The following is a 125551-nucleotide window of genomic DNA, read 5'->3' as shown; positions in this document are numbered from 1 at the left end:
TCTGTTGAAAAGCATTAAGAACAGAACAACAGGCGGTGGGATTGCAGAGAAATTTTTAAAATTGGGAAATGATATATAATGAGTTGAAGAAAATGTTTAAATTAACATTTGTAAAAAAAACAATCATTTTTGTTAGGGTTTGCAGGGAAAGACCTGCCAAGGAAAATGAAGCACATATTTATGTACACGACAACGGTGGCAAGAGTCTTAATAGCACAAGGATGGAAGAATGAAGAAACCCCGACCAAAGAACTGTGGCAAGAGAAACTGATGGACTATGCGAAGTTGGTGAAATTGACACACAAACTACGTGATAAGGACAACTGTGACTTCAAAGAAGAATGGGAGCCTTTTACAAAGTACTTAAAGAAACAACAAAATGAATTGGACTCCTTGGCAGGTTTTGAATAAACAGACACAAATTTATTTGTTAATATAATTTAGAGATTTTTACATTTTTATAACATGCAGAGAATGATATGTGTTAATAAATCAGAAAGAGGAACTGAGGGAAGTTGTAGGGGGGAGGGAGGGGTAGGAGGAGGGTAGGAGATGGGAGTGGGAAAATATAATTGATGAAATAATTTGTTATGTGGGAAAAGTCAATAAAAAACGTTAAAAAAGAAGAAAAAGAAGATAACAACAGGCTGCTGGATCGGACCAAGGGACCAGTTGCTCCAGCATCCTCTTTTCTCAGTGCCTGTGGGAAACCAGCACGCGGTATTTGAACACAAGAGCCTCCTCCCCCCCCATTGTTTCCAGCAACAAGCCCCCAACTGCGGAGGCAGACCATATCCCTCCTGGCTAGTAGCCATCAATATCCCTCTCTTCCTCCATGAATTTGTCCAATCCTCTTTTAAAGCCATCCAGGTTGCAGGCCATCACTGCCCCTTGTGGCAGAGAGTTCCACAGTTTAACCATGGATGTGCAACCGGCTTAGTCCAGCGGTTCTCAACCTGTGGGTCCCCAGATGTTGTTGGACTACAACTCCCATCATCCCTGAGCTCTGGCCTTGCTAGCTAGGGGTGATGGGAGTTGTAGTCCAACAACATCTGGGGACCCACAGGTTGAGAAAGGCTGGCTTAGTCGGTAGAGAACATGAGACTCTCAATCTCTCTCTTTTAAAAATAAATAAATCATTTTTATTAAATTTTCCACTAACCAATCAAATCACAATAACTATTCCAAATTATACATATACATACCGTATTTTTCGCTCTATAAGACGCACCTTTTCCCTCCTAAAAAGTAAGGGGAAATGTGTGTGTGTCTTATGGAGCGAATGCAGGCTGCACAGCTATCCCAGAAGCCAGAACAGCAAGAGGGATCAAAAAAGAATTTTTTTTTCTTGTTTTCCTCCTCCAAAAACTAGGTGCGTCTTATGGTCTGGTGCGTCTTATAGAGCAAAAAATACGGTATCTAATAATCCAAATATTCTGCCAAATTTTAAATTTTTAATAGGACTTCCCCTGCTTCAAGTTCGGAGGGTTCTAATCATCTCCTATCTCTACTGCTTTTCATGGTCATTTCCAATGGTTCCTCTAATTCTTCCGGTTGTTGACCTTCCTTCTTTCGCGGCCTCTGACCTGTTCCCACAAGCGAGTTGAGACTCTCAATCTCAGGGTTTTAGGTTCAAGCCTAAAGATTCCTGCGTTGTTTTAGCTGGCCCGTATGGTCCCCTTCCAAGTGTACAATTCTATGATTGTGCAAAACTATCTTTGGATACCGAAGTAAATGTTTGTGTGAGCACTAATCCTCACTCTCTGCCTCCACTGGCAGAGGCAGCGATGCTTCTGATTGCTGTTGCTGGAAACTGCAGGACAGGAGAGGGATCTTGTGTTCGAAACCTGCTTCCATTAGGGCATTTACTTCACCACTGTGAGAAGAAGATGCTGGACTAGATGGGCTACTGGCCGGATCCTGCAGGGCCGTTCTTATGTACATCATTTTATTCTATTCCCTTACAGCTCACCTTTCCAAAGAGCCCATTCTGGCATACATAATCTCCCCCATTTTATCTTCACAACAACCCTGCGAAGAAGACTAGGTTGGGAGGCAGATGCTAACCCAAAATCACCTAGTGGGGATTCAAACCCCGGTCTCCCGGGTCTTGGTCCAACCCACTAACCACTACACCACACGCTTCACCTCCCATATGCAGAATGTCACCTGCTTTTGACGCAAAGGCTGGGCATCCATCTGCCAAGGATGCCGCTGCTGCAAATCACACTGCAGATTCTGCACTGAACGGGGTTGGACTAGATGAGCTCTGAGGTCTTTCCCGCAATTCTGTGTCAGGACTGAAGAGGTGAAGAAGGAACTAGTGTGGGGTAGTGGCTGGTGTCTCAGTCTAGGGCCTGGGAGACGAGGGATCTAGTCTAAGGTTACCAGATTTTTTTCAATGAATATGGGGACACTTTAAACAAACAAACATACTACACATTCGGGACGTTGATGCTGCAGCGATGGTGGTGGCAGAGCGGCTGTCGCCTTGACCTCAACTGCCACGTTTCCCCTTCCTCCGAGGCTTCTATCTCCAGTCGTGCTTTTCCTGTCTGTAGTGTCACTTCCAAAACTCGCATCAGCAAATATCTCAAGACCTCCAGACTTCTGATTGTTAAATCTCAGTCTGTAGTGCACAGAGCCTTTCAAATAACATGCTATGCATTTCAGAGCTTTCCAATCCTTAACAGTAGGATTGTTGACATGTCTGCTTGGCAAATTCGTGCTAACTGCAATGTCAGCTCTTGAACATCTGGCAATGAAGTTTAGTTTGCCTAGCATACTTCTGTACAGCGTAGTGTCAGAAAATGCTTCTTCAGTATCATCTACCTGATAACCTGTTGTCACTGGTGTGTCTACAGGGTTAGCATCCATCAGGTTTAGTTTGGTTAACACATCAGCAATTTTCTGTGACTGGTGTACTAAAATATTACCATCTTGGTCTCTCTATTTCCAGAGATAGGTAGTTGGTTACCTCACCAAGGTCTTTCACGTCAAAGTGCTCCTTCAGTTGAGCTAGGGCGCTATTGTACATTTTGACATCCTTCCCCAAAAAAAGAATATCATCAACATAAAATAAGCAATACAGCTTCTTTTGAAAAACACACATGGATCAGCTTTACCTTGCTGAAAACCTAGAGAAAACAACACTTCAGTGAGTCTAGAGTGCCAGCATCATGCACTTTGCTTGAGACCGTATAGGGACTTTTTCAGAGAACAAACAAATCCCTGTTTTACTGACAAGGCTCTGACAAGGAGGGCCGAGAGCAGCGGTGGCGAGGCCATCGGAGCATCCCCAATCCCATTCCCACTTGCATGCAAGTGGGGGGGGGGCAGGAATCCCTCAGCTGGGAAGGGAGAGATCCCCGCCCTGCTCCTGCTTGCACGGAGGCTGCTCCGATAGGCAGCATGAAGCCTCCCTTCGCAGCTTAGTTGCTGGGGTCAGGGAAGGTGGAGGCAGCCCGGAAGCTGTGTCTTAGAGCCCCTAAACCACCATCAGATGGGGACTTCTGAGCAGCTCCAGAAGCCAGCCAGAGCCAACTGCTCCAGGTTGCTGAGACTGCTGCTGCTGAGTTTCCCGGGGACATCAGATGAAATCCGGGGACATTCCGGGGATGGAATTTGTCCAGGGACTTATTCGCAAATCAGAGGACTGTCCCCGGGAAACAGGGATGTCCGGTAACCCTAATCTAGTCCCCAATCAACCATGAAGCTCACCAGGTGATCTCGGGCCAGTTTCTCTCTCTCAGCCTAGCCTTGCCTACCCTCGCAGCGCTGTTGCAAAGATAAAATCGAGTGTGGAGATATGATGTACGCAGCCTCGATTTCCTTGCGGGAAAGGTGGGATATAAAGGTACTAAGAAATAAATAAATGAAAACAAAATATGCCGTTACTCCTGCTGCCCATCCAAGCTACTGGACTCCACCTGTAAGTTTTCGTTCTTCCCCAATGCGCCTGTGAGCAGGAGAACTTCCTGGCGGGCTGTGCCGAATGCAAAGTGATTTCCAGAGGAGCGAAAAGTCTACTTTCCCTCAATTCAGTCTTGTTGCTTTTCCCAGGTTAGGCGCTTCCTGGAATAATAATAATTAAAAAAGCAGGTGCCATCAGCTTTCACGTCCCACTTCAACCACATTCACACATAACTCCATGCCAAAAGGTGCCCCGATGTCACTTGTGAACACCAACATGCAGGTTCGATGGGGTTGCATTAAACAGGTCAGGGTGGAATGCAGAATCTGGTTGCAGCAAAGCCTATTTGCAGGATTTTGGGGGCCTGTTCCTGGTTGGGTGCATAGGAGCCAACTCCTAGGGGCCGAGTTCCCTTCACCCCCCCAATAAAATATATGAGGGGACCAGCCCCTCCCCAAAGTTGCTGGGCATTGCCATTCAAATGGTGTGTGTGAACCACATCCTGTGACAGATTATACAGGTCAGGACTTACCTCCCCCCCCCCCCAATATTTTATTCAAGTTGGTACCCCAGAGTGAGTGGGTGGAGGAACATGCGGACGAGAGCTCAGGGCAGGGGGCGACTTAGGGTGATGCACTTGTGGTGCTGGGTGAATCCTGGTCCAAAGACTCCTCTACAGGGCTGGTGTACAGATGTGAGAATCTGCTCTCAGGACCCCGATGTGGGGACCAAAAACTCCTCTTTTGCAGAAGGAGACAATCCTGGGAACGTTTTGGGGAGCAGGTATCCAAACGCCTGCCGTGGGGGAGAGAAAATCTGGGGCCAGAGAGGGTTTTCCCACTTTCCACATGCTTTTGAGGGGGGTGAAATCCGTGGGGTTTAGAGAGGCACATCTACTTTTGGAGTGGGGGGCGCCATATGGAGAGGTCCCGGAGGCAGCGCGCCCTTGGAGAGGATTTCGGGGGTTCGCTGGGGACTTGGTCTTGGGGGCTACTTGGGACGCTGCTCCCCTGGGTTTTTTTGGGGTGGCGGCGGCTGGGGTGAGATCTGTGGGATTTAGAGAGATGCATTTCTTTTTGGGGAGGGGGGACGCACACATGCGGAGGCAGTGCGCCCTGCAGAGGTTTTCGGGGCGCGCACTGGGGTGTCGATCTTGGGGGCCACTCTCAGATGGGGGGAGGCTGCTCCCCGCCATCGTCCCCCGCGCGCCCCCGCCCGCGGCCATCGTCCTCCTCCTCCGCCGCCTCCTCCTCCCCCTCCGTCCGTCCGTCCCCCGGAGTCCGCTCCTCCCCGGATGATGTCAGCCTGCCCGGCCCGGTGGCTCCAGCCCCCTCCCCTCCTCCTCCTCTTCCTCCCTCCCTGGGGAGGCGGAGGGAGGCGGCATGGCCCGGCTCGGCCCGGCCGGAGGCGGCGGCGGCGGAGGAGGAGGAGGCAGCCCCGTCGTCCCCCTGCGCCTGGAGTCCCCGTCCGCCGGCCCCGCGCCGCACTGGCTGGCCGTGCTGATGGTGCTGCTGCCGGACGGCGAGGACGACGACGAGGGCGACGAGGCGGGAGCCCAGGCCGGTCGGCGCAGGAGGAGGCGCAGGAGGCGCGCGAGAGCAGCCGCCGCTCCAGCCGCCGCCGCTGGGCTGCTCTCCGGGGACCCTCGCCGGAGGCTCCTCCTGCTGCTGCTGCCCGCGAATGGGGGCTCCGCAGGCGGCAGTGGCGGCGGCCCGCGCTCCCACCCGCCTGCGCCCTCGGTAAAGCCCCTCGGGGGGCTCCAGTCCTGGGGGGGTGGGGGGCTCTCTCCAGAAGGGGCGCCCCAGAAAGTGCCAACTGTCCTCCATACCCAAAAAAACGCCGCTCACTGTCTCTTCCCCCACGCCACCCCCATCCTGGGTCCCCAAGCGCCCTGATCCGGAGCGCGCACCGCTCCCCCACTCACCTCCCTCCCCCGGTGCGCCCCTGAACTTTCTCCGCATCCCGGGACGGGCCGCCCGTCCTGTCCCCTCTCTCCATCTCTTCTTGGCGTCTGCTCTTGATCCGGCCCGCCGGGCGCTCATCCGGCCTCTGAACTCCTCCTCGCCCGACCACCCATCCATCCATCCGGCGCCCTGCCCTCACCATCCCTCCCTCCGCCTCCTCACCTCCTCGGCATCCTGCCTCCATCCCTCTATTCTCTCTCTCTCTCTCCTTTGCTCTGGTCCTTTCTGCGCCTCCTCCGGTTGCCCTGACCCCGCTCTCTCTCTCCATCCCTCCAGCCACTCCTTTCTTCCTCTGCCTCGCGCTCTCTCTCTCTTTCTCATCCCTCCTTCCAGCCCCCTCTCCCCCTCCTCCTCCCCCCTTTCGCCACCTCCTCCTCCCCCCTCCCCCTCTCCCACCGGGGCTTCTCTCCCTGGCTCTCCTCCTCTGCTCTGATTCCCTCCATCCCTTTCTCTCTCCCCCCCCCTCCTGCACAACCCTCCCCTCCCAGCTGCTTGGCTGCTGTTCTCTCTCTCCCCCCCCCCTTTACACACAGCCAGTCCCACCCCCCGCCCAACAAGAACCACCCTCCCCAGTCACTTGGAAACAAACAAACCGGTCCAAAATACTCCGTCTTTGGATTGTCACCCCAACACCTCGTGGTTTTGCTAGCTGCTCAGGAGCAGGTGGCTGAGGGGGGAAACTCTCTCCCTGAATCCACCTTGGAAGCCGCTGGATTTTGGTTTTCTGAAGAGATCCCCTCTTTCTGTTTTGCTTTGAGGGGGGTCCTAGCGGTTTGCCCCCCACCCTGCCCCAAGCTTGGGAGGAATTTCCAAAAAAGAAAACAGGCAGAGGAGCCCCAAACTTTCTTCGGTGGAAGCCCTCCTTGACTGGGGGTTGGGGGGTTGGGATTGTTTTGGCGAGAAGACCTGTTCCCCACCCACTCCGCGCCCCCTGCCGTGCACACCTAGGACCCTTAAAAGGCTGTTTTGATGTTCTCCATCCAGGAGGGTCTCCCCAGAGGTGGGCTGACCATGAAGGAAGAGCCTTTGACTGGTGGTGGGCTGTCAGCTGTGAGGTCTTGGATGCACGGGACGGGCATTCTGGACGCCAACACCGCGGCTCAAAGGTAGGGCCTGAAGAAGGCTTGCAGCAAATTCTTACCCCCCCCCCCAAAAAAAAAAGAAAGAGAGAGGAAGAAACTCCCCCAAACTCCTTCTTTCAATAGTTTTCTCTCTCTCTTCCCCATCCCCAATACCTGTCTGTTTTGAAATTTGCCAAGAATTTACTGGGTTCTCCTGCAGAAGTCAAGGCAATGAGTTTTGGACGGGAAAGGTGTTCATTCTTCTTTATTTTTTTCTTCCGATGACTCCGATGACTGGCGCATGTTATTCCAGTTCTCCTGTTTGACGGGCAAAGCGTGTCGTTGATTTATTCGCTACGTCTTGGGGGGGCTGCTTAAAGGAAGGGGGAATTTCAGAATTGCAATTGCGATTATTTAGTTTTCGGGAGGGTGTAAGGCCTCCATCACTTCCCCTGCTAAATCTCCCGGTAAAACACCAACCCTAATTCTAAGTAAGAGAGAAAGAAAGACAGGTACCTTGATTTCACCTTCGTTGTTGCTCTTAAAGTTTCGCTATAACTCATTGGAACTTTCATGGATATAACTCTTTTCAGATGGATTTTTCAGCAGAATCAAAAACAGTTTAGGTTGGAACTGACGGGAGGTGTCAGATAACATTTATATGAATACACACACACACACACACACACATACACACACACACACCCTGAAACTGGTTTTATATTTCTTGTTGTCAAGCTGTTGGAAAGTGTTTCTGAAGTTAACACTTTGGGGTGGAAAAGCAAAACAGTATTGGAAGAAAGTTAGACTGATGCCAAGGATGCAAGTTTGCAATTCTGCTTGCAAATTTCTTAAACAGACATTAGTGGGTTGTTGTTGTGTGTGTTTTTTTTAAAAAAAACAACAACTGTGGGTTTAATTTTATTATTCCTCTCTCCTCCCCCCAAGTATGCTTTAATTTGGTGCTCTCGTAGAAAATTGCTCCACATCGCAAACTCCTCTCTCGCCCCCACCATTCCTTTCTATCTTTTACAATTATTCCTGTTGGTCGATAAGCTAGGATGTATGAATCATTTCTCCCTGGGCTCAATGGCTCCGGGAGTTTGCTTCTTTTTGATTTGAATTGATTTTCTATCGATCTCAAATGTTCCCTGACCTTTGACATCTGATCTTGCTTGACATTTACTTGAGGTTGCTTAAACAAAGGAAGCAAGAGTTAGGTTGCATAACTAACCATGTAGCCGGGATACAACTCACCCCCCCCCCAATTTCTCCTGTATATCATTCACCTGCAATTTGCAACTGAATTTATTGTTGTCAGCCTGTTGTCTCCTGGAGTTTGCAAACCTACTAGCTTGGTCCCGTGCATTGCTGACCCAAGTCACCTTCTTTGGCTATATGATCTGAGAGTTGTGCCCTAGTAAAGGGTTTTGCGGCGCACTTTGTAGATTTATTTGTGTCTCTGGAAATGCTAATGCCGCAAGCTTTGAAAGGCCTGTGCAGCTGTGCTGTGCCTGCCTGGTCCCTAGTGCACCCCAGGTCCCCAAATAAATGTTGAATATTTTAGTGGCGGAGCACATGCTTGGAATGCAGAAGGTACAAACGTGGGCATCTCTGCTGAAAGGATTTCAGGCGGCATCTGGGAAAGACCGGGAGAGCTCTGAAGAAATAATTTTGTGCTAGCTGGCTTGAGTCTTTAATGTTGATCATTCCTCTGTTTTCAGTGTGGAAAGGCACAATCCACCCAGATGTTCTCTGGAGCAAGCAAGGGGAGCAGAACCTTCTGGTGGATCATGCCCAGTTGTACTTTATAATTTTATCACCGTTTTTTATTCTCCCCGGAACACCGTGTGTAGGCTAGAAGCTGGCAGAAAGTGACTGGTTTGCTGCCTCAGTTTCTCCGCCGTTGAGTCCAGCCCTCCGGCCTTCCATCCTGTTTGGGGTATTTTTGGGGTTTTTTTGGTAGAATGCCCCAAACAGAGACGTAGGCAGCTTTGTAGTAGCTTGCGAGAAGTAAGGGTTTGGATCTGTGTCAAATTAGGTCTTGCCGTGGGATTTCGCGCAGCTAAAAATCATCGTAATTACCTGAGTCTGGATGAGATTTGTGAGTGGGCTTTTTTCCTAATGACCCAAGAAGAGATGATAACCTGAAACGATAATTAGACATAAGAAGAGGCAGTGAAGCTTTATCAAGTCAGGGAGCGTGTTCACCTCCCTTTATCCGGGGGCCCCCTAACAAGATATTGCATTTCTCCATTATCTCTCTGGACTGAGCAGGTCACCTCAAATGGTTAAGCAAAACTGGAATATCCGAGGAAAGGCAGTGTGCGAGACGCAGACAAGATCCCTTGATAGAGTAAGGATCAGCATTTATTTTTTAAAAAAGACAGAGAACGTTCCCCTTGTTTTTGCATGAACCATCCAGGCTGATTTCACCCAGAAAGAATTTGCACTAGATTTGTTGATGTTGTTGTTGTTTTGTGGCAACCTCCAGGAAAGAATGAGAAACACTTTCTTTTTTTAACCGTAAACTACATTGAGATATTGTATCTTGCTTGCAGCCCTGCCTATTCCATGCAACTGTTTTTCCTGTTGCATCCTTCCCAGTCCTTTCGTCACCCCTCCGTTCTGCCCTCATCTTCTTCCAAAGGAATAAACCACACTTAGCGTAATAGTATATTTACTAGCCTGGCACCCTCCTGCTGTTTTGGACTACAGTTCCCCACGCTGGCTGGGGCTGGTGGGAGTTATAGTCCAGAAATATTTGGAGGGCGCCTGGTGGGCCAGGGCTGATCTCATCTACCTGTCCCACCTCTCTCTACCCCGTTCATTTTCTGTGCTTGTGTTCATCTGTGCCGGACCCCAGCATTAGCTGAGATTTATATAACATCAAAATATATAGAACGTATGCAAACAGGCAGTAAACTCACTGCCATTCCTACGGCCCAGATGCCAGAAGTCAGAGCATGTTTCGTCTGACTGTGTCAAATCTGTAAAGCAAGACATGGAATGTATTTGCCAGGGGCTCAGAAGCTCCCGCCACCCCTGTTGTGTTGACTTATCTTGTCCTGGTGTCCGGTGGTTTGCGTTTTCTCCTAATTTTCAGCGCTGTTTCTTCGTAATGCCTCCTGATTCTGAATCTTCGTTCAAGAGAAATTCTGAAAGCTGCCGTTTCAAGAGTTCACCGCCCTTACCTTCTTTCGGCAAACTTTGCCATGAGTTAATTTGCATTTTTGTTTATTTGGAAGCATTCATATTCTGCTTAGCATTTCAAAAACCCACAAGTGGTGCACAGCCTAAAATAAATAAAGGCTTGTGCTCAGAGCAGTGCCAAAATGTATTTCTCTGTGGGCAATGGAACGTTATCCCTGCCTCCCACCCCAGCCAAGTTTATTCTGGGGGTTCCCCTATACTTCTTGAAACAGTTAAACTATGGAACTCCCTGCCACAGTGATGGCCACCAACCTGGAAGGCTTTCAAAGAGGATTAGACAAATTCATGGAGGAAGAGAGGGCTATTGATGGCTAGCAGGCACAATGGTTACGCTCTGCCTCCACGCCTGGAGGCAATAATGTTTTTGAATCTCAGTTGTTGGAAACTGCAGGAGGGGAGAGGGCTCTTGTATTCGAATCCTGCTTGCAGGTTTCCCACATGCATCTGTTTGGCCACTGTGAGAGCAGGATGCTGTGCTAGATAGGTCGTTGGTCTGATCCAGCAGGCTCTTCTTACATTCTTCTTTGGGGATGGCATGGGGCATAGTGGGGTGGGAAGCTTTGCACTGCTGTAAGCACTGAGTTGAATTCTTCCCAGACAAGCAGGCATTGGCCAGCCTGTTCTGCTGCAGTATCCAGTCTCATGCACGCAGCCAGCAACAGATGCCATCAGCCTGATCAGTTAAGTCAATTGCACCGTAGTCCTGAACCTACCTGCTTGAACAAATCTCGTTGGTTTAGAAAGCACATTCAGAACTAATAGTCTGTAAATCAGTGGGAAGAAGGCCTTCATCATAGACACCAGTATGTCCTTTTGTGGCGGGGGGAGTTGTTTAAAAAGGAAACCAGTCTGAGTCGTGCAGGAGTCGGCTTGCATGTTGAAAGCAGAGAGAATTCAGCCCACCTGGGGAAAAGTTTGTGTTCAGCTGCAGAATCGTGCCAGATGCAAATGAATCAGATTTTCATTAAGCACCTTGGGTAATCTGGGCTGCAAGGGAGGGGACGATGTCAGGAATATTTGCACAGGCGGTTCAAGCACATCCAGCCTAAAGCGGCCCAAGTCGCAATATTTTGACTTAATAGCACAGTGGATGGTGGCTGTTACCTTCTGGCAAGTGGCGGTTTCTGAGACTTTCCAAGCGTTTCCGAAATTATGGGGAAAATAGGCCTTACCCTGTGCAAAACAGAGAAGGCAGCTTTGTAAAAAAATGTGCGTGGGAATAAAGAGGCTGACCACAGGATCTAGCCAAAGGCAACGCTGGCACCCTGTTTACCTTGGGCAGCAGATGTAGCCAGATGTCAGGATGGACAAATCTCTTCCCATCCCTCTCCTTCACCTGCAGATCTCAACCTGGATTGAATGTGCAGGTCTGAACTCTGTAACCTTGCTCTGTAGAAATCATCCTCCCTGCTGATCAGCTGAGCAAAAATCTTGGGGAAGGGGGTGAGATTTCAGGGGGGGGGGTACATGTTTTGGAAGGGTTTTTTTAGTGGTAAATAATATTTTAGAGGCTAATAATATCAGTTGCTGGTAGGTGAACATAGCTGTCAACATTTCCCTTTTTTCTGAATAGGATTTCTCGCAAGAAAAGGGAAAAGTTAACAGCTGTGTAGGTGAAGGGAGAGGGGGAAGGGGACTGCTGCGTCTCCAACCTCTCAGCCATCATTCTTGCCGGTTTTCTTCGTAGTCGGAGGTAAAACGCCTTTCCTTTCCTTGAGCTCAAGCTTCTCTTGATCGGTTCACACTCAATTTCCAGTCCCTCCACCGGTGACGGAATTGATGCTTGACTTGATCGTTGAGTCTCCCAGAACTGTCTTCTCCGTTCCGGTAGCCAGAGAACGATAGCCAACCATTTTCCTTTCCTGCTCCCACATTTTGCTCCCACCCCCTCTGCTCAGAGAGAGAGAGGGGCATCGATTTGTTGAAAACCTCTCATGGATTTTCGATCGTGACTGTTCAGTTTGGAGGATCAGATTACTGCAGCCCTGCTTTCTGCAGGGCTGCCCTTGGAGACAGATCCGAAGGTTCCCACTATTGCAGTTGTTGTTGTTTAGTGGTTTAGTCGTGTCCGACTCTTCATGACCCCATGGACCAGAGCATGCCAGGCCCTCCTGTCTTCCACTGCCTCCCTCATGCTGGTCGCTTCAAGAACACTGTCCAACCATCTTGTCCTCCGTCGTCCCCTTCTCCTTGTGCCCTCCATCTTTCCCAACATCAGGGTCTTTTCCAGGGAGTCTTCTCTTCTCATGAGGTGGCCAAAGTACTGGAGCCTCAGCTTCAGGATCTGTCCTTCCAGTGAGCACTCAGGGCTGATTTCCTTCAGAATGGAGAGGTTTGATCTTCTTGCAGTCCATGGGACTCTCAAGAGTCTCCTCCAGCACCAGAATTCAAAAGCATCAATTCTTCGGCGATCAGAATTCTTCCACTATTCCACTATTGCAGGCTACTTATCAATATGTGCAAACTGAAATCCCAGGTTTGGATCGTCCGTATCGATTGCCGTTTCCCTCCAGGCCAAATTCAAGGTTCTGGTGTTAACTTTTCTGAGATCTTGCATCCTTGATGCCTTCTCCCTTATATTCCTCACTGAATACCAGCTGATGAAGCTCTGAAGCACTTCCTGTTCTCTGGGAAATGGTGTGTAGAGCGCAGCCCTTTCTCTGTGGAACCCACTCACCCTTACACTATATGTTTTCTGCCGCTCGTCACTTTCTTTTTTTTATAATCATATTTATTAAAATTTCCAATAATAACAGAATAGAAAAAATAGAAGAGATAAAGAAAAGAAAGAAAAAGAAAGACCAATTTTAAACCCTTATTTTCATAACCTTCTTTCTGGGACTCCCTCCTTCCCCTCCCGACTGTATTCCCCTTTCCCTACGTTGGTTCCACAAGTTCTCATTCCCAATTTAAACCTAATATGTTATACCTATTAGCCAATTTAAATTACAATCTTAACATCACTCCTCATCTTTAACAAAATAGAACAAAGATTTTCCCCCCAAGATCTGCCCCGTTTCCTTCCACGAATTCCCCCTTTTTTTTCCAAAACATGTTAAATCAAAATACCAAAGTTATATAGAAAGATAAAAGATAGAAGATAGAAGAAGATTCCAAAAGTTGGTTACATAGCCTTTGGATTCTAGAATTCCCCCTCCCTTCCCCGGTTTGGATTTCCCATGTCCATCAGTCTGTATGTTGTCGGCCTGGAGGTCTCATGTCCACAACCAAATTTTCCTCAATCCATCTTGCCGGTTTTCTTTGAATTTGCTTGTTTTGATAATGTTTAACTTCAAAATTCCAGTCTAATAGAGGCCTTTAATTTCCCTTGGTCATTGTTGCTCCTCCCATTATTCTTTCCGTGGCATAGTTGGTTCTTTGCTCTTTTGTTTCTTACTTTCTCAGGTTTCTGTCTTGTTCAGCTGCAAAACCATTCTTATTCTGAAATCTAGTATCTCTACAGAGGTTTGTTATTCAGGAACAAAAACTTACGTCCAGTTCCTACCTTACTTCAATAGAAAGATTCTATTGTGTTGTCACCTCTGTAGACAAAACAATATTTCAGTTTTGCTACTTTCCCAGGAGCTAAGACCAGTACACATCCCGGAGTAGTTTTCCACATACGCCACTTGTAATGTCCCAAAGCCCCTCTAGGGGGGTTGCAGTAACTTTGTGTCCTCTAATCCAAAAGTCAAGTTGTTGTTTCTTTTCCCCCCCGACATTTTGTATCCATATTTATGTCCAATTGTAACAAAATTAACCAGCAAAACACTTGTAACAAAGTCCTCTTTGTATTCTCAGGATTTGACAGCTACTTTGACAGCTGTCAAACTCTCCATCTCTCTCCGCCAGGTTCTCCGAATCACCCCGGTTCCCAGGGGGGGTTGCCTTTTCCCTCTCACCCTCGACTTTTCTCCTCCAGCACAATTCTTGTAATATCCCATCGTGGAATTGATATTTTTTGTCAGCAATAAACTTCTGAATCGATCTTGGTTTCTCAGTCCTTGTTTTAGCATGTTTACAATCAGGTAGGGGACTGACTTCCTTTTTAGATCCCCCCCGCTCGTGCCGAATTCGAAAAAAATTCCTTTTTTTCTCCTTTTATACCCGGTTACCCAATTACTCACGGGTTGTTGTTAAATGTCCGAATTTCCAATGGAAGAAGCCAGCGCTCTCCGTCGAATGGCATGCGGCTGCGCTCGGCAGGGGAAGCGATAGACTCACAGCACCACGCCACTCCCCGGCACCCGATCCGTAGCCTTTAAAAAGGCTCCTTCACGAGTCGGGAGGGCGCTGACGGTACCAGCCGAGTCCCCATGTCCACGGGCTCCGTGCCCGTGTTATTTGAGGGTCCCCGCGTCGCCGGCGCGGTAGGACCCAACCCCTGCCGAGCAGACTCCCTCCGGAGGTCGGAGGGAGTCCGCCATTCGGCGATGGCGCCAACCCGGAAGTCCTCCCTGCCGCTCGTCACTTTCCTTTCATGCGATGGCACTGCTGTTTGTTGGCTGGCCTCGTTTTCAGAAAGAACGTGCTCGTTCTTTTAGGCTTGCTGTTATATGATTTGATTAGGTTATTCAATTCCCACACCACTTAATATGTATAATAATAATAATAATAATAATAATAATAATAATAATAATAATAATTTATTTATACCCTGCCCAGCCCATCTGGCTGGGTTTCCCCAGCCACTCTGGGCGGCTCCCAATCGAGTGTTAAAAACAATACAGCATTAAATATTAGAAACTTCCCTAAACAGGGCTGCCTCCAGATGTCTTTGAAAGAGAAGATAGCTGCTTATTTCCTTCACATCTGAAAGGGAGGGCATTCCACAGGGCGGTGCCACCACTGAGAAGGCCCTCTGCCTGGTTCCCTGTAATCTCACTTCTCGCAATGAGGGAACTGCCAGAAGGCCCTCATCGCTAGATCTCAGTGTCTGGGCTGAACGATGGTGGTGGAGACGCTCCTTCAGGTATACAGGACCGAGGCCGTTTAGGGCTTTCAAGGTCAGCACCAACACTTCGAATTGTGCTCGGAAACGTACGTTTAAAATATCTCTAAGCGGTGTACCAAAAATGGAAGCGACAACTGACAACTTCAGCAAAGTATTTGCAAAAACGCACAATTGCATCTTTCGAAAAACCCTGCGTGCGCCACATTTGTAGAGGCTCTGAGATTGAGCGTCAAATGCAGAAGACCTGACTACGCAGTGCACTTTTGTGGTTAACCCTCTAGAGTCTAGGCCAGCCTGGTGCCCTCCAAATGTGCTGGACTACAATTCCCATTAGGCTGTGCAAGCTGGGGATGATGGGAGTTGTAGTTCAAAAATAACCGGTGGGGGTACTGGATGAAATAAGGCTGTGCCAGGCCTGCCTCCAAGTTACTAATTTCATAGTTTGGGGTAAAAATTATCCTCAGTGGGGCCAATTGTAGTCATTCAACCCAGAGGAGAGATGGGGGAAAGGGTTATAGTTTCTCCCTTGCAGCCTCCCCTTCCTTGGAGGCTTTTAGCAGAGGTTGAGCAGCCGTCTGTCATGGATGCTTTAGCTGAGATTTCTACCTTGGAGGGGGCTGGACTAGATGACTTTGGGTGCCTCTTCCAATGCCACAATTCTATGATTCTGCTGTGTCTGGGCAACATCTGCTACCTTTGGTTCTGGAGGCGATAGGCAGCCATTCTGGCCATGGATAGAGTCACAGGTTTTTAACTTTCTCATTCATCTGCGCTCTTAAAAATATTAAACTGGGATAGCTCAGTCGGTAAGGCCTGAGACTCAGGGTCGTGGATCTGAGCCCCACGTTGGGCAAAAGATTCCTTCATTGCAGGGGGTTGGACTTTTGTTGTTGTTGTTTAGTCGTGTCCGACTCTTCGTGACCCCCTGGACCAGAGCACGCCAGGCCCTCCTGTCTTCCACTGCCTCCCGCAGTTTGGTCAAACTCATGCTGGTCTCTTCGAGAACACTGTCCCACCATCTCGTCCTCTGTCGTCCCCTTCTCCTTGTGCCCTCCATCTTTCCCAACATCAGGGTCTTTTCCAGGGAGTCTTCTCTTCTCATGAGGTGGCCAAAGTATTGGAGCCTCAGCTTCAGGATCTGTCCTTCCAGTGAGCACTCAGGGCTGATTTCCTTCAGAATGGAGAGGTTTGATCTTCTTGCAGTCCATGGGACTCTCAAGAGTCTCCTCCAGCACCATAATTCAACAGCATCAATTCTTTGGCGATAATATAATAATAATAATTTATTATTTATACCCCGCCCATCTGGCTGGGTTTCCCCAGCCACTCTGGGCGGCTTCCAACCGAATATTAAAAACAATACAGCGTCAGACATTAAAAACTTCCCTAAACAGGGCCGCCTTCAAATGTCTTTTAAAAGTAAAATAGTTGTTTATTGCCTTGACATAGATGACCCTCAAGGTCCCTTGATTCTATGATATTCTTTGACAACAGAATGTTGGCACTGAGCAGTGTCTCTTTTCTTTTTTATAAAAAGAAAAACAAAATTAACAAACAAGGAGGTGTCAGTGCCCATTACTTTCTAAAAGTGTCGTGGGCCCCAGCACAAAATGGCACACTGGTGAGTCCCATCACAAAAAAACCCAAGCCATTTATGAAATTAAAGTATGAATCTAGTTGAAAATATAAAATAAAATAAATGGGATGTGGATGGGGAGGGAGTACCAAAAAACAAAACGAAAACAAAGCGGGGTTCACAGCCGTTACCTCATAAAGAACATTCTCAGGAGGTTTACCCCCCCTTTATTTTATTTCATATTTCCCACTGGATTGTTGCTTTGACGTCATAATAACCCTTGCATTTAATAATATTAAAAAATCCAGTAAGCCTGCAACTTATGTGGGGGTTGCTTTCCGGAGATCTCGCCTACAGCCAAAATTGCGTATAGTCAAAGCACTCCAGGTTCACTAGTAGGTGGAATTTGCCAGACTGTTTTTCCCCTTAAAAGCTGACCCCTTTTAATTTTAATTTTTTTAAAAAAAAAAAATTGCCATGTGCGTGAAGCTGAATGTGCACAAGTTAAATGCACGTCAGTTGCAGGTGTGCTGTAATTATTTAAAGTTGGGCTGTGCAGCCCACTTGTAGGAGGATATTATTCTCCAGCCCCAGGTGTGAGGTGCTAGTTGAGGAATCCCACAATGAGACAATTCACCCGGCCTATTGTTTTGAACTCAACGGAGGCTCTGTGCCCACACCTGCTGCTTCCAGATTATCCCAGGTGCTCAGCAGTTTTTCATCCTCAAAATCTCCAGCCTGCATTTGTGGACAGTCTAGCCAGTCTTTCCAAAACGGCTTTCACCCCACTTATGCACCTTAATGTCGATGAAGCAGGACGGGTGTTGAGGACGGGTGGCGGTGGGAGAAATCGAGTTTTGGGATAAATGGCACAAGCTCAGAGATGCTGGAAATGGAAAGGCTTGTGGCTTAGGCTAAAGGCAGAGAGGTGACAGCTGGGAATTGGCAAGGAGTTGGAGGAAAGGTTCAGCAAAAGACTAGCAAAATGATCAAGGGGGTGGAGCTACAGCAATTTGGATTTTTCCAAATTTGGAAAAAAGGCAAGTAAGGGGCAACGTGATGATGATGATGATGATAATTTATACCCCGCCCATCTGGCTGGGTTTCCCCAGCCACTCTGGGCAGCTTCCAGCAGAATATTAAAATACAATGATACCTCGGGTTATATAAGCTTCAGGTTACAGAGGCTTCAGCTTACAGACTCCGCTAACCCAGAAATAGTGCTTCAGGTTAAGAACTTTGCTTCAAGATGAGAATAGAAATTGCACAGTGGTGGTGCAGCGGCAGCGGGAGGCCCCATTAGATAAAGTGGTGCTTCAGGTTAAGAACAGTTTCAAGTTAAGTACAGACCTCCGGAACAAATTAAGTACTTAACCCAAGGTACCACTGTACAGTGATTCATCAAATATTAAAAGCTTCCCTAAACAGGGCTGTCTTCAGATGTCTAATAATAATAATAATAATAATAATAATAATAATAATAAACAATTGATTGAAATACAACTTAAAAACAAGATTAAAATACAACATTAAAATACAACATTAAAATGCAGCCTCATTTCAGTAGAAACTCAAATAAAAAACTAAAAGTCCAATAGCTGTTTCTTTCTTTGACATCTGATGGAAGGGCGTTCCACAAGGCCGGTGCCACCACCGAGAAGGCCCTCTGCCTGGTTCCCTGTAACCTCACTTCTCGCAGTGAGGGAACCGCCAGAAGGCCCTTGGAGCTGGACCTCAGTCAGAACAATGGAGGTGGAGATGCTCCTGCAGGTATACTGGGGATAGGAGCTTGTAAGATTATGTCATGGCACAGAGGAACGGGACAGAGAAGAGTTTTTCTCCCTCTCTCCTAGGACTAGAACTCATTGGCGTTCAGTGAACTGGGAGTGGGAGGTTCAGAATAGATAAAAGAAAGTCCTTCTTCACACAGCGCATGGTTGTTGTTTTTTAAAAAATAATAATCATTTTTTTGATACAAACACAACCGCAAAAGACACAACAACAAAAACCGTAATAACAATAATAACAAAATTGAACAATTCATATTTAAATACACTGATATATCTATGACTGCACCCTTTTATCAATATTTTTGAGGAGATTTCACCCCTCCCATACCCAAGAATCTCCTGACCATCTCCTGATGGTCTCTGCTGACTCCACAGAGAGCAGGAGGCGTGTCCTGCCTATCTACTTATTCTGCCCAGCAAAATATCTGTGTGTGTGTGTGAGAGTCAGTCAGTCAGTGTATCAGAGAGAGTGAGAGTGTTAGAGATCCTAGAGATAAGATTGCTGCCAAGAGCAGCTGCAGACTCTCAGTGTAGCATTGATTTATGCTTAGAATATTCAGCTCTGTATATAGCTTTGTATCATAGTTGTAGTTATAGAATAAAAGGAAGATATTTTACAGAGCTGCTCTCCGAGTGGTTTATACTCTGCAAGACTCTGCAAAACTCTGCTGCGCAACGACTGTAGTATTGAGACAGTGAATCCGGTGCTCTCAGCTCTAAGCTGTGAGTCCACAGCACTGTGACCTGTTCCTGTGGGAAAAGGAGGTCTCTGGCGGTGCTACCCAGCTCGCCTAGCCCAGTTGGGGTTGAGGTGCATGAGTCCAGTTGGTGCACTGGCTCTAGGGCGAAGCTGACAATTTTCCCACCTCTCTCTCCTCCCACCACTTCCCCCCTTATCGCTTAAATATTCATTCCAGATTCCTTCATATTTATCTATTCTTAATTTGCATCAACATGCAATTCGTTCGTATTTAGCGAATCTGTCCATATTATCAATCCTTGTGCTCAATGGAATCTTTTTGCGGCTCTTACAATTCATCAAAACAAGTGGGGTTTTTTTGCTTCGCATGGTTGAGCTATGAAACTCTCTGCCACAGGATTGGTGGAGTACTTTAAAAAGGGGATTGGATAAATTCATGGAGAAAACGGTTGTTGATGACTATGAGCAGTCGGAGGCAAAGATGCTTCTGAGACCCAGTCGCTGGAAACCATCGGAGGTGAGAGATGCTTTTGTGCTCAGATCCAGTGAAGGCGGTGAAGGTCCTGTGTGAGTGTCTGGAGGCGGTTGGAGGATGGATGGCGGCTAACAGATTGAGGTTGAATCCTGACAAGACAGAAGTACTGTTTTGGGGAGACAGGAGGAGGGCGGGTGTGGGGGATTCCCTGGTCCTGAATGGGGTAACTGTGCCCCTGAAGGACCAGGTGCGCAGCCTGGGAGTCATTTTGGACTCACAGCTGTCCATGGAGGCGCAGGTTAATTCTGTGTCCAGGGCAGCTGTCTATCAGCTCCATCTGGTACACAGGCTGAGACCCTATCTGCCCGCAGACTGTCTCACCAGAGTGGTGCATGCTCTGGTTATCTCCCGCTTGGACTACTGCAATGCACTCTACGTGGGGCTACCTTTGAAGGTGACTCGGAAACTACAACTAATCCAGAATGCGGCAGCTAGACTGGTGACTGGGGGCGGCCGCCGAGACCATAAAACACCGGTCTTGAAAGACCTACATTGGCTCCCAGTACGTTTCCGAGCACAATTCAAAGTGTTGGTGCTGACCTTTAAAGCCCTAAACGGCCTCGGTCCAGTATACCTGAAGGAGCGTCTCCACCCCCATCATTCTGCCCGGACACTGAGGTCCAGCGCCGAGGGCCTTCTGGCGGTTCCCTCATTGCGAGAAGCAAAGCTACAGGGAACCAGGCAGAGGGCCTTCTCGGTAGTGGCGCCCACCCTGTGGAACGCCCTTCCAGCAGATGTCAAAGCGATAAACAACTACCTGACATTCAGGAGACATCTTAAGGCAGCCCTGTTCAGGGAAGTTTTTAACGTGTGATATTTTATTGTATTTTTGGCTTTTATGGAAGCCGCCCAGAGAGTCTGGGGAGGCCCAGCCAGATGGGCAGGGTATAAATAATAAATTATTATTATTATTATTATTATTATTATTATTATTATTATTATCCTGTTGCTGGTTTCCTACAGACACCTTGTCGGCCACTGAGTACAGGATAGGGCATTGGCCTCATCCAGCAGGCTCTGCTTATGTTCCCTTGCATCTATGGAGGCTCTGATGTCCATGGACAAGGGCACTTGAATTAGCCATAGGCTCACCAGCCCAACAGGGACACGGGTGGTGCTGTGGGTTAAACCACAGAGCCTAGGACTTGCCGATCAGAAGGTCGGCGGTTCGAATCCCCACGACGGGGTGAGCTCCCGTTGCTCAGTCCCTGCTCCTGCCAACCTAGCAGTTCAAAAGCACATCAAAGCACAAGTAGATAAATAGGTACCACTCCGGAGGGAAGAGAAACAGTTCGCCAGAAGCGGCTTAGTCATGCTGGCCACATGACCCGGAAGCTGTACGCCGGCTCCCTCGGCCAATAAAGCGAGATGAGCGCCGCAACCCCAGAGTCGTCCACGACTGGACCTAATGGTCAGGGCTCCCTTTACCTTTACACCAGCCCAACCTGGCCTGCTGCTGTGCCTTTAACAGGAGCGGGCTATGTGCAGAAATCTGTTGGCGAATCCTTTGGTAGTGGTACAGACAGCCAGGGTGGCCAGTTCAGAAGCCGGGGACTCCAGCCACTCCCTCCCTCACCCTTTGCAATTAAGTCCTGTCCTTACGTCCGCGCACCCCTGGTGGCTGCCACACACCCAGCCTTCCTGCAGGTACCTTGTGACCTTTACAATGTAGCAGCCAACTTTTGTTAAGCTGTCCTGCTTGCTTACCTGGAGATGATCTGCGATCACCATAGGTGACCAGTTGTTCACAAGGCTGTGGGCGTTTCGTTGAAGTTCATGGCGAGTGCTGCCCAGAGTATCTGGAGCAACGCAGGCAGATGAGTGGGATATAAATAAATAAAATTAATAATAATAATAATAATAATAATAATAATAATAATAATAATAATAATGGAGGACTTGTTATGCACATAGGTGTGTTCTCAGGGCCTGGGCGTGCCCAGAGTATCTGGAGCAACGCAGGCAGATGGGTGGGATATAAATAAATAAAATTAATAATAATAATAATAATAATAATAATAATAATAATGATGATGGAGGACTTGTTATGCACATAGGTGTGTTCTCAGGGCCTGGGCGTGCCCAGAGTATCTGGAGCAACGCAGGCAGATGAGTGGGATATAAATAAATAAAATTAATAATAATAATAATAATAATAATAATAATAATAATAATAATAATAATGGAGGACTTGTTATGCACATAGGTGTGTTCTCAGGGCCTGGGCGTGCCCAGAGTATCTGGAGCAACGCAGGCAGATGAGTGGGATATAAATAAATAAAATTAATAATAATAATAATAATAATAATAATAATAATAATAATAATAATAATAATAGCAGAGGACTTGTTGTGCACATAGGTGTGTTCTCAGGGGCTGGGCGTGCCATCTCGCTCCTATTCTTATTTTTACTGGCATTGCTGTGGGGGCAGAACATAGCCATGTTGGCTAGCAGCCATTGATAGCACTTTCCTCCATGAATTTGCTTATTCCTCTTTTAAAGCCATCCAGCTTAGTAGCCATCACTGCCTCCTGCAGAAATGAGTTCCACAGTTCAACTGTGCTGCATGAAGGACTTTCTCTTTCTTAAAAATAGTTTTTATTAAGAATTTCATCATAACAAATTATCAAAAACCTATCCTCTTCATCCCCCCCCCATTTTCCCCTCCCCCCTCCCCAAGATAAACCCTCCCCCCCCCAGACTTCCCTCAGCTCCTCTCTCTGATTTTTCAACACATATTTTTCTCTGCATATTATAAACTTGTAAAGATCCTCAATTTATCTGCCTGTTACGCTAACAATAATAAATTTGTGTATGTTTATCCAAAACCTGCCAAGGAGTCCAGTTCATTTTGTTGTTCTTTTAAGTAATTTGTAAAAAGTTCCCATTCTTCTTTAAAGCCACAGTTGTCCTTGTCTCGCAGTTGGTATGTCAATTTCGCCAGTTCCGCATAATCCATTAATTTCCCTTGCCACTGTTCTTTTGCCAGGATTTCCTCATTCTTCCATTCTTGGGCTATTGGAAAATAAAGAACTTAATTATGTATGTGACAACGGCGGCAAGAGTCTTAATATCACAAGGACTTCCTCTTATCTGTCCTAGGAATATGTTGTTCTCCCTTCAATTCTCTCTTCTCGCAATAGTTGTTGAAGGAAAAGATAAAGGTAAAGGGACTCCTGACCATTAGGTCCAGTCATGGCCGACTCTGGGGTTGTGGCGCTCAACTCACTTTACTGGCAGAGGAAGCCGGCATAGAGCTTCCAGGTCATGTGGCCAGCATGACGAAGCCACTTCTGGTGAACCAGAGCAGTGCACGGAAACGCCGTTCACCTTCCCGCCGGAGCGGTACCTATTTATCTAATTACACTGGTGTGCTTTCAAACTGCTAGGTGGGCAGAAGCAGGGACCGAGCAACGGGAGCTCACTCCGTCACGGGGATTCGAACCGCCGACCTTCTGATCGGCAAGTCCTAGGCTCTGTGGTTTAACCCACAGTGCAATCCGTGTCCCTGTTGAAGGAAAAGCCCCCCCCCCCAAAAAAAAAAAAGATGAAAGGAAGGAGGAGGGGAGGAGAGAGCTGGGGAGAATGCCACCCCAGTCAACCACCATTGCGCCCTGGGATTCTTGCGCAGGTTCCCCAATGGCAAGGCCGGCCTTACGAAATGAGAACGCCCATTGTCACAGGAAAGAGAGAGCCATTGGGGGCTTTCCTGTGTGTGGTGGCGGTGCCCGTTCACCCTGCAGCTCAGGATGGGGGCCTTGGTGATCCCAAGGGGGAGAGAGAGTGTGAGAGGTGGGGGTGGGGATTTCAGTTTTGTTGACCCTAATGGAGCACGTCTGATTTCTGCGCCGTCCCCCAGCTGGGTTCCTGGCGGCCCAGCGCATGGAAGAGTTGGTTTTCCTGTAAAGGCTGTGCGATGCTCTGGTTTGCTAGGAAATGCTCCAATTTTCTTTAATAATTGATGGGCGCTGCCTCGCCAGCCTCAGAGGCTCAGTGAGCGCAGTCATTACCAGCATCCTGGTGTTTTTTCCACCCTCCCTCTCTCTCTCCTCCTCCTCCTCCTTTGCCTCCCTCCTTCCTTCCTTCTGCCTCGAACAGAGAGAGCAGCAATGGCAAGGTTTGGGGGAAACGGGAATGGAATTGAATGCAGGTGTGTTCGCTTGGCCGGGAGGTTCGGAAGGAGGGGGAGAGATTTGCAGACTCAGGGAGTTTCTGGAGGCTTAACTTTTTCTCAAGGAACAGCCTGAGGCAGCCGTCCCCGGTCCAGCCACTTTGGATTACAGTTCCTAGCCAGTGTTTGAAATTCGCCAGGCGCATTTTGCACCTGGCTTCCGGCCACTTGCAACCAAGGTGCCAGGGTGCCAGGATGGTGCTTGAGATCTCCACCATCTGGAGGTGCATGCCAGCGGATTTGGACTGTTTTCGCACACTAATACCCCACCCTGTGGAATTCTATCCGTTACACTTTTATCTGCGCAATCAGAATCAATTTCTGGAACCCAAACACTTTTTCTGTGCAGTCTGAGCGGGAGCAGGGAATGGCGTTATAGTGAATTGTTGCAGCTTGCCTTCGCTTTCCCGCTTCCCATTGTCCTGCTCACAGTTGTGAAGAATATTCCTATGTTATGAATGGTCTGTGACACCATTAAGAAAAAGAGGTGGGGATATATCTGTGGACTGGCCCTGGATAAGGTGACTTTCCCTCTTTAAGTTCCCAAACTCGGCTCTGAACCGTGTGCTCCGTGCAGAAAAAGCTGGAATATAAATGCCATAAATAAGCTATATATATTAAAAAATCCTTCCAGTAGCATCTTGTTGTTTAGTCATTTAGTCATGTACGACTCTTTGTGACCCCATGGACCAGAGCACGCCAGGCACTCCTGTCTGCAGCTGCTTAACTCCCTTCTCGCACGACTAACTTGCGGGGGGTAGGTGCAGGGAGACAGGTCTGATGCCTTCCGGGGACTTCCAGGCCATGGGAAGAAGGTGTTTCAGTCTCTATCTTTGGAGAGGCTAGAGATTGGCTGGTGTGCAGTATTTGTTGTTGTTTAGTCATTTAGTCGTGTCCGACTCTTCGTGACCCCATGGACCAGAGCACGCCAGGCACTCCTGTCTTCCACTGCCTACTGCAGTTTGGTCAAACTCATACTGGTAGCTTCGAGGACACTGTCCAATCATCTTGTCCTCTGTCGTCCCCTTCTCCTTGTGCCCTCCATCTTTCCCAACATCAGGGTCTTTTTCAGGGAGACTTCTCTTCTCATGAGGTGGCCAAAATACTGGAGCCTCAGCTTCAGGATCTGTCCTTCCAGTGAGCACCCAGGGCTGATTTCCTTCAGAATGGATCGGTTTGATCTTCTTGCAGTCCATGGGACTCTCAAGAGTCTCCTCCAGCACTGCCTTGCCGTGGCGAAGGGGCTTGAATAACTCAGAGAAGCTATGAACTATGACGTGCAGGGCCACCCAAGATGGACGGGTCATAGTGGAGGCTTTTGACCAAATGTGATCCACCTGGAGTAGGAACCGGCAAGCCACTCCAGTATTTCTGCCAAGAAAACTCCATGGACAAAGACAACAGGCATATAAAAGTAGCACCTTAGAGACCAACTAAGTTTGTTATTAGTATGAGTTTTCGTGTGCATGCACATTTCTTCAGATACCTGCACACGAAAGCTCATACCAATAACAAACTTAGTTGGTCTCTAAGGTGCTACTGGAAGGAATTGTTTTTATTTTGTTTCGACTACGGCAGACCAACACAGCTACCTACCTGTAACTATAAATAAGCTATTCAGCTTACCTTCTTAAGGAAGCTGGTGGGGCTAGCCCAGGCATAGGCAAACTCGGCCTTCCAGATGTTTTGAGACTACAGCTCCCATCATCCCTGACCACTGGTCCTGTTAGCTAGGGATTATGGGAGTTGTAGTCCCAAAACATCTGGGGGGCCGAGTTTGCCTATGCCTGGGCTGGCCAGACAGAGATGCCAGTCACCAAACTGGCATCCAGCAATCACCATATGGTCGCAATTAGACCCATGCCAGTTGCAAAACACGCCTGGGGAGTTTCTAAAACTGGCTGTCCCCCTTTTAAATAGAGAATAGGTTCTTTCACATGCCTTGCCAGACACAGGAACAAGGTTTTCCTCACATGTTACAAGTATTTGTTGTACACCTCTTGATTTGTGTGGCTCACCTGTGCGTACACACAGGCAAACAGATGGCAGATTCGTCGAACGTAACTTGCGAATAGATGGGTGAACGTGCAGCTAAATCATTGTGCACCCCAGTCCTTGGATTGTGCAGTCGTTGAATGTAACGTGTGAGTGCTCACATGGAGAGGGGCAGTTGAAGGTTAGCAACTGGGGCTGAAATCCTGCACAGTTAATCCCAGTGGGATTATACTGGCTTTGCTTCATTCAGAGTTTTAGCTCCCCCTCCGACTATAGAATTTGAACTCAGTTCCCTGGAGCCTGTGGGTCTGCCTGTGTGAAAGTTTCTGCCTTGTGTTTTGCTGATACAACACTTGTTCTTGTGAGATGCCCCTCATGCAACAGCAGGACCAAATAAAACAAGTTTAAGATGGTGTTTTAGGAGATTTATACCAAGTATTTGCTGGGGTCTCCCCACCCCCACCCCCACCCCACCCCCTGCTCGCACCCCCCTATAAAAGCCCCCGCAGTTCCAGAGACTTTATGGTTATTCAGAAATGTTATTTCTCTCTCTCTCTCTCTCTCTCTCTCTCTCTCTCTCTCTCTCTCTAACTTCCTGCTGCCTCTGGCTTTTAAAAGACGAAATCTGAGATTGCCATAAATCCAGCAGCCCCAAATCTCTGACTCCCGATAAAATCAGGATTGGATTTCTGCCATTTTGTCACCCTGCTGATCTCCCGTCTTAGTCCTGCGGAGATTTTCCCCAGGGTCATGGTTTTATTCCACCTCCCTGGCCCCATCAAGCCAGTCAGAAGGATTCAGGGTTCAAGATGCTCATTTCCCATTGTTTCCCTGAGCCAAAGAAACCCGAGGCCAACTGCATTAATAATAATAACATAGTATTATCTATTAAAGCTCTTGGAAATTTCCATCCATAAATAAAGTTAATGGCTCTTGGGTATTGTTCATGTGTGCGTATACAGAATATCCGAGAGATCCATTACTTTATTTACAGATGGAAACTGTAAAGTGTCTTAATGGGCATTATTATAGGGGCGTAGATTCAGTCGCACACCAGCAAATATAGATTGTGCCGTTAAAGTGGATTTGGTGCCCTTACAGAACATAATCACTTCTACCCCCCACCTCACCCAAAAAATTGGGACCGTTTGCTGTAAGGAAAGTGACAGACAAACACACGGAAAAGTGCAGGCCGGCAATTGCTTGAGGCGACACCGGCTAACCTCCCCAAACCAACCAGAAGGAATGCTCCATAGACAGGTTGGGGTCTCTCTCAAAAAAACCCCTCCCATTCATGCAGAGACCGATTTGCACAACAGAACTTCCCTTCCCCCTCTTTCCCCCCAAAACAGAGTTGTGGTTTTTCCAGAATTTGAACCCAGCTCCCTGGAGCCTTTGTCAAAGTTTCTGCCTTGTGCTGCTGATACAACACTTGTTTTTGTGAGATGCCCCTCGTGCAACAACAGGACCAAATAAAGCAAGTTTTAGATGGCAGTGCAGGTCTTGCAGAGGGAAGCGAAATTCTGTTGCACGAGGAGAAGTCTTTGCCCAACTGGGACTATTTCGGTGGATGTAGCTCCCCGTTAATAGTGCTTTATGGAAGGTGATTGTTTTACTGATGCCTTGTAACTGTGTTACAGATAGTCCCTAACTTAGACACAGAGGCGTCTAAGGTGGGACCTTTTGCATGCAAAGGATGTGCTTTCCACTCGACTATATCCCTTCCTAGGGAATTCTCCTTTACTGATCAGATCATCTAGGCTAGTATTACCTACTCTGACTGCCAGCAGCTCCTCGGGCTTTCAGACAGGAGTCTCTCCCAGCCGTACCTTTTTTTAAATAATAATAATAATAATAATAATAATAATAATAATAATAATAATATTGTTTTAATTCCATTAAATTCCTTTTTTAACTTTTATATGTTTTAGCTTTTTGCGTGTTGTTTTGAGTCCTGGTCTGGAAAAAAGATAGGGTAATAATAATAATAATACCTAGAGATTGATCCTGAAATGTGCAATTTGCAAAGTGTGAGCTCCTGTGTTTATATCCACCTGTCTGCCTTTATTTCAGCAGCTATGTGTAACCCATTTAAAGGAATCAACAACGAAACGAAACCGATATTCCTTTTTATTTCCCCCTGACGCTTGTCTGCAGAAATGGACACTCAGTGCATGAGAGACTTCATTTATTCAGAGAGAAAACCATCCAGATTCAGGCATCCATACGTGGAAAGCGGTTTCTACGTCACGAGCTGCTGGCGTTCAAACAGCTTTCAAACAGCCTTTATTTAAGCATCTGCATTTATGCCGAGGAGTTTCAAATCGCACAACTCTCAGAAGGCAGCGCCCACAACACCCTCAGAAACGAAATATAATACATAAATATTCCAGGCCCTTGAAAAGGCATCTGTGACAGATAGCTGCGCTGTTATGTCAATCGCAAGAATATGCCGAACTTATCTTAGAATTGCACTTCTCATTTGAGATTTTGCATTCCCACATTTTCCACAACCATTCCTGCTTTGGCCGTGCTCTCCACTGTTTGGCAAAGACCCTCCTTTCCAGCTGCTAATAAATTTGGTGCACGCTCCTGAACTTTTGAGACTTACCTTGCTGTACGAAGCTAAGCAAACCATTTCAGTGTTTGCATACAGCAAAGATCTGAGATACTGCCCGCTCCTCTTTTCTAACCATTCCTTATGGAGTTTGCTTATTTGTTTTCTGGGGATGTAAACTCCGCCTTTCAGCCAATCAATTCCCAAGGCAGCTTACAATGCGGTTCGTCATAAGGCATTCTTTGCTATCCCGGTGTCCTCCAGATGTTTTGTAATGAAACATCAAATTGACACATACAGTGAGGGGGAAAAGGTATTTGATCCCCTGCTAAATTTGCCCGTTTGCCCTCTGACGAAGAAATGACCAGTCCATTAATTTTAATGGTAGGTTTCCTGTAGCTGTGAGAGACAGAATAACAACAGGAAAACCCCCAGAAACCCAGAAGGCAAAAGTCACAGATTGATGTGCATTGTAATGAGTGAAATAAGTATTTGATCCCTTTGCAAAAGATGACTTGGTACTTGGTGGCAAAACCCTTGTTGGCAATTGCAGAGGTCAGACGTTTCTTGTAGGTGGTCAACAGGTTTGCACACATCTCAGGAGGGATCCATTTCTGTCTCTCACAGCTACAGTAAGCCTACCATTAAAATTATGGACTGGTCATTTTTTTCGTCAGAGGGCAAACGGGCAAATTTAGCAGGGGATCAAATACTTTCCCCCCTTACTGTAGCCCCACACAACGGAGTGTCCCTTAGTCCCCTGGTCAATGGATGGGACCAGGGTTGTAAAATCCGTAGTAACAGAGAGACCCCAGTTCCTGTTTGTCTTTCCATTTCTTCTGATCCTGTAGGCTGTAGCCCATTTTGGGGGGGTAGTGTGTGGACCTCGAGTCCTGGGGCAGGGATGTCTAGGTCCGATGACTCCCCAGGTTCTGGGTGGAAATATACCAGTGGGTCTGGCTGTCCTTGCCTCTCATTTGAGTAGACCCCAGGTCGAGGCAGGGCTGAGCCCTGATATAACCCATCAAACGCCCTCCTCCCTCAGCGAGGTGCATCCCAAATATACCCAGTGGCCAGCAGCAGCATAATGGGAAACAAATGGCCACCTTTCAGAGGATTTCAGTATAATTGAAAAAATTGGGTGCACTCTTCCCACCTTGGATCAAATCTATGCTTCCAGGTGCCATAAGAAAGCTGCAGAGATAGCGCAGGACAGTGCACACCCCGGAAATGATCTCTTTCAGCTTCTGCCGTCTGGAAGAAGGTACAGGGTTATAAAGACTAGGACTAGCCACCTGAGTTTCTACCCAAATGCGATTTTGGTTTTAAACGCAGTGTAAGGCGTCTCTGCGGAAGTATATTGTATTTAAAAATGGGGTATCAGAGTTTCTAGGGGGCTAACCAGGCTGGGATAGCAGGCTTGTTGGGTTTTGAATGTTTTATGTAGATTTTTCAATTTCGTTGTTCTGTATGGGACAATGACAATAAAGATTATCGTACCATATCGTATTCTTTAGCCATGGTTCCTACTGTGCTGGGCCCGGGGGTAACCCTTGAAACGCGGTCCAGGACCAGACCAGAATCTGGAGGTTCTGCTAGGAGTCAGTCCCACAGGGTCAAGGCAGGAAACTAGGCAAGGACAGGTACAGGATCTCAGGCAGGATATAGCAATGTTGCTCCCGCAGCCTGAGGCGGGGTCCGATAGCCTTTTATCTTTGTCGGGTAATGGCCGGTCCTGATCCCCTGGCGACTCACCTCCCTGTCTCACCCGAAGGCGAGCACTCCTCCTGCAAGTACTCAGGTCTCTCCTTCTCTCAGACCTCAGTCTCTGCAGCTCAGGAGACGTCGGTGGGTTACTAGACCCAGGGGCCACCTCAGTCCCCCCTGACCCAACCGGTAGTGGAGCTGCTGTAAGTGATGGCCCAGCTGGAGGCAACGAGGTCATCCCCACATCTGGAGCCAGGGCAGGCTCAGGCCCCTGACTCGGCCCAGGTGGAGTTTGTTGCAGGGGAACCTGTGCAGACTGGGGCTCTTCAGGATCAGGCCCCAGACTAGGCTCAGATGAGGCAAAGGATCCGGTGTGGACTGAGACTCCTCTGGTTCCGAGTCCCAGGCCATCACACCTGCATTGCAGGGGTTGTGCTAATGACCCCTGGGTGTCCCTTTCACGATCCTAATGTGATTCCTAGCCCCGTCGCCTGGAGCTGCTCAGAAAATTAGGGTGGGGGGAAATTAAGGAGAAGGGACAAGCATTTGTTGACAGGAGGGGTGTGATGGATCCACGGTGGTGGTGGTTGGGAGATAGTGGGAGAGACCCAGTTTTTACCCCCAGGGAACTGGGTCCTAAACAAGAAGCAGGCGAGATTTCCCTTGATTCCCCCCCCCCAAGTTATCTATATAACTTACAAATCTCTCCCTCTCTCTGCTCCCACCCTGCTTTTTAGCTAAACGGACACCCAGAGAGCAGCCTAGGAAGAGTCAGTGGGTGGAAGAGTAATTTACCTAGGAGATTATGCTGAGGGGGAAGAGAGATTGTCTTACTTTCTTGTCTGTGGGCTGAAGGTTGGGAAGGAAATTTGCCTCTTGTTTTTAACGAGGCCTGGCCCCCTCTCCCTGCATTTCTCTGATTGAAACGCTGCAGCGAAAGAGCCTTTTTCGGCTGCACGGAGGAGATTCTTGAAGATGGGGCTGGGGGGAGAGGAGCGAAGGAGCTGGTTGTCAAAACTGATCCTTCAATCAGCAGGGAACCTGCACAAGCTCTTTTTCTTTCATGGGGTATTTTTAGAGCCAAAAGGTTGCTGGGAGCACAGAAATCCAGGAGGGAAGTTCCCAGAAAATCACACTTTTTTTGACGTCTGGGTGGGTTTTCTGACTTGGGCCGCAGGGTGCCGATCTTGGTCGAGATGGTCATGTGTTTATGTCAGTGCTAATAAACCGGTGTAAAAAAACCCCAAAACACACACATCCACAATGTGTAAAATTAGGACCAGTGGCAGAGTGCATCGTTGATTAATCATCTGCCTTTTATCTGATTGATTAAATTTAAATAAATTTGCATATTGCCCAAAACCCCTGTCGCTGCCTTCTTCGGATACTGGAGAAAGTGCGAGATAACTCTCACCTTAAGCAAGCAGATGGTGCGACCTCAAAGCATAGAAGTGAGCCCTACTGGGTTAAACGGGATTTACTCGCTGGTAGTGTGTTTGAAATTACAGGCAATAGGAGCCAGTTGTTACTGGAAAGAAATATTGTCTTGGATATTTTCATTCCCTGTTTCAGCTTCAGAAAATAAAAAAGGACCCTTAGCTCTGAGATGCACCCTCCCTCTGGTCTGTAACTTGCCCGTTCCTTCTCTGAAGGATATAAAAGAGTCCTAGAATCATATAATTGTAGAGTCAAAATCGGTCCCAAGGGCCATCTAGGGCAAAGATGCTGTTTTTTTAGAGGGGAGCACCAGTCTCTGTGTTGACCAAGTGTTTGCTACTGCTTCTCAGTGTTAGAAACTCGGCTATATAAGCTAGGTGCAAAATGGCTCCTTAAGCCAGGCTGCCCCAATGGAATGTCAAGTTGCCATTTTGGGGCCAGATGTCTCGAAAGTTGTATTTTTCAAGACAGTGGTACCTTGGTACTCCAACGGCTTGGCTCCCAGACAAATCGGCTCCCGAACGCCGCAAACCCGGAAGTAAGTGTTCCGGTTTGCGAACGTTTTTTGGAAGCTGAACGTCTGACGCAGCTTCCGCTTGAGTGCAGGAAGTTCCTGCAGCCAATCGGAAGCCACGCCTTGGTTTTTGAACCGTTTCGGGAGTCGAACAGACTCCCAGAATGGATTAAGTTTGAGAACCAAAGTGCCACTGTATTACTTTTGATTGTGCAGATAAAATATCACTGATAGAATTCTACGGGATGTGTTTTTAGTATGTGAAAACAGTCACGTTCCAAGGATACCCAGGCATGCATCTTCACTTGGTTGCAAGCAGCCAATAGCCACTGCTTCTTCTGTAGAGATAGGTTTAACTCTTTGTTTGTTTGGTTGGTTTTTAGTAACTAGTTACCATATTTTTTTAGGGGTCCCTTTATAGGGATGCGGGTGGCACTGTGGGTTAAACCACAGAGCCTAGGACTTGCCAATCAGAAGGTCGGCGGTTCAAATCCCCGCGACGGGGTGAGCTCCCGTTGCTCGGTCCCTGCTCCTGCCAACCTAGTAGTTCGAAAGCACGTCAAAGTGCAAGTAGATAAATAGGTACTGCTCCGGCAGGAAGGTAAACGGTATTTCTGTGTGCTGCTCTGGTTCGCCAGAAGCGGCTTAGTCATGCTGCCCACATGACCCGGAAGCTGTACGCCGGCTCCCTCGGCCAATAAAGCGAGATGAGCGCCACAACCCCAGCGTCGTCCGTGACTGGACCTAATGGTCAGGGGTCCTTTAACTTACTGTATTTTTCACTCCATAAGACGCACCTTTTTCTTCCTAAAAAGTAAGGGGAAATGTCTGTGCATCTTATGGAGTGAATGTCTGGTCCCTGGAGCTGAATTGCCCAGGGGCAGATCATGCTTTTTTTTTGGAAAGAGGGAAGTGGGTGTTGAAACAAAGCCACTGATCGGCAAGCGATCGAGGAGGGAGATAAGGGATGCTAGCAATAAAGGAGGCTGCCTGGGAGTGAGGAGGTAAAGACAGCAAACTTGCAAGGAGAGGAGACAGGAAGACTAAAGCAATGAGGAGAGAAATTAGAAGAAAAGGAGGAGCAAAAAACTGTTCCAGCTAAGGAAAAGACACTAAGGCAAACAAGAGGGAAGGAGATGTTGAAACAAAGCCGCTGAGCAGCTGACTGGTAAGCGATCGGGAGGGAGATAAGGGAGGCTAGCGATAAAGGAGGCTGCCTGGGAGTGAGGAGGTAAAAGCCCATGGATCCTCAGGATTTTTGCATTGGGTCACCCCAAATTCACCATCAGATCACATAGCATGTCCATGGCTACAGCCTGCACCAAAAAAATCACACATCCACTGTTTCATGGGGCCGCAGTGGTGCAAAAACGTGGTTACAAAGCACAGATCCACATGGATTCTCAGGATTTTTGTATTGGGCTACCCCAAACTCACCGTCAGATCACATGTCTATGAACACAGCATGAACCACAAAAATCATACATCCACTGTTTCATTCAGAACATTTTTTTTCTTGTTTTCCTCTTCTAAAAATTAGGTGCATCTTATGGAAAATACGGTAATTCAGACTCTTAACACATGGTGTGAAATGTCATGCTTGGAAGGTTCATGACTTTGGAGCTGTGGTGGAGTTGAAGCTTCTTCTGTAGTTTCTGACTCAGCCAGCTTAAGGAAAACTAATTGCACAATTGCAGAAATAGTTTTTATTTCTTTCAGTTTACTGAGTGTGTGAGTAAAATAATAATGATCTTATTTTTGTCTTGCTACGCACTGTATCACTGACTTCCAAAATGTTTTATAAATCTGCAAAAAATGAACATAAAAGCATCCCGGGTTCAAAACCTGGACAGAAGCAGCATAAAATACAGTGTAAAAATATGAACAACAATAAAATTCAAAGTTCAGGAATCAGTTTAGGGGAAATCCATCTAATAAACATTAGATAATCCCCAGGGCTAGCTGGCTGAATTAGTCCTACTTGGGCCAGCGAGGAGGCCAGGGGAGAATTTGCTGTGGGGTCTCAGAGTGGGTGATCTTCATAAAAGGGGAGGGGGAGGGAAGGGAAATAAAAGATCAGGCTGAATTCAAATTAAAGGCCAGGCAGAATAGCTCTGTCTTACAGGCCTGACGGAAGGAGGTTAAATCCTGCAGGGCCCTGGTGTCATGGGACAGAGCATTCCACCAGGTCGGACCCATCACTGAAAAGGCCCTGGTCCTGGTGGAGAATAGTCTGACTTCCTTAGGGCCCGGGACCTCTAAACTATGGTTATTCATGGACCTGAAGGTCCTCTGCGGGGCAGCACAGAAGAGGCAGTCCTGTAAATACGAGGGCCCTAAGCCACAAAGGGCTTTAAAGGTCAATATGTCCCTGGGAAATAGGGACACTTAGAGGGTCTGTTCACCCTCTTCCTTTCTTATTATCAAATATTCAAGCTGTGGAATTTGCTGTCATGCTATGTGGGGAGACCCCCTGGCTTGGCCCGACCTTAATTCCTATGTACTACAGGCAGCAGAGTATGAGGTGGCAAAATTGACTGTTCCTCTTTGTTGGGGGCGCCACTTTCAATGCTTCCCCATGGAAAAAGGAGAAGAGCCACTGTGCGTCAGGCTCTAGCTAAAAGCGCTTGGCGTCGTGTTCGATTTCTTTCTGCAAGGAGCTCTAAAACAAACAAACACCCACCTGTAGTCTCAAGTTGAACATCTCCATCTCATCTCCATCTCCGTCAGGTTGTCGGGTGGACCAAGCCTGGCTTTGCCTGGGAAAAGCCCAAATGTATGGAGGCTGCGTCTGTTGTTGGCTATTAGCCATCATTACTAAATGGGGCTTCATTGTACAGGCGCAGTATATCTCTGAATATGGTGCTGAGGGTGGAGAGAAAACAAGGAGCGAACGTGAGGATGGACAGGTTCAGCTTCACATTTTCCACCCCTCGTGCAATTCTCCCCATTTTCACATCTGTGTGTCTGTGTGTGTGTGTGTACAGGGTGAGTCCTTTAAAAGAGGCCCCGTGGATACAGAGTACACATGTTCCATGGGGCCTCTTTTAAAAGACTCACCGTGTGTGTGTGTGTGTGTGTGTGTGTTGTTGTTGTTGTTGTTGTTATTGTTTAGTCGTTTAGTCGTGTCTGACACTTCGTGACCCCATGGACCAGAGCACGCCAGACACTCCTGTCTTCCACTGCCTCCCGCAATATATATATATATATATATATATATATATATATATATATACACACATATATACACACACAGAGAGAGAGAGAGAGTGGTACCTTGGTTTAAGAACAGCTTAGTTTATGAACAACTTGAATTAAGAACGCTGCAAACCCGGAAGTAGGTGTTCGGGTTTGTGAACTTTGCCTTGGAATAAGAACATGTTTCGCTTCCTGTTGAGTGTGTTCCGTTTGTAAATCGAGTCCCCTGCCGCTATGGGAAAGCACGACTTGGTTTAAGAACGGAACTTCCGGAATGGATTAAGTTTGTAAACCAAGGTACCTCTGTGTGTGTGTGTGTGTGTGTGTGTGTGTGTGTGTGTGTGTGTGGAAAAAACACTCCTTGTGAAAATTCAGCTGCAGCTGCGTGAGAATCTCTCCTTACACATCTTTGTATGCAATTTTGCCTAATATACAGTGGTGCCCCGCAAGACGAATGCCTCGCAAGACGGAAAACTCGCTAGACGAAAGAGTTTTCCGTTTTGGAGGTGCTTTGCAAAACGAATTTCCTATGGGCTTGCTTCGCAAGACGACAATGTCTTGCGAGTTCCTGCTGTTTTTTTCCTTCCCCCCCTTTTGCTAAGCCGCTAAGCCGCTTATCAGCTGATCCGATCAGCAGATAAGCCGCTAAAAGCCTCTAATAGCGCTAATCCGCTAATCCGTCAATGGGCTTGCTTCGCAAGACGAAAAAACCGCTAGACGAAGAGAATCACAGAACGGATTCTTTTCATCTTGCGAGGCACCACTGTACCCTCTTTTGCAAAGCATTTCCCCCTCCCTTCTATAATGTATTTTTCTTTGCTGCTTCCAGAAATACATGCATTTTTATGCATACTTAACTACAGTATGTGAATTTTTTGGCCAGGGAAGGTTGCATTGCAAAATTCAGAACAATACAGATTTCCAAAAAAAGAGAGAGGCTGTGTTTCATTCTTCCTGCTGTTCTGAAAGTGCGAATTAGACCCTTAAATGCGAACTGAATTAATTTTTCTCCCCCATCTCGATTCAGGGCCAAAGCTCTTGAGGGCTTTTTTTATATATATAAATCAAAACCAGGATCTAGAGTTGCCAAATGATTATTTTTTCAAGCATTAAAAGAAGGACAACAATAAAAAAAAAACCAAACCCTGGCTTGCATTTAACAGCAGCTTGATTCTCATGGAGATTAAATATGACCGTTTGTTAACAGCTGCAGATCAAGCTGTTGTGATATGCAAAGGGGCAGGTCAAGAACTTTGGCAGTTCTACCTGGGAGAGAATAAGGTGCAAATTCCGTTTACTCTGAACTTAAGTTGACTTCAGCGCTAAGCAAAGGCTCCTGAGACTGATGCATTGCCTCAGAAATTCGATAGGCGCTTTGGGGGACAATTTTGGCTGGAGAAGTAATGTAGGGGGCTACATCTAGCACGCACATAATTCCCCTCTTCCCCTAGGCTCACTTTAAATTCTGAAGCAACGGGGGAAGATCCAGTCCACAAGCGCTTCTGGAATGTGTAAATTGACTCTGCCATCCCGGTAGGATTCCTGTTCCTTTTCGTAGCTGTGTGGCAGGCGGAAATTCTGCCAGGGAATTCTGCTGCAGGGAAAGCAGTGCCTGTTCAATTTCTGCCTGGCAGGCTAATGATAAAGGCACAGGAAGCTCTGGCGGGAAAGGTGGCAACCGTTGCCACAACCTTGTGCAATAGTTGCTCCTGCGCCCACTTGAAATCCGGAGCCGTAAATGTCTTCTCTCAGTTGGGCTGTCGGAATATCGGAGGCGGCCTTGCTCCCTTGGCCAACTTTCAAGAAGTTAAGGGACAAACAGTGATGGTCATGGTACCTTCACCTTGAAGTCCATAAAAATCAGAGCCTGAGCACATTCCACAAAACCCACCCTGTGAAGGTTGCGTTTGACAGCCAGGAAGCCTTAAACCAGGCATGTCCTCCGTTTCAGGGGCCTAATCTGGTCCGCCGGTCGATTTAATCCAGCCCCTGTGGCAGTATATGTCCTGGGGCAGGCTTCTTCAACCTTGGCCCTCCAGATGTTTTGAGACTACAATTCCCAGCATCCCTGACCACTGGTCCTGCTAGCTAGGAATCATGGGACTTGTAGGGCTGAGGTTGAGGAAGCATGTCCTGGGGTAAAATCCTTTAAAAAGCTAAAAAAAAAGCTCAGCAACATCAATCCTAAGAGAAGCGCAACAACTTTGGACTTTGGTTGGCCCTCGGCATGTTCACTTCATCAAATCTGGCCCTCTTTGAAAAAAGTTTGGGCACCCCTGCCTTAAGCAAGCGTGGCTGGATGTTTTGGTTGGCTGCGCCTTTTCTTTTCAATAGCCTTCCCTTTCCTCGGGAACATGGGCAGGGCTAGAATAAGTCACATGGAAGACGGAGCAAGCTTGTTTTCCACTGCTCCAGGGGGAAGACCTGAACCAGTGGATTCAAAGGTCAAGAACGGAGATCCCGACTAAATGTTAGGAAGAACTTTCTTTTTCCCATTGGCCCATTGTGCAACTGATGGAGAGAGTGACTTCCTTACACACACACACACACACACACACACACACACACACACACACAATCTTCTTTCCAACGAAGAGAGGGCAAGACAGACGAGCATTTTCTCCACAAGTCAGGAGGATGGTTTGTTGTCTAGGTGCAGGGGATACACAGGGCCAGCTAGAAATGAGCCCCAGATTTCTCATATATTCTCTAGAAGCTCAGAGGGTTAGTCTACAATGGGGAGAGATCAGGCCCCTCGACTCTTGGGCAGAAGGGGATAGCATTGAATATATATTTGAGGGCGGCTGGCAGGCAAATGGGCTTCTTCTAAATTTTGCCCCTCAAACTGGAACAGTCTTCCCTCAGGAGGTTGTGGATGGGAAGAGTTGTTTGGCAGTGGAACGGTCTCCCTTGGAAGCTGGTGGACTGTCCTTCATGGGGGGCTTTTAAGCAGAGCTTGGGTGGCCATTTGTCCTGGATGCTTGAGCTGAGATTCCTGCATTGCAGGGGGCTGGACTAGATGACCCTTGGGGTCCCATCCAACCCAACAATTCTAGGATTGATGTGACCCAGAGGCCCAAGCGCCTCTTGATGGGGCCAGGGGGACTGGGAACAACGCTAACCATGGCTTCCCCAGCAACACATCGCATACACAGTAGTGTCTCTTGCGCCACAGTTCCTTGCTTCTCTATGCATGCACAGTAAAGCAGGGGTGGCCAACATAACGTGCTCCAGATGTTTATTGACTGCATTTTTATTTTAACATTTGTATACCACCCTTCGGGATGCGGGTGGCGCTGTGGGTTAAACCACAGAGCCTAGGACTTGCTGATCAGAAGGTCAGTGGTTCGAATCCCCATGATGGGGTGAGCTCCCGTTGCTCGGTCCCTGCTCCTGCCCATCTAGCAGTTCAAAAGCACGTCAAAGTGCAAGTAGATAAATAGGTACCACTCCGGCGGGAAGGTAAATGGCGTTTCCGTGCGCTGCTCTGGTTCGCCAGAAGTGGCTTAGTCATGCTGGCCACATGACCCGGAAGCTGTCTGTGGACAAATGCCGGCTCCCTCGGCCTATAGAGCGAGATGAGCGCCGCAACCTCAGAGTTGGTCAAGACTGGACCTAATGGTCAGGGGTCCCTTTACCTTTACCTTTATACCACCCTTCATCCAAAGATTTCAGGGCGGCTATAGCACAAAAGGGCAGATCGCAGCATCTCCTCTCATCCCTTCCAACTCTGCAATTCTATGATTCTAAGCGTGCAGTAGGATCTTCCCATTTTTGCTTTTTCCAAAGTTGGCAGGTACTCCACACCGTCTGTGACCAGAGCATAGGGCTGGTTCTGAGTTCGGGTTCTCAGGCCAGGTCCAGAGGGCTCCTGTGCGGCACAGAGGGCCCGTTGTCAGGGCCTCTGCAAGGCCTTTTTATATATATTCTGCCTGTGCAACATCAGCGTTGATAAGAGCGAGAAAGCCCAGGCGACTCGGCTACACGGCACGCCAGGTTTTATTACAAGCTAGTCTGAGCTCTGAGCTGAAGGTCTCCCAGGAGAGAGCTTGTTTCCTTTCCAAAGTCATCACCGCTCTAAGCGGTGGAACAAAATTCAGCATTCAAAGTGCAAGGCAGGCTGCACAGTGGCCTCTTCGAAACAGAGCGTTTTGAGTAAAATTATATAAAAAGGGGAGCAGCTCATATTCTTTTCCCTTTTTTTCTAGTAAAGCCGAGGTGTTTCTAGGCTTGATTTGAAACTGCTCTCTGTGCTTTGGAGACGCAGCGTCTTCAAAGTCATTATTATTATTTATTAAATTGGGTTACTGCCCTTTATCCGAAGGTCACAGTTCACAACGTCAAAATGCAAAATATGAAAATGAAAAGCTGGCTTCCGCGTAACAGTTTGTTGCGGACTCTGTGCCTCTCTAAGCGTGGCGGAAAGGGGGGGCTGACCACCTTCCTTGCTTACAAGAGACCTCCGGTACAATCCCCTCCAGTCTAGGTGTGGCTGGGAAAACTTCTGCCACTCCGTGTAGACATTGCTAAGCTAGATGGACCCAATGGTCTGATTCTGTATAAGGCAGCTTATACCAAAAACTGAAAAACCTCCCCAATATTCCCAGCATGGTTCTCCTCTTAAGGCCTTTTGCAGTCCTGGCGTTCTATGAGAAGGAATTTTTTGGGGAATCCCAAAGAGAACGTTCCTTTTTCTCGAAAGGGCTTTTCAGCTGCAGGAATCAAGTGTGAAGGAAAAGGGAAGGAGGTTTTCTAAGAAGCTGCCCTCTCGGGTGAATGTCAGCCGATCGCTTTCTGCAGACGCTATAGAGACTTTCAGGCTCGCTGTCCTTCTCTTCCACCCAACTCCCCGCCTCACCACAACCTCTGACAGTTGATTTGAAAAGTGGTCTGGCAGACAGCAGCACACGGCCTGACAATCTCTGATCTCCCTTCTCTTTTTCTGAGGCACATTTATTGCAAGTTGGTTTGTATTCCGGGCGCTAGAGAGACAGCTGCGCAAAGGTGGGACCCATAACCTCTTAAGACACTCCTCCAAATATTTTTTGAACTACAACTCCCATCAGCTCCAGAGAAGCGTGCAGGATGCCAGCTTTGCGGAAGGCCACTTCCAAGGGGACCAGCTGATCAGCTGCAACCCACACATGCGGGTCTGAAGTCTACATCCCAGTTTACATTTCTGCATTGCAGGGGGTTGGACTAGATGAGCTTTGGGGGTCCCTTCCAACTCCACAATTATTCTGTGATTCTATGCACATCGTTTCTTTTGTGCTATTGTCATAGTCGTCACCTTCTCCTCTTCTGCTATTATAACAACTTCCACATACAGTATAAAGCACAATCTTGCAAGAGGCTCCACTGATTTGGGTTGGATTGTTGGCAAATGCTCAGATCTTTTCCACTGATATAAAGGGTTTATAAATAATAATAATAATAATTTTATTATTTATACTCTGCCCATCTGCCTGGGTTTCCCCAGCCACTGTGGGCGGCTCCCAGCAAAATAGTAAAAACACAATAAAACATCAACCGTTGAAAACTTCCCTGTACAGGGCTGCCTTCAGGTGTCTTCTAAAAGTCAGGTAGTTGTTTATTTCCTTGACATCTGACAGGAGGGCGTTCCACAGGGCGGGCGCCACCACCGAGAAGGCCCTCTGCCTGGTTCCCTGTAACTTGGCTTCTCACAGTGAGGGAACCGCCAGAAGGCCCTCGGTGCTGGACCTCAGTGTCCGGGCTGGATGATGGGGGTGGAGATGCTCCTTCAGGTCTACTGGACCGAGGCCATTTAGGGCTTTCAAGGTCAGCACCAGCACTTTGAATTGTGCTCAGAAATGCACTGGGAGCCAATGTAGGTCTTTCAAGACCGGTGTTATGTGGTCTTGGCGACCGCTCCCAGTCACCAATCTAGCTGCCACATTCTGGATTAGTTGTAGTTTCTGGTTCACCTTCAAAGGTAGCCCCACGTAGAGCGCATTGCAGTAGTCCAAGCAGGAGATAACCAGAGCATGCACCACTCTGGCGAGACAGTCTGCAGGCAGGGAGGGTCTCATCCTGTGTACCAGATGGAGCTGGCAGACAGCTGCCCTGGACCCAGAATTGACCTGCGCCTCCATGGACAGCTGTAAATCCAGAATGACTCCCAGGCTGCGCACCTGGTCCTTCAGGGGCACAGTTGCCCCATTCAAGACCAGGGAGTCCTCCACACCTGCCTGCCTCCTGTCCCCCAAAAACAATACTTCTGTCTTGTCAGGATTCAGCCTCCATCTGTTAGCCATCATCCATCCTCCAATCGCCTCCAGACACTCACACAGGACATTCACCACCTTCACTGGTTCTGATTTAAAAGAGAGATAGAGCTTCATCCCAACTGGACTGAGCTCAGAGAGTGAGATCACAAATACGAGAGCCATTGATTGCATTATTTGATATTGGTTTGCAATGTGCTTTTAATGCTGAGCTTGTGCGAAAACTATTTCCAGTCCGAATGGGATATGTTCAGGTTTAAAAATGTGGCCAGTCAGTATATAAGAACCGAGCTCAGTTTTAGGGTCTTGCTTATAAATGCACCAGCAGCCATATACCTGGCATTGCTTGGGAAGTCTAAGAAACCAAAAAAACAGGGAGTTTTGAAATTTGTGGTTAAGATCAGCACAGTTTTGAAAGGTTCAGTCTGCTGTCTTGATGCCAAGTGGCATCCAATTCTACCCAAGCAGATAAAAACCCGCTTCTAAATCTCAGGAGCCATGAAACTGAAGAGTTGGAAGGCACCCCAGCGATTATCTAGTCCAACCCCCTACAATCAAGAAATCTTACTTTTGTTGGCATCTGTCTGTCTCGAGAGACAATGGAAGAGTGCGCCATCAGGTGGTGAAGTCAAACAACTGGAGAGTTACAGCGCCTCCTGTAGCTGTAGAGACCGATACAGGAGAGACATGTTTTATTGCAGGTGTGGCAGATAAAGGGGAAAGACAAAGGCAGTAATCACAGCTCCAGAATGCCTGGCAGATGGCCATGCCCGCTCCGTTGGCAAGCCTCCAACGAAGGAGAGTCTACTGTCTTCCCACGTGGTCTGTTCCACGGTTGAACAGCTCTTACCGTCATGCAAAATTTGGTTGCGATATCTTAAGATGTGCCCATCTGCCTTGCAAACAAACTTTCCAAAATACATAATAGATTAGCATGCACGGAGCCAGCTGTGTCACAGCAATGAGTTGGACAGGCATAGGGTATCTGAATATGGTTTTCCCAGCAGTGATGTATGCAAGTGAGAGCTGGACCATAAAGAAGGCTGATTGCTGAAGAATGGATGCTTTTGAATTATGGTGCTGGAGAAGACTCTTGAGAGTCCCATTGACTGCAAGAAGATCCAACCTCTCTATTCTGAAGGAAATCAGCCCTGAGTGCTCACTGGAAGGACAGATCCTGAAGCTGAGGCTCCAATACTTTGGCCACCTCATGAGAAGAGAAGACTCCCTGGGAAAGACCCTGATGTTGGGAAAGATGGAGGGCACAAGGAAAAGGGGATGACAGAGGACAAGATGGTTGGACAGCGTTCTCGAAGCTACGAACATGAGTTTGACCAAACTGCGGGAAGCAGTGGAAGACAGGAGTGCCTGGTGTGCTCTGGTCCAGGGGGTCACGAAGAGTCGGACACGACTAAACAACATGGCATTTTAAATGTGTGGAGAGGATGCGTTGGTTTCTTTTAATGCATGTTGCATTTTTATTTTGCAAACCGCCCTGTGATCTTGAGATTAAGGGTGTCATATGCTTTTAATAAGAGGGTCCACCTTCTATCCCTATGAGGTGCCGCTCCTAGGAGGTGCCACCCGCTGCCTCTCAGGGCCTGAGTTCCCAGAGTCCTCTTCACTTTCCATGCACATGAATTAACCGTTGCAGCTACAATGCTACAAATGTGCGTGTTTCATTCATTTTCAGGAATGCACCTGCCCAGAGGTGCCTGCAGTTGCAGTGCTTGGCCAAAAGGAGGCACCAGTCAAAAGTGTGGTTAAATTCGGGGGTAGAAGCTTCTGCTTCTATGAATGGGGTGCATTCATTGGTGACACCTTAATTCGTCCAGGGTGTGGGTGTCTCCAGGTTGCGATATTTGGCAGTGCCTGGCTCAATGGGCAGCCAAGCTCCTGCACCGCGGTGTGCAGAACCAGGCCCCCTGGACTGGCAGACGTCCCCCACCCCCTGGCAATTTGTCCCCGTCATGTGGCAGCCATGCCTTCAGCAGAGACGTCTGGCGTATTTGTTTCAGCCTAGGGGAGCAGTCGCAGGAGGTGGCTGCACCTGTTGGACTTCTGCCTGCCGTGCGTTGAGAGGAGAAGGGAGCATGATAGAAACCTGAAGGAGCGTCTCCACCTCCGTCGTTCTGCCCGGACACTGAGGTCCAGCACCTCGGGCCTTCTGGCGGTTCCCTCCCTGTGAGAAGCCAAGTTACCGTACATGGAACCAGGCAGAGGGCCTTCTCGATGGTGGCACCCACCCTGTGGAATGCTCTCCCATCAGACGTCAAGGAAATTAACAGCTACCTGACTTTTAAAGACATCTGAGGGCAGCCCTGTTTAGGGATAATAGGTTATTGTATTTTAGTGTTCTGTTGGAAGCCGCCCAGAGTGGCTGGGGAAACCCACCCAGATGGGTGGGGTATAAATAAATTATTATTATTATTATTATTATTATTATTATTATTATTATTATTATTACCTTAACTTCCGCTTTCCCCATGTGAACTGGGGCTGAGATTCTGTTCCCGGGGGACAGTGCTTCCTGCAGTTGGCAGAACAAGCCAACAGGTGGCATCCTTTTACCAAGTGTGCCCAGGGACGATATTTGGAGGGTTGGGTTTTGATGGGGTCAGTGGCATAATCTGGGGAGCGTTGCCCTTGCCCCTGAGGGTCTGGACTGCGACTTCTTTGAGTAGGGAGTAAGGCCCCAATGCCCCCTCCCACAAAAAAAGAACCTTGCTGTGCCATTACTAGACAGAAAATCAACCAAGGAAGCTTTCATCTTCCCCATCCATCATCCTTTTACTACCGTGGTTCTCCAAGGGTGTGGCAGGAGAGGGTTGCAAGCGCAGAGGGAAATTTCAAGGACGATCAAAGGAACAACCAAACATTTCAGTGTTGTATAGTTTAGTAGCTATTTTATTTTATTTGCAGAATATGGATAGCTATCTTTTCCAAAGGACAGCAAAAGAATCAAGTGATACTGGGGATCAGCCTAGTTGTGTTTTCCAACATATTTCATATCAGTTAAGAAATTCAGTGTGGCATGAACAATTTTTATCTTATTTTTTATAATTTTTATTACATTTTCTGTTTTACAATTTAGAATACTCGTTTAAACACCTTTAAAATATCAGTGACTCCCCCCTTCTCTTTCCATGGTTCATTTTGCATATCATAAATCCCTGCATATCTTACACAAATTATACCATTCAGTATTCCTTTATTACATCCATCAAAACTTTTTTACACTGTTGAAATGATCTTAACGCTGCCCACGTTTTTTCAAGTGCACACAGTTGCCCCCATATATTCAATAAACGTTTTCCAATCTTCTCCAAACGTTATGTTCTTCTTGTTCTCTTATTCTATATGTTAAGTCCGTAATCTGCGTGTTTTCCATCAGCTTAAGCTGCCAATCTTCTTCGGTTGGGACCTCGCTCGTTTTCCATTTTGGGGCTAACAAAACACGAGCCGCAGTAGTGGCATACATAAATAACGTTTATGAGCAATTTTTTATCTGTGTGCCCCAGAGGAAAAGAAGTTTGAGAATCACTGTATTACTACGACACTTCAATAAAACCATGCACAATAAATATTTATTTGTTCATTCATTAAAAAAAACCAGATTTCTTTATTTCTTTATTGTGTTTCTACCACACCTTTTCATCCAAGGAGCTCAAGGCAGCATTGGGTCTCTCCCCCCCCATTCCATCCCAACAACAACCCTACGAGGTAGGCTACGTGGAAAAGCTTTGACTGGCCCAAGGTCCAGCGGGCACCGGGTTGGCGAAGGCTGGCATAGATACCCCCATATCCTGCTCTCCTTTTTGTTTAGGCTTGTGGGGGGCTGGTGGCAGGGAAGGGGGCTTCTGGCTGGAGTTTCCGCCTCTCCTGACCGGCTTCTCCTTTCCGTCTCTCCCTCGCAGTGGCGTTGGGCTGGCTCGGGCCCATTTCGAGAAGCAGCCCCCGTCCAACCTCAGGAAATCCAACTTTTTCCACTTCGTCCTGGCCATGTACGACCGGCACGGGCAGCCTGTGGAGATCGAGAGGACGTCTTTCATCGACTTCGTGGAGAAGGACAGGGTATGGAGCCAATCGGGTTGCGCGGTCGTTTCTCTCCTCCCACCCCCCACAAAAAACCCCCTCTAGGGGTCAGATTTGAGGCATCATATCCAAATGGCGGCAACCATGGAACAGACTCCAACTACAATTCTGTGATTCCCTTGGAAGGTTGTGAGCTCTCCTTCCTTGGAGGTTTTTAAGCAGAGGTTGGACGGCCATCTGTCATGGATGCTTCAGCTGAGATTCCTGCATTTCAGGCGGCTGGACTAGTTGACCCTCGGGGTCCCTTTCAACTCTACAGTTCTATGATTCTGTGAACAGTGTCCCTCCCCTACTCATGCTCACATCTGCAATACAATGGAAGTTGACTTCTGGGGCCTTTCCAAAAACCAAGATGGTGGCCCCCAGGGCCATGGGTTCAACACCATTGGATGGGGTGTTGTGGCTCCAGACCTGGATAGAGTGCCTGGATAGAATGGGGGGGACAGCTGTAGGGCTGAGGACTTAGAAGTGGGAATTTCAGCTTTCCCAGTCCCTGGTTCAAAATCAGCAAGTCTTCTGTTTGAACCTCACCCCTGCTCTGGTGATAGGCTGGCTGTCTTAGTCTCTCTGCCCACCCCTATGCAATTTGGGAATAACAGTACTACTACTACTAATAATAATTTATTACTTATACCCCACCCATCTGGCCGGGCCTCCCTAACCACTCTCAGTGGCTTCCAACAGAATATTTAAAACCACAATAAAACATCAAACATCAAAAACGTCCCTAAACATTAAAATGGGACGCGGGTGGTGCTGTGGGTTAAACCACAGAGCCTAGGGCTTGCCGATCAGAAGGTCGGCGGTTCGAATCCCTGCGACGGGGTGAGCTCCCGTTGCTCAGTCCCTGCTCCTGCCACCTAGCAGTTTGAAAGCACGTCAAAGTGCAAGTAGATAAATAGGTACCGCTCCGGCGGGAAGGTAAACGGCGTTTCTGTGCGCTGCTCTGGTTCGCCAGAAGTGGCTTAGTCATGCAGGCCACATGACCCGGAAGCTGTACGCCGGCTCCCTCGGCCAGTAAAGCGAGATGAGCGCCGCAGCCCCAGAGTCGGCCATGACTGTACCTAATGGTCAGGGGTCCCTTTACCTTTTTAAACATTAAAAACTTCCCACCTTTCAGGGTTATTGTGAAGGACTCCTAAGATAATGTGTGCAAACTGCTTTGCATATTCTCAAAAATCGACTTCTTCTGATGGTGAGACGGATGTAAGAATAAATTGGCTTTTTCTTTATTTCTTCAAATATTTCATAGAATCGGAGAATTGTAGAGTTGGAAGGGAACACAAGGGTTATCTAGTCCAACCCCCTGCAATGCATGAATCTTTTCCCCCAACATGGGTTTCGAACCCACAACCCTGAGATTAAGAATCTTGTGCTCTACCAACTGAGCTTCTCCTAGCATTGATTCATCATATTTTGATCCTGCCTTTTCTCCATGGCACCTTTCGTTGTTTGCCTCCAAACTTTATCCTCACATTGATCCTGTGATGTCGGTTAGGTAAAAAGTCAGGGGTCTCACGGCTGGCAGATGATTCGAAACCAGGTCTCGCTACTGCAAGATGGCAGAGAGTCTTAAGCTACGGTGTATGTTTTCAAAATAATATTTTGTCCTTTTCTTTCAGGAGCAGACAGGAGAGAAAACTAACAATGGCATCCACTACCGGTTACAGCTTTTGTACAGTAACGGTAAGGAGCGTTATATAATAATAATAATTTATTATTTATACCCCGCCCATCTGGCTGGGCTTCCCTAGCCACTCTGGGCGGCTTCCCCAAAAAATATTAAAATACTGTAATACATCAAACATTAAAAGCTTCCCTAAACAGGGCTGCCTTCAGATGTCTTCTAAAAGTCAGGTAGTTGTTGGTCTCTTTGACATCTGGTGGGAGGGCGTTCCACAGGGTGGGTGCCACCACCGAGAAGGCCCTCTGCCTGGTTCCCTGTAACTTGGCTTCTCGCAGTGAAGGAACCAACAGAAGGCCCTCAGAGCTGGACCTCAGTGTCCGATCAGAATGATGGGGGTGGAGACGCTCCTTCAGGTATACTGGACCGAGGCCGTTTAGGGCTTTCAAGGTCAGCACCAACACTTTGAATTGTGCTCAGAAACGTACTGGGAGCCAATGTAGGTCTTTCAAGACCGGTGTTATATGGTCTCGGCGGCTGCCCCCAGTCCCCAGTCTAGCTGCCGCGTTCTGGATTAATTGCAGTTTCCGGGTCACCTTCAAAGGTAGCCCCACGTGGAGCACATTGCAGTAGTCCAAGAGGGAGATAACCAGAGCATGCACCACTCTGGTGAGACAGTCTATAGGCAGGAAGGGTCTCAGCCTGCGTACCAGACAGAGCTGGGAGACAGCTGCCCTGGACACAGATTTGACTTGTGCCTCCATGGACAGCTGCGAGTCCAAAATGACTTAGCGTTGCTGGCTAATTCGCTATGTTTGCATGGAGTTTTTTCAGGGAGACCCAGAAAGCAGATGACTTAAAACAATTAAAATTAGCCTTCTTCCACTTGATGCCCTGCATATGTTTCAAAACACAATTCCCAATATTATTATTACCTGCGCTTCACCCTAAGATCCCAGGGCATGTGGTGGCAATTAAAAAACACCATTGATAACAAAGCACAATATTTTTTTTTAATGCATAAAAAAATCAGTGTAAAACAACTTAGAATTTCATAACTGATTTCAAAAAGAGCTGCATCTTCCAGAAGCTATGCAATGAAGCTGCCAGGCCCACTTCTGTGGGGAGTTCCTCAGATTAGGGGCCACCACAGAAGGACCCTCTTCCCACCCCCAGGCCACCACTACCACCCTGAACCTTTTTGGGGCAGAGGAACTACTAAGAGCTGCCCCTGCCGATCTTAGTACCCGAGAGGGGATTTAGGAAAGGAAAGAGACGTCTCTCGGGTATTTGGGGCCTCAGTTGTTTAGCACCTTGAATTGGACCCAGGAATCATCCCTGACTACAACTCCCATCATTCAGAGCGTGGAGACGTAGGCATGCAAAAAAGCATCCCTCTTTGCTCCAGCAGAGTCGCTGCATCCATTCACTGCACTAAGCAGGGGTCCTCCAAGTGGCTTGGACTACAATGCCCATCAGCCATCATGCGAGCTCCAAGTTTAGGCTTTTCAGAGTCTCTTAGGTCCCAGTTCAAGGCTCAGCCCCCACCGGCTCACATATCATGAGAAAAGAATCACGGTTAGATAACCATCATTGCAGACGGATGCAAGTAGTTTAGTTTTATTTCATTCTGGGTAGTGGCACCCGCCCTGTGGAACGCCCTCCCATCAGATGTCAAGGAAATAAGCAGCTATCTTATTTTTAAAAGACATCTGAAGGCAGCCCTGTTTAGGAAAGTTTTTAATGTTTTATGCTGTATTGTTTTTAACACTCGATTGGGAGCCGCCCAGAGTGGCTGGGGAAACTCAGCCAGATGGGCGGGGTATAAATAAATAAATAAATAAACAAACAAATAAATAAATAAATAAATAAATAAATAAATAAGTTGTTGTTGTTGTTGTTGTTGTTGTTTCTATTGTGTCATATCCCTCCTTTTTTTCCTCTAAGGAGCTCAAGGCGGTTGTCCTCTCTCCTCACTGAACCCCCAAAACAACCCTGCGAGCATAGCTGTCAACTTTTCCCTTTTCTTGCAAGGAATCCTATTCGGAATAAGGGAATTTCCCTTAAAAAAAGGAAAAGGCTGACAGCCAGGCCTGTGAGGTAGCTGAGGGGCAGCGGCTGGGCCCAAGGGCGCCCAATGAGCTCCCTTCATGGCTGAGCGGGGATTTGAACCCAGATCCTCGTCCGACACTCTAACCGCTGCACCACACCAGAGTTGTCGGCCGGTTGTGCCAAACTCCACCACCTCTTGCTGCCGCCCGCCCCCCGCCCCCAAATTTTGGGACTTGTGTCGTCCTTGCGCCACCATTTTGAAAGTGGAGGGCCTCTGTGATTTTCAGCCAGGGGATAGGAAGTTCCAGAACGGAAGAGACAAACGTTCCTCTCGCTTTTCTTCCTCGCAGGACTTCGGACGGAGCAGGACCTCTACGTGCGGCTGATCGACTCCATGTCCAAGCAGGTAACAGCCTCCAGTGAAAGTGTGGGAGGGTGTCAGGGGGGTACAAAAGCCATCTTGGAATATCTCGTGGAAGATGGAACAAGCTCGTTTTCCCTTGCTCTGGAGGGGAGGACTCGAACCCATGGCTTCAAGTTACAAGAAAGGAGATTCCGACTAAGCCTCAGGAAGGAATTTCTGACAGCAAGAGCTGCTCGACAGTGGAAGGGACTCCCTCGGAAGATGGACTCTCCTTCCTTGGAGGTTTCTAAGCAGAGGTTGGGTGGCCATCTGTCATGGATGCTTGAGCTGAGATTCCTGCATTGCAGGGGGTTGGACTAGATGACCCCTGGGTCCCTTCCAGCTCTATAGTTCTATGATTCAGAAGGAAGGAAGGAGAGGAAGGGGGGGGGGGAGAGAAAGAAAGAAAGAAAGAAAGATGATAGATAGATAGATAGATAGATAGATAGATAGATAGATAGATGATAGATAGATAGATAGACAGACAGACAGACAGACAGACAGACAGACAGACAGACAGACAGAAGAGGGAGGGAGGGAGGGAGGGAGGGATGATAGATGGTAGATAGATAGATAGATAGATGGATAGATAGATAGATAGATAGATAGATAGGTGATAGATAGATAGATAGATAGATAGATAGATAGATAGATAGATAGATGATAGATAGATAGATAGATAGATAGAAGAGGGAGGGGAGGAAAGGAGGGAGGGAGGGAAGGAAGGAAGGAAGGAAGGAAGGAAGGAAGGAAGGAAGGAAGGAAGGAAGGAAGGAAGAAAGAAAGAAACGATAGATTGATAGGGAGGAAGGGAAAGAAAGAAAAAGAAAGAAAGCTTGAGGAAGATGTGATAGGTAGATCTCAGTTTTGTCCCAGGAACAAAATCAGCGTCAAAGTTAGTTAGCTTCCAGCCCTCCCCTCCTGAGGGGGAGCCCAAGGGAGGTAAATCCCAAACTGGGAGATGCTTCATTAAGCTTCACCATCATTAATCAACACCATTAGGCAGGGGAGGCTTTGTTAACTCTGGTGCTGATGGGCTGGGAGCCTCTGCTGTTTAGCACCTGCTTAGCACACGCAAATACACCCAGGGCTCTCTGCTGAGGCCAAACAGAGGAGGAGGAGGAAGCCCAGACTTGCTCCTGCTTTAGGAAGTGGCTGCATGCAACTCCCAGCATTCCCACCCACATGGCGCATGGCCAGGGAGTTGTAGCGCCAGCTATATCTGCAGGGCACCATCCTGGCTGCCCCTTGGCTGGTATGCTGAGCTTTTGCACGTAGGACCAAGCGGGCAGTCCTTATGGTTGTGGATTCGGTGATGGTTAGGAACTCTGGGCCTGAGTCAAATAAACTGTCATGCTAGGGGGAGCAGGTGCAGGGGGGCTTCACCTCCCTCCCTCCCCCTCTCTAAATCTGCTTGGGGGGATCCAGGAGAACCCCCAGAATATGGGGTGGGGAGGGGAGGGGAGAATGTTCCACCTGGCAAGATAGATGCTTGCATTGATGGAACCATCTCCTTAGTGTGGCACTGAAGTCTACCTTCAGAAGCCAAAGGAGCTTCTGGATCATAAGACGTCCACCGAGCAGATATGGGACCTTGCGGTTCTCCTTGCCGTGCCCAAAATGTGTGCAGAGGTTCCACAAGTGGCAGAGCTTCATTTTTGTTCTTCTGCAGCTATCATGGCTGCCATCGTAACCTAAGGACGTAAGAAGAGACTGCTGAATCAGGGCAACGTCCCCTCTAGTCAGGCATTTGTTGTTGTTGTTTATTCGCTTAGTCGTGTCCGACTCTTCGTGACCCCCTGGACCAGAGCACACCTGGTACTCCTGTCTTCCACTGCCTCCCGCAGTTTGGTCAAACTCATGCTGGTAGCTTCGAGAACACTGTCCCACCATCTTGTCCTCTGTCGTCCCCTTCTCCTTGTGCCCTCCACCTTTCCCAACATCAGGGTCTTTTCCAGGGAGTCTTCTCTTCTCATGAGGTGGCCAAAGTCTTGGAGCCTCAGCTTCACGATCTTTCCTTCCAGTGGGCACTCAGGGCTGATTTCCTTCAGAATGGAGAGGTTTGTTCTTCTTGCAGTCCATGGGACTCTCCAGTCTCCTCCAGCACCATAATTCAAAAGCATCAATTCTTCGGCGATCAGCCTTCTTGATGGTCCAGCTCTCACTTCCATACATCACTACTGGGAAAACCATAGCTTTAACTATACAGACCTTTGTTGGCAAGGTGATGTCTCTGCTTTTTAAGATGCTGTCTAGGTTTGTCATTGCTTTTCTCCCAAGGAGCAGGCGTCTTTTAATTTCGTGACTGCTGTCACCATCTGCAGTGATCATGGAGCCCAAGAAAGTAAAATCTCTCACTGCCTCCATTTCTTCCCCTTCTATTTGTCAGGAGGTGATGGGACCAGTGGCCATGATCTTCGTTTTTTTGATGTTGAGCTTCAGACCATATTTTGAGCTCTCCTCTTTCACCCTCATTAAAAGGTTCTTTAATTCCTCCTCACTTTCTGCCATCAAGGTTGTGTCATCTGCATATCTGAGGTTGTTGATATTTCTTCTGGCAATCTTAATTCCGGCTTGGGATTCATCCAGCCCAGCCTTTCGCATGATGAATTCTGCATATAAGTTAAATAAGCAGGGAGACAATATACAGACTTGTCGTACTCCTTTCCCAATTTTGAACCAATCAGTTGTTCCATATCCAGTTCTAACTGTAGCTTCTTCTCCCACATAGAGATTTCTCAGGAGACAGGTGAGGTGATCAGGCACCTGCTCTCATAATGACCAATCAGATCCCTCAGTGGGAAGCCCAAAGGCAGGATTCGAACACGAGCCCTCTGCCATCTCTGGAGGCACAGCATGGCCCTCTTGGCTAGTAGCCACTGATAGCCCTCTCCTCCATGAATTTCTCCTATCCTCTTTTAAAGCTATCCAAGTTGGTGGCCATTGCTGCCTCCTGTGGCAGAGAGTTCCACAGTCTAACAACAGCATTAAGGAGGGCTTTCTTTTATCTATCCTGAATCTTCCTTGAATGTCCACGAGTTCTAGCGTTAGGAGAGAGGGAGGAAAACTTTTCTCTGTGTATTTTCTCCATGGCACGCATCATTTTCATAATTAGCATCGTCACCGGTTCATTCATCGCCTTCTAAACCACCGTCCCATGAGGATTTGCACATAAGATAATTAAACACAAGGCTAAAAAGTTATGCCCTCTGCCCTTGGCCCATGAAAAGAGCCTGGAGTGCCGAAGCATCTGGGTGTGGAATTTTTCTAGGTTGTTCCTCTCCTTAACACTTCCCCTCTTTGCCCCCCCCCTTCTGTTTTCCAGGCAATCATCTACGAAGGGCAAGACAAGAATCCAGAGATGTGCCGTGTGCTGCTGACACATGAAATCATGTGCAGGTGAGCCTGGCTCAGCTCCCTCCTGGAGCAGTGGGGGGATCCTTCCTTCCTTGCTTGCTTGCTTGCTTCCCTCCTTCCCTCTTTCTTTCTTTCTCTCTCTCTCTCCCTCCCTCCCTCCCTTTCTTTCTCTTTCTTTCTCCCTTTCTCTCTTTCTTTTTTCTCCCTCCCTCCCTCTCTTTCTTTCTTTCTTTCTTTCTTTCTTTCTTTCTTTCTCTCTTTCTCTCTTTCTCTCTTTCTCTCTTTCTCTCTTTCTTTCTCTCCCTCCCTCCCTCTCTCTTTCTTTCTTTCTTTCTTTCTTTCTTTCTTTCTTTCTTTCTTTCTTTCTTTCTTTCTCTTTTTTTCTCTCTCTTTCTTTCTCTCTCCCTCCCTCCCTCCCTCCCTCCCTTTCTTTCTTTCTTTTTTTCTTTCTTTCTTTCTACTGCCAACTTATTGGGAACAAAGACTGCAGGCCTGGCCACCCTGTCTCAAAAGGTCATTAGACTTTGGAAAGGTGCATAAAAAACCATCCCTTCAAGACAACCTGTTTACAGAGCGCTCATCCTGGTTTGTTCACTGGGAGGTTAGACGGGGTTGGCTTTGCCACGAATATTCATTCTGGTTTGCTCTTGAGGAGGCTAGATGATGCTCAGTCAAACCTAGAGTGATCCCACATTTTCCAGTGAACCTTCCCATCTCCTTCCCTATCTCAAATAGTCTGGTCTTTTGGGGAAGCGGTTTTTGACATTATTTTAATTAGCTGTTGCATTTATATCCCAGTGTTTTTGTCTGAGTAGCTCAAAGTGGCGTACATGGTTCTTCCCCTCCTCATTTAATCCACACAACAACCCTGTGAGGTGGGTTAGGCAGAGAGGTAATGACTGGTCTCCCAGGTCCTGCTCCAAGACTCTTAACCACTAGGCCACACTGCTCCTTGTTGCACAAGACCTGGCCAAACCCCTGCAACTCTGCAACCTGAATTTGCAAGCTCAATATGTGATTGAATCCCAAGTGAGGAGTCATGATAGAGCCCAGGCTATTTATTTTTATATCATGTGGGTTTTTTAATTGCATATGTATTGCTTTACAGCCTAGGGCCATATAGTGAAGGGCAGATTCTGTGCATAAATAAATATAAATAAGTCGTTGGTGTGTAATTGGGAGCCAAGCCGCATGAAATGGGCTCTGTTATTGTTAATTTCTTTATTACATTTAGATACCACCTTTATCTTTCAATGATTTTAAGGTGGTGTGCATGGTTCTTGTCCCATTTCACCCTCTCAACAACCCTGTGAGATAGGTTAGGCTGAGAGATGGTGACTGAGCTTCATGGCTGAGTCAGGATTCGAACCCTGCTCTCCCAGGTCTTAGTCCAACACGCTAGCCATTACACCACCTTGGCACTTCAGCCTGGAAGGGAGGGGGACTGAATGCTTGGAAACCCCCTGCATGCAGAAAGCTAGCACGCAAGGGAGACGAGCCTAACCCGGTTTCCTCCCTGAAGTGTGGCTAGCTTTGAATGTGCAGCGATTTCTACAGAGCATCCAAATTTAATTGCCCACCTGCAGCTTGGAATGGGACACGAAGGCCTCACCTGCCCTCAGTGCTCCTGAATCTGATTGGCTGTGCAGAGGTAGGTCCTGACTGAGGATCTGTTTGTTGGAAACTGAGTTTCCGGGTGGCTGTAAACAAAAACCGCATGGTTCTCTGCAGGTTGCTAAGAAGGGCCAGTGAGGGGGGTGTAGCCTAGGGCGAAGCAGTGAGCCGAGAGCCACATTCGGAGACCTAGGGGGCCACATTCAGGCTCCCCACCCCAATTAGAAACAGACATCCAGTCTGGCCCCCCACAAGGTCTGAGGGACACTGAACTGGCCACCTGCTGAAAAAGTTTGCTGACCCCTGGCCAAGAGGCAGTATGAGCTTCATTCACGGCCGAGTGGGGAATTCGAACCCTGATCTCTCCTGGACTCTCAACCTGCACTCTAAGCACTACGCTGCCACCGGCTCACAGCTTAGCACTGGGATGTAGCAGGCCCGTCGGACGAGCCAGAGGATCTTAGAAACATATAGTTGGAAGGACCCCCTAGGGACATCTAGTCTAACCCCGTGCAATGCAGGAATCTCAGCTCAAGCATCCATGACAGATGGCCGTCCGACCTCTGCTTCAGAAGGAGGCTGGCATCTTTTCACCCGGCTCTGCCAGGTTCCCTGGTGCCCCATTAACGCCTGCCTTGTTTACGACACTCAGGGCTCGGTGTTTGTGCAAATTAGTGCGCCTGCCTCCGAGCCAACTTTCATGGCTAATTGATCTCCAGGAACCTTGCTAATGATCTTGGGGGTTGAGGGAATAGATGGCGGGGGCGGGTGGGGAATATCTGGGGTGGGGGGAGGGGGGAGGGCGAAGCGTCTTGGCTGAGACGCCCTCGGATTTGTTTGTGTAACCGGCGGGTGGGGTGGCGGCTCCCCTGCGAGGCACAGAACAGAGCCCTTAGTTGTTTATCAGGCTAAGATATTAATTATATTTAACGTGAGTGGCGGTACCTGGCGGAATCATTAAAAAAAAATTGGAATCTGATCTCGTAAGACTAGAACTCAGGCCATCCAAGGAAGCTGACGGCTGGGGGATTGGGCAGACAAAAGAAAAGACTTTTAGCTGGAGCACATAGTCAGAAGTATGGAACTCATTGCCACAAGAGGGTGGAAAAGCCAGCATCCTGTTCTCACAGTGGCCGAGCTGATTTGGCGTTCAGAAACATTGCGGTCTCGAATTATGGACCGGTATAAAGCAAGCCACCCACGTGGGTGGCGCTGTGGGTTAAACCACAGAGCCTAGGACTTGCCGATCAGAAGGTCGGCAGTTTGAATCCCCGCGACGGGGTGAGCTCCCATTGCTCAGTCCCTGCTCCTGCCAACCTAGCAGTTCGAAAGCACGTCAAAGTGCAAGTAGATAAATAGGTACCGCTCCGGCGGGAAGGTAAACGGTGTTTCTGCGCGCTGCTCTGGTTCACCAGAAGCGGCTTAGTTCTGCTGGCCACATGACCCGGATGCTGTACACCGGCTCCCTCGGCCGGTAAAGCGAGATGAGCGCCGCAACCCCAGAGTCGGCCACGACTGGACCTAATGGTCAGGGGTCCCTTTACCTTTTATGAAGCAAGCAGCACATAAGCGGCACACAAAACGCTAACAAACCATTCTACCTTCTAAATCTTATATTAATAATCCAAAAATTGAGAGAGCTATGTACAAGATCCACTACAGAAGCCACAAACAGAAAACTCATTCAAATTGTGTCCAAAAGGAAGAGTCAGTCTTTAAAGTTCCTTTAGCCAGGCTCCTGTAGATATCAACAAAGGTAAGTTTGATCAAACGAAGTGTCAGTGATGTTCAAGTCTCGAATTACGGAGGCAGAGCCATAGCCACCAATAGGCCTCTCCGCTGTGCATTTGCCTCGCCCTCTCTTAAAGCCATTTAACTTGTTGGTAATCAGTTTTCTCCTGTGGCAGTGAGTTCCAAAGTTCAACCACGCGCTGCATGAAGAAGGACTTTATTTCAAGAGAAAGGGGACAGAAAAGGTGTTTTTCTCCCCTCTCTCATGACACTGGAGCTTGGGGATAACCCATGAAGCTGAAAGCAGGTTGATTCAGGACAGTCAACAAGGAAGGATTGCAGAATGTTAGAATTGTAGTGTTTCAGGGCTCCCCAAAGTTCATCTCTTCCAACCCCCTGCAATCACAGCTAAAGAATCCGTGTCAGCTGGCCAACCAAGCTCTGCTTTTAAACCTCCAGTACTAGGTAGTCCCCTCGTATATCTCACTCCCGGGCATCCAGATCATCCAAACTGTCTGTTTTAGATTCAGGTGGGTAGCCGTGTTGGACTGATGTAGTCAAAATTAATAAAAAAAGATTTTTTAAAAATTGTCCAGTAGCACCTTAGAGACCAACCAAGTTTGTTCTGGGTATAAGCTTTCGTGTGCATGCACGAGCGAGTTAGCAGGTCCAGTGAGCTTCATGGCTGAGCGGGGATTTGAACCCTGGTCTCCCAGGTCCTAGCCCGCCACTCTAACCACTACACCACATTGCCTCTCAGCTTTTGACACCTGCATAATGCTGCCTCAGCGCAGAAGGAGTTGGGGTGTGCTTGGGGTCTCATATCAATTAGGGGGAGCAACATTGTGAAGATAAAAGCTGAAGGAGGTCCTGGTTGCTGAATCAGGCTAAGGTCCCATTGAGTCCACCATCCTGTTCTCACAGGGGCTAACCAGAAGCCATTATGGGAAACCCACAAGCCACAAGCTCAAGAGCTCATAGAATAGAATCATAGAATCATAGAATCATAGAATCATAGAATCATAGAGTTGGAAGAGACCACAAGGGCCATCGAGTCCAACCCCCTGCCAAGCAGGAAACACCATCAGAGCACTCCTGACATATGGTTGTCAAGCCTCTGCTTAAAGACCTCCAAAGTAGGAGACTCCACCACACTCCTTGGCAGCAAATTCCACTGTCAAACAGCTCTTGCTGTCAGGAAGTTCTTCCTAATGTTTAGGTGGAATCTTCTTTCTTGTAGTTTGGATCCATTGCTCCGTGTCCGCTTCTCTTGAGCAGCAGAAAACAACCTTTCTCCCTCCTCTATGTGACATCCTTTTATATATTTGAACATGGCTATCATATCACCCCTTAACCTCCTCTCATCTCTCTCATCTCTCTCTTTTTTTTTAATTTGCATTTTTTTTATTTGTTAACATTCTTATATTACATCTGTAAACGTTGTCATAGTACATTACAGGACTTACTATAATATAATTTCCAACATGTATACATAAATTATATACAAAGTTTATATACCTAGAAAGAAAATGAAACAAACAAAAAAGAAAGAACAAAGAGAAAAAACAAAAACAAATTCCCCCCCACAAAAATCATATACATACCAACACACTAAACTTCCTGTCTTTCCCGTTGTATATTCCTTTTTTACAAATGAATGTACTCTTATTATTGTATATTTCTTTACATACATTCCTATATCAATATGTATTATATAATACATATATATATCAATATGTGCTCTTAGTCTTATTTCTCAACTCAGTCTCACTCCAACGTCAATCAAATGCTAGCATAGATAGCGAACCTTTGCTGTATTTTTGAACGTATGTTTTATATCTATCCCACTTTTCCATAATTTTTTGTTTTGAATTGCCTCTCAGGGTATTTGTCAACTGCGCCATTTCAGCAAATTCTTGTAGCTTGTTATGCCAGTCCATTATTGTCGGGGCTTCTTGTTCCTTCCACCCCTTTGCCACCAAAGTCCAAGCTGCGGCCGTTGCATATAAGAATACCTCCCTAAAGGCCTTCGGGATGTCCCTGCCAACAATGCTTAACAGAAATGCCTCTGGTCTTTTAAAAAGTTATTCCAAACATATTTTTTTTCAACTCCTCCTAAATTAAGCCCCAGAACACAGCTCTCCCCCCTCCTGTGGTTTCCAGCAACTCGTGCTCAGAAGAATTGCTGCTCCAAATGTGGAAGCAATAGCAGAGCCAACCTGACTAGTAGCCATCAATAGCCCTCTCCGCTGTGCATGTGCCTCATCCTCTTTCAAATCCATTCATCTTGGTGGCAATCGCTTTCTCCAGTGGCAGTGAGTTCCTTAGTTTAACGCTACACTGCATGAAGAAGTCCTTCCTTTGGGGAGTATCCCAAATCCAGATTCTGCAAAGTCCAGTGTTAGGAGAGAGGGAGGAAACACCTCTATATTCCCACCCCCCACGCCATGCATAATTTTATATGTCCCTCAAAAACTTCACTCTTGTGGCCTATCCCCACAACACCTACTCACTATGTCTTCCACTGCCTCCCGCAGTTTGGTCAAACTCATGCTGGTAGCTTCGAGAACACTGTCCCACCATCTCGTCCTCTGTCGTCCCCTTCTCCTTGTGCCCTCCATCTTTCCCAACATCAGGGTCTTCTCCAGGGAGTCTTCTCTTCTCATGAGGTGGCCAAAGGATTGAAGCCTAAGCTTCAGGATCTGTCCTTCCAGTGAGCACTCAGGGCTGATTTCCTTCAGAATGGAGAGGTTTGATCTTCTTGCAGTCCATGGGACTCTCAAGAGTCTCCTCCAGCACCAGAATTCAAAAGCATAAATTCTTCGGCAATCAGCCTTCTTTATGGTCCAGCTCTCACTTCCATACATCACTACTGGGAAAACCAGAGCTTTAACTATACGGACCTTTGTTGGCAAGGTGATGTCTCTGCTTTTTAAGATACTGTCTAGGTTTATGGGCCCTACTAAAGCAAGCAGTCTAATTGGTCAACGTCTAAAAGATATGGAGCATCAGAACAACCTGACCACTATAAGGAAATTCTGCCCTTGGTATGTTCATTTTCCACCTCTCCATTTTGATTCTCTGGCCCCATATCTGCACAAACTTATGATCCCAAAATACAGATGTGCTTTTGCACTTGCAAGACTGGGTGTTTTGCCATCTGCGGTACTTGAGGGTCGATTCCAAAAGATCCTGCCTGAGAAAGGTCTTTGCCCCTGTGGAGATGGTAGCACCGAAACAGCGCCACACGTCCTCCTGTCTTTCACTCTCTACAAAGACCTGAGGGACGAGATCATCACCCCACTCGTACTAACCATCCCAGGGCGCTCAACCACTGCCACAATGTCCTTTCTTCTATCAGATCAAAATGAGCAGATTACAGCAAAGGTGGCTAGGTTCATAGCAGGGGCAATCAGAATAAGGGCCACTAACTGACGGCTGATTCAGGACTTTAAATTGTGCTCTTATATCAAATTTCCTTTTCTGTGTATACTGCAATGTTTTACTGTTGCTATGGCCATTGGCTAATGTGAGTAAAGTTTTAGCTGCTAAGGGTCGCTGCTCTTTCCTGATCACCTCCTTTTGCCCTTACAGCCGCTGCTGCGATAAGAAAAGCTGTGGGAACCGCAACGAGACACCGTCTGACCCCGTCATCATCGACAGGTAAGAAGCTGCAGAACTCCCCGGGATTTTTGCAATAGAACTGCAGTACTGCATTGCATTGTATTGCATTGCGGGCTCATCTACACTTACATGCATTTCTCGGTACAAGTCCACACTTTAAAAGCTCCCAGCCTGAGCGCTTTCTTTCATTCTTTTTTCGCCTTGGCGCTTTCTCCGCTCTTTACCACTGAACCAGAGCAATCTGCAGAAAACGGGAATTGCTGTTTGTTCCGATTTAGCCTTAAAGAGCACATTTTCCTAGGGAAAGTAAAAACCCCAACAAAGCAATTGGACATGGACCAGGAACGTGCAAACCTATGCCTAGAAAGTACAGAGCAAAAGTTGTATGGATGAGCTCTGTGTTACAGAAAACTGCTTGGTTACAGATCTGCTGGAATGCATAAGGCTCAGAGCTGATTCAATTTCCCCATTCAGATTTTGGGCAGTGGAGTGGGAGAACTGCAACGTGGAGCCTCTGAACCTTCTTCTGGGTAAAAGAGAGCAGGGCTGTGTCTCAACTGCAGAGCTGTTGCTGTGCATGCAGAAAGCCCCGGGTTCGAATTCCAGCCTCTGCAGCGACAAAGATCTCAGCTCCCTCCAGCTCGCTTGGAAAACCACTGTTCTGACTTGGTACATAAGGAAACTTCAGTTGTTGTCACAGGGCCTTTAGAAGGCGTTCTTGGTCCCCTCTTTGGGATTCTCATGTTTTTAACAGGCGTTGGCCGGAGGTTTCCATTCACGCCTCTGTTAACCTTGAGGACTAGGCCCTTGGTTTGTTGGTGCTTTTTGTGAGACGCGAAAACTGGGTGACGCTTCTTGTTTTCAAGAGGTTGCCTTCTGCAGCAGGTGCTAAGCTTCGGTCCTTGCTCAGTGCGGCCAGAGAGGCATGGGATATGCACAGCCACACATACTGTCCACCCCCTGCCCATGTGCTAACAGGCAGCCTGCCCCATGCTCTAGGTTTGCCAAACCTGTGTGCACTCCTTCGTCTGTGAGTCCAGGCACTGCCACCATCATCTTACTCCCAACTCCCTGTGCTGAAATGGTAAACTCATACTAGAGGATCTCAAACTGTGACCTGCGCGCTCCATTCAGGTGGTCTCCCAAACAGCTTGGGGGTATCTGCCCTTTGCCTTTGATTGGTTTCTGTCTTTCCTAACAGCGATCACGGAACTTTGCTCACAAAGATAGGCACATCCATCGCCTTAGAAAGACACAGCTGCAGTTATCAAAATGAGAGTTTAATGTTTGTGGGAAGGGGGTGAGTTCAGTAGGTGTTTTGCCAAGATGCCCAGGAATCTTCAAGTGACCCACAAAGCTTCTATTATTATTATTATTATTATTATTATTATTATTATTATTATTATTATTATATCACTTTTTCCCCAGACCAGTGCTCAAGGCAGCATACACAGATTAAAACAGCAGAGAAGAACTACAAAAAGCTAAAAACGTGTAATAGTTAAGAAGTAATTCAACTCTGATAGAATTAAAACAATATAAAAAGCCCATATTATTAAAATAAAAACAGCATAGCTTTATTAAAAATATTTTACTTTAAAAAAAAAATCACCAGTCAGTTCCCAAAGGCCTGCTGGAATAAAAATAAAATATTTATATACCACCCATCTGGCTGGGTTTCCCCAGCCACTCTGGGCTGCTCCCAACAGATTGTTGTTGTTGTTAATAATAATAATAATAAAGTGATAAAACACCGACCATTGAAAACTTCCCTAAACAGGGTTGCCTTCAGATGTCTTCTAAAAGTCCAATAGTTGTTTATTTCCTTGACATCTGGTGGGAGGGCGTTCCACAGGGCGGGTGCCACTACCGAGAAGGCCCTCTGCCTGGTTCCCTGTAACTTGGCTTCTCGCAGGGAGGGAACTGCCAGAAGGCCCTCAGAGCTGGACCTCAGTATCTGGGCTGAATGATGGGGGTGGAGACGCTCCTTCAGGAATACTGGGCGGAGGCCGTTTAGGGCTTTCAAGGTCAGCACCAACAGTTTGAATTGTTGGAATAAAACGGACTCCACCTGCCAGCACAGCAAGGATGGATCCAGTCTGGCTTCTTTACGGAGGGGGTTCCCTAGAGTATCCCTAGGCGTATCATCTACACCAAGCTGGATCCTAGAATCCTAGGACTGCAGAGTTGGAAGGGGTCATGAGGGGTCATCTAGTCCAACCCCCTGCAATGTGTGAACATGGTGCACCTGAAGAAGCAAGGAACCCTGGGGGACAAGGTAGTACTGCCGGGGTAAGCAACTGGGTACCCTCCAGAAGACAGCCCTATATGTTTGACATCTTATATGTGCTGGAAGCCACCCAGAGTGGCTGGGGAAACCCAGCCGGATGGGCGGGGTGTAAAATATTAAATTGTTGTTGTTGTTGTTGGTCTCCCAACTCGCACCAGCCCCTTCTAAACATGGCCAGTGGTGGAGGGTGATAGGAGATGCTGTGATCTGCCCTTTTGTGCTACGAGGCGCCCTGAGACCTTTGGATGAAGGGTGTGCTAGTCCCGGGGGGAAGGTTACCGTTGTCGTAGTCAAAGTCCAGTCCTGAGTCACTAGCCTGGAAACAGTTCACAAGGAGCAAGGCGAGGTCAGAAGCAGGAAGCCGGGCGGGGACAGGAACACTGGAAGGTCAGGTCTGGGTCCAGGTAGGAGCAGGTACTCAACGACAACGTTGCTTCCGCAACCTGGGACCGGGCTGCCTGACCTTTATCTTCTTCTAAGGCCGGGGGCGGTCCCGGCCCCCAGGAGAAACCAGTTCCCTTCGCCTCTCTGCCCTGAGCCTCTGCAGTTCAGGAGAGGCTGAAGGGTTACTGGGCCCAGGGGGAGACTCACCTGTAGGCACTGAGTCCTCAACCACCTCTGGAGCCAGAATGGATTCACCTGGTGCCTGCTCCTGAGGATCCAGCACAGGTGCAGGCGCTTCAGAATCAAGGCCCTGCCCCAGTTCAGCCGGCCCTGGAGGCGGGGACTCCTGTGCAGGCTGGGATTCCTCCGGTTCATCCTCTGAATCGGATTCCCAGGCCATCACAAAGGGTGGTATACAAATGTTAAAATAAAAATACAGTAAATAAACATCTGGAGCACATTATGTTGGCTACCCCTGCTTTACTGTGCATGCATAGAGAAGCAGAGAACCATGGGGCACGAGACACTACTGTGTATGCGATGTGTTGCTGGGGAAGCCATGGTTAGCGTTCTTCCCAGTCTCCCTGGCCCCATCAAGAGGGGCTTGGGCCTCTGGGTCACATCAATCCTAGAATTGTTGGGTCGGAGGGGACCCCAAGGGTCATCTAGTCCAACCCCTGCAATGCAGGAATCTCAGCTCAAGCATCCAGGACAAATGGCCATCCAAGCTCTGCTTAAAAACCTCCAAGGAAGGAGAGCCCACCATCTTCTGAGGGAGACCGTTCCACTGCCAAACAACTCTTCCCATCCTCAACCTCCTGAGGTGTAGCGTTCCCAAAGCAAGAAGGGTTGGACTCTGATTAATAAAATACACACAAGGCTTGACCAGCAAGACTCTGGGAGGAGTGCCAATAATAATAATTCCTCTCCACCCTCCAGCCCAGCTTGTTTTATTCACAAAAGAACTTTTTACACAGTGTTCGTAAGAACCAATCAGATTTCCTCTGAGCATTTCAAAAAAAACCCACGTGGGGACAAAGTTGAAGTTGAAACTACAAAGAAACTATTTCCTACTTGAGCGTGCATATGTAGTTCAGAGTAAATAAAATAGGAATAAAAGGAGGAATTCGTTCAGCAAAACCCCGGAGGTCATAAGCAGGAATAAACAGGAGAGGAAGGATGGGTAGTATTTACCGTCTCTTTGTGAACTCTCTTCCTGGCCCTTAAGATCTACCTAAAGATTAACTACATCAAAGTTACATACTATCTTTATGGCTCAGGATGCCTGGTGAGGCAACTGGCCTGTTTTTTCAGAATGCTTAGACGTGCAGGTGTAGAGAAAGCAAATGGCAGAGATGGAGAGGCTTGTGGGATCTGATCAGAAATTATTGCCAATGAATCAAACCCAGTCAACGCCATGCTTTCATCGCGGACACAATGGCTTGATGCATATTTTATCATTCCTCCTAGTAATCCCATTTGATCACTACACTCTGGATATTTGCACCCCCACACTGAGGAAAGGCCATTCCAGTTTGAGGGGCAAAATTTAGAGGAGGCCCATTTGCCTGCCAGCTGCCCTCAAATATATATTCAATGCTATCCCCTTCTGCCCAAGAGTTGAGGGGCCTGATCTCTCCCCATTGTAGACTAACCCTCTGAGCTTCTAGAGAATACCTGGGAAATTTGGGGCTCATTTCTAGCTGGGCCTCAACCTTCACAACAAACCACCCTCCTGACTTGTGGAGAAAATGTTCGTCTGTCTTGCCCTCTCTTCATTGAAAAGAAGATTGTGTGTGTGTGTGTGTGTGTGTGTGTGTGTGTGTAAGGAAGTCACTTTCTCCATCAATTGCACAATGGGCCAATGGGAAAAAACGTTCCTCCCATTTTGTTGCATCCTGGTGGCGGTCAGGGTGCCTCGATAATGCGCTGACATTTCCCCAGCTTTTGTCCGCCCGCGATAGCATCGGTGCTGCGGCAAGAGGGGCCCAGTGCCTTGGGATGGCTGCCTGTCACTCAAGCCACCCGGGAGACAGCCGGCAGGCGACAGAGAAGAATGGGGATTGACAAGGCAGCGGGGAGATTAGGAGGGGAAGAATCAAAGCTATTACGGTCTGTCTGGCCGGCAGCCATTGTGTGCTCCGATCTTTCAGCTTCTCCTTCAGCCAGATCACACGCAGACACAAGCACACACACACACAAGCTACCGTCTCTGCACTCTGGACAGGACAAAAAGAAAAAAACCCGACTCCAGGAAGTAAAGTTTGGGTAGATCAGGTCACACAACTGGGTAGGCATCTGATCAGGAGGTCTTGTAGACCAGAGGTGGACATGGCCTGGGGAAAGTGGATGGAGGAAGATTTTCCTTCATTTTTTGTAATGTTGGAGGTCATGGGCATCTAATCAGGCTGAAGCTTGGGAGATTCGGGACAGAAAAGAGAAGACCTTCTTCACACAGGGAAGAGCTAAACTATGGAACTCGCTCCCTCAGGAAGCACTGATGACCACCAACTGAGATGGTTTTTAAAGACAATTCATGGAGGAGATGGCTGTCAAAGGCTACTAGCTTGGATGGGTCTCCTCTGCTTCCACAGTTGAAGGCAGAAATGTTTCTAAATTCCGGTTTCTGGAAACCACAGGAAGGGAGAGTGCTGCTTTTGCGTTCGCATCCTGCTTGCTGGTTTCGCACTGGCATCTGGTTGGCCACTGTGAGAACAGGATGATGGGTTAGATGGGCCATTGGCCTGATCCAGCTCAGGATCGTCTTAAAAGGTAAAGGGACCCCTGACCATTAGGTCCAGTCATGGACGACTCTGGGGTTGCGGCGTTCATCTGGCTTTATTGGGAGCCGGCATACAGCTTCTGGGTCATGCGGCCAGCACGACTAAGCCGCTTCTGGCGAACCAGAGCAGCGCACGGAAACGCCATTTACCTTCCCGCCGGAGAGGTACCTATTCATCTACTTGCACTTGGACGTGCTTTCGAACTGCTAGGTTGGCAGGAGCAGGGATCGAGCAACGGGCGCTCACCCTGTCACAGGGATTCAAACCGTTGACCTTCTGATCGGCAAGTCCTAGGCTCTGTGGTTTAACCCACAGCGCCACCCACGTCCCTTAGGCTCGTCTTAGGCAGTGCTATTTTTCTAGAAAAAGGTGACGGAGCTCACCGTGAACCTTGTTCTCTTAGAAGGGCCATTAGAGGTGCTGGAGCTGAGCTCTGGCTGGAAAAAAAAGCCCTGGTTATGTTCTTAAATCATGTCATCCGGCCTCCTCTCTCTCGCTGTCTGTCTCTCTGACTCCCATTCATGCCTCCATCCTTCCCAGCAGTTTCTCTTAACCTTGCATTCCTTTGGTTCCAGGGGAAGATGGGGGCTCTCCTTGGCCCCCCACCTTTCCCCTCTCATCCTTCCCTCCCTCCCTCCCTCTTTTTCCCTCCCTCTCTCCCCGTTTTCCCCTTCCTCTCCTTCCTGAGACGCCCAGCCCCTCTGGTTTAGAGAGCCCGATAAGTGCCCTATCAACATGTTAATCAAATTACTTAGGAGCTAAAATTGACGCTTTTCATTAATTATACAAGATTATTCTAATTGCAAATTCAAATTTATGCGCTCGGAACAGAAGGTGTTCGGCAGCGTTGCTGGGAATTTGCATATTAAATGGGGAGAGTTGTGCATTATGGATGCTAATGTATGCACATTGTCTTTATTTTTAACTCCACGGGCCTCTGTGCGCCGTTGCCGCTAAAGGAGGTGAAGGAGTCCGACGACGTCTGTTTATTTTTATTATTTCTCTTCTCTTGTCTCTCAGTTGAAGTCAGTGGCACCAGAGGGGAGGGCAGTGGGCATGGCAGAAGCAGGGAGGGGGCCTCTGCTGGCTCCCTGTCAATCTTGCCATAGGGGGAGGGGGTACCCCCCCTATCTCTCCAAATATATCTATCCATCTCCTCCACCTTTCTGCATGTCTTCCTTCCCTTGATTACCACCTGCAAGCAAAGCAGGAACTCCAGCCTACCTGAGTCTTAAGTCTGCACCTCTCCTTTCCCCCCAGATTTCATTCCTGCAAGTAACCTCCAAAGTTTGGATCTTCTGAACAAATAATATTGAAAAACTGGGACCGCGCGTTTCCGTTAGGCTCGGTGCAGAGCTTTTTTATTTAAACTAAAAGAGAGAAACAGAGGGTGTGTCCCTGATGGATCAGCTGGGTGAACTTGCTGCAGATGCTGCAATCCATGCAGGGTTTCAAGCGCTGCCACCAGCGCCTAAGTACTTGAGAAGCAACTAGTCCTCATGGAGGCGGTGGTGCCTCTGAACCTATGTCCGCGTCAAGCAGAAGCGTGTGCAGGAATAACGGGAGGTCCAAGCAGGGTTAGGCCAATGTCCCTCAAGAGCAAGAACTTGGCACATGAGGGCACACGGCTGGAGCACACAGTTTGAACAGATGACCAAAGTCTAAAATGAAGCCGCTGACTTTTCCCCGGGGGAAATATAGTCTCTGCTCGAAAAACTCTGACAGTGGGCCCACAGACAAAACACACACACACACACATACACACACAACTGGACTGTGGTGTTGCTGTTGTTGTGTACTGTTTGTTTATTTGTTGCCTTCGGACCAAAAGAATAACACACGGTGGCAAAATTCAGATTCCAGCAATGCAACTTGTAAAAATATGCAAGGCGATAAGATCTTAACATTTGGAAAAATGTTTCAAACCAAATGCATTAGTGTCCCTGCCAAAAATGCAAAGAGCAGTCCCTGCAGAAAGGGTTGTTGTTGTTGTTGTTGTTGTTGTTGTTATTATTATTATTATTATTATTATTATTATTATTATTATTATTATTATTATTTGCTTATACCCTGCCCATCTGGGTTGCCCTAGCCACTCTGGAAAAGAGGGAGTGTGCAAGAGTAAATATTTGGGAAACAACTCCTGTTTATCTGGGAGGAAAGCAGGTAGAAAAATTCACCCCTTGAAGGATCCAACAGTCTTTCTGATGCAGACAGTTTCTGGTTGGTTGGTACTCTATTTTGCAGGGGGTGCAGGAGGTGGGAAGCATTACTGGGATATCAAAGATTTAGCTGGAGGTCCAAGGCCGGGAAACCCCAGCGCAGCTCAGCCTCCTCATTTCCCAGCCTGGTCCAGATGTCTTGGACTACAGCTGCCCTCTGCCTCAGCAAGCACAGCTGATGATGAAGGGGGGCAGGATTCAGAGGCTTATAGGAAAGGAGTTACTACAAGGGATGGAGCCGGAGGAGAGGAATGGGGAAGGACACACAGGGTCATCTGCTTTGAAAGCCAGAGGTTCAATCCCTGTCATCTCCGGGTAGCGCTGAGGACGTCCACAGTGTGAACCCTTGGAAAGCTAATGCAAATTTGTGTAGAAGTTAGCAGACCCTCCAAGTGTCTCTGTTTTCCAGGCACAGCCTCAGATTTACAGAAGCCATCCAGGTTTCTGATTTGATCCTACTTTTCCTTAGGATATCCCTATTTTCATTGGAGAAATGTTGGAGGGTATGGAGTTGTGCAAATGCCCCAAGCCAAGTAGATAAGTAACTATACAACCTTTAGAAGACATCTGAAGGCAGCCCTGTATAGGGAAGATTCTTTAAAAATGTTGAATGCTTTCTTCTGCTTTTATATGTGTTGGAAGCAGCCCAGAGAGGCTGGGGCAAGCCAGTCAGATGGGCCGCGTAGAATAATAATAATACAGTGGTACCTCGGGTTAAACCACAGAGGCTAGGACTTGCCGATCAGAAGGTTGGCAGTTCGAATCCCCATGACAGGGTGAGCTCCCATTGCTCGGTCCCTACTCCTGCCAAAGTAGCAGTTCAAAAGCACGTCAAAGTGCAAGTAGATAAATAGGTACCACTCCAGCAATGCGCTGCTCTGGTTTGCCAGAAGCGGCTTAGTCATGCTGACCACATGACCTGGAAGCTGTACGCCGGCTCCCTCAGCCAATAAAGCGAGATGAGCGCTGCAACCCCAGAGTTGGCCATGACTGGACCTAATGGTCAGGGGTTCCTTTACCTCGGGTTAAGAACTTAATTCATTCCGGAGGTCCGTTCTTAACCCGAAACTGTTCTTAACCTGAAGCGCCGCTAATGGGGCTTTCCGCTGCCGCCGCATGATTTCTGTTCTTATCCTGAAGCAAAGTTCTTAACCCGAGGTACTATTTCTGGGTTAGCGGAGTCTGTAACCTGAAGCGTCTGTAACCCGAGGTACCACTGTAACAGTAATAGTAATAATAATAATAATAAGGATGTCCCTATTTTCACTGGAGAAATGTTGAAGGGTATGTTACTGAGCTAGTTGGACAACCAGCGGCTCAATAGAAGGCAGATTCCTCTGCTCCTAAAAGGTAAAGTAAAGGGACCCCTGACCATTAGGTCCAGTCGTGGCCGACTCTGGGGTTGTGGCGCTCACCTCACTTTTTAAAAAAACCCCAAAACCCTACTATTGCATCCATTGCCCTTAAATTGCCAGCCTAAGTTGTTCCGCAAAGCAACGACTGGGCAGAGTGTTTGTGTGTCATAGCTGTCAACTTTCCCCTTTTTTAAAGGGAAATTCCCTTATTCCGAATAGGATTCCTCGCAAGAAAAGGGAAAAGTTGACAGCTATAGGCTGTTGTGTGTGTGTGTGTGTGTGTGTGTGTGTGTGTTTAGAGCTGGCTTTTACTCTCTTCCCAGCCTTCCCGGTCCTCTCCAGAGCAGGCACGGCTGCCGCCCCTTAATTATTGATGCTAGCATGACAATTATAGGACCCTACACAAGCATCCTAAATATTTCATCAGCCCGGAATGCGGTTGGAGAAGGAATCGTATTCTCTGGCTTCCATCCATCTTTTCAGGATTTTTTTTTTCCTCAGCTGCTCCTTCTCCCCTCGGCCCACTTCTCTCTTCCTTCCCCTCTTCCTCAGTCCTTTTCAAAAGATTGCAGAATCGTAAATTGTAGAGTTGGAAGGGGTTCCAGGGGTCATCTAGTCCAACCCCCTGCAATGCAGGAATCGCAGCTAAAGAATCCCTGGCAAGCAGCCACCCAACCTCAGAACCTCCAGTCAAGGAGAGTTCACCACCTTCTGAGGTAGCCCGATCCACTGTCAAACACTTCTCAGCATCGGAAAGTTTATTCGGGATCTCCTTCTTTGTCGATTGAATCCACTGGTTCAGATCCTCTTCTCTGGCGCAGCACAAAACCAGCTTGCTCCATCTTCCATGTGACAACCCTTTGAATATGTGAAGATGGCTGAATAATAATAATAATAATAATAATAATAATAATAATAATAATAATAATAATAATAATTTTTACTTATACCCCGCCCTCCCCGGCCAGAGCCAGGCTCAGGGCGGCTAACACCAATAAAATCACAGTAAAAACATAATAGAGAGGAAAGGGGGGGAGGAAAGGGGGCAATTTAAAATGCAGGTTAAAATGCAATTTAAAGTTCAGCCTCATTTTAAAGTAGCTGATAAATCAAGACCATAATGGGAGGGAAACAGAAGGGTCAGACCGGGTCCAAACCAAAGGCCAGGCGGAACAGCTCTGTCTTGCAGGCCCTGCGGAAAGATGTCAAGTCCCGTAGGGGCCTTGTGACAGAGTCTCTCGTGACAGAGTGTTCCACCATGTCGGGGCCAGTGCTGAAAAGGCCCTGGCCCTAGTTGAGACCAATCTAACCTCCTTGAGGCCCGGGACCTCCAAAGTGGACCTTAAGGTCCTCCGCGTGGCATACCAGGAGAGGCGGTCCTGTAGGTATGAGGGTCCTAGGCCGCATAGGGCTTTGAAGGTCAAAACCAGCACCTTAAACCTGACCCTGTACTCCACCGGGAGCCAACTCCGAGTCCCTTCTTATGCAGGCTAAACATGCCCAGTTCCCTCAACCACTCCTCATAAGACTTGGTTTTGGGACCCTGGATCATCCCTCGGCCGTCGTCTTTGGCACACCTTCCTCAGGATCCTGGGAACCCTGGCAAACAATCAAGGGATCTTTGCCACATCTCACGATCCATGGCGTGTCTGGCAAGCCGTTGCTGCAGATGCGCCCAGTCCACTTTCCAGGGCTCCCTGTGACCTTGGCAAAGGATCTTTGGACATGCCTCATGGAATCACTTCTCCTGGCGTTGCCGACGGAAGCCCCAAACCAGTCAGCTTCTGCCACTTCCAAGCCAAGCCCAGGAAGGTCACATCCACACCATACGTTTAAAACCTGTGGCTTCTTCCAAAGAATCCTGGAAACTGCGGTTTGCCCCACAGGCCATTAGCATTCCCAGCACCCTTTTTTAATGATTTTATTAACAATTTCAACATAACATATTATCAAAACATATCATATTCATTATTTTCCCCCCCCTTCAAACCCTCCCCTCAGCTCCTCTCTCTGATTTCTCAGCACATATTATTCTCTGCATGTTATAAAATTATACATATCCTTACATTATCTATCTACCATTATCTATCTATTGAGAGACAGTGTGGTGTAGTGGTTAAGAGTGGTAGTCTCGTAATCTGGGGAACTGGGTTCAATTCCCCGCTGCTCCACATGCAGCTGCTGGGTGACCTTGGGCCAGCCACACTTCTCTGAACTCTCTCAGCCCCACTCACCTCACAGAGTGTTTGTTGTGGGGAGGAAGGGAAAGGAGAATGTGAGCCGCTTTGAGACTCCTTAAAGGGAGTAAAAGGCGGGATATCAAATCCAAACTCTTCTTCTTCTACTACTACTACTACCATGTTGCCAACCAATAAATTGGTGTATGTTTATTCAAAACCTGCCAAGGAGTCCAATTCATTTTGTTGTCTTTTTAGATAAGTTGTAAAAAGCTCCCCTTCTTCCTTAAAGTCACAGTTGTCCTTGTCCCGCAATTTGTATGTCAATTTAGCCATCTCTGTGTAGCTCATCAATTTTTCTTTTGTTGGGATTTCCTCATTCTTCCATCCTTGTGAGCATTCCCAGCACCCTTAACCAACCATAGTTCCCAGGACTCTTTGGGGTAAGCCATGCGCTTTAAATGCACCGTGAGGGTGTGGCTGGTGTCAGACTTTAGCCACTGACGGCTCCCTGGATGCACAGAGGTTGCCAGTTGTGTGCCCTCCCCTGAGGGCCTGGCGCTCTCCACAGTTTCTCATGCCCATTAAAGGCGGGCTCCCAGGCTCCTGGTCTGCTTTGGGAACTCACAGTGAGCTCATGGAATCAAAGAATTGTGGAATTAGACATCCAACCTCTGCTTTAAAAACTCCCTTGCCTTGAACAGCAGCCCAGCAAAGCGAGCAATTCTCAGGCTGCTACGAAAGGCGCAGAAAGCAGAACATTAGAACACGCACCCCAGTGGCAATTTGGGGGTGACTCCAGGTATCTCTGCAAATCCTGGAAGGAGCTGGGCGTGTGAAGCTGTGGCTCAGATCTGCATCCAGCGCAGGCCTCCCTCGCCCCACACTCCCCGCCATCTGCGCTGCCGCCCCCCCAGGGCTCAGATATCTCCAGGGTTTGTATTCCCTGATTGATTGTTCTCTGCAGCAATAAAGCCCATTAGCTGCCTCGGAGGCAGCCGGGGATCAGTTTCCAATCAATACCCTCTTAAGCAGAGAAGGGTACATTTCAGGGCTGCCTTAAAGGGCCAGCGCAACCACCAGGCGCATGGGAGGAAGGGAGGCAAAGGGTGCGTGATCCATTTAGGCGAGGATTGGGGCTGGGTGGACAAGGGTGCTGGGAAAGGGGTTTGGACAGGCGCCGGCCACAGTCCAGACTTGTTTGACCAGAGAAGGTGCTTGGATACTGTTGCTTTCTCCTTGGAAAAAATCATTCTTGAACTTCTCTGCGGCCAAGTTGGCCATAGCACTTGAGCCAAACCATCAGGTGAGAAACCAGGGCTTGGAATCTGGTGACCAACATGAAACCTCGTCCGTTGGGGCAAATTGGGCAGTGCCCTGCCAACCCCAGCCTGCTCCCACCTACTGCCTGCCTTACTTACAGCCAGTTCAGAGGTTGGCTTTGCCCACCAGCTCTTTCTACAGTCTTGCCATAATAATAATAATAATAATAATAATAATAATAATAATAATAATAATAATAATTTATTATTTGTACCCTGCCCACCTGTCTGGGTTTCCCCAGCCACTCTGGGCGGCTTCCAACAAAGATGAAAAATACATTAAGATGTCACACATTAAAAACTTCCCTGAACAGGGCTGCCTTCAGATGTCTTCTAAATGTCAGATAGTTGTTTTTCTCTTTGACGTCTGATGGGAGGGCGTTCCACAGGGCGGGCGCCACTACCGAGAAGGCCCTCTGCCTGGTTCCCTGTAGCTTTGCTTCTCGCAGCGAGGGAACCGCCAGAAGGCCTTCGGTGCTGGGCCTCGGTGTCCAGGCAGAATGATGGGGGTCGAGACGCTCCTTCAGGTATATTGGACCAAAGCCATTTGCACCAACACGTTGAATTGTGCTCGGAAACGTACTCAGCCTGGTTGGATTCCCAACATTGGCTGTGGCGCCCCCTGCTGTTGGGCTCCTTGCCTTCTGCCCTACCAGCCCCAAGGGAGCCCAGCAGACACAATCTCTGACTTGACCCCCGTGGAGAGCCAGAGCAATGGCTTCTCTCTGGGTAAGTACAACGCCCTCTTTTCTCCTCTTCCTTCTAGATTTTTCCTCAAGTTCTTCCTCAAATGCAACCAGAACTGCCTGAAGAATGCAGGGAACCCCCGGGACATGCGCCGCTTTCAGGTGAGACGCACCCCATTTTCCCTTTCAGCTGCTACTTCTGTTCCATCCTGACAAAAACCACAGCAGGAGTGATCTGGTCCTCTCCAAAGAGACACTGAGAAAGATGGTACAGTGCGAGGGGCCAGAGACACACCTTGATCGGGAGGGAGTTCCACACACAAGGAGCCGCCACTGAAAAGGCCCTTCCCCAGCGAGAGGGCCCTCAGGAGTCCCATGGGGTGGGCCTCACCCGCTGAGCTTCAGTCATGGGCTGGTTGATATGGGGTAAGGCTTTCTTGTAGATGACAGGGTCCCCAAGCCTTTTCAAAGGGAACACCTTGAGTTGGGCTCGGGAAACAATTTGCAACAATGTTAAGGCGGGGACGGGTGTGCCTGTGGCCTGCTGGCTTCCGCCATTTCCTAGAGCAGACTTTGAATCATGGAAGGGACCCTCAAGGGTTATCCAGTCCAACCCGCTGCAATGCAAGAATTTCAGCTGAAATTTGAGCTTTAAAACTTCAGCGGTGCCCTGTGCGGCGCCAAAATTCGGAGGCCCCTCACCTCTTGCCTTCCGTTATTTGTCAGTCAGTCAGTCAGTTTTATTGCACATAGCCAAAGGCTGCCGCAATAAACACAGAATATCCAACAATTAAAAGAAAATATACTGGATTGATACAAAAAACTTAAAACATTTATATTATCAAGACATTACCTACTCTAAACAGAGCTATAAAAGTGCCTTAATATACAAGTTAAGACATTAAACAATAAAATTTATAAGCTCAAATTATCACATGGCCACTAATATATTAAAAAATAATGTTGATTAATACAATGTGCAATTATATTCGGAGTTTGGTGATAAAGATAGAATATAGCTTGATGTAAAAGGTAAAGGTAAAGGGACCCCTGACCATTAGGTCCAGTCGTGGCCGACTCTGGGGTTGCGGTGCTCATCTCGCTTTATTGGCCGAGGGAGCCGGTGTACAGCTTCTGGGTCATGTGGCCAGCATGACTAAGCCGCTTCTGGCGAACCAGAGCAGTGCACGGAAACTCTGTTTACCTTCCCGCCGGAGTGGTACCTATTTATCTACTTGCACTTTGACGTGCTTTTGAACTGCTAGGTTGGCAGGAGCAGGGACCGAGCAATAGGAACTCACCCCGTCGCGGAGATTCGAACCGCCGACCTTCTGATTGGCAAATCCTAGGCTCTGTGGTTTAACCCACAGCGCCATAAATTCATCTCCTTTACAGTTGGTGGCTACCTTGGCTATCTAATTTGCTCTAATTTTTGTAGCGGCAGTTGCAAAGAATGCTACACGCCAGGTCACATACTTATCTGTTTCTGCGAGGAGATATAAAATCATGTCAGAGGGGTTCTGGCCAGGGGACCTTGTCATTACAGGTGCTAAAAATCTTTCTCTTGCTTCATTATATAAGGGGCAGCGCAAGATGTCCTCTACTTCAGGACATCCCCTAATGCAAACACGATCGTTTGTTGGCCTGCCTCTGTGTCTCCAATCTCTATAAGCAGAGTTTATTGTATTTAATCGTTGTTTGTTATCGTTGCAATTCCCCCCGTGGTGCCCTCTGGGCTCGGCACCCAGTGCGAGCGAGTCGGTCTCGCTTGCCTAAATCTACCTCTGCTACCAAGTGTGGTTCGCACTCGCCTCTCGCCCGTAGCGGCGGCGGCGTCTGCTGCTGCTGCTGCTCCTTCCCTCATCAAGGTGGGTGTGCTTTCGCTCCCAGGCACCCGCACTATGCAAATTGGAATGGCTGCTAATCATGTAAAAATGTCACAATTACCATATCGTTAGGAGAGGAACCTGATGATGAAGCCCCCCAGCCAGCCAGCCAGAGCCGGTTGAGGCCCAGGGAGCCCCTTCTTGCCCCCACAGACAGCGTGGCCCCACTGGGTCCTGCTGAGGTCTCTGGCGTGGGCTGGGCTCCCCTTTCCTTGGGTGAGGCTGGTGTTATTCACAGACCCAAAGTGTGCTAGCGGGGTATTGCATCACGCCATATACAGCAAGCAAGCAAACACACAACAAATAGCAGGAAAAAGAAATATAAACCCAGGCGTCTATATTTCCCAAGCTGGCGTGGATATTGCATGTTGAGCATCTTACGTCCGAAGCATAGGAAGTAAAAATCTTTTTTTTTAATAAAATTTTTATTGGTTTTTCACGTTTAAGACAAACATACAAACATACAAAAACAAAGACACACACATATAATCTCATATCCTTAATTTCTTAACCTCTACCCCTGACCTCCCCTCCCCTCCCCTTCTTGTATCCCAATTCCAATAGTTAATTCAGCAAGTTCATTATTTCCACTTTAACCTTATCAATATTTTACTTAATTTCATAGGAAGTAAAAATCCCCCCAGATGACTTTAAAATGTCCTAGATTCTCTATTCCCCTGCGGAAACACAGTTTATGTGCGATTCCACTCATACCTGTGCAATAACCCGATGGACATTTTAAAACTTCTTTAAAGAAACTCATCAGAGAAATAATAATAATAATAATAATAATAATAATAATAATAATAATAATAATAATAATAATAATAATAATTTATCATTTATACCCCGCCCATCTGGTTGCATTGCCCAAGCCACTCTGGGCGGCTTCCAACACATATAAAAACATAATAAAACATTTAAAAAATCAGTTTCCTTGTACAAGGCTGCCTTCAGATGTCTTCTAAAAGTCAGATAGTTGCTTATCTCCTTGACATCTGATGGAAGGGCACTCCACAGGGCGGGTGCCACTACCAAGAAGGCCCTCTGTCTGGTTCTCTAGCTTCTTGCAGTGAGGGAACTGTCAGAAGGCCCTCGGCGCTGGACCTCAGTGTCCAAACTGAGCAATGGGGGCAGAGACGCTCCTTCAGGTATACTGGGTTGCGGCCATTTAGGGCTTTCAAAGTCAGCACCAACACTTTGAATTGTGCTCGGAAATATCCTGCAAGCCAATATAGAACTTTCAGGACCTGTGTTATATGGTCTCGGCGGCCACTCCCAGTCCCCAGTCTGGCTGCCACATCCTGGATTAGTTGTGGTTTCTGGGTAGCCCCAGAAGATTAGTTGTGGTTTCAAAGGTAGCCCCACATAGAGCGCATTGCAGTAGTCCAAGCGGGAGATAACCAGAGCATGCACCACTCTGGTGAGACAGTCTGTGGGCAGGCAGGGTCTCAGCCTGCGTACCAGATGCAGCTGGTGGATAGCTGCCCTGGACATAGAATTGACCTGTGCCTCCATGGACAGCTGTGAGTCCAAAATGACCCCCGGCTGCGCACCTGCCAGTGTGCAAATTGGCAGCTGGCCTTCCACCTTATTTCTTTGTGCAGAGAATGTGCAGCCAAGCAGCTGAAAGGCATCAAGGGGCAAATCCGGCTGTGACAAATTGCATCAGAGATGCTCGGTTGGACAGGACAGGGGCAGACGTCACCCTATAGTCCTGGATGGTACCCTCTCGCTGATGGAATGACCCCGATGGTTGTCTAGCCTGTTTTTCTACCTTCTGAGGACCAGGAAATTGCTGTTTTCGGGGGAGTGTAGATGTCTCCTTCTCCTCCTCCTCCTTGGCAAACCCCTAATCTCTCTTCCCCTTTAGGTTGTGGTGTCGACGACAGTCAATGTGGACGGCCATGTCCTGGCGGTGTCTGATAACATGTTTGTGCACAACAACTCCAAGCACGGGAGGCGGGCAAGAAGGCTAGACCCCTCTGAAGGTCTGTGTTGCAGCAGCGCAGTGGCAAACTCAGGCGTCAGATCTTATCGTAGCCAGACCTTATCACAGATTCTAGGTTTACGAAAGAATATCGCAGTTGTACATTGATGTGTTGCAACGATCACTGCTCATCTCCATATATTATTTTCTGTGGCGCCTTGTACGCCTCCTTCCGGCAAGCTGGTGCCTAACATATCACTCTGCTTTTCATTGGACCCATCGGTGAGGCCGAGAGGGGGTCTTGTCGTCTGGGCAGCCCAGGTCCCCCATGCATGCTGCCCAGACGTGCGCAGTACCCTTTGGTACTGCTAATGCAGTGGTTTGACTCCACCCCCGGAGGCACACTCCATTGACTCTCGAGACAGATGGATGACGACAGCAACTATTTTATTTTAAAGTTTTGTTGGAAGCCGCCCAGAGTGGCTGGGGAAACCTGGCCAGATGGGCGGGGTATAAATTATTATTATTATTATTATTATTATTATTATTATTATTATTATTATTATTACAGTCATACCTCAGGTTGAAGTAGCTTCAGGTTAAGGATTTTCGGGTTGCACTCTACGGCGACCTGGAAGTAATGGAGCGTGTTACTTTCGGGTATCGCCACTTGCGCATGCGCAGTCGCTCAAAACGACGTCACGCGCATGTGCGGAAGTGGCGAATCGTGACACATGCATGCGCAGATGCAGGTTGTGTTCGCTTCAGGATGCAAACGGGGCTCCAGAACGGATCCCGTTCGCATCCAGAGGTACCACTGTATTATTATTATTATTATTATTATTATTATTATTATTATTATTATTATTATTATTTTCTGTGCACTAATGTGGGCAAATGATTTGGGGTTGGACTACATAGCCCTTTGCATGCCTTCCAACTACGATTCTATGAAGGAGGACCACCTTTCTCTAGGGGCTGTCATAGCCTATGGTTCTCTATAATCCTCATTGGCTCGGAAGCCTGGAATCAGAGAACTGTAGAGTTGGAAGGGACCCCCGAAGGCCATCTAGTCCAACCCCCTTCATTCCCTATTTTTCCTTCCCTCCGACATGCACTGCCATCCACTTTGCCCTCCTCTGCGCCCCACATCACTGCCCACTTTCCCTTCTTACGGTGATCCGCACCTCTCTTCTTCCGCTCACCCCAGTTGCTGACTCTCTGCCTTGTCTCTCCCCCCTCCCTTCCTGAAGCTGCCACCCCCTGCATCAAAGCCATCAGCCCCAGCGAAGGCTGGACGACGGGCGGCGCCACCGTCATCGTCATCGGGGACAACTTCTTTGACGGGCTGCAGGTGGTCTTTGGCACCATGTTGGTGTGGAGTGAGGTGAGTCTCCAGGTGCACGCTGGGGACTTTATTATTATTATTATTTGTTTAATCATTTTTTTGGTAGGGAATATAATTTAGAATTAAATTCAGTTCCCCTAAGTAACGATTTCTTTTTATGTGCACACTAAGGACTTGAAACTTGGTTTGCCAATCGTTCCCCCCTAAAAAACCAGAGATTTGCAAGCAGCCTTGCCAAACTGCAGCTCCCAGGGTGCTTTGCAGGGAGCCATGACAGTTCAAGCTGGCAGCAAAACAATGGAGGTTGCAGCATAGAGAGGCCTCTGCGTCTGGTTGCCCAGCTGTGGTTGGCAACTTAACTGACGAAAAGGAAGGGTGTTCTAGTCTGGTGCCGGATCCCACAGGGGAAAGAAGCATGCTGATTTATCCAGAGCCAGACCACTGTGTGACCCACCAGGTCCAGTATTGTCTTTTTGGACTGGCAGCTGTAGTTCTCCAGGGTTGCAAGCAGGGATCTCTGGGGACTTGAACCCAAGGCAGATGCTCTTCTGCTAAGCTACAGGCCTGCCGCCTTGTGGATAGCTCTTAAAGGGCCAGCCTTCTGGCCTGGAGATAGAATCATAGACTCGTTGGAAGCACCCAAGGATCATCTAGTCCAACCCCCTGCAATGGTCATCTCCTCCTCCTCCTTTCCATAGTCTCCTGCCCACCCTGACCTGCTGGATAGGCAAGGTCCTATTGGGGACATTGGGTTCCTCGGGGAAAGGTGCGCATGAGGGTCCCGATTCTGGCCTGACAGTGCTCTGGGAGGTGTTTCTGGGGTCCGTGGAATTCAGGCTCAGTGGCCTCTGGCTCCCCAACGGCAGCCCCAGAGCTCCGTAAAAGTTCAGGAAGGGGCCACCGGAATGAGGGTGGTGAAAACAGCACAAGATATTATGGGCTGACGCGTGAATCCGCGGGATGAAATAGCGGAAGAATGTTGCCTCAGGAGAGTGAGGAAAATTTTCAGGAATGATTCACTCCTTGGCTGGCACTTTCTTGATCAACTGCCCTCGGGCAGAAGTTATAGGTAAAGGCAAAGGGACCCCTGACCATTAGGCCCAGTCGTGGCCGACTGGGGTTGCAGCGCTCATCTTGCTTTACTGGCCGAGGGAGCCGACGTTTGTCCACAGACAGTTTTCCCGGGTCATGTGACCAGCAGGTATAAGCCGCTTCTGGCAAAACCAGAGCAGTGCACAGAAACACCATTTATTTTCCCGCCAGAGTGGTACCTATTTATCTACTTGCACTTTGACGTGCTTTCGAACTGCTAGGTGGGCAGGAGCAGGGACCGAGCAACGGGAGCTCACCCCGTCGCGGGGATTCGAACCACCAACCTTCTGATCGGCAAGTCCTAGGCTCTGTGGTTTAACCCACAGCGCCACCCGCATCCCACCCAGGATTAGTTCCACCAACAGGGTAAAGAACAGCTTCTATCCGTGGGCTGTTAGGCTGCTGAATGAAAAGATAACAACAGGGCAACTGACTTTCGGGTTTGGTGGGTGTGCGTCAGTAAATGAGGGGAATTAAGACTAAGAGAGCTGGGTTGGGGGTGCTCGTGTAATCTCACTGTATACAAGTTGTACAAGTGAAAATAATGTATTGCAATTTCAATGATCTGTGAGAACAGGATGCTGGTCTCAATTTGCCATTGGCTTTTGTTCTGCTTTTATATGTCTGCCCACCTCTCTTAACAGCTCATCACGCCGCACGCAATCCGTGTGCAGACTCCGCCAAGGCACATTCCCGGAGTGGTGGAAGTGACCCTCTCCTACAAATCGAAGCAGTTCTGCAAAGGAGCGCCAGGACGCTTTGTTTACACTGGTGAGAGTTGGGGCGGTCTTCTTTTGTGGGGAGGTTGTGCAAGGGGCATCGGGTATTGACTTTTCAGACAGCTCACTGTGCTATGTGGCCTTTGGAACTCCTGGCTTTGCTGTGAAATGATGGCACTCATCTGATCTCCCGGAATTTGCTGCCAGTGGTCAGTGCAACTTCGGGAGAGATCAAAGAAAATCTGTCTTTGCATGGTTGAACTATGGAACTCTCTGCCACAGGAGGCAGTGATGGGCACTCACCCTGGGGGCTTTAAAAGAGGATTAGACAAATTCATGGAGGAGGAGAGGGCTGGGGTTGACTACTAGCCGCTATGGCTATGGTCTGCCTCCACAGTCGGAGGCAGCGATGCTTCTGAATACCAGTTGCTGGAAACCGCAGGAAGGTCGAGTGGGTCTTGTGTTCAAATCCTACTTGTGGGTTCTCAGAAGCGGCGCCTGGCTGGTCGCTGTGAGAGCAGGATGCTGGGCTAACGGCCCATTGTCCTGATACAGCAGGCTCTTTTTAGCAAACAGATTGAGGTTGAATCCTGACAAGACAGAAGTATTGTTTTTGGGGGACAGAGGGCGGACAGGTGTGGAGGACTCCCTGGTCCTGAATGGGGCAACTGTGCCCCTGAAGGACCAGGTGCGCAGCCAGCGAATCCTTCTGGACTCACAGCTGTCCATGGAGATGCAGGTCAATTCTGTGTCCAGGGCAGCTGTCTCCCAGCTCCATCTGGCACGCAGGATGAGACCCTACCTGCCCGCAGACTGTCTTGCCAGAGTGGTGCATGCTCTGGTTATCTCTCACTTGGACTATTGCAATGCACTCTACGTGGGGCTACCTTTGAAGGTGACCCGGAAACTACAATTAGAATGCGGCAGCTAGACTGGTGACTGGGAGCAGCCGCTGAGACCATATCACACCGGTCTTGAAAGACCTACAATCGCTCCCAGTACGTTACCGAGCACAATTCAAAGTGTTGGTGCTGACCTTCAAAGCCCTAAACGGCCTCGGCCCAGTATACCTGAAGGAGCGTCTCCATCCCCATCATTCAGCCCGGACACTGAGGTCCAGCACCAAGGGCCTTCTGGCGGTTCCCTCGCTGAGAGAAGCCAAGTTACAGGGAACCAGGCAGAGGGCCTTCTCGGTAGTGGCACCCGCCCTGTGGAACGCCCTCCCACCAGATGTCAAAGAGAACAACAACTACCAGACTTTTAGAAGACATCTGAAGGCAGCCCTGTTTAGGGAAGATTAATGTTTAATAGGTTATTGTATTTTAATATTCTGTTGGAAGCCGCCCAGAATGGCTGGGGAAACCCAGCCAGATGGGCGGGGTATAAATAATAAATTATTATTATTATTATTATTTCATTATACTGGTCCCCCACCTGTGGGACAATGGGAGCACGTGCTCTGGCCTGCCCTTCACGCATCTGAGCCCATGTGTGGAATTCAGAACAGTAGAGCTGTCAAGACCCCATCTCGGCCCGTCTTCCCCTGTCCCCAAAAGCACAACCCTGTGACCGCATCTCTGTGTGTGTGTCGTCCTGCCCACCTACCCCCCTCGTTGCATGGGTAATCCCGTGTGCTCTGGCCTGTGAAAGGCCTTCCAGGGGTGGGGGCGGGGGGAGCAGGGAGAAAATCAATACCAATTACTCCTGCACGAACGCTGCCCAGAACTGGAATTGCAGCATATGTTTACGCTAAATCAGGCAATCTATCTTCATCTTGGTTCCGTAATGAAGCGCGCCAATCTCGGAGGGAGGAGGTTTAAAGGGGGAGGGGGGAGGGAGGGGGAGTGTGTGCCTTCTGGGTGATAGACAGGTTATTGGAGGGGGGTGGAATCCCTAACTCTCTGTGCCTTGGAGATTGGGGGGGCAAAAGAGGAGGAGAGCCGAAAGGGGGGAGAAGAGATCATTTATGATTATTCATATCAATGTTGTTATTTGTTCAATTTCTTTGCCTCTCTTTCTCCGAGGATCACAGGGCTGTTTGCAATATAAAAACACATAGATACATGCCAGAGATACAAATTCAAATTCCACCACCACATACAGAGAGAGAGAGATTAAAAGGCCATAGATGGTTTAATTAGTCAAAGGCCTGGGGAAAAAAGGGATGTTTTTGCCTGGCCCCTGAAGGTGAGGACCAGTGATGGCTATTTCTGTGCCTCCAAGGTGGGAGGCAGCAATTCTTCTGGATCCCAGAGGGATCCTGTGTTCGAATCCTTCCTCTCGGGTGTCCCACAAGCCACCGTGAGAGGCTGGACCAGGTGGGCTCTTGGCCTGTCCCAGCAACGTTCTCCTTATGTTCTTGTGGGCAGAGTCTTGCTGTTCTTTAGCACTGGTATTGTCCCAGAAGGCATCTTGTATGAGGGCAGGTTGAAGGTGTGCTTTTGGAACTTTTGCCGCAGGCTATTCCTACATTATCGGGACACGGGTGGTGCTGTGGGTTAAATCACAGAGCCTAGGACTTGCTGAGCAGAAGGTCGGCGGTTCGAATCCCCGCGACGGGGTGAGCTCCCGTTGCTCGGTCCCTGCTCCTGCCAACCTAGCAGTTCAAAAGCACGTCAAAAGTGCAAGTAGATAAATAGGTACCGCTCTGGTGGGAAGGTAAACAGCGTTTCCGTGTGCTGCTCTGGTTCGCCAGAAGCGGCTTAGTCCTGCTGGCCACATGACCCGGAAGCTGTACGCCGGCTCCCTCAGCCAATAAAGTGAGATGAACGCCGCAACCCCAGAGTTGGTCACGACTGGACCTAATGGTCAGGGGTCCCTTTACCTTTATTCCTACATTGGAGGGGGTTAGAATCATAGAATCGTAGATTTGGAAGGGGTCCCAAGGGTCATCTAGTCCAACCCCCTGCCATGCCCCAAACAGAAACCCACAAGATTTCTGTCCCCTCCTGCGATTTCCAGCAACTGGTATTCAGAGGCCCTGCTCCCTCCACCATTTCAACTCTCTTCCTCTCCTTGAATTCTTTCTGTTCCAGCTGGTCATTACAGAAACTACGTAACTAAGAACTAGCGCCTGTTTGCCATTTTTCCTCCTCCCTCCTCATTCTTTTTCCTTTTGTGTGCTATCATTTAGACTACAAGGAAGCCTCTTTTTTCTGTTAAAGGGTGAAGATGCTTTAAATAAAATGAAAGATGTGAAGAAGTACCTTTTTTGAGAGGGAAAGGGAAGAGGGAGGTTTTTTTTTCTCCCCTTCTTGTGACACTGGGGCTTGGTGGACAGCATATGGGGTTGAAAGCCGGGCGGTTCAGCACAGACCAAAAGAACGATTCCTTTGCCTAGCGTGTAGTTAAGATATGGAACTCCCGCCCACAGGAGGAAGGGATGACTTTAAAATACAGTGGTGCCCCGCAAGACGAATGCCTCGCAAGACGGAAAACTCGCTAGACAAAAGAGTTTTCCGTTTTGGGGGTGCTTCGCAAAACGAATTTCCTATAGGCATGCTTCGCAAGACGACAATGTCTTGCGAGTTCCTGCTGGTTTTTTCCCCTCCCCCCCTTTTTCTAAGCCGCTAAGCCGCTTATCAGCTGATCTGATCAGCAGATAAGCCGCTAAAAGCCGCTAATAGCGCTAATCCGCTAATCCGTCAATGGGCTTGCTTCGCAAGACGAAAAAACCGCTAGATGAAGAGAATCACAGAACAGATTCTTTTCGTCTTGCGAGGCACCACTGTAGGTTTAGAATATGTCTAGAGATAACATTGTCTAGAGGAAAGCCCTCTGTGAACGGGATTTGGTATCCGAAGTTCAGCTTAGAAATGCACAAATTTACGGGAGAAGCCACACCGTTCTGGCCGCTCTGTCTCTCAACAACGACCCCAATTCACTGGATTCTAACCTGCTCACTCTTTCCGCCTGCAGCCTTGAATGAGCCAACCATCGACTACGGCTTCCTGCGCTTGCAGAAGGTGATTCCGCGACATCCCGGAGACCCTGAACGTTTGCCCAAGGTAGGGAATCTCACAAGGCATTTGGATGTATAGTCATACCTCGGGTTACAGCCGCTTCAGGTTGCGTTTTTTTGGGTTGCAGACCGCCGAAACCCGGAAGAACCAGAACGGGTTACGTCCGGGTTTCGGCGGTCACGCATGCACAGAAGCGCCGTATCGCAACCCACGATGTTCAGAGGCTAGGGGAGTTCGTGGAGAGAAGGTCTGCCGAGGGCTCCAAGCCAAAAGGGAGCCTCTGTGCGCCACCAAGAACCAGGTCCCGACACAAATAATACAATATAATAATAATTTATTATTTATACCCCGCCCATCTGGCTGAGCTTCCCCAGCCACTCTGGGCAGCTTCCAAGCGAGTGTTAAAAACAATGCAGCATTAAATATTTAAAACTTCCCTAAACAGGGCTGCCTTCAGATGTCTTTTAAAGATAAGATAGCTACTTATTTCCGTGACATCTGGTGGGAGGGCGTTCCACAGGGCGGGCGCCACCACCGAGAAGGCCCTCTGCCTGGTTCCCTGTAACCTCACTTCTCGCAGTGAGGGAACCACCAGAAGGCCCTCGGAGCTGGATCTCAGTGTCCGGGCTGAATGATGGGGGTGGAGACGCTCCTTCAGGTATACAGGACCGAGGCCGTTTAGGGCTTTAAAGGCCAGCACCAACACTTTGAATTGTGCTCGGAAACATACTGGGAGCCAATGCAGATCTCATAGGACCGGTGTTATGTGGTCCCGGCGGCCACTCCTAGTCACCAGAGAAGAGGGTGGTGGTCTGCTCCCTGACGCTCTGCTTCCCTGTCCTCTCTCGGAAGCAGAGTGCTGGGCCGGGTGGGTCTCGGCTTCCTACAGCCCAGCCGATTCTGGGGACCACACATTTCCCCACCTTCTGGCACCGGAGCAATGAGAGACCCACATCATCAGACTGGGAGTGCATCAGTAGCGTGCGTAAGCGAGCCCCCGCGCACCTCCCCGACACAACCGGCACGCAGACCCCTCGATTAGTCTTGCGCTTGCTGGAGACAGGTTGCTCCTTTGTTCCACGCGCTCCGGCTGTCCTCGCCAAAGCGTGGCTAATGCCTCTGGGCAGAGAACAGCTGGCGGTGAGAGGGAGGGCCTTCGGGTGGAGAGTGACAGCGAGAACCGGCCTCCAAATTGGAGCCATTCATCATGGGCTGACAGGGACGCTGCAATCGCTGCTGCGGCCGCGTTCCTGCGCGCAGGCCTCCCTTTGGTCCCGGAGCGCATGGCGCAGCGCTGCTTCCGTGGCCTTGGCACGCTGGGGAACTGGATTCTGTGTACGGGGATGTCGGAATTGCTCTGCAGCTTGGGACCAGTAGTCCATCTTATCCAACATCCTCCACTTAAGAATTGAGGTGTTTGTAAGTGCTTCTAAGCCAGGCGTGTAAGTACATAAGAAGGCATCCTTTTCTCACAGTTGCCAACCCAGGGGAAAGCCACAAGCTGGATTCGAACTCAAATGCACTCCCTCCCCCTGTGGTTTCCAGCAACTGGTGTTCAGAAGTGGAGGAAAAGCGTAGCTATCCTGGCTAGTTGGCCATCGATAGTCCTCTCCTCCAGGAATTTGTCCAGACCTTTTTAAAAGCCATTACTCCTGTGGCAAGGAGTTCCGTAGTTTAATAATAATAATAATATATTTTATTTATACCCTGCCCTTCCCAGCCAAGACCGGGCTCAGGGCGGCTAACACCAGGTATAAAAACAATTGATTAAAATACAACTTAAAAACAATATTAAATTACAACATTAAAATGCAGCCTCATTTCGGTAGAAACTCAAATCAAAAACTTTTGGGGGATAAAAACGTCAAGTCTTCACCAAGGCCAACTATCCAGACTGGTCCTACGTGGGCCAGAAAAAAGCCAGGGAAGTCCCCAAATAGGAGTTCCATCACAGAAGGAGAAAGGAAAAAGGAAAGAGGGGAAGGGGATCAAGTTGATTCCAAGCCAAAGGCCAGGTGGAACGAGTCTGTCTCACAGGCCCTTCGGAAAGAAATCAGATCCTGCAGTGCCTTGGTCTCATGAGACAGAGCGTTCCACCAGGCTGGGGCCAGTGTTGAAAAGGCCCTACCTCTGGTTGAGGCTAATTTGATTTCCTTAGGGCCCGGGACCTCTAGGGTGTTGCTATTTATGGACCGTAAGGTCCTCCGCGGGGCATACCGGGAGAGGTGGTCCCGTAGGTACAAGGGCCCTCTCTTGTCCTAACATTACAAGAGAGAGGAAGAAATATTTTTCTCCATCCACTCTGCCCATGCTAAGCATAATTTTGTGCACTTCCGTCATGCCACCTGTTACTCGCCTCTACTCTAAACTATGTAAGTGATAGTGACCGCAAGCTCAACCTTTGCTAACCTGGTGCACTCCTGATATTTTTTAGACTACGATGCCCATCAGCCTCAGACAGCACAGCTGTAGTCCAAAACATCTGAGCAAACACCAGCTTTGCAAAGTCTGCCCTAGTTGTTTCATTCAGAGACCTATATGTTAGAGAGAATGAAATCAGCTGTAAAATTATGTTTGCAAAACAAAAAAATGCATTGTGAATCAGTAGATCAGCTTAAGATATCAGGTATGGCTAGATCACCCATCAGGTGAGATTTAAGCAGGTGCCTTAATGCCAGTTCTGCAGGTGTCAACCCAATGTTCATTGCGATTAAGCACATTTCATTGGAAGGAATTCAATAAGTTAATTATGGGGTGGGGTGCAAATAAATTGCTTCTTTTGCTGGTCCAGAAAGTGATTGTCAGGCCCATCAACAGGCAAAGGGGAAGCGAGACTACAAAATATTCACACGGCACAAAGTTACAATTTTATATTGTAAGCTGCCCTAGGATCCTCGAATGAAGGGCAGTATAGAAATGTAATAAAATAATAACAGTAATAAATAAACTGTGGAACTCCCTGCCTCAGGTGGTAGAAATGACGTCCAACTAGGATCGCTTTACAAATTGGACGAATTCGTGGAGGAGGCTTTCAAAGGCTACTAGCCACAATGCTTCCTTTTTTAAAAATAAATTCTGTTCAGGTTTTTAGAGAAAAGTACAAAGCTTAATATCTTTCCCCCTTTTAAAAATCAAACCAAGACTTTTATCTAGCTACAATAGAAACAAAAAAGGGGGGAAGAGAGAGAGAGAAGAAGAAGTTAAAAGAGAAAGTTAGAAAACTAAGATTCAGAAAGAACTTCCGATTCTTCATCTGTTTGCTATATAAAAGCAATATTCACTTCATCCAGAGGCAGTGATGCTTCTGAATGCTGACTGCTGGAAACCACAAGAGGAGAGAGGATCTTGTGTTCGAATCCTGTTTGCAGGTTCCACACAAGCATCTGGTTCGCCCCTGGGAGAAGATGATGCTGGAACTGCTGGACCATAGGCCTGATCCAGAAAACCTCTTCTTATGTTCTTACGCTGCAGTTTGGGGGTTACGCACTTCCTTTTCCTGCAACGGGTCCCAAGTTCGATGCCCAATATCTCCACTTCGGACTGGGAAGGAGCAGGACGTGGGCGTCACGGCAAGCAGCCACTGATAGCTGTTAAACCCAGGAAATCCTGGCCTCCATCAGGGACATTCCAGTCCGAACGGGCAAAAGCAGCCTGGCCTGCTCCTGTGCTTTTAAGCACAGCTCGAACTGCAGAAATTAGCAGGAGAGGCTTTCTTTAAATACTTCCACCTGCAGAGATGCAGCAGGCGGCTTTAAAAGTTGACAGCCCTCCCGTCTCCCGTAAGTTTGGACGCATCGCTGAAGCACGCAGGGCCTTGCAGAGAGGTTCCCTAGATGCCGGCGTGAGCCTTAACAGAGGAGCCTCGCCCCCCGGGAGAGGTTTATTAATTGTGACAGTGAATCTCTGTATCCACTGATTTCTCTCTCCCTTCGCAAAGACTTCAAGGCGGTGGCTAGTCTGGCCCAGCCATTCATCATAGTTAAGCTACCTGTCGTATCCGGGCTATGATGAAACAGACCCTTCTTCCTTTCTCAGCATCGCGGCCCCCCACCTTGCCCTTCGCCCCATGCATCATGCAGAACTGACAACAGGTATACATGCTAATTGTGTTTGTGTGTGTGCAAGCTTAAGTGTATCCTGGCTGCAGGAATGCAGGCTGGGAGAGGAGACAGCAGTGTTTTTAGAGAATTCAGTGGGCTCTACCTGTGGCTACCTTTCAAGATGAATCAGAAACTAACTATAACTAACCTAGAATGTAGGTGCCAAACTGGAGACTGGGAGCGGCCGCCGAGACCATATAACACCAGTCCTAAAGGTCTACATTAGCTCCCAGTACGTTTCTGAGCACAGTTCAGAGTATTGTTGCTGACCTTTAAAGCTCCGAATGGCCTTGGCCCTGTAAACCTGAAGGAGCGTCTCCACACCCATCATTCAGCCTGGACTCTGAGGTCCAGCTCCGAAGGTTTTCTGGCGATTCCCTCACTGCGAGAAGTGAGGTTAAGGGAACCAGGCAGAGGGCCTTCTCGGTGGCGGCACGCGCCCTGTGGAACACCCTCCCATCAGTTGTCAAGGAGATGAATAATTACTGTATTTTTTGCTCTGTAAGACTCACTTTTTCCCTCCTAAAAAGTAAGGGGAAATGTGTGTGCATCTTATGGAGCGAATGCAGGCTGCACAGCTATCCCAGAAGCCAGAAAAACAAGAGGGATTGCTGCTTTCACTGCATAGCGATCCCTCTTGCTGTTCTGGCTTCTGAGATTCAGAATATTTTTTTTCTTGTTTTCCTCCTCCAAAAACTAGGTGTGTCTTGTGGTCTGGTGCGTCTCATAGAGCGAAAAATACGGTATATATCTTTTAGAAGACATCTAAAGGCAGCCCCATACAGGGAAGTTTTTAATGGTCAAATCTTTTATTATGTTTTTACTATTTTGTTGGGAGCCACCCAGAGTGGCTGGAGAAACCCAGTCCAATGGGCAGCATATAAATAACAAAATTATTATTATTACTAGTATTATTATTATTATTAGTTGGAAGAGGCAGGCTGGCCAAACAGGTTTGACAGGTTGTTAAAAAAATAAAATCCTGCAACACCTATCTGACCAGAGTTGACAGTGTGTCAGTAGTGATGTGTATATTTGTGTGTTTATGTCAGGCATGAGGAAGCTCAGGCCAGAGCCAAATCCAGCCCTCCAGAATTATAGAATCATAGAATGGGAAGGGACCCTGAAGATCATTTAGTCCAACCCCCTGCAACGCAGGAAGACGTAGCTGTCCCATACAGGGATCGAACTTACAACCTTGGTGTTATCAGCACCACAGTCTAGTCAACTGAGCTATCCAGCTGATCTGGTTTCAGTTGAGCCCTGTTCATGGATTCATCTGGTAAAAGGTCTCATGGTGATCATCCCTCCTTTTTCAACATTCTATAACTCCACCAGATTGCAGACGTCTTTTTGGCTTTGGGGGGCTGCATGACTTTGAGGGGCCACCTAGCTGCTGTCGTCCTCCTGCCGCCGCCCCCCCCCCCTTTGATGATTTGGTCCAGAAATAACTGGGTGTTTTATATCCCCTTAACGGGAGCTAAATGTGTGCAAAGCGGCCTGCAGTCTCTCCCCCCAGCCCCCCCCCGCCAGCCCCAAGCTTCCCCCCCCTCCGCTCCATTACCGTATTGATCGGGGAGATATTGCAGAAGACAGAAGAGCAAGAACTTCTGATTGCTGGCACTTAGCTTGACAGCAATCCAATAGCCTTGAGATCCTGATGTACAGTCTAGAGCCGTCATCATTGGTAGTGGGCTGGGGGGGCTGGGGGGGGAGAGGAAGGCCAGAGGGCAGGTTAAGGAGCACAGCAAGGACCTCTCCCTGAGATGCAACTGAAATCAGTGGCTCGAAAAGACAGCTGCTTCCTTCCAGGTTCTTAGGACTGCAACCAATTAAATACTGCAATTAAATATTTTTGTGCTGCTGTTTCACAAAGAGTTTTCCAAACTGTGTGTCACGACACATTAGTGTGTTGGCTGCAGCCTGCAGAGGTGTCGCACGAACACTCCTTGCACTCATTCCGGGACTAGAAAGGGGGTAGTTTAACCTCCGCTTTGCTAGCAAAACTGATTTTTACTGTGTCGCGAAATTATGCATGTCTAAAAAGTGCGTGACCAACATTACAAGATTAATAATAATAATAATAATAAATTTTATTTATATCCTGCCCTCCCCAGCTGAAGCCAGGCTCAGAGCGGCTAACTTCAAATGTGTAACACATTAACATAAAATCAGACAGTCAATTAAAATGCATCCTTGAATCAGATCAGGATCAGAATAAAAACCAGAATAAAATTAGAAATCTTAGAAGCTTGCTGGGTGGTGTACAAGGCATAGAGCCTACAGTTATCATGGTTGTATTTCTTCCTATAGACATAGAAGCATAAGGCTAGCATCACGCAGCTCCCACTGAAGGATTTATAGTGCCTTCTCACAGTCTTGGGTTTGCACAGACAGGGCAGGGGACGGGAACCCCAAGTTTGAAAGAGCTGTCAGAGGAAGTGGGGAGGACTGTAAAGGGAGGGGGTTGGTGAGCAGCACAAGCGGGGGTAGCCACCCCTAGTTTAAAATAGTTAAATATTTATTGGTTTGCTGCATAAGTCGCCTTGAGAGCTTTGGCTAATACAGTACTGCCACATTTCATGGCCGTTTAGCTTGTGCAATCTCAGCCTTGCGTTGTGTAAGGCTGGCCGGTTGAAATTGTGCAAATTAAATGCATGCAAAGTTTTCTCGGCTTGAAAAGAGCTTTTAAGCTCTCTGGCTTGCTCTGCTGGGCAAGGTCCTCTGGGCTCACCAGTTCTGGAAGCCTGGGGGCGGCCCTGCGAGATATCGTGGGAACTCGAACAGACCCACGAGATCTTGCGAGAGCATCGCCAAGGCAGCACACTGAGCAGGTCTAGAAAGCTTTTAAGCTCTCGGCCTTGTTTGCCGGGCAAGTCCTGCTCAGCATACCAGCTCTGGGAGGGCAAGGATTTTCGCATGGGGGGGGGTGGTTCAAGTATATGCATTTTTGCATATATGTGGAAGCCTTGGAACAGAACTCCAGCCTAAGATGCAGTCGTACTGCAAAGTTATAAGAAGGCTTTCAAGGGATCTATTCAAAACCACCATCAAACCATAGATCATTTCTCTGTCCAGAGATGCATTCTGTGATTTGTTGCCAGTTTTGTTGTCATCCAAGAAAGAGAGAGAGAGAGAGAGAGAGAGAGATTAACAAGGAGCAATGTCTTGAATCATCATAGAATTGTAACATTGGAAAGGAGCCCAATGGTCTTCCTACACTCGAGTAGGACCCTGGCAGAGACAAATGCCTGACTGGCATGTTCTCCCCCTCCTGGTCGATCATTCGGGAGCTTCAAAAGCTTTCTTCAGCCCGAACATCACAGAGACTGATGCCAACAGACATCGGCACACTTAGGGATCCGCAGAGTCTTCGCAGCTTGCGTAACAGAACCTCAGCAACTCAGCATTTTGGCTAATCTACTTTATTTACATATAAACACACACGGCACACTGCAACATGGCTCCCTCTCTCTCTAGCATCAGACAGCAAAAAGAGAAAGAACAAAGGACAATAGTCCCACTTCATGGAACACAGGAACGCAAACATCCTTTCTCCGTCACTTCCCACTCTGTGGAGTCAAAACATACACCGTCATGTGGTAGACAAAAATCCCATGACTGCAATCACGGAGCAGGAATTCCAACCCACTGCAGTGCAGGAATTATTTGCCCAACGAAGAGCAATCTGCTTGTCGTGCTGGCAAGCACCAGACCTGTAATCTTTTTTTTTTTTTTTTACCTGCACAGTCTCCCAATGTAAACTTTATCTGTTAGTGGTTGGGGTTCCCCTCCCCCCCCCCCCGTGTCAAATTATGCAAATCCTAAAAGATACGGCTTTCACTCTGTAGAAATGCAAAGAGTTTGTGTGGGTACGTGCAAGTGTTTTCTCTGTCTGGTGTGATCCAGAGTGGCTGCAGGAGAAGCGACTGAGTCAGGCTTGAGTGTCCACAGCTCTGTCTCAGAATTCCAGATATGCCCACAAGATCCCAAAAGCTGGTGATCCCTGCAATGGGATATGCAAATACGTTTTTGCATGCAGCTGGTCTGCTCAGAGCTGTCGTGCGGGGAATGTTTAAGGAGCTACCAAGAAATAAGTTGCTAGCTTGTTGCGTTTGTGTGTGTGTGTGTTTGCCTGCTGAAGATACAGATTATTGTATGGATGGTTGTCGCCTTCTAGTGGAAATCCGCGGAGACGTGAAGTGCCCTGTGATCCCAGCCACAGGTCACTCGAGAAGAGCATTATGTGGTTGCAATGTTCAAAGAGGCACAGGGAGGCAGAGCCAGTGCAAGGACTAAATGTGTTTTTTCTTCTTCTTTTAACATTTTTTAATTAGGTTTTCACATTTTTATACACTTTGTTGTTGTTGTTGGTTAGTCGTGTCCGACTCTTCGTGACCCCATGGACCAGAGCACGCCAGGCACTCCTGTCTTCCACTGCCTCCCGCAGCTTGGTCAAACTCATGTTCATAGCTTCGAGAACACTGTCCAACCATCTCGTCCTCTGTTGTCCCCTTCTCCTTGTGCCCTCCATCTTTCCCAACATCAGGGTCTTTTCCAGGGAGTCTTCTCTTCTCATGAGGTGGCCAAAGTCTTGGAGCCTCAGCTTCAGGATCTGTCATTCCAGTGAGCACTCAGGGCTGATTTCCTTCAGAATGGAGAGGCTTGATCTTCTTGCAGTCCATGGGACTCTCAAGAGTCTCCTCCAGCACCAGAATTCAAAATTTATACACTTTATCTCTAACCAATTCAAACATTATATTACAAGGTTCTCTGATTCTTCAAACTTCCTCTCCTCCCTCCTGTGGGTTCTTATATTGAAAGTTTAAGTTTTCTGCATCTTTTACTTAATCCAACTATTGTTTACCCTCAGTTATCATAATCAATTTCACATTACAAATGTCATTACAACGCTACCAATGATTTTAACTGTTTACAGTGGTTTTTTAAGGAAACTAGGAATTTACTCCAGTCTCTAACAAATACTTGATCCTCTTGGTTTCTGATCTTCCCCATCAGTTTCGCCATTTCCGCATATTCGTCTGCCATTCTTCCTTCATTGGTAATTCTTCTTCTTTCCATTTTTGGGCCAGTAACATTCTTGCGGCTACCGTTGCATACATAAAAAAATCTTCTGTCTTCTCTTGGTAGTTCTTCACCTATTAAACCTAATAGAAAGGTTTCTGGTTTCTTAAGAAATGTATTTTAAAACATTTTCTTTAATTCATTATAAATCATTTCCCAGAAGTTTTTTGCCTTAAAACATGCCCAGCACATATGATAAAATGTACCTTCTCCCGCTTTACATTTCTGACATAAATTTGATTTAGTTTTATTCATTTTTGCAATCTTTTGTGTTTTCTCATGTGAGGCTTTGCTTTGAACCAATTCCCAAATTATGAACCCTCAGAGCTCACAAACATTTTCAGCAATGCCAAAAAAATAATAAATGCCTTCCCAATACTGTCAGTTTTTGGGCACTGATAGTGAAAACGCCAGAGGCTGGCATTGTTGGGCATTGGGCAAGGCCCATGTTTTATGTGTACGTACACCTGTATCAGGTTGATTGTAAATAGCACATTTGCTTGAAATGATAATAATGAACGAATGAATAATCATCGAAAGGTATAACTCTTGCAGGGTGGTTGCATTAAGGTTTGCCTTCCAAGAGGGACTGCCGTCAGCCTCTCCTTTGTTTCCCTCCCCACAGGAAGTGCTACTCAAGAGAGCGGCTGACCTGGTGGAAGCGTTATATGGGATGCCGCACAACAACCAGGTAGGCCTCAGACTCCTCTTGGGGTATACCTGAAGGAGCGTCTCCACCCCCATCATTCAGCCCAGACACTGAGATCCAGTTCCAAGGGCCTTCTGGTGGTTCCCTCCTTGTGAGAAGTGAACCAGGCAGAGGGCCTTCTCAGTGGTGGCACCCGCCCTGTGGAACGCCCTCCCTTCAGATGTCAAAGCAATAAACAACTATTTTACTTTTAAAAGACCCCTGAAGGCGGCCCTGTTTAGGGAAGTTTTTAATGTCTGACGCTGTATTGGTTTTGATATTTGCTTGGAAGCCGCCCAGAGTGGCTGGGGAGACCCAGTCAGATGCGCGGGGTATAAATAATAAATTATTATATTATTATTATTATCAAGCCAGACTTGTCAGAAGGGGCTGTGCAACTCAGGACTCATAAATAAAGAAAAAGTATTTTATATTCGTTGTAACACGGGGAGACCAGATGGTGCTGTGGAGTCCTGTCTTTTGCCAACGTGATTTCCCGTTATGAAGTTTACAACGCGTTTTCCTGGGGAAAAATTTGCCATCTCTAGATCCAGCCACAAAATCCTCTCCCGTCACCACACACACACACACACACGTTGTTGCCTCCTTTCCTAACCCAAAGGTGTGTGGTTTTCCCTTGTTGTGTTGATCCCTTGTGGGAGTCAGCGTTCCCCCACCTCCCCAGGGCGTCTAGACAAGCAGGACCCCCTCCTATATCTGTGGGTCCTGAGTGTTGCCTTTTACATTTTCCCACAATGCCCCAGGGTGCCCAGCGTATCGTCACTCTGGTGCATTGTGGGACTTCTTCAAGGGCAGCCTTAGGCGGAGTCAAGCCAATGGTCAAGCCAATGGTCCATTCAGCTCAGTCGTGGAATCAGAGAAAGGTAGAATTGGAAAGGATCCTGAGGGTCATCTGTTCCAACCCCCTGCAATGAAGGAATCTCAACTGAAGCACCAACTCTTTCTGCACTTTGGGCAGGAAGGACCAACTGCACCAATATAAAATGGGAGACACCTGGCTTGCCCGTAGTACATGTGAAAAGGATCTGGGTGTCTTGGGGGACCACAAGCTGAACACGAGTCAACAGTGTGATGCAGCAGCAAAAAAAGCTAATGCTATTCTAGGCTGCATCCACAGAAGTCTAGTGTAGGGTTACCAGACGTCCCCGGTTTCCGGGGACAGTCCCTGGATTTGCAAATCTGTCCCTATGGGGACTTCCAGCGAGGAAAAATGGCGGGCGCCACGGCAGCAGGCGACGAGCAGCTCCTGAAGCCAGCCAGAGCCAGCTACACTACCAGCTACACTGCGGCTCGGGAGTCACGGGCGAGTGGCGCACCGTTGCCCAGTTTTTTTAAAAAAAACTCTGCGCATTTATGTTTCACAGGGTGCAAAAGAAGGGCTTTGCACCTTGCCTGGCAGAGAAACCGCATGCCTTGCGCCCCTCCTGGGCAACGGCCGGCCGCCCGTGACTCCCGAGCCTCCCCCGATCTGTCAAAACAAAGTGGGAAGGGGGCAGGAGATCAGGGGAGGCTCGGGAGTCACGGGCGAGTGGCGCGCCGTTGCCCAGTTTTTTAAAAACTCTGTGCATTTATGTTTCACAGGGTGCAAAAGAAGGGCTTTGCACCTTTATACAATATTCATGTGTGCTTGGGCCCAGGGTCTTTTGCCTCACCATCCCCACTACTGACTCCCTGTTGCTACTCAGCTTCAAAAAAAAAAAGGGGGGGGTCCCCGGATTCATTGGAAAAAATCTGGTAACCATAGTCTAGTGTCCTGATCAAGGCTGGAAGCCATCTCTGCCTGCTGTGGGAAGGAGTTCTGCAGTTTTAACAATGTGCTACATGAAGAAGCATCTTTTTCTACCTGTCCTAGTGACATGAGCGCACTCAGCTGCCTTGAGCAAGCCACTGCTCACTCCTCTTCAATATCCCTGTGCGTAGAATAGCCTGCTTCATAGGATTGTTGTAAGGACAGCTGAAATAGTAGCCAGGAAGCCATGAGTCTTTTAATCACGGGGTCGTGGGTTCGAGGCTCACTTTAATAATAATAATTATTATTTATGCCCCGCCCTTCCCAGTTCAGAAAACCGGGCTCAGGGTGGCTAACAACAAATTTAGAACACTTAATTGATGCAACAGAAAACAGCATAAAATGTGAATAACAATAAATTCAGAATTAAAAATCAATTTAGGGAGGGAAATCCATCCAATAAACATTAGATGATCACCAGGGCTAGCTGGCTAAATTAGTCCTATTTGGGCCAGCGAGGAGACCAGGGGAGAATTAGCCGTGGGATCCCAGAGTGGGTAATCTTCATTAAAAGGGGAGGGGGAGGGAAGGAAGGGGAATAAAAGATCAGGCACGATTCTTGCAGTGCGTGGGGTTGGACTAGATGACGTTCGGGGTCCAACTCACGGAACCAAAGAATTCTAGAGTTGGAGGGGACCCCAAGGGGCATCTAGACCAACTCCGTGCACTGCAGGAAAAAGCATCCATGACTCTATAATTCTAGGATTCTGTAAGCCCTCGAGGCACCCAAAAGTGCTACATATAAATGCGGACCCTTTACGACTTGCGCATCTCGCCCCCGTTCCACATGGGGGTCCCTGGCCCAGGCCTCAGCCGCCAGTGAGGTCCCCACACGCCCCTCCCCTCCCAGGTGCATCTACCACCTTTGCGGTGGTAGTTTCCTTCTTTGCGATACTTGAGAGTTGTGTTTCCGGGACCCCACCCCTCTCCTTGTCCCTGCTGGAAACCATTTTCTTTTTAACAACTGTACTTTTCTCTCTAATTGCCGTAACCCGCCCTGGGACCTGCGGTGCAGGGTGGGAGAGGAATCAAAATATTGTTGACGGTGCAGAAGGAGCAGCACATGTTTGAATCTTGCGCAGGTCGGTGGATTTGGCGGGGGATGTTTTTTCAGAGCGGCGTTCCAGGGACCCCGGTCATCCGGCCCATTTTTACGTCCCTCTCTCGGTCCCGCTGCCAGTAATTGCTTCCATGTCCCGGACCTTGTTTGCTACCTCTCTCTCCCACACACACACACACACACAACCTTGCATCCAGCTAGCTGGGCCCCATACGAGGGCCTGGCTCTCCAGTCCCACATCTGTTCGTCATTAGGAATTCCAGGGCCGTTAAGTCACGGGCTCAAGGCGGCCCCATCCTTCCCGCACCCCCGTAACTGGGCCCAGGCGGTGCTTTCATGGCTCAGTAGCGGTTAGCACCACCTGCACGGATATTGCTTTGGGCTTGTGGAGGCGTCGGGTCAGGCCATCGGCTGGGAGGCATTCGACGAGGGACTTGGAGCCTTGTTTTCCTCCTCCAAGTCCCTCGTCGCTCTTCCCTTCCCAGGGCATAAATCTTTCCCCGCTCACAAACAAAATGGCGGGCCTCAGCTCTCAGCCTGCTCTCCCAGGGGAAACCCGGGCCGGGCTACATGTTACTCTCGGAGCAGGAACAAAGAAGAAGCGGATCCAATCCTGAAGGATGCTGAACCTACCTCAGAAGCAGGCAGGGAAACCTGGGTGTGTCAGCCAGAAGGAGAAGGAGGATGAGGGCGAAACTAGAATGAAGATGGCGGCCTCTCCTTCCCTTTTTAAGCAATGGTTGGGTGGCCATCTGCCAGGGATTCTTGAGTCGTGATTCCTGCATTGATCCTTGGGGTCATTCTGCCTTGGTCAGACCTCACCTCAAGTCCTGTGTCCAGTTCTGGACAGCACAGCTTAAAGAAGATATTGACTAGCTTGCAGGTCTGCAGAGGAGGACGGCCAAGATGGTCAAGGGTCTGGAAACCAAGCCTTAGGAAGAAGGCTTGAGGGAGTTGGGGGTGTTTAGCCTGGAGAAGAAGGGATTGGTATGTGACATGGGGGCTTCATAGATCTTAAGGGCTGTCCCAAGAAAGATGGACAAGCTTTTTTCCCAAACCAATGCATTCCATGACAAGAAATAAGAACTTTCTGACAGTTAGGGCTGATAGACAGTGGAAAGGTATCCCACAGGAAGTTATGGGCTCTCTTTGCTTGGAGGTTTTTAAGTAGAGGTGGGGGGGGGGCTTCTGTCAGTTATTCTTTTGTTGACAATCCTGCATTGTAGGGGGTTGGTCTAGATGACTCTTGGGGTCCCTTCCAACTCTACAATTCTATGATTCTATGAGCTTTGGGGGTCCCTTCCAACTCTATGATTCTCTAAAAATCAGTTGCCTCTGGCACCACCTACTGTTGGGCTCCCAGCTTTCTGCCGTACCTGCTCCCAATGGGCCGCAGCGTTCAAACCAAGTGAAACTGAAACCATGACAGTGATGATGATGTCCATTAGGTCCAGTCGTGGCTGACTCTGGGGTTGCGGCGCTCATCTCGCTTTATTGGCTGAGGGAGCCGGCATACAGCTTCCGGGTCATGTGGCCAGCAGGACTAAGCCACTTCTGGAGAACCAGAGCAGCGCATGGAAATGCCATTTACCTTCCCGCCGGAGTGGTACCTATTTAGCTACTTGCACTTTGATGTGCTTTCGAACTGCTAGGTTGGCAGGAGCAGGGACCGAGCAACAGGAGCTCACCCCGTCGCGAGGATTTGAACCGCCGACCTCATAGGCTCTGTGGTTTAACCCACAGCGCCACCCACATCCCGATGATGTTCATACATGGACTTATTTGCAATATTAATTAATGGAATTATTCCATCGGTCGGATTGCGGATGTCTGCGTTCTCTCCCCTCTCTCCCAGGACATAATTCTGAAGCGAGCGGCGGATATTGCCGAGGCTTTGTACAGCGTCCCGCGCAACCCCAACCAGTTGACCTCGCTGACCGGGAACCATGCCCACTCGGGCATGATGAATGTCAACTCCTTTGGGAGCCAGCTGGCCGTCAACATCAGCGAATCCACCCAGGGCTCAGAGCAAGGTAGGCAGCGGCTGGGTGTGTTCTCTGTGGCTCTCGCGTGACCATTCCTGGGAGCCAGCATCAGAGGCCGTCCTTTGAGGACCTTCCACAAGATATGTCTCAGAGAGGGTGGCAACAAAGGGGTGGCCTTTGCATGTTTTACTATGTTTTTAGACATGCCGGCAGCCACCCGGAGTGGCCAGGGCAACCCAGTCAGATGGGCAGGGTACAAATAAAAAATGATGATGATGATGATTGTCTGTTTTGCAAGCAGAAGGTCTCGGGTTCAATCCCTGCCACTTCCAGGCAGTTGTTATTATTATTATTATTAGTGGCTACCACCCACAGTCGCCCTAGCAAGACTGCCATTATCACCTCTTCAGCACCAGGTTATGACACTCCCAGGCTTTTGATGGGGTGTGATGGGATCATTATCTATATCTATATCTATATATCTATATCTATATCATCTATATCTATATCTATATCTATATCTATATCTATATCTATATCTATATCTATATCTATATCTATATCTATATCTATATCTATATCTATATCTATATCTATATCTATATCTAACTGCCTTATTCTAATAATCATTCCGGATTATTTCATCTCTTTATAGTGGTGGTGTGTTTCTTATTTTATGGAACTTGTTGCAACCCTCCCCCCCCCAAAAAAAACCCCAGATGTGTAGAACTCATCTCCTCCAACCACCTGCTATGCAGGAATCCCTGGCAGATGCCCCCTCCAAGCTCTGTTGGTTTCATTGTTGCATACCTGAATCTAACATTGTGAGTCAAGGAAGGAAGGAAGGAGAGGAAGGGAAAGAGGGGGAGAAAAGGAAGGAATGAAGGGAGAGAGAGGAGAGAAAGAAGGAAGGAAGGAGAAAGAGGAAGGGAGAAAAAGAGAGGAGAGGAAGGAAGGAAGGAGAGGGAGGGAAAGAAAGAGGGGGGCAAAAAGGAAGGAAGGAGAGGAAGGAAGGAGAGGAAGGGAGAGAAAGAGAGAGGGGAGAGAAAGATAGATAGGAAGGAATGAAGGGGGAGAGAGGAGAGAAAGATAGAAGGAAGGAAGGTGAGGGAGGAAGGAGAGGAAGGGAGAAAAAGGGAGAGAGGAGAGAAAGATAGATAGGAAGCAAGGAAGGAAGGAAGGAAGGAAGGCAAGACATCTTAAGATACTTGGTAAACTGAGCAACTATCTAACTTCCTGCCCTGCCTTCCAGGGTACACACGCAATACGAGCAGTGTCTCGCCGCGAGGCTATGTCCCCAGCTCCACCCCGCAGCAGAGCAACTACAACACCATCACGTCCAGCATGAACGGCTATGCGGGGACTGCCATGACCAGCCTGGGGGTTCCGGGGTCCCCCAGCTTCCTCAACGGCTCCACGGCCAACTCCCCCTACGCCAGTAAGTGCCTGTCGCCTTTGCGGAAGGGCGGGTCGAGGGGGCCTAGGCAGAGCTTCCCTTTCCTGAGAATCGCAGCTCCATTTTAAGAAGGCTAAGGGACTAGTCCTCGTGGTAGGGGAAGCTGCACTTGGGAAGGCGTAGGCCTGGGAACTCCTGGGTAAGGTCCGAGGATAGACAAATCCCTGTCTCTGATTTCTCAGTTTCTCACTTTTCCAATCCTGAATCTAGTTCTCCACATTTTTGCAGCAATTTGTGAAAATTCATCAGTCTTTTGTTTTTAGTTTATTGCTGACTTTAATTTCTGGAACATTTTAATGGTTCTTTCTTAATAATACTTTTATTGCTTATTCTTTTTTTTGTAAAGTGCTCTGAGGGTTATTTTATTTACAGTCAAGCAGTATATAAATTTATGAAGTGAATTGCACATTTTTGCATGCAATTTCCTCCAATATAATGCTTTTTGGCACGTTGTTTTTGCTAATATATGCTTTTCTTGGTCACACTGCTCTGTGATACACACATTTTCCCACACATTGCTTCATTGGAGAACTGAGTTGCAAAATTCAGAGGAGTGCCGAATTTTGAATGGTAGCTATGTTTCAGTTCCTGCTCGTTGGTTTGTAGAATCATAGAACTGTAGAATTGGAAGGGACCAAGAGGGTCATTAAAGCCAACCCCTGCAAACGTGATAAATAATAATGATAATGTGCTGTAGGGACGCGGGTGGCGCTGTGGGTAAAACCTCAGCGCCTAGGACTTGCCGATCGCATGGTCGGCGGTTCAAATCCCCGCAGCGGGCTGAGCTCCCGTTGTTCGGTCCCAGCTCCTGCCCACTTAGCAGTTTGAAAGCACAACTAAGTGCAAGTAGATAAATAGGTACCGCTTTCTAGCGGGAAGGTAAACGGCGTTTCCGTGTGCTGCTCTGGTGCCGGTTCGCCAGAGCAGCTTCGTCACGCTGGCCACGTGACCTGGAAGTGTCTGCGGACAGCGCTGGCTCCCGGCTTCTAGAGTGAGATGAGCGCACAACCCTAGAGTCTGTCAAGACTGGCCCGTACGGGCAGGGGTACCTTTACCTTTACCTTAATGTGCTGTGGGGGGATTTATGGTTTGTTTTATGTTCCTATTTTTAATATGTACAGTCGTACCTAGTTTGTCGAATGCCTTGGCACTAGTACGTTTCGGCTCCTGAACGAGCAGAATCCAGAAGCGAGCGTTCCAGTTTCTGAACATTTTTTTGGAAGCTGGATGTCCGATGCGGCTTCTGCTATTGTTTCTGGTGCGCCTGCGCAATCAGAAGCCGCGTCTTCGTTTCCAAATGTTTCGGGAGTCGGACAGACTTCCGGAACACATTCTGTTCGAAAACCAAGGGGCGACTGTATTTTAGTGCCGTGGGTTCACCGTATAAAAAACACAGAATACATTCCAATGGGGGTCCACCTCCCCTTGCCCCAGCTCACTCCCGCTGCCGGCTAACCCCTGTCCTTCTTTCCACGCCAGTCATGCCCTCCAGCCCACCTCTGGGGGCCTCGTCCATCGCCAGCTCCTCGACCCCGGGAGGCGTCTTCTCCTTCTCTCCCGTCAACATGATCTCCGCCGTCAAGCAGAAAAGCGCCTTTGCCCCCGTGGTGCGGCCGCAAGCCTCTCCGCCCCCTGCCTGCACCACTGCCAACGGGAACACTCTGCAGGGTGAGTTGGCCAGTCCTCGCCGCCCGTCTCCTTCGGTGGCAGCTGGGGCACGAAGGGGCGCAAGTCATGGGGACAGCCGGGGCCGTGTGAAAGGAGCGGGTGGGATGTGGCAGGAAGGGCGAGGCGGCCACGCTTTGTTGTGTGGCAGCGGCGGCAGCAACGATGCGCCCTGCTCGCTCGTCTCCTCAGCGCAAGGATTTGCACTTCTGCAACAGACTTCTCTCCCCTCTGAATCTGTTCTGGGTTCCCCCCCCAACCCTCTGGAGGCGATTTGGGAAGCGGGTAGGAGGAACGAGAGAAGGGAGAACGTAAGAAGGAGCTGCTGGATCAGACCAGGGGCCCACTGTTCTCACAGTGGCTAACCAGATGTGTGTGAAAGTACGCAAGTAGGATCTGTGGCTCCCAGCAACAGGGATTTAGCAGTGTCGCTGCCTCTGAGCATGGAAGCACATCGGAGCTGTCCTGGTTAGAAGCAATTGGTAGTCTTCACCTCTTCCATGAATTTGTCCCATCCTCTTTTAAAGCCATCCAAGTTGGTGGCCGACACCACTTCCTGTGGGCATGAGTTCCACAGGTTAACTTTCTCTTGTCCGTCCCTGAATCTTCTTCCAACCTTCAGCTTCACTGGTTGTCCACAAGTTCTAATGTCAACAAGAAAGGGAGAAACACTTTTCTCGATCCACTTTCTCTGTGCCCTTCAAGATTTTATCAACTCCTATCATGTCTAGGGTGTCCCCACAACTCCCTGGAGTTGAGCCCAGGAGGCATGTTGGGGGGGGAAGTGAGGTTAGTTCTATTGCACCGCCATAAATCCTTGCACTGACAGGACGACTTAGCTGGATACTGCCCAATAATGAAGACGTTGATTGCATTCATATTTCCTCCTCTCCCCATTTTATCCTCACGCCAGCCCTGCGAGGTGGATTAGGCACTGTGGGTGGCCCAGGGTCACCCAGCGGGCTTCATGGCAGAGCGAAGATTTGAACCCTGGCCTCCTAGGTCTGGGTCCGGGTTCAACGCTCTAACCGCTACACTACTCAGCCTGGATGTGGTGCATCACCTCCTTTGGGCGGGTCAGTGCCACGGCTGCCCTCTTGACCAACACCTTCCCTGGGGACTTGGGAGAGATGCTAGCAGGGGGTTCCCCTAGCTGCCTTCCTGACCCCGTACGGGAGGAATCCTCACCCAGAGTAGAAATTGGGTGGGTGGGTGTTCCTGGGATCAGGCCCCTTTTACCCAGCAGCAGTTGCTTATGAGGTCAGCCTTGGCTGCAAACTTTCCTCTTCCTTAACCGCCTTTCCTTCTTTGCTTTCTTTCGTCCCACCCCCGTCGTTTCCCTTTTCTCGCTTCCGCCTCTCTGTCCTTTGCCCGCCCTGCGCCACTGCTTGCCGGGTCCTGCCAACCAGACCAAACCTTTGAGGATGCGGCAGACAAGTTCCACACACCGTCTCGGTCGCTGCAAGGACTGGCTTATTCCTAATCACACAGTATGTCTCTTCTCTCGTTCTCGCGCCTTGCTCTGTCAGCCTTCCCCCTCTTTTCTGCTCCTCTTGCCGTGAACGAGTACGGCTCCTTAACAGCGACCTTGTGAGGTGGGCCTACCCCCTTTGATCACCAGGGGGTAGTACCCACTAACCAGAGGGGCCTCTTGCCACCACATGCTTTCTGCTACATTCTCCCCAAAGAACCAACCCCGAAAACATTAATTTCATGTTGAAAGAGCCAAGTCCACTTAACCCTTACCACCTATGATTATCAAACTAGCAGCCCAGGCGAGACCCCCGACCTGACTTTTAGGAGGTCTGCCATCAAGTCAGATTGCTGAGATTGCGGCAAGAATTCTCCTCCGTAAGCAACTGCGTTGGCCTGAGGTGCAATTTCCAGCAGGGCCTTTGAGGTGGTGGCTCCTATGGTTTGACGGGGCACATGAGCTGTTGCACATGCTCGGTAGAGTTCAGTAGAGAGGGATCTCCCACTCGCCTGGCTCGACAGGCGCAAAGGAAGATCGCCTTCTCTCTTCTGACTGCCACCGTTCAAACCAGGGAAATCGGAAATTGGTAAGATTCTCCTCCTCGCTTGGCAGGACGATGCCGGCGGCTGGCTTTGCCACCTGGTCAGATGCATGCCGTGGTAAGTTGCCCCTTGCTACAAGGCCGTCTGCCTTCAGACCGCGTCTCAGATGCTGCCCAAACCCCAAAGGGTCTACAGCACCAGGTCTTCACCAACCTGGTGCCCTCTGGATACTGTTGGACTACAACTCCCATCAGGAGAGCACCAGGTTGGCACAAGCAATTCCAGACATGTAAAAAGGCTCTGTGTGGATAGAGGTCCCATCAGGGGTGAGGAACCTGCTGCCATCACCGACACAGCAGGACTACAGGCCTCCTAATGCTTGACCATTGACCATATTGACTTGGAATGATGGGAACTGGAGTACAACCTTTAGGTATTATTATATCCCACTGGGGCTACATTTCCGGGATCGTGCCGGAAGCCAAAACCTCTCATAGTCAAAACACACTGTGCGCAAGGGCAGTTGGGAATGCCGAAATCTTTTTTCCTCGATGCCCGCCCTCTTCTTCTTTTAATTTTGCCAAGCGTGCATGCACAAATACTTTTTGGTTTTCCCCTTCCCTGTTTTATGCCCACAACAACCCTGTGGGGTAGGCTAGCATGAGAGGCAGTGTTTGCCCCCCTAAAGTCACACCCAGTGAGCTTCATAGCTGAGCTCACTGGTCTCCCAGTTCAACGCTCTGACCACTACACCGCGCTGCCTGGAAGGGCTGCAGGTTCCTCATCTTTTGTCTACAACGTGGCTCAGCTGATGACATGGCTGCAGAACGTGACGCTTCTCTCCTTTGCTTTCCAGCGTTGTCGGGTCTCATCGTTCCGCCCATGTGATCGGGAAATGGAGGATGGGCTGGGCTGGAAGGAGGGACCAACAGACTGGCGCTGACCCAGACCCTTGGACTTGGAAGGGTGTGGGCCCTTCTCAATGCATTCCTGGAGCACACGCCTCCCCACCCCCAGCTCCTTCCAACCCGGCTGCAGGATTTCAAGAAGGCTCCCCCTTCTGGTGGGAGGCTGCAGTGCAGTGGGGCAAGCACTGGGAAGTGATGCTCACTCATCTGCTACCAGGAGATGCCCAGCCACAAACTGGGGGCGAAGATACAATTTTTAGGGAGAGGTGTTTGAGGGGGTTTCAGCACTGCCATCCTTTCTTTACCCCGCCCTCTTGCACCTTTCCTCACAGCTTTGGTTAAAGAATCGGAAGCAAAGCCCACCCACACCATCCCCTCACCTGGCTTGCCCTCCCTCAGGTAGATTTGCTCCCAGCAAAGAGCAGAGTGTTCTCCCGTCTTAGCCGGAGAGGGTCTCCCTTTGGAAGCCAGACCCTGAGCATCAGCCCTTTGCACCAGGACTCCTGGGTCCTCCTCCTCACTATTCTTAAATTGTCGCTCCCGTGGCCTTGGGTGTGGACCCCAGGAAATGATTTGGCAAGGAGAGGGTGGTCTTCCCTATTCTTTGGGGGGTTTCCATCTCTGCTCCAAAGCAAGCTGGTTCGCGTTACGCCCCTGGCCAAACCGGAGATTGCTTTCCGGCGAGGGGGAAGAGAGCCTGCATTCCAAACAGCGACGCTGCCTTTCGCTTTTCTAAACCCCCGCCTTGCAATGCGCAGGCCCTATCAGTCCTCCGGCACAGAAAAACCTGGGTGCTGGAGGACCTCGCTGTGGGCAAAGCCTTTGGGGCTCACCACTCCATCGCATCGCCCAAAAGGTCCATCCCTTGTCAACCGCAACTGCTAACCAGCCTCCTCTTAACACGTGTCTTAATCCGAAGGTTTTGGGGCTAAGCAGCCCCTTCTAACAGGACACGTGTGAAGAACCCTGGCAACTTTCCCCCTTCCGGCCAGATCTTGGCCATGTGTTGCTCATCTTCTTCCCAGGCGTTCCAGATGTTGAAATGCCCACCCACGAATCCCCCAGAGAGAGTTTCTCCTTCGCTCCCTTCCGCCTCGCCCCATTGAGGCAGGAAGGGCTGCCGTCTCCCGATTCCTGAAACCAGAAAGGGCTTGAAAAGCCAAATCCTTCTAAATTGACGTGCTCTTGGGCTGGGTGAATGGCAGGAGCCTTCGTGGGGACAACCGGCTTCTCTGTCGAGAAGCAGCAAATATCCCGTACTGCCCAGCTTTCCGGTGCAGGAGTGTGGGGTCAGAGCTCTAAGGTTTTGCAAGCTCGTGCATCGGGAGGATCACACGGCAGGACCCCACTCCGGTCCCACCTCCCCTGGGATCCAGTAGCTGATAGGAAGCTGCCTTGTACCAAGAGAGAGCACAGATACACCTGGCTCAGGTGGGACCTTCTACATGCAAGGCAGGTGTCCTGGCCCTCAGCATCATTGATACTTAGTGGCAGGGACTTTCCAGGGCTTCAGGCAAGGATCCCTCCCTTTCAGATGCCACAGGTGGGAGATGGGACCTTCTACATGCAAGGCAGGTGTCCTGGCCCTGAGCCAAGGCCCAACCAGTGAGCCGCAGTAGCTCTGGAGTGGTGCCGCAGTGTGTGGCTTGCGGGAAATATTTTTCCACCTGGTGTAATACTTAAGAGACAGCCCTGTAGGAGCAGAAAGTGAGGAGGGAGTAGGCAGTGTAGACGATTCTTGGAGTAAGAGCACAGGCGTTGTCTCTCCAAGCCCCGGACTCACAGTTCACGTGAATGTCTCCCCATAGGACACCCACCCCCAACCCGTCATAAAATTGTAGAGTTGGAAGGGACCTAGGGGTCATCTAGTCCAACCCCTGCAATACCCCAGAATACCCCTCCCCTGGTAACCCAGAGCCTGCTTTCTTCCCCCAGGAGCAGAGAAGGTGTTAGGATAGCCCTGGTGCCCACCGAAAGTGAACCTCAGCTGTGGTCACATCAACACTCGTATCTCACTTTAAGAGTTGTGGCTTCCCCCCAAAAAAATATTCCTGGGAACTGTAGTTTTGTTACGGGCACGGAGGGTGGTAAGGAAACCCTGGATAAACTACAGTTCTATGGATATTTTTTTTGGGGGGGGGGAGCCATGATTCTCTACAGTGGAATAAGAGGGCTTTAAATTTATGGTGTGGCCGCAACCAAAATCTACGGTATAACTTCTGCCTGGTTGTCTTATCTGTGTTCCCCTATAAGGAATCACAGGAATTTTAGATTGTTGAGGGGAAAACATAGTAGATACTCTGTTTTGAGATTCCCCAGCCTCTCCTCAGAGAACTGCTGGTCCCTGGGGAGAGGGAATGGCTATTAAACCAGTTTAAAGAGTAGACTAGACGCCTTTTGAAGGAATGTGCTCCTGTACGTGAAACTTGCCTGTGGACAGCACAAAATTGAGAATTGGGCATTGCCTCAGCAAACACTCCCCTGATCCCAGATTTGCTAAAATGCCGGGGGATTTGGGGGGTGCTTGAGGGTGTGGGAACGCCTTTGCCGAACCCCCACAAACGCTTCCACCCCGATGGGCTGGTTTTCAGTTTCAGACCTGGACGGAAAGGAACAAGATATCAGGGATTGTGCCCAACTTTAGCGGGGATCCTTTTTTCCCAGGGGGAGACTCAGCAAGCGTCGGACGAAGAGCTAAGCACCTTCTCATCCTATGAACTGATTCTTCCCGCCCCGCTGCGCTGGCATTACAAGGCAAACACGGGTGCCCACCCAACCTGGTTTGGCACCCAAAGCCGCTCCCCTGGTAAACTGGGCGCCCGCCATGTTGTTTCCATGCCAAGGCCCCTGGAAAACTCACACTGGCATTAGTTGTCAGTCCCTTTTCCCCTCGGCAGCCACAGCGATTTCAGGACGTGCCTTTCCATGTTCGGAAAATGGCCTTCAGGAGGGCTTCGTTCCTATTTCCAGTTTCACGTTTTCCTCCTTGGTTTTCTTTTCAACCACCCGGGCAATCTCAAGCCCGTACGAAATGCCGGTACACTGTTTTTTGCATATATTTTTTTGATATCTATATAAAAAACCCTCTCCCTTTCTTTTTTTAAAGCAACAGAAATACAGTCCTGTGTTGTTGTTTTTACACACACTTCTTTTCTTTTTTGTAAAAAGAGAATTAGAGTTTTAAAAAACTGGGGCGCGTTTCAGCAGAGCGTTCTTCGGCCCCAGCCCCGCTAAAAACCAGGCGCTGTGTGTGTTTCAACGGAGCTGTGGTCGGGGAGCTTCCTGCTGCCTCGCGCCCCTGGCTTTTCAGGCGAATCTTCTCTCGGCCTCCCGCAGTTATTTTTCTAGCATTATTTCCAAGTGGGAAGGAGGGGATCAAACTTTTGTAAATAAAGATTGTGGGGAAAGAAGAGCCCTGGATGCTGGGCTTGCAAACCACCCCCTCGCCGGGGGGCTTGTTCTCTCTCTGTGTATTTATCTTTGTCGTACGGAGAATCCTTCTCCTGTTTCATGTTTCCTTTGTATTTTTTATTATTATTGTTTTTAATTTTTAATTTTATTTTCTACATTGTCCAATGTGTGTCCTGTGACGGCTGTTGTACAATAGCAATGTTGATAAATGCCCGGCTGCACTGTTTTTCAATGTAAGTACATGTCAATCAACTACGACTTTCATTTCTTAGGAAATGGGCCCTCTTGAGTTGAAAGATTTGCACCCGCTCCCCCCCCCAAGTTGAAAGGTCAGGGTGGTCCTTATCCTCACTCCACCGCCACTTTCCTCCCTTAAATACTATTTCAACTTGGATTTCTTTAGAGGTAAAGGTAAAGGGACCCCTGACCACTAGGTCCAGTCGTGGCCAACTCTGGGGTTGCGGCGCTCATCTTGCTTTACTGGCCGAGGGAGCCGGCGTACAGCTTCCGGGTCATGTGGCCAGCAGAACTAAGCCGCTTCTGGCGAACCAGAGCAGCGCACGGAAACGCCGTTTACCTTCCCGCCGGAGCGGTACCTATTTATCTACTTGCACTTTGACGTGCTTTCGAACTGCTAGGTTGGCAGGAGCAGGGACCGAGCAACGAGAGCTCACCCTCTGGCAGGGATTCAAACTGCCGACCTTCTGATCAGCAAGCCCTAGGCTCTGTGGTTTAACCCACAGGGCCACCTCCTCTGTCAACCTGGTGCCTTCCAGGTGTTTTGAACTACAACTCCCAGCAGCCCCACAAGTTTCACATGCTGTGTGTTGGAATACACACATCCTGTACAGGAGGAGCCGAAGGGCAGCGTTGCCAACTTGAATCAAATATTGGGGAGGCCTAGGTAGGCCCCACTCTGCATAACTGATCATATGATGCAACACACACACACACACACACACACCCTATTTGAATGGAAATGCCCATCAACTTTTGGGGGGCCCTAAAATATTTTATTGGAGGGCTGAAGACCCTTCAGCCCCTAGGAGTTGGCTCCGATGCCAGGGTGCCTTGAAAATGTTTGCCCTCCCCTGTCAGATGAATTTACCACTTTGCATGTAAAGGAGATGTGCTATGTCTGAACTATATCCTATCCCCAAAGGAACACTTCCATATAACTCTAAATATTCCAAGTTGACTAGAAAATGAGGGTGTGCATTGGCTTGGGATGAAACCTGAGCCGGAACAGGAGCTTCAGAGAGATTATGGGATTTTATTTCTGAGTGAAGTCAAACCGGAGAGTCCCCAAAGTGCCTCGGCATCTCTGACACACACAAAACCCACGCCACCGGCAAGCGTCTGCTAAAACTGAGCTAATGTCTCTTTAGCTCGCCATATAAGCAAAACTCCCCATATAAGGGGAGGGAGAGTTGCACTGTGATCTGACAGGTCTAGTTTTTAATCAAAGGGAATTGTTTCATCTGGAGTTCCCGGTTCTTGGTGCTTTTGGCGGTGGGGAGCAGTGGGTGCCCTTATAATTCTCTCAGCCCACCCCCTGAAAAGAGAGAGAAAGGAATAAACTTTAAGGATGCCTAGCACAAGAAATGGAACAGATGCATCTGCTATTTGGCAGGTTTCTTGCCTAGGGGCACCCCTCTTATGTCTGATGTTGTCCAACCCACCAAAATGCTGGGGGACAATGATTGATTACTCTGAATCCTCCCCTAAAACTGTAAAGGCTGCCCCGGTGCAAAAAGACTGCTGCATTTATTCTGAAATTTGGCAGGAGTCAACCAACTCTCAGAGGCATCTACCATGCCTGCAAATCCCATCTACTACTGTCCAGTCTATATAAAATTGTAAAGGTGCCCAAGACAAAAACTGCTACACGGCTTGGCAACTTGGCAGACTTAATCCATTACAGAATGGTCCCTTTGCTTGTAAATTTCATCCACTTCTTACAGAACAACAAAAAAGACAGGTTTTGATTTCCCAACAACCAATTGTGGCGAATGAGGATTTGCCCCACTTTCCCCCAAAGTGAACTCCGACCCTGAACTCAATCCAGTGCTTTGGACTGTTTTCTGTAGTACGGAACCGGGGCCCAAACCAAATCTTCTGCTCTCTAAAGTGGAGGACTGTGTCTCTCAATGCCAGAAGCAATAACTATCCTGTTCAGACCTTGGGAATATGCAAACATACCCCCTTCTCCCAATCCTCAATCTAATCTGGTTTAAGTCCTGCTTGCCAGTGTGGTGTAGTGGTTAAGAGCAGTGGACCCGTAATCTGGTGAACTGGGTTCGATTCCCCGTTCCTCCACTTGCAGCTGCTGGGTGACCTTGGGCCAGTCACACTTCTTTGAAGTCTCTCAGCCCCACTCACCTCACAGAGTGTTTGTTGTGGGGGAGGAAGGGAAAGGAGAATGTTAGCCGCTTTGAGACTCCTTCGGGTAGTGATAAAGCGGGATATCAAATCCAAACTCTTCTTCTTCTTCTTCTTCTTCTTGTAGGCTAGGACAACGAAGGTCTTTGGCGAAGCTGGACGTCAAAGACTCGTGGAATTGTAGAGTAGGGAAAGTTCCCCACCGGTCATTAGTCAAACTGCCGGCAATGCAGGAATCGCAACTAAAGGAGCCCTGACCACTGGCTATCCAAACTCTGTTTAAAATCCTCCAGTGAATTAAAAAGGTCTCCGATGAAGGAGAATTCACCACCTTCCAAAAGAGGAATCAGATGCAGACTTGAGCCCAGTTCTTCACCCACCGACCTGACCTGTCCCTCAAAATGGATTGCTGACTAGGATTGACAAATGACAAGGGAGGTGGGAATAGTATGTGTGTTCAACAGCAATTTTAACACCCTCGCACACATAGCAGGTAAAGTTTCCACAATGAGGAGAGAAACATGATTACCTGAGAAAGTCTGCACATCAAGCCTCTGTTTAAAGGCACAGGAGCACAGGCTGCTTAAAAAGTTGGCAACCCAGCTGGGTCATTCCCCTCCCCAGCAATTCTACAGAGCGGTTGCGGATGCTTGGCAGCTGATTCATGTTCCCAGCACACCCACACGAGTCAGAGGGTGGTGGCTGGAAGTAATTTACTGCGTGTGTGTGTGGACAAAGGCATGTCCCGCTTGAGCTGAGGTCGAGGCCTGGGCTCAGCCAATTGGAAGGTTCCGGAAGGCCAGTGGAGAAGCCGCGAGATGGAGTGGGTGTGGGAGAGGTCCAGAGAATGAGAGAGGAGATCCAGCCGTGAAACGGGCCTGGCGAAGGAGCCTGCCAGCTGGGTGGGGTCCAGAGAGCACAGTGGGGGTAGCCAATGGTCGAGGAAGCCATTGTCAGCATTGCACAAAATTGGAGGGTGACCTGTGCCTCAGTTACGCTGTGTGGTGCTGGCACAAAGGGAAGGTTCAAGATGTCTTATGGCAGACTTGACCAACCTGGTGCCTGGATTGCAGCTCCCATTAACCTGGAACTGATGGGAATTGAAGGTAAAAACACCTTGCGGGGCCAGCAGGTTAGGAAGGCTATTTCTTGTGGATGGGAAGCAAGTCAGAAGAACGCCAGAAGAGCCTCCTGGATCGGGCCAGACCCTCCAAGTGTCCCTATTTTCCAGTCCCAGTTTTACAGGAACCATCCTGGTTTCTGATTTGATTCCAGAATGCCCCACCTTTCCCTAGGATGTCCCTATTTTCCACTGGAGAAATGTTGGAGGATATGGAGTTATGCAACTCACACGCCATCTGAAGGCAGCCCTGTATAGGGAAGTTTTTTAATGTTTAATGTTTTATTATGTTTTGATATATCTTGGACAGCGCCCAGAGTGGCTGGGGCAAGCCAGTCACATGGGCAGGGTATAAATAGTAAAATAATATTACAGTGGTTCCTCGGGTTAAGAACTTAATTCGTTCTGGAGGTCTGTTCTTAATCTGAAACTGTTCTTAACCTGAAGCACCACTTTAGCTAATGGGGCCTCCCACTGTCGCTGTGCGATTTCTGTTCTCATCCTGAAGCAAAGTTCTTAACCCAAGGTACTATTTCTGGGTTAGCGGAGTCTGTAACCTGAAGCATATGTAACCTGAAGTGTATGTAACCCGAGATACCACTGAATTAAGGAACAGGTAAAGGTAAAGGGACCCCTGACCATTAGGTCCAGTCGTGACTGACTCTGGGGTTGCAGTGCTCATCTCGCTTTACTGGCCAAGGAAGCCGGCGTACAGCTTCCGGGTCATGTGGCCAGCATGACTAAGCCACTACTGGCGAACCAGAGCAGCGCACAGAAACGCCGTTTACCTTTCCGCCGGAGCGGTACCTATTTATCTACTTGCACTTTGATGTGCTTTCAAACTGCAGGAGCAGGGACCGAGCAATGGGAGCTCACCCCGTCACGGGGATTCGAACCGCCGACCTTCTGATCAGCAAGCCCTAGGCTCTGTGGTTTAACCCACAGCGCTACCCTCTCCCATTAAGGAATAGTTCATCCCTATTTTCATCACAGAAATATTGGAGGTATGCAATGGCTGCTCTTGTCCAGCATGCTGTTCTCACAGTGGCCAAGCAGATCCCCCGAACAGAAACCGGCAAGCAGGATTTGAACACAGGAGCAACACAGCTTCCAGCAAGCGTTATTCAGAAGCCTTGCTGCCTCCAGCTGTGGAAGCAGGGCAGAGCCATCCTGTCTAATAGCCATCGCTCGTTCTCTCCTCCTCCAGGAATTTGTCCAATCCTCATTTCAAGCCATCCAGAGTAAGGGGGCAGGCCAGGAAGAGGAGGCTGCTTCTTCCTGCCAGTTTAGCTGTGTTTTCACAGCTGGTGTGTCCCTGGCTCCGCTTCAGCAGTAAAAGTGCCTTGGCAGAGCGGTTTCCAGTCGACAGATGGAGACGTCATTCTTGGCCACAACAACGGAGCCAGAAAACACCTTGTGTGGTTATAGCACAGGGCCAGTGCGGCTTGGAAAGGTCTTTTTTCGCAGCAAGCAAGATTGGATCCCATGTTTGTAAGTGAGGGCATGCGCTCAGGGGATGTTCTTGCTCATGGATAGAATCATAGAATTGCAGAGCAGCAAGGGACCCGCAGTAGACATCTAGCCCAACCCCGACAATGAAGGAATCACAGCTAAAAATCCCTGACAGGTGGCCACTCAACCTCTGCTTAAAAACCTCCAAGGAAGGAGAGTCCACCATCTTGCAAGATACTCCATTTCAAACAGCTCTTACTGTCAGAAAGTTCTTCCTAATGTCTAGTTTGATTCTGCTGTATTGTCGTCAAATCCAGTGGTTCGGGTCCGGCTCTCTTGTGCAGCAGAAAACAAGCTTGCTCCATCTTCCAGTGTGGTGTAGTGGTTAAGAGCAGTGGACTCGTAATCTGGTGAACCGGGTTCGCTTCCCCGCTCCTCCACATGCAGCTGCTGGGTGACCTTGGGCCAGTCACACTTCTCTGAAGTCTCTCAGCCCCACTCACCTCACAGAGGGTTTGTTGTGGGGGAGGAAGGGAAAGGAGAATGTCAGCCGCTTTGAGACTCCTTCGGGTAGTGATAAAGCGGGATATCAAATCCAAACTCTTCTTCTTCTTTCCTGGGATAGCCCTTGAGAAATCTAAAGATGGCTCTCATAGCTCCTCCCAGTCTCGTCTTTTCCAGGCTAAACATCCCCAACTCCCTCAATTATTCCTCCTAAGGCTTGGTTTCCAAACCCTTGATCATCTTGGTTGCCCTCCTTTGCACACATTCCAGCTTGTGAATATTCTCCTTAAATTGTAGTGACCAGAACTGGACACAGGGCTCCAAGTGTGGTCTGACCAAGGCAGAATAGCATGGGACTATTATTTCCCTTGATCTGGACTCTAGACTTCTGTTCATGAAGCTTATAATTGCATTAGCTTTCCTTGCTACTGTATCACGCTGACTCATCAGTGAGTTGACAGACAGTGACTTGGGGACATGAGAGCATGCTTGACATCTGTCATGCAATGTCGCCAACTATGAAGGGAAGCATTCCAAAGAAGCCTTGTTGTCATAGAACGCAGCAAAGCACTTGGTAAGACAGTTCATCTCTCCCACAAACTCTGAATCTGGGCCTTGCGCTCAAATTCACCCTCGCAAGACCTCAGCTCTTTTGCACATTGAAGCCAACGTTTGTAGAATCATAGAGCTGGAAGGGACCCCGTGGGTCATCTAGTCCAACCCTGTGCAATGCAGGAATCTTTTGCCCAACGTGGGGCTTGAACCTACAACCCTGAAATTAAGTCTTGTGCTCTACAGACTGTGCAAGCTGAGTGGCAAGAGACCTCAGAGCTAAGGTTTTGCAAGGAGGAAGGTCTCCCTCTCAAAAAAAAAATGGAGGGGAAATGGAATGTACCATGTGGGAATTTAATATATACAAACGGCATGCAAAAAGTCAAGAATGATGGCTGCATGCCTGCTTTCTCCTACGTTGACAAATAGGACACAGTAATTGGTCATGGCTTGAGAAGATACTTTTGCCAATATTTTGGCTGCAGTGGGAGGGAGACACCCTGAATTGACTCCTCCCACATCTCAGCCTCCATGAGGATTGCAATATTCTCAGCCGAGCCAGTCCTCCGTAGAAGTGGCTTTCCTGTAGAAACTTTACAACGCTGGTCAATCCCCAAACCCCATAAACGGAGACTTAAATTAAGCAGCGATGAGAACTGAGAGATGGACTTGACTACTTAAACCAGCCTGGTGCTATCCAGATGTTTAGGACTACAACTCTGGTTGAGTTGTAGGCCGAAACATCTGGAGGGGACAACCAGGATCTGGAAGGCTGCTTGAAACAGATTCTGAGACCAAGCAGGGGTGTCAAAAAACAGGGCCTCACGCTCTGTTTTCCATGGCTCTTTTTAATCCCTTATCCCTTATGTCATACGGCAGGGATGGAGAAACTTCTGCTGCAAAGGGCTGCTGAACCATTCAGGGCCTGCAGCTGATGGTGGGTGGGGCCAGAGCCTACAGTGGGTGGGGCCAGAACTTATAGTGGGTGGGGCCAGGTCCAAAAGGAGGTATCTATCTCTGTCTCTCTCTCCTACACACAAACAAAAGTGCAAGAGGATGTACCATATTTTTCGCTCTATAGGACGCACCCAACCATAGGACTCACCTTGTTTTAGAGGGGGAGAACAAGAAAAAAAAACTCTCCCCCTCTCTGCTCAGCGCGAAGCGGAAGGAGAAATGGAGCCCTTCCATTTCTCCTCCCGCTTCGCTGAAGGGGCACCGCGCAGCTCTCCCTTTCTGCTGAAGCCGGGAGAGTCTTGCTCTCCCGGCTTCAGCAAAAGGAACCCGAAGCCTCCGGAGCGCAGTGGGAACTGCTCAGGTCATCAATCCATTAAATAAATGGATCTTTTCAATGCAGCAGCATCAGTCTTTTGGCCAGTTTAATGGCGATGATGATGATGTTTATATGCTGCCCATCTGACTGGGTTCCAACACATTAAAAGACAGCAAGACATCAGACATTAAAAACTTCTCTGCCTTCAGGTGTCTTCTAAAAGTCAGAGAGTTGTTTATTTCCTTGGCATCTGATGGGAGGGCATTCCGCAGGGCGGGCGCCACTACCGAGAAGGCCCTCTGCCTGGTTCCCTGTAACCTCACGTCTCACAGCAAGGGAATCGCCAGAAGGCCCTTGGAGCTGGACCTCAGTGTCTGGGCAGAACGATGGGGGTGGAGACGCTCCTTCAGAACCCATTTATGTTGCCCATTTGGTGCTTGACCTCTTCTTGCAGGTTTCCCATGGGCCAGCCACTGAGAGAACAGGATGCTGGGAGAAATAGATGGGCCTTGGCTTAAGAAGAGACCCGCTGGATCAGGACCAATGGATTTTTATTTTCAGTTCCTTTCATAATGATCCCTACACATGGCTGCCACATGTGTATGAAAATGCCTGTTTGTTTCCAGAAAGGGCTGCCCCCTGCTGATTGCTTGACGTGTTATATAATTCTGATATCACAGGTCACTTCGATATGAGAATCACCTTGGCTTTCACCTATGTCCTTTGCCACCTAGAACAATGTAAATATGCAGCCCACGACCGTGTTCCTCTCTCTCATATGGCACTATTGAACTCTGAGCTGCGTTAAACTTCATTGAACAGCCCTCAGGGGCATTGAAGGGCATTGCCTGTAAATTTCTACTGGCTCTGATTCGACGCCGAAGGAAGATGGGCCCACCCACGAATAGGTCTGTGGTCCAACTGTGACCAGGGAGAGGTCAGTGTGATGCTGGAGCAGTCATTTTGGCACAGTCCGGGGTCAAGCGGAAATTCGGGAGGCGGTGAGAAAACTGGTCAGATTGGGAAGGAGGCTGTTCTTATCTAGCTAGTGGCAGCAAGGTGCCGGTGGTGACACACAGGAGGGACGAGGGAAACTGAGCCAGGCGTGTGGCTTGAAAAAAGCCCGGAATGGAGCTAAGCAGCTTGTAAAAATAAATGAGCTGCAGGCACTCGGGTTGGGAGAGTGAGAAGCCCATAAATGAAGGGAAGGCTCACAGCCAGCCAGGCCTGTAAAAACAAATATGAGTGTGTGTATGTGCGTGAGTCCTTGGGGAAGGATCCATGAATGCAGGAAAAGCTGCAGGTCAACTCGAATCATGGAATTGTAGAGGGACACCCGACGATCATCTAGCCCAACCCCGGCAATTCAGGACTCACAACTAAAGCATCCCTGGCAGATGGCCGTTCACTTTCCGCTCGGAAACCTCTGGCGGAGGAGAGTCTGCCAGCTTTTGAGGTAGTTCCTGATTGAACCCGTGGCCAAGGGTGTCTCTTCGGGGTGTCAGATGTTCCTGTTGCGTGGCGAGTTCCCTCCCCCTCCCCAGTGGAAATATGGACACATGACACAATTACAGTGGTGCCCCGCAAGACGAATGCCTCGCAAGATGGAAAACCCGCTAGACGAAAGGGTTTTCCGTTTTTGAGCTGCTTCGCAAGACGATTTTCCCTATGGGCTTGCTTCGCAAGACAAAAACGTCTTGCGAGTGTTCCGATTTTTTTCCGCTTCCCCCCCTTTTCTAATCCGCTAATAGCCTTTTAGCCGCTAATCAGCTAAGCCTTTAATAGCCACTAAGCCTTTAATAGCCGCTAAACTGCTAATAGCGCTAATCCGCTAAGCCGCTAATAGGGTTGCTTCGCAAGATGAAAAAACCGCTAGACAAAGAGACTCGCGGAATGGATTAATTTCGTCTTGCGAGGCACCACTGTATTTAAGGTTAATGGGCTAAATAAGGCCACAACTTTGTTGGTTACAGGTGATGAGTGGTATTGGTTTAGGCATTGGTCCTCACCGACTATATCCGACTCCAGCCCGTCTGCTTGAAGTCCGGGAAGGGTTAACCACCAGTAGGGGGAGTCCTGCTGATGCACATCAACTAGGAACTCCCCTGGAGTCACCAATAGGGGGCGTGCCTTAGGCCCTCACCTCCATGGGCTTACGCCTCCCGGAATCCTTTACTGGACTACCCTTCAATCTGTGGGGCAGGTGATGACGCTACCTCCCCTCTTCCATCTACAGAACTATACCAATGCCTAACTGCTAATACCCAGAAAGTTGTGAGGATTTGCTACGAGGTAGGCAAAAACCAAGTGGCTGGTGCCAATTTGCCAAGTGGAAAAATTCCTACCAGGCCCCTCAATGGCGACCAACAAAGGTCCATAGCAAGGTCAAGGAACAAAAATCTTAAAGGGCGGGAGCGTGGGAAAAGCAGGAACAACTGGCGGGCAGCAAAGAGGGAGATCCCCGGCCGCATCCTGCTTTAAATAAGGCAGGCCACACACCCAGAGCCAGCCGATTGGCTGGCCAGGGAGTGACACAGCCGGGGATTCCCCCAATCGCACGGAGGCTGGGCTGAAGCCCCCAACCCTACTTCCTCTGCAAGGCGGAAGTGGCTTTGCTTCCATTATTTTCATTGAGACAGCCCATCGACTGGCGCAACTTGGAGTTGTCTGCTGTGGCTTGAGACTAATCTTTCAGGGTTGCCAGCAGCCCTTCGACGTGAAGTGGAGAGTCCAGGGGCTGGTTCTGGGGTGACTGAATGATCACATCCCCTCCGTCATGCAGTTAACCTGTGGAACTCCCTGCTTCAGGAGGCAGCAGTCGCCACCAACCTGGATGGCTTTAAAAGAGGATTGGACTAGTTTGTGGTGGATGGAGAGGGCTGATGATGGCTAATGATGCAGAATGCCGCGGCGAGACTCCTTACGGGGTCCTCACTGCAGGATCACATTCACACGGTGCTATACCAGCTGCACTGGCTCCTGGTGGAGTACAGGATCAGGTTTAAGGTGCTGGTTTTAACCTTTAAAGCCCTATACGGCCTAGGACCCTCGTACCTACGGAACCACCTCTCCTGGTATGTCTCACGGAGCACCTTACAGTTACAGATAGGTAGCCGTGTTGGTCTGCCATAGTCAAAATAAAAAATAAAAAATTGACGACTCTTAACGACTGTAATAGGTCTTACAGGAAAAGGCAAGGGGTGAGAAGGTGAGAAATGGCTTAGTCATGTATACTTCTCACCCCTTGCCTTTTCCTGTAAGACCTATTACAGTCGTTAAGAGTCGTCAACAGGCTCATCTCAGCTATCTGCCAATCTCCCATTCCCACCACCCTTCTGAGTAATACCCCTCCCCACCTTCTCACTATATAGAAGGGTCTGGCAACTTCTGTTTCAGTGTATCTGAAGAAGTGTGCATGCACACGAAAGCTCATACCAAGAACTAACTTAGGTGGTCTTTAAGGTGCTACTGGAAGGAATTTTGGAGGACCTTACAGTCTTCAAACAAAAACATCTTGGAGGTCCCAAGTCGCAAGATGGTTAGGCTGGCCTCAACCAGAGCCAGGGCTTTTTCGGCCGTGGCCCCGATCTGGTGGGACGCTCTGTCCCAAGAGACTAGGGCCCTGCGGGACTTGACATCTTTCCGCAGGGCCTGCAAGACAGCAGTGGCGTAGCGTGGGTTGTCAGCACCCGGGGCAAGGCAAGTAATTTGCGCCCCCTAACCCGTGGATTTGCGCCCCCTAACCCGTGGATTTGCGCCCCCTAACCCGTGGATTTGCGCCCCCTAACCCGTGGATTTGTGCCCCCTAACCCTAACCCCCAGATGTTGCGCCTGGTGCGGCTGGCCCCCCCTGCACCCCCCACGCTACGCCACTGCAAGACAGAGCTGTTCCACCAGGCCTTTGGCCAAGGCACAGTCGGACCCCCTCCTTTGATAATCCTCACAGAACTCCAGCCCAGTGGTTGCCATGAATTTGATTTTGAATTGATTTTAAAATGAATTGATTTTAGAATGCTGTGTTACTTCTACTGTTGTTAGCCGCTCTGAGCCTGGCTTCGGCTGGGGAGGGCGGGATATATGTATAAAAAAAAGTATTTTTATTATTACTAGCCAGGATGACTCTGCTCTGCCTCCACAGCCAGAGGCAGCGATGCCTCCAAATACCAGCTGCTGGAAACCGCAGGAAGGGATAGTGGTCTTGAGTTCGAATCCTGATTGTGGGTTTCCCACAGGCATCTTTTCGGCCGCTGTGAGAACAGGATGCCTCACTTGAAGGCATGCGTGCGCACGCACATCGCTGTGAGATAATGTACATGTGTGCATTTTAGGAACTGTGTCCGGGAGTGCCATTATATCTGACAACCAAAACCGAGTGCTTTTTATAGGTCCATCTGTTTAGAGTTTCTCCTGTTTCACGTCACTTCGGAGGCCCATAAAGGCAGTTGCTAAAAGCATTTTAAAGGAGGGAAACCTGGCTGAGCTATTTAGCAGCCCAGCCTACAAGGGCGGGGGGCCATAAAACCTTCCCCTTGCTCCCCCCCCCCAACTGCCTTGCTGAATTTTATTTTCCTGCTTGGATCTCACGCTCATATTTCATCAGCTCGCCAGCTTGAAAGGTTGCCGGTTTAAAAAACGCACAAACACACACACATCACAGAGCATTTTGGGCTTCTGGATGTTGGGGAGAGGGAGGGAGGCGAGACCCCTTAGAAACCCCCAAAGAAAACTGTTTGTCTGCAGGGGCTGTTTTGCTCTGGTATTCCTGGCTGGTGTCCTTGTTTTTTGTCCAAGGGAGCCCTCAGATTTCTCCGTTAACAAAGTAAAGGCCGTCTAAGAGCTCATATATTTGGCTCCAGAATTGTTAGGAGAAACAGGACTGATCAGCAGACCCCTTTTATTCGCTCATCTCAAATTGGCCGCAGAAGGTCAAAGACTCTCGGGCTTAATCTTCGTCAGTTTTATTAGCTCTCCAATCCCTTGGACTCAATGAGGCAGCCACTGTGCGCTGGGCTGAGAAACGGATCTGTGCCCATTTCGCACTATGCTCCCTGGCTGGAAAGCTCCACCAAGCAGATGTGTCAAGTCTTGGGTCTCACAATTACCAGCAAACGCATTTGCACCTCCATGGTAGGAGACCTTCTCTGGCTGAGTCGTGTGAGGCTTGGGTCAGCTGGCCACCTCGCTGAGCCAAACAACACCCCTGTAATATTGACCACCCACAGGATTGCATTGCATTGTATTACCACAATTCTTGTTCCCATGACTGGGAGTGGCCGCCGAGACCATATAACACAGGTCTTGAAAGACCTACACTGGCTCCCAGTATGTTTCCGAGCACAATTCAAAGTGTTGGTGCTGACCTTTAAAGCCCTAAATGACCTCAGTCCAGTATACCTGGAGCATCTCCACCCCCATTGTTCTCCCCGGACACTGAGGTCCAACGCTGAGGGCCTTCTGGTGGTTCCCTCATTGCGAGAAGTGAAGTTATAGGGAACCAGGCAGAGGGCCTTCTTGGTAGTGGCGCCCACTCTGTGGAACGCCCTCCCACCAGATGTCAAAGAGAAAAATAACTACCAAACTTTTAGAAGACATCTGAAGGTGGCCCTGTTTAGGGAAGCTTTTCATGTTTAATAGGTTCTTGTATTTTAGTGTTTTGTTGGAAGCTGCCCAGAGTGGCTGGGGAAACCCAGCCAGATGGGCGGAGTATAAATTGTTGGGATTCAAGCCTGCCTTCAAGAGAAACTGGCCACTCTCCAGGCGTCCGGCTTAAATCACCAGTTGACCTCCCTGTCTGCATTCCCGGCAAAGTCCAGGCAAGGTCACGATCGGCGATCCTCCTCATGCGCGAGGAGAACACACCACTCTTCCCTGCTCCCTGTTTCCCCAGGGAGGGGAAAGAGATAGACAGAAATGTATTTACATGGCTTTATTTCTGTCTTTGCAGCATTACAGAGAAACACATCTGCTCTCTTCAAACTCCAACAGCAGAGAGACAAACTCCATCTCCTGTACTTCCTGTACAGGTCAAATTACACTCTGAGCTAAATCCGGTGCTCAGCACAGTGAATAGACTGTCCCTTTGTTCCCACGGAACAGTCGCAAACATTCCCATCCTGTTTTGCTTTCCATCCAGCTGCAGCTCGCTGCCACATTGCTCCTTTTCCGTAACATAAATAAATTATTATTATTATTATTATTATTATTATTATTATTATTATTATTATTATTATTATTAATGTATGATAACAACAGAGCTCGCCGTGGTTATTTCGTCCATGGACTGAGCTGGGCTTTCCCCAGTCTTCACACTGCAGCAGAAAGACAGTTCAAATGCTAATTGAGTTGACTGAGTTCCCTGCTCTATCCCCTATGCTTCCGGCACTTACTTAAAAGGGGGATAGGTGGAGCTCACCGTGGTGTAAATGGGCCTCCTCCTGCTTATTTAAATGCTACAACAACCCTGTGAAGTAGGTTGGGTTGAAAGGCAGTGAGTGGCCCAAGGCCACACCCCATGAGCTTCATGGCTGAGAGGGGAATTTGGTCTCCCAGGTCCTAGTCTAACCACTGCACCACGCTGCCTCTTATCCTCTCTTAACTTTTGCCCTGCTCTTTCCAGACACAGGCCTGCACTTTAAACCTCCATTTCCAAGCAGACTTTTTTGTTTTGCCTTGTGAAAACCCGCTCTTGAAAGCTGAAGCGCAAAAAGGGCCATTCGAGTTTCCCATTTGCCTTCTGTTCTGATTCAGCTTTAAAGAGTGTGTTTTCGTGGGGAAAGCTCTGGTGGGGGAGGGTGAGGGTGCTTGGACATGGAGCTTTGAAGCAAGGACCATACCTGGAAAGGTAAGTGTGGATAAGCTCTAAGTTAAGGTTACCAGAAATTTTTTTCCCAATAAAGCTGGGGAAACTTAAATAAATAAATAATAGAAATTTAAATTAGTATTTTTTAGGGGGGGGGAATAAGAAAAAAAGGCAACACCACAGATCAAAGTTTGCTTTAAAACTGAGTTTTGGTTAATTTAAAAAAACTAAACAAAACTAAAACCCCAAAAAGCCCCTGCCATGCAATGTCTTAAATCCAGCATTTCCTCACCCTACATATATCGGGAGCTCAAAAAGATGTGCCGCATATATAAATACGTAGCAGTTTTAGTCCCGCGCGAAGCCTGCACAGCTTGGTCTGGTCTGCCTCCCCCTTCACAAGCGAGCACCGGATGAGGTGCTGAGGCACAAACCAAAAGCAAACAGGTGGCAGCTCACCTGGCAGTGGGCCAAGGCCACCAGGCCAATGGCTTTACCGATCGCTGCCACCGCGGCCACTCCTCATGGGCCCTCCATCGGCCATGGAAACCCGGCCCACCTCGCCCAGCCCCTTCCGCCACCTGCCAGCCCCCCCTGCCCTCTCAGCTTTTTTCCGGCAAGCCCGTGGGGTGCTCGGTGGGAGGCTTTTTTCAATGAAGACTGGCTCCAGGCTGCTGAGACTGCTGCCGCCACTACCACATTTCCTGGGGACATTTAATGAAATCCGGTAAAGGGACCCCTGACCGTTAGGTCCAGTCGTGGCCGACTCTGGGGTTGCAGCACTCATCTCGCTTTACTGGCCAAGGGAGCCGACATATAGCTTCTGGGCCATGTGGCCAGCATGACTAAGCCGCTTCTGATGAACCAGAGCAGCACACGGAAACGCCGTTTGCCTTCCTGCCGGAGTGGTACATATTTATCTACTTGCACTTTGACGTGCTTTTGAACTGCTAGGTTGGCAGGAGCAGGGACCGAGCAACAGGAGCTCACCCCGGTCGCGGGCATTCAAACCCCCGACCTTCTGATCGACAAGTCCTAGGCTCTGTGGTTTAACCCACAGCACCACCCGCGTCCCTTTAGGGGAACTAGGCTAGGCCCCTAAATGTTCCTGGTAAATTAGAGAAATATTAAAGCCTGATACCTCCTTTCCAAAGCCCAGGAAACTTCTGCCTGGCTTAGGGAGGAAGACACGATGCTCACACATGCAATGTCACGTGTGCAACCTTCTCCCCCGCCCCATCACCCTCACAAGCTGGCACCTCTGGCCCTAAATGTTCTCCTACGAAAAATTTCACTGCATGCCACTGATGCTAAGTATAAGTACAGTGGACGCTCGGGTTGCAAACGTGATCCGTGCAGGAAGTACATTTGCAACCCGCAGTGCAGTGTCTGTGCACGCGCGGGTTGCGATTTGGCGCTTCTGCACATGCGCAAAGCATGATTTAGCACTTCTGCGCATGCGCCAAAACCTGGAAGTAACCCATTCTGGTACTTCTGGGTTCAGCGCAGTGCGCAACCCGAAATCGTGCAACCTGAAGCGTCTGTAACCCGAGGTATGACTGTAATGAAGTAAGGAGATCTAACTGAACAGGGCAAGAGTTGTAGTTTGGTGGCAGAACATCTGCCTTGCATGAGTTGCTCCCAGGTTCAATTCTCAGCACCTCCGGGTAGGACAAAGAATGTCCCCTGCCTGAAACCCTGGAGAGCTGCTGCCAGCCAGTGTGGGCATCACTGCACTAGATGGACCCAATGGTCTGACTCAGAGTAAAGCATTTCCCTGAGCTCAAGAAACGGGGCATGTTCTGAGAATTGCAAGCCATTTCTCTCCGCAAATTCCGTAAAGTCTTCTCAAGGCCTGTGTGGGTGATGGAGAAGAATGTTTCGCCATGGGTGGGGAGGGTGTTTGCAGGCAGCAACCTTGAGCGGAGATTGCCAAATCCAGGAGATGGGAGAGGAAGGAATCGGAAGGGGGGGGGGACTTCACATTGCAACAGTCAGCTGCTGGGGAATGAGGTGAGTCTGCTCCAACTGGCTCCATTTTTAAGGGTCTCATTGGGCCTCCTCTCCTGCCTCCTCCAGTTCTCCATGTTGCTAATAGCCTCGCAGCTGCAGGTTTCGTTCTGGGCTGTAAATATGGCTTGGTTCCTTCCGAAGCTTCCATTTGTGGTTAAAATGTGTGTGTGTGTGTGAGTGTGTGTGTGTGTGTGTGTGTGTGTGAACGCGCACCACATCCTTGTATCCCCAGATGTATCCAATTGTACACACACACACACACACACACACACACACACACACGCCCCAGAAGTGCCGAGACACACTCCAACATTCCTCAGATGAAAATACGCCTTCATTATACACCAGGGGTCAGCAAGGTCTATCTGGCCTGGGCTGGATTGGGTCAGATCGCGTGCGTGCCCACGATTTTCGGCATCTGCGCAGAGACGATTTTCTTTTTTAAAAAAATAATTTTTATTAACCGGCCAATCAAATCAAATTAAATCACATCACATAAGTTCTGAATTACAAAGCCGAATTTTAAATTTTGTTGGGGGGACCCATATTTCAAGATCCGAAGGGGGATTCTGATCATCTTCTTGCTACTGCGTTAATGTCCAAATCAGTCCAAACAGAGTTCATAATTCTATCCAGTCTTATCTTGCTGTTTCCACATCACATCTTGTTCATATATTTTCTCTTTTTTCTTTATGATCTCTTCTGATAGACTCCTTAAGCCGATAAACACCAATAATAATAATCCTGTGTGAATTTTTCCGTTCTTCCAATCCTCAAATCGAGATGGTTTCCATATATCATCGCCTTCATAGTGAGTCCCTGTGCCACGCTGCGCCGGTTTAGCGCAGCATGCAAGGGGCGGCTCGGGGGCCGGTCAAACGACCTCCGCGGGCTGCTTCCAGCCCTTGGGCCTTAGGTTGCTGACCCCTGTTATACCCCTTTAGGCACCAAGCAAAAACGTTCCTTTTTCACCAGGCCTTTGGTTGATCTGATTTACATCCTATGCCCTTTTAAAATGTGTTTTTTTTTGGGGGGGGGGACGGCGGCTATTGGGTTGTTGCTTTTATTTTTATTAGGTATTTTGT

General features: G+C 48.7%; 1 protein-coding gene across 3 annotated transcripts; it reads left to right on the top strand.

Moving 5' to 3' along the window:
* The first annotated feature begins 5247 nt into the window (after positions 1 to 5247).
* On the top strand, positions 5248 to 108608 carry LOC308594199 (transcription factor COE1-like). 3 transcript variants are annotated; one of them, XM_081207058.1, is made up of 18 exons: positions 5248 to 5652; positions 6862 to 6983; positions 45449 to 45605; positions 47249 to 47312; positions 49653 to 49708; positions 53031 to 53104; positions 60002 to 60070; positions 73331 to 73412; positions 77010 to 77127; positions 78320 to 78453; positions 80151 to 80277; positions 84144 to 84232; positions 93998 to 94063; positions 98786 to 98963; positions 100168 to 100353; positions 101851 to 102039; positions 103446 to 103526; positions 104909 to 108608. In XM_081207058.1, the coding sequence occupies exons 1-17, from the start codon at positions 5296 to 5298 to the stop codon at positions 103517 to 103519; spliced, it is 2142 nt and encodes a 713-aa protein (XP_081063184.1). In that variant the 5' UTR covers positions 5248 to 5295; the 3' UTR covers positions 103520 to 103526; positions 104909 to 108608. The 3 variants fall into 3 exon arrangements, with proteins under 3 accessions (XP_081063184.1, XP_081063185.1, XP_081063186.1); XM_081207059.1 differs by lacking the exon at positions 103446 to 103526 and having other exon boundaries at positions 5250 to 5652; XM_081207060.1 differs by lacking the exon at positions 5248 to 5652 and having other exon boundaries at positions 6467 to 6983.
* Positions 108609 to 125551: the final 16943 nt, after the last annotated feature.

The sequence above is a fragment of the Podarcis bocagei genome (assembly GCF_964188305.1).
Source record: "Podarcis bocagei genome assembly, chromosome: 9".
NCBI lineage: Eukaryota > Metazoa > Chordata > Lepidosauria > Squamata > Lacertidae > Podarcis > Podarcis bocagei.
The sequence above is the reverse complement of the archived record's forward strand: the minus strand, read 5'-3'. Positions and strand labels throughout refer to the sequence as shown.

Excerpts from the sequence above, each read along its gene's own strand:
- LOC308594199 (XM_081207058.1), top strand. The coding sequence starts at position 5,296 with ATGGCCCGGCTCGGCCCGGCCGGAGGCGGCGGCGGCGGAGGAGGAGGA. Across the intron at positions 47,313-49,652 it reads ACAGCTTTTGTACAGTAACG|GACTTCGGACGGAGCAGGAC; the intron begins GTAAGGAGCGTT and ends TCTTCCTCGCAG. Across the intron at positions 60,071-73,330 it reads GACCCCGTCATCATCGACAG|ATTTTTCCTCAAGTTCTTCC; the intron begins GTAAGAAGCTGC and ends TCTTCCTTCTAG.